The sequence below is a fragment of the Liolophura sinensis genome, chromosome 6 (assembly GCF_032854445.1).
Source record: "Liolophura sinensis isolate JHLJ2023 chromosome 6, CUHK_Ljap_v2, whole genome shotgun sequence".
Classification (NCBI taxonomy): Eukaryota; Metazoa; Mollusca; class Polyplacophora; order Chitonida; family Chitonidae; genus Liolophura; species Liolophura sinensis.
In genome coordinates, this window is record NC_088300.1 from 74210228 (window position 1) to 74354406 (window position 144179).

Consider the following 144179-nt stretch of genomic DNA (forward strand, 5'->3'; position numbering starts at 1 on the left):
CCAGGCCATGTGCTCGTGTGGTAATTAGGACACGATCAGACTGTGTGACCATACCACGTGCTCGTGTGGTAATTAGCACACGATCAGGCTGTGTGACCATGCCATGTGCTCGTGTGGTAAGAAAGACACGCTCAGACTGTGTGACCAGGCCATGTGCTCGTGTGGTAATTAGGACACGATCAGACTGTGTGACCAGGCCATGTGCTCGTGTGGTAATTAAGACACGATCAGACTGTGTGACCATACCACGTGCTCGTGTGGTGATTAGCACACGATCAGACTGTGTGACCATGCCATGTGCTCGTGTGGTAATTAGGACACGATCAGGCTGTGTGACCATACCATGTGCTCGTGTGGTAAGGAAGACACGATCAGGCTGTGTGACCAGGCCATGTGCTCGTGTTGTAAGGAAGACACGATCAGGCAGTGTGACCATGCCATGTGCTCGTGTGGTAATTAGGACACGATCAGGCAGTGTGACCATGCCATGTGCTCGTGTGGTAATTAGGACACGATCAGACTGTGTGACTAGGCCATGTGCTCGTGTGGTAATTAGGACACGATCAGACTGTGTGACCATGCCATGTGCTCGTGTGGTAATTAGGACACGCTCCGACTGTGTGACTAGGCCATGTGCTCGTGTGGTAATTAGCACACGATCAGACTGTGTGACTAGGCCATGTGCTCGTGTGGTAAGAAAGACACGCTCAGACTGTGTGACCAGGCCACGTGCTCGTGTGGTGATTAGCACACGATCAGGCTGTGTGACCAGGCCATGTGCTCGTGTGGTAATTAGGACACGATCAGACTGTGTGACCATGCCATGTGCTTGTGTGGTGATTAGGACACGATCAGACTGTGTGACCAGGCCATGTGCTCGTGTGGTGATTAGCACACGATCAGGCTGTGTGACCAGGCCACGTGCTCGTGTGGTAATTAGGACACGATCAGACTGTGTGACCATGCCATGTGCTCGTGTGGTGATTAGCACACGATCAGGCTGTGTGACCACACCATGTACTCGTGTGGTAAGGAAGACACGATCAGGCTGTGTGACCAGGCCATGTGCTCGTGTGGTAATTAGGACACGATCAGCCTGTGTGACCAGGCCATGTGCTTGTGTGGTAATTAGGACACGATCAGACTGTGTGACCATGCCACGTGCTCGTGTTGTAAGGAAGACACGATCAGGCAGTGTGACCAGGCCATGTGCTCGTGTGGTAATTAGGACACGATCAGGCTGTGTGACCAGGCCATGTGCTCGTGTGGTAATTAGGACACGATCAGACTGTGTGACCATGCCATGTGCTCGTGTGGTGATTAGCACACGATCAGGCTGTGTGACCACACCATGTACTCGTGTGGTAAGGAAGACACGATCAGGCTGTGTTACCAGGCCATGTGCTCGTGTGGTAATTAGGACACGATCAGACTGTGTGACCAGGCCATGTGCTTGTGTGGTAATTAGGACACGATCAGACTGTGTGACCATGCCACGTGCTCGTGTGGTAATTAGGACACGATCAGACTGTGTGACCATGCCATGTGCTCGTGTGGTGATTAGGACACGATCAGACTGTGTGACTAGGCCATGTGCTTGTGTGGTAATTAGGACACGATCAGACTGTGTGACCATGCCACGTGCTCGTGTGGTAATTAGGACACGATCAGACTGTGTGACCATGCCACGTGCTCGTGTGGTAATTAGGACACGATTAGACTGTGTGACCATGCCATGTGCTCGTGTGGTAATTAGGACACGATCAGACTGTGTCACCAGGCCATGTGCTCGTGTGGTAATTAGGACACGATCAGACTGTGTGACCATACCACGTGCTCGTGTGGTAATTAGCACACGATCAGGCTGTGTGACCATGCCATGTGCTCGTGTGGTAAGAAAGACACGCTCAGACTGTGTGACCAGGCCATGTGCTCGTGTGGTAATTAGGACACGATCAGGCTGTGTGACCAGGCCATGTGCTCGTGTGGTAATTAGGACACGATCAGGCTGTGTGACCATGTACTCGTGTGGTAATTAGGACACGATCAGACTGTGTGACTAGGCCATGTGCTCGTGTGGTAATTAGGACACGATCAGACTGTGTGACCAGGCCATGTGCTCGTGTGGTAAGGAAGACACGACCAGGCAGTGTGCCATGTGCTTGTGTGGTAATTAGGACACGACCAGGCAGTGTGACCATGCCACGTGCTCGTGTGGTAATTAGGACACGATCAGACTGTGTGACCATACCACGTGCTCGTGTGGTGATTAGCACACGATCAGGCTGTGTGACCACACCATGTACTCGTGTGGTGATTAGCACACGATCAGGCTGTGTGACCAGGCCATGTGCTCGTGTGGTAAGGAAGGAAAAGGAATAGTCTGTCTGAGTGACGTGCAAAATTTTGGTCTCTATCAGGGTGAGGCCATCATTTGCTTGCAGTCTTAAATTGGCGTATTACTATCAGTTGTCGAGATATCTACATTTCCACGACAATAAGGAAATCACGTATTGCTTTTCGCTTTGGCATAACTGTGGTGAAAATGGAAGCTTCTGGGGTCCTGATATAGGACCATACCCTCTCCCTCCTCCCGGACCTCCAACAGCGGACTTAAAACTATCTTTGTTGTCCCATACGACGATAGAATCCTATCAGCTAATAATAGATAACAATGTGTCCAATTTACAAACAATGTGTGCATTGTTCAGTAGAGCACACATCGGAATGTTGCTGATTATTTGATATGTGTGATTGTATACTGATAACAGCTCTTGTTTCGTATAAGTGCACGGCATTCGAGTGTTCAGTACTAATAATAAGGACAAAAGCAGTACTGTTACAATCTCGAGCCTGACTGAATAATAAACAAACGTATTTGCGCTTACTTCACCTACTTCGTTAGTTGTTAAAGAGAAGTTGGTCCTGTACTATTGTTATATCCATGTGACTGCCGTTCTGTATCCTATGTAAATCGGCGTTTTCTCCCAGATAACTAGAGTAAATGACCGTAATACACGAATCAGTGTTGTGATTTGGGAAACTCCGTATGAATCCAAGGGAGATATTCACTGCTTTAATTCAGCTGAACGATGTTATTCGATCCTGTAGACTATTGAAGTGTCAGTTTGCATCACGATATTTAGACGATTAATTAATTCAGGTACCGGTTATTCCCTCGTTGAACCCATTAGACTGATACTGGTTAGTTTATTACTATGATACATAACCTGGAGACGACGAAGACACGAAGTAATGTATCACCCCAAGGACGGTTGGCAAACTACAGTCATAGGATAGGAATGCGTAGGGTCTTGCTACTGGATACGACCATAATATTATACCATTTATGTCATGACTCTGACAAATTGCCTCCAAATCTCACAATATTTTATCCGTAACATATCGCCACAAACAAGTCCAGCCAGGTTATAGGCCTATGTCGTTATCAATTCATGCTGGCGAAGAATAGATGCTTTTACGGTCTTCATGGTTTTAATGACGTACAGGGTAATATTGCTGTATAGAATTCCTTGCTGTTTATCTTTGGCACATTTCCAGCTCAGAGCATTTGTTGTACTTCAAATCATTTTTCAGAAACACGAGAAGTAACACCACAATATAAAGCTACTCACACCTTAGCTGGCACAAGTGGGAACACAATGTGTCCCGTATCGTATTCCTGAACTTGGTAAATTTAAATAGAGTAGCACAGATGTTTTGCTTCATTCTTTCAATAACTGGTGTAGACTTGTATCATTTATCGGCTTGTTAATCAGCTCTGTTAGCAGGAGGCTTTCAATATTGAACGAAAGTCATCATTACAGATAAAATCGACGGTCGGTCCGAATGCAGTTCGTTGTACAGGGTGTTTGATTGCGGCTGCAGTGATGTCAGGGAGGATGATGTTTTATTATCTGCACACATCCCCATAATAGCAGATTATCTACAAAAGCAGAACATTGGGCAAAATATGGGTGAAGTGTTTTCCTACCATCAGTCTCCGTTGTATATTCAGGCTAGATATCCTAATATGCGAGACCTCGGTAGCCCAGATAAGGCAGTGCTGACTTCCTCTCCAAACGTGCGTGGGAAATTCTGTCAGCAACCTGCGGATGGTCGTGAAATATTCTTGAGTGCGGTGTAAAACACGATAAACACATAAATCAAATATAAAGCGGTGCATTGCTTTACTAAAGGTGTAACGGTCAGTGACCTACACCGAGAACTCAGGTTTCGCACACCAACAAAAAAATGGCCGCTGTATATACATGAAAATTCATGAAACACCAATAAATCAATGACTAGAACAGTTTTTCTCACGGCCGGTTTCCAGAGTCTAAGCATATATTGGCTGTTTTACGGCCTTATCACACTTCGTATATTAAAATTGTATGTCATTCCGTATATCAATATGAAGGCCTGATAGCAACCTGCGGATGGTCGTGGGTTTTCCCCGGGCTGTGCCCGGTTTCCTCCCACCATAATGCTGGCCGCCGTCGTATAAGTGAAATATTCTTGAATACGGTTTAAAACAGCAAATAAATAAATAAATATATGGATATGGTAGAATATGGTAAATATAGTCAACTGAAATTCAACAAAAGTTATTTTCTTCTAAGAAACATTCTTGCAGTTAATCATTGTACGCGTGTTCGTTTCGGCTTTTCCTCTGAGTTTTGTGTGTCATTTTACCACATTCTCACCGCTTCACATTGCGTGCTGAGTTAAACCTGGTAAACCCAGGGGGAATGAGCGTGTTACGAGAGAAACACGTTATCAGAGAATAATTTACTAGTGACATAAAAATACGATATAGCTAAATGTGATGTTCACAGTCTTGGTAATTTATCTACTTGAATTTGTTTCCAGGAAATAAATGGAGAAAACCAAATATTATATATTGTCTAGTAAGATGAAGAATAGGTGAGGTGAGTTTCACAGAATACATTATCGCGGATTGACATGCGCTGAGATTAGCTTTACATTCTAACTTTTGTTCTCCATTAGAGATCCAGCTTGGGGAATCCGCGAAACGCTGATGAACTATCGCAGTTACCATGGGGACTTTTTTGTTTTGTGTCTGGAACCAAACGAATTTTTTTTTCATAAATCCAGCGAGACACGTAATAGCTATCACATAGAACAATTCATCATGGTGGTTTTCCCTGGGAGATCACCTGTTCATATCCAATCACAATCAACCTGGTCGAGAAATCTATTCTGATATGTAGAGAGAGGCAGATCCACTGACTAAACCATTCGCCACTGTTGATATACTCAAGTTTTTCTGAAAGAACAGGCAATTACACTAGGCTCGCAATTTTCGTCAAATTTATGAGCGGATATGGAAGTAAGAGAGTCCGAGAGGCTACCTGATTCCCAGTGACGATCCTCTTGGGATTAATACTGTGCGATTTTGCTTAGAGGATATGTCCGAATGACTGACCATGAAAACCGTGCTGGACAAAACAGCCTTCTTCTCACTCCCCACGAACACGGCCGTCAATCCGGAATGGTCCCGGGAGTGGAGTCCAACTCACAACATGGTTAAACGTGAAATGATAGAATGGTTTATTATTTCACCAGACTAAGAAATGAAAGATAATTGCATTATTTATTATGAAAACACGACCAGTGAGAGCCCCAGAGCTCATTGTCCATCAACTCTAATCCACATCTCTAAACCCTTTACGGATAGTTTTTAAAAAGTAATGTGACATCGCATTCAAAACATGGAGAATTTCATTTTACTAAAAGCTTTGTGGCCATAGGGAGAGTAGTATCTCTGATTTCCGGGTACTATAATAAGGTTAGTACATTCCAAAACATCGCTTAGCTTTCAAGGCTCATTGATCCGGGAAAACATTACAAATTATACGGAGACAACTTCACCGACTGTAGAAGCTCTTTCCCGGGCGCCAGACACGGCAAAACAACACTGGTATTACAACACTAAATGGTGGAGCGATCAGTCATTCGTGGCTATTCAGTTGTTAAGTACATTGTGGCTTTTGAGCTGAGTATCAATTTGGCTGACACACTCTAGGCTAAACATTTTCATATGCAATAAAGAATTCAAAACTTGAGGACACATTCCAATATGTGTTGATATTTCTCAAAAACACAGTTGTCTAAATGTAAGTGAAGGAGGAATTACAAACAAGTTAGTCTAATAACAACACGTCATGACAACTGTCAAAACACATCAACACTGTACAGCTCCCTGAATCTGGTTTGGGTGCATGCAGTTCCAAATTTGCATTCAAACTTCACGTCAGTTTAAATATACCTGGCAGATTAGACTACCACTAACAGCTGCCCTTGTCCTTGTTCCCTTCTTCGGATGCCTCTGTTGTTATTGATAAACTATGTATGTAATTAAAGCTGTTGAATCATTAAGTCCTAATTAGCTGTAGCTCATTTATCATACAATATCCCCGACCTTCTTAACAGCGAAGAAGGAGTATCATACAATATCCCCGACCTTCTTAACAGCGAAGAAGGAGTATCATACAATATCCCCGACCTTCTTAACAGCGAAGAGGGAGTATCATACAATATCCCCGACCTTCTTAACAGCGAAGAAGGAATAATATAGTAACATTAAATAAAATATGATTAAAACGAAAGCAATTTATCCGGTCGACTGTTAGTGGACTGAATTAGCTCCAGCAGCTAAATGCGACCGGATGTTGACCCAGATGTGCATAGGATATGCAGACACATGCATACATGTTTCACTGATGTGTGTTAGGAACCGACTGACAATGACCCAGTGTTTCACTGATGTTTGTCAGGAACCCTACTGACAGTAAATCAGTGAATACGTGTTTCACAGATGTGTGTTAGGAACCCTACTGACAGAGACTCAATGAATACATGTTTCACTGATGTGTGTTAGGAACCCTACTGACAGAAAATCAGTGAATACGTATTTCACAGATGGGTGTTAGGAACCCTACTGACAGTGACTCAATGAATACAAGTTTCACTGATGTTTGTCAGGAACCGACTGACAGCAAATCAGTGAATACGTGTTTCACAGATGTGTGTTAGGAACCCTACTGACAGAGACTCAATGAATACATGTTTCACTGATGTGTGTTAGGGGCCCTACTGACAGTAACTCAGTGAATACGTGTTTCACAGATGTGTGTTAGGAACCCTACTGACAGAGACTCAATGAATACATGTTTCACTGATGTGTGTTAGGGGCCCTACTGACAGTGACTCAATGAATACATGTTTTACTGATATGTGTTAGGGACCCTACTGACAGTAAATCAGTGAATACGTGTTTCACAGATGTGTGTTAGAAACCCTACTGACAGTAACTCAGTGAATACATGTTTCACTGATGTGTGTTAGGGGCCCTACTGACAGTGACTCAATGAATACATGTTTTACTGATGTGTGTTAGGGACCCTACTGACAGAGACTCAATGAATACATGTTTCACTGATGTGTGTTAGGAGCCCTACTGACAGTAAATCAGTGAATACGTGTTTCACAGATGTGTGTTAGGAACCCTACTGACAGTAAATCAGTGAATACGTGTTTCACAGATGTGTGTTAGGGACCCTACTGACAGTAACTCAGTGAATACATGTTTCACTGAGGTGTGATAGGAACCCTGCTGACAGTGACTCAATGAACTCTCCTCATTCTTCATACACCAATCTAACTTGTCGTCACGGTTTTAGGATATCATGGGTTGAAAATCAAATGAGTTTTAATACTCCCTTATTTTATGTAGGCTAGATATAGCATTCTGAACAGGTCTGAAATAAATAAATCTATATGTGGCTGGGATATTTTGTGTACAAGCAATCTGTGCGAGACATTTAGTGAGAAGACAAGTATTGACTTATTTATGCGTCTAAGACCATTCTCTCACTAATTTTATAGTCGATTAAGTTCTCATCACTGTCTCCATAAACATTTAATACTATTATTACTACTTGTCCACCTATGAGACGATTACCGCCAGAATGTGTAACACAATACGATCTGTTCTGCCTTCGTGATGGTCGCGTGTTAATGTACTAAGTGCAGAACAATAAAGGGGACATAACTCAAAATGCACACGAATCATAATAACTCAGGCCGAATTGTTTCCCTTCTTTTACAAGAAATTGCACTTGTGTCCAAACTGAAACTCTTGATTTATCAACGAGTGGCATGGGCTAGTTATCGTTGTGTACATTTGGATATTTCATATCTTGACATTAAGAGCTTTAAACAAATAGAAACAGACTATCTCTGTTCAACATGATCGAAATGAAATGTGAGTATTTTAATCACCGTACAAGAAGATGTGGGTAAGTTCGCTGGTAACTTGCCAGAGATTATGGGTTTATCCCGGACACCGCGGTATTCCCCATCTGCAAAAGTGACCGCCATCTTATACATGAAACCTTCTTGAGTATTGTGATAAACAGTAATTAAATGCATTAAAGCAATAAGCTAGGTAATTTACAAAGACTGAATTACATTTTAAAATTTTTAAAAAATTAAAATTGAAGTTAAATTACTTTCCCGTAGATAGGCGTTTAAGTTTGAAGAACATAATTTGCAAAACTACAGCTAAGTTAATGGTTAGTTTTTTTAATGCATTAATCTGAGTTTAAAAGTATAAAATTCTGAGTTCAAAGATAAAATTATCCAGCAGATTTATAGAGTGGGGCAGAAGAACTATTCTACTACTAGGCGAAGAGGCCCGATCAGAATACAAATACGTGACCAAGTCAAACTCTTTGATTTAATAATATAATTCACATCAGTATTGCCCACAGATAAAAAAAAAATCGACCAACATTGCTGTTCCGGACATAGAAAGCAATCAAAGACATATAACTCTTGTACCTTATTAACAAAACTGTGTCTTATGCCTTAATTGATTTATTTTTTATCTGATTGATCTAAACCACTATACCCAGGGCATCTTTTTAGTTATATACACACTTACACCAACTATATTGGCGCAAAACATGTGGACAAACCGTCACAGTCGTCGACAGGTTGTTGTCACCATGGTAACACGAATAGTGAGCTTGGATGAACCTGTATATAAAATCTCAACTGTTGAACTTGCATCTCTTGTGTCTCGTGCTATAGAAAAAGCTTTACTATACACCTTTACTACTTGGTCACCGCTCTCTCCCTAATAATTTATGAATTAATTTTGATGGCGTCCACATCAAATATTTTGACCTGATTAACCAAAAAAGTATAGCACACAAGTTCCTCATTTGAAAATACTACATAGTAGCTTTCTTCATGTGGAAAGTAGACGTCAGCTCTGAGAAGGCTTTTTTTCACCCCGACTTAACCGTAAATCAAGCAATTATTGCCCAGCCAACCGTCAATTACATGCTTCTAATGCGAAACACGCTTGTACAATGAGACACCAGGCCAATGCCCATGCGCGTGACACACCATCCTTGTACAGTGACCTATTTTTTACGTCATCGCCGAATTTAACATTTACCTTCTACATCCCGATTATGTTGTGATTACCCATACAAACGCAGCGTGTTGACGTCCAGGCTTAAATGGAACTAAACACAACACGACAAAAACAAACATAAACAAAAACAAAAGGCACAAAAACATAGTAACAAACGAACTGTCACTAGATTTATCGATGTTTTATGTGTAGGGATGTTTAATGATGCTGTACCTTTCTGGCTATGTAAGGAGAATCCGTCCAAACACATCACTCAGCAAGACGAAATTTCAGGCTGCAAGATATATGTCATTTAGAAAATGTGATAGTCATTAGGGACTACACTTTCTGACTATAGAACAGATTCTAGTGCTCAAAATAAGATTCGAAAAATATGGAGAAATTCGAAACCTCGAATGCTTTTGGCCAGTTTTCAGCACTAGAATCTGTGTTATGTCTGGAAAGTTTGATCTCCAATAACGGCGATATTGTTACCTATGACTGAACTTGCTCAGGGAGTTGTTTCCCTTTCGATGGAAACATCGGGATGGCCTTCTGTGTACCTTACGGTGTGCTACATCGTGAAAAAGTTTTTTTAATATCTCAAAACTGATGAATCAACAGTAGGAAACGTGCAAAAACCACAGCATGTTAATGATCAATCATAAGTTGCGAAACCATCATTCTCATGCGTTGATATATATAATGGGGTCAATATAACATTTTTATTTCGGCCTTTATACAGCACATATTATTTTTCGTTCATCTTCTGAGTAAATCAAACAGCAGGCTCTTGCGAGGATCTGAATGGGAAGAAGAGCCTGAAGACAATGGTAGCGATATTTTAGTAACTGCCGTTTGAGAGATGTATGGCTATATTTCTTGACGCTCATATTTATAAAGCTTAGTGAAAACACTGCTATTTCATACTGGTTTTTCCGCTGTTCAAACCAAAATTTGTTCACACTGAAACATGAACTGTTATTTTGCAGCGAACAAAATGACACAGGTTTTGCCCTTATAATACATCCATTATAACATGATAACAGATTTGTCGTCTCCTTCCTGGGGTATTATCATCATATATACATGTAAATGATTTGCTCTGTTCACAGATCAAACGTGCTTACAACAAAATGCTGGGATTAGAGTCGCCCTCTGAAACCGTGGTTACAACACGTACGGATAGTTAAATCACTGACCCGTATTCTCATGTGCGCAGAAGTGCATCTGTATATGCATCACTGTTAACTGCGTCATTTTTAATTCCTTCATCAAATGGTTATAAGTGGGAACGCCTATGGGCCCACACTTCGTCCTTTATCATATGGTTATAAGCAGGAACGTGTATAGGCCCACACTTTTTAGCGCTGGCCATAACTGTAAGTATCCAATCTTATATCTAACAGGACTGTTCATACCTACATATATCTATATCCGTTATAATTAGCTTTTGTACCGCGCTATACCGCTGGGCATCCTTCGATCAGTACAACGTTGAGGAAAACGATAAGTAAGTACTGGAAACGAGATTTTATCAGTGCCAAATCTGAGACTACGCATGTATATCGTCTTGTCGAATCTAATGCTGTATCATATCTGCTTGGTGATGATCTAGGGGACTTGTCCAGCAAAACCATTTTGGTCTGAAGTCCAAATCTATAAACTTCATTAAGAGTAAAAATACTTGAAGCTGTAAGCTCAAACTTAGCAGATATTGTACCACTACAGCATAGATACAGTAATGTTTTATCCACTTTATGCATACATTCAAGGGCTCAAATATGTCATAAGCTCGAAATCGCTTTAATTTTGGTCCGATAGGTATACATATGTTTAAACTGGGTGAATCAAAGGTAAAAGGCGGAACAGTTTTACATTTAGATCCATTAATATGCCGTGTTCAAACCCCTTATTGACGTCTACATACATCTATATACCGATGCTCTACTATGCATGTAATAATATTTTACTCTTACGTCTATTTATACACCAATGTTCTGGATGTCCACCACTTGGTTTACGTTTATATACATCCGATGTGGATGGTGACGTCGTAATCTAACTATATTTTACTATTGGGCCTACCTCCACTTATACGCCCATGTTCCGGGTAACCACCAATTGTTTCGTGTTTATATATCCATTTATGTGCCGAAATTGTACTCCAATAATATTTTACTGCTACATGCGACTGTAGGCCAATGTTCTGGCTACCTGACTAGTTTTACGTTTATACATCCGATGTATATGGCAACATTCTATTGTACATTCAAAAAAATTAATCTGTTAATTTTAACAGAAGGTCTGTTGTCCGAGTGAAGCTAGAATGTATTCCGTTATTGCAGCAGATTATTCTGTTAAATCTGGCACACATATTCAATCTATTCTATCAGACTAACAGGATGTTATGTTTAACATGATAGAATTCTAGCATCTAGCAATTCTAGCATTCTAGCATCACTCAGACAACAGACTTTCTGTGAAAATTAACGGATTATCTTTTGAGTGTAAAATTATTTTACAAGTACACCCGTTTACATGGCAATGTTCCAGTGGTTACCACCAAATCTGTCAAAATATAAGATCATAGACACGTTAAAGTCTTTTTGGCTCTGCGTTCACTTTCCCATCTGCATAAACTGATCGAAATATTGAATATCGAGCTACACCATCCTTTCCTTGTGTTCTTTGGATTTTGTTAATTTAGTCCAAGTTATTAGAATACTCCAGCTGGTTGACACTTTTGACGACACCTGATATTTCGGTAATAAATTGACTCTTCTTCATGGCAGAACCCCTGTCAAATCCATTGAGGGAAATATGCTTTAAGTATTATCCATATACGCGAGAAACATTGGATTACGTATGAAGATGTTGACGACGCGCGTGTGTATACAGGAGATATAGGAAACCTACATTAGTAATATAATAACGCACAAGTTTAAAGCAACATTAAGAGCATACGACCACTTTGGCCACCTTGTATGAGAGGCTGACATTCTGCTTAAACAGTAAAATATTATAATGGTTATGTTTTCTGAACTTCTGAATGACTTTGGATCAGTTGGTATTGTAGCAGAAGCATTATTTATTGCTTTGAAATCACATGATTTACTTGTGTTTTTAAACGTTTCCATATGGAAGACACAAAATGGTAATTTTGGTTACTTCCATGCATGCAATAAGGAAAACTTTAGTTGGAATCCTGTTATGTGTAACTTCAGAAGAAGTTGAAGTGATTAGAATGTCTAATGTACAAAAGTAGAGCACAAAAGTGTTTAGCATGGCACCTTGTGCTATATACAAGCCAAGCTGTAAAAATATAACCGTTTCGATCGTACACAATTTGAATACATATACGGACAGGAGCTCTGTTAACCTGAAACGCTGTTCTGGGCTTGACTTTTACCTAACTTTAGCACATAATGCCAAAAAGTGCTGAAAGGTTGTCTCATCGCTCACTAATGAGGAAGGCTAAGTTGAGAAATGAATAAGCTGCGCAGAACCATTACATAAAACATGGAAATCAGCAGCATATTCTTGTGCGGACTCATGCGTGAATAACGGTTTTGGTATTCTTGCTCCGACGTATGTTTACCTATATACTGAATAAAAAAAACAGGTCAACAAAGGTCAAGCGATATAAATGTGGCCGCCAGGCACTCTACTGCGTATATACCACAAGATATCCTATATGATTAAAAAAAAACAAATGAAACAATGAAAAATGAAGACAATGAAATATTACCTTTGTTACATGTATGCCCTAACCAAATGATATCAACATACTTTGATGCAGTTTTAGCGACTATCAGTTTTTCAGACCACCGGTTTTTCGAGCTAACATCAGTTTCCACAAGTTTCAGGCGGAAACTTAGAATTGTTAACATAGACCAGGTGTTACCTTGGACTGTTATGATGACCATATACGCCGTCATTTTGACCATAGCTCGATGCCACATTAGATCCAATTGTCCACCATTGTATGGCGCTACCTTTGTGCTACTTTCAGTGCGTTGTGGAATGAGTAATCGCAATGATGAGTGGGAGATAGAAAAAAAAAACACAAGAGCCTGTTGAAGAGGCTGTTCAGACATTCTCCCGGCAGTACTGTAGTGAGGAGATTGGTAAGCTGGAGGGGATAGGACGCTGCCGTCTTGGAATGGTACTCAGATCTGGCCTCTGAGCTCTGCTAGCAATTCAGGCAGCACCAGCAGCTGGCTCGGAAGTGAGGCTGGGATATTAATAGCCTGCATGACGCGTCGGCACCTTGGTGAGGTTCATGGCATCCCATCTACAGCAGTCTAAGACAAGAGGCCGGAACTGGCGATTCTAACACACGCTTCAGACTTGGCCGTGTAGGAATGCTAATGTGTTGAATTTAAAAAGCTATATTCTAAGCATCAGTGGCTTTGGGTTCGTGGTCGCTGTGAAATCTCCGCTGTTGGTAAGTGAGTCATACACTGTAATATCTGACCAGGCAGGGTATTGATCGCCGTGTTATGTGGCCTGTGTGTGCGTGTGTGTACAGTTACTGCTGCCAGACATCGGCTAGCCCATCTGTCGTTTTATAACGGGACAAGGTTAAATTTGTTATTGCAAGAAATGAGAATCACATCTCGCCAGCACAGAGGCCAGCTTGGTGGTGTAATGTATTCTCATCAGCTATCATGTCATAACCGTCGGTTTGTAGCATTGGATGAGTTACCGGCCACATATATATATATATATATATATACATATATACGTATATACACACGTATATATACACGTATATATACACGTATATACGTATCTATGCATCAGGTCTAAAACTGCGCATTTATGACATTTTGTTGCATGATTAGAAAATGCCATTGATAAAGAAATACCTTGAATAACTGGCATTTACCTAGATGAATCAAACCAAGTAAGCCCATTACAGGGCTTAATTACCAGATAAATTTAACAGACAAGACTAACATGTGTATTCCTCGTATCTAGCTTCGCAATTACCACGTGGCCTGGCAGCATGGAGTATGGCTGGCAGTCAAACAACATGGCGGCAGCGGGACTTGTATATGAAGAACATAGTAGGCTTATGTTTATGCGTGGAATTCATTATATCAATAGTATATACTCTTGATTCCCGGTTCAAAATGCCAAGGTAAATATAATACGCGTGTATAGTTTGCTGCCGTCATGGTATAAAACGTGTCGATCAAATTAGACAGACATTAAACAGAAGGGTTCCTCTCAGAAATCCACCATCCTAAAGGTCAAAGGCAAGCTGCCCAGGACGTGAGCTTTGGGGTACTGTTAACACTAAGCCGGCGATGCCCATGATACCTTGGGTGGGTTGCACAAGTCAGGCTAACTAGTTCGCAAATGCCTTAATGTGTTAATGTTATGTCATTTTGGGATTTGGAATTAGGGTTTCGCTGTATTACGGTATCATTGACATAAGGCTTACTATAGCGAGCTCCGATGTATTTCGGTGTTGTTCAACAAACGCCATGTAGTAGCATCACGGCAACAAAAGCACATTTGTGAATCTTCGTGGATTGAACTGAAAATAGGCACTGTGTAGCTATCATGACACAGACATTCAAATAAATGAGGTACATATGAAGTTATGTTACCCTGTAAGGTGAAATGTTTTATAGTATTACTACCAATATTTGGCATGTTGACAAGTAAATCATTCAGAAGGTTCCAGATGTGAGTGCTGAGGTCATAACACTTGTGTGAGGTAACCACCACAGCTAACCTTGTAGTAGGAGTTAAACCCGCCAATAGTTCATGTATAAAGTCAGTGGTTATAGCAGTTGTATAGTACACCTACAGAGCATGTGGTTTGCAGTTAATTTGTTTGCTTAGAAACAGAACACAGTACTGGGTCTAGAAGCACAAGGTAAGCACAGTAATGTATTCATAGAGGTAAAATGAGCCATTCGTGTCGACTTAATTGTTGCGAGCATTGTGTTTTAGACGAACGTTGTGCTAGAATAATACAATAGTTGGCTGCTGGAAATGATTATGTTGTGTGCAAATGCAGCACTACAGTAATCTGAGCGGCTAGTCTTCTTATTGTGGAACATGTAACATGTAATATACGCTTTCATGAATATTGTTCGTCACCGCTTTTACCGGTGTTATTGTAGCCTAATTTCTTATCCAGTAGGTTATGTGAAACCGCTTGTCTTTATATTGTGTGCCGAAACGTATATAATCTAGGTCTTCATCAGTTGTTTACGTCTCGCGAAAAAGTAAAAAATATTTCATGTGGGACATACAGAAAGAAGATCAATACGAACACCGAGATGATCCCATGCACTTGAGCACTGTGTCCGGTGTGTTGTGTATGGGATGCCGTGCTCGGTTTAAAGAGTCTAGTCTAATACTGAGGTTGGATATTGGCGAAGTGGTTAAAACGCATGTCTTTAGAGTGATATGGCACATGTATATCCTACACAGTATATGTGTTTGATATGGTGTGACTGATAGGTTTGCATGTACGTGTCACTGGTATAGTGTGATATGGTATATCTGGCATGATCTATCTGGCATGGTGTGTTTGGTATGATGTATTTGGCACAGCGTTTATGGTATGATATATCTGGCATGGCATGATATGATATGTCTGGTATGGTGTGTCCGGCATGGTGTGTCTGGTATGGTATATCTGGCTTAGTGTGTCTGGACTGGTATATCTGGTATGGTGTGTCTGATGTGGTATATCTGGCATAGTGTGTCTGGCATGGTATGTATGGCATGATGTGTCTGTTATGGTATGTCTGAACTGGTATATCTGGCATGGTGTGTCAGGCATGGGATATCTGGCATAGTGTGTCTGGTATGGTATATCTGGCATGTGTGTCTGGTATGATATATGGTATAGTATATCTGGCATAGTGTGTAGTATGGTGTGTCTGACACGGTATGTATGGCATGATGTGTCTGGTATGGTATGTCTGAACAGGTATATCTGGCATGGTGTGACTGGGCTGGTATATCTGGCATGGTGTGTTTGGTATGATGCATCTGGTATGGTATATCTGGCATAGTTTGTCTGGTATGGTATGGCCGGCATGGTATGTCTGGCATAGTGTGTTTGGACTGGTATATCTGACATGTGTGTCTGGTATGGTATGTCTGGCATAGTGTGTCTGACATGGTATGTCTGGCATAGTGTGTCTGGTATGGTATGTCTGGACTGGTATATCTGGCATAGTGTGTCTGGCATGGGATATCTGGCGTAGAGTGTCTGGTATGGCATATCTGGCATGGTGTGTCTGGTATGATATATCTTGTATGGTATATCTGGCATATTGTCTGGTATAATATGTCTGGTATGGTGTGTCTGGCATGGTGTGCCTGGTATGGTGTATCTGGCGTAGTGTGTCTGGACTGGTATATCTGGCATAGTGTGTCTGGTATGATTATCTGGTAGATCTGGTATGGTATATCTGACATAGTGTGTCTGGTATGGTATATCTGGCATATTGTGTCTGGACTGGTATATCTGGCATAGTGTGTCTGGTATGATATATCTGGTATTGTGTGTCTGGCATAGTGTGTCTGGTATGGTATATCTGGCGTAGTGTGTCTGGTATGGTTTATCTGGCATGGTGTGTCTGGTATGATGTATCTGGCATGGTATGCCTGGCATTTTGTATCGGGTATGGTATATCTCGCACAGTGTGTCTGGTATGGTATGTCTGGCATGGTATGTCTGGCATATTGTGTCTGGACTTGAATATCTGGCATGGTATGTCTGACATGGTGTGTTTGGTATGGTGTGTCTGGTATGGTATATCTGGCAGAGTGGGTCTGGTAATGTATATCTCGCACAGTGTGTCTGGTATGGTATGTCTGGCATGGTGTGTCTGGCATATTGTGTCTGGACTGGTATATCTGGCATGGTATGTCTGACATGGTGTGTCTGGTATGGTTTCTCTGGCATGGTGTGTCTGGAATGGTGTCTGGTATGGTATGTCTGGTATCGTATATCTGGCAGAGTGTGTCTGCTATGGTATATCTCGCACAGTGCGTCTGGTATGGTATGTCTGGCATGGTATGTCTGGTATGGTATGCCTTTACTGGTATATCTGGCATGGTGTGTCTGGCATGGGATATCTGGCATAGTGTGTCTGGTATGATATATCTGGTATGGTATATCTGGCATAGGGTGTCTGGTATGGTATATCTGGCATGGTATATCTGGCATATTATGTCTGGTATTGTGTGTATGGCATGGTGTGCCTGGTATGATATATCTGGGATGGTATATCTGGCATAGTGTGTCTGGAATGATATATCGGGTATGGTGTGTCTGGCATAGTATGTCTGGTATCTTATGTCTGGCATTGTGTGTCTTGTATGGTTTGTCTGGCACGGTGTATCTGGTATGATATATCTGGGATGGTATATCTGGCATGGTATCTCTGGGATGGCAATAGTACATCTGATTTTGTGTGTATTCCGCAGTAGTCACAGCGTACAGAGAATAAGTAACAACCTCGGGTATTACGATCTGCAGTAGCTAAAATATTGAACTGTCACATTTTGGGCGGTTGAAATTCATTAGACGGATCTCTTCAGAACTAAGAAAAATATTGCTTGTAGTTTTACGACAGCTGAAGTGTGACGTAGCCTTTACCCATTCACGCCATGAAGTGACATATGATAATATAGAACTACTGCATAAGACATCATTTTAAGATGGTTTTCAACTATTTAGTTACGTATAGTTGAGCGGGCATTTCACTCTGTGTTGTGCGACGGGTCTGTGTCATTTACGGACCTGCACAGACGTAAAATTAATCGATTTACAAGCCGTGTAATATTGACATTAGCATATCTTCTCGGCCCAAACCGCATTCATCTCCCCAGTAGATCTTAGGCCTATTTATACCTGCTGTTCAAATTATGCAAATACATTTTTTTCTCGTTCATTTTACCGCTTCTAAATAACAAATATCAGAGTCAATGGGGGAATCATTAGGTGAAGCCGAAGGTTCATGGTATTGAGAAGACAAGAAGAAAGTAAATTTTGCTCCATTGTCTTTCTTGCATACAAGGGATGGTTTTTTCTGTTTTCTTTTATAAAAATAAAATACAGTAAAATTATTGAAATGCTGTGTTCAAGCTTAGGTGCTTTCTCTGACGTCTGCGATAACTACGTCAACACTGCTCTCATCTTAAAAGCCACCTTCACAAAACTGAAGCATAAAATTCATCGACAGTCGAATGTCTAGATCAGCCTCAGTGGTGCTTAGATTTATTTCCATTTATTTCAGAATTGATCATGGACATAGTTGTACAATAAACCTATTGTAATTTTGTAAATATTTAATAGGGGTCAAAATCACCAAACCCTCCAGAGGCTACGATGTGAACCAGGAATGGCCCGGCCGTGTATCTGCAGGCTACCTAAACTGTAAATGATATAGCGGGCTTACTGTATCAACAGTTCAAGCAGTGGAAGAAATATCCTTCCAGTATGTCCAGTTTCCAAGAAAGCTATTTGTCACTTGGACTTTTATCGCTGAAGAGTCCACAACGCTTATCCGCCATAGACTACTGCAGAGAGTAAACGTGACGTCATCTTGCTGTCGATAATGGAGACGCGCTGATGCTGTGTTAAGACAAAGTTTCACTAAACTTTTACTGGGTTGAAAAAAAATCTAAAAAAAATATTGAATGCCGGTTTAAGATACTTTGAATGATAGTCTTTCAGTGGACATAAACGTTAGTCGGGTGCTATCTTTCACTTAGCATAAATTAGTCATAATAACATATATATGGATCTATGGGCACAGTCACGTCACAATGGCTAAAGAATTTATTAATCTGTATACATGGAAATCGTTATATTGTAAATCCTTGTTATTTGGTATACAGCGGACTAAATGGTTTCCATGTATATGGTGAGTAGTTTTTTCAGTACACTTGTACAGGGTGAAGTCCGTGGATTTTCACATGCATACAGGAAGCTATTTAAGTTCCTTCGATGATTGCAATATAACATTCGCAGTCTAAATAAGTCGTTTAACATTCAGATGCTGGTATTAAATAGGCTACAGGCATTCGAGCAAGGACTATTTGTAATGTAAATTTAATTATAAAATGTATATGATACCTATATCCAAACAGATAACACAAGTACGGTAGCCTTTGACCGTATGTTCTATTACTTTAACTTAGGAATGAAGATTTATTAACAAATTTATTACTGTGTATTCGAGTGAGTGTCTAGTGTTTGTCTCTGCGTGTGCTTCACATCCCTGTCCCTGTTCATATAGATGTGTTTTTTCTGATGTAAAAAGTTTACATTCTTAATGAGACAGCGCTGATCTCTACAGCACATTATTGGGTAGTCTGTGTAGAAAGGTAGTCTAAAACAAGTTGAGGTTTAGCAGAAATAATGCGGTTTTTTTTGTTCAATCCAGTTTAAGGTTAGGATCATATGTACATGTGAACATATACAATGCGCATTTTCGAACATTCGGAAAAGACCAGTGAGTTATATACCGTGTACATTGTGCCATGTATTAATGCGTTTAAAACATATGCTTGTCCACTAAAGAAAATAATTATCAAACGCTTACCCGTAGTATATGGTGATGGGTTTGAGTCTATCTATGGCCCTATTATCTATTATTATTACAGGTTCCTTAGAGAACTTACAGTTCTTTTTGTACATGCATGTTCAGCTGGTCTCAACTTTCGGTGACCATTTTTGTGTTGTAATCTGAAAATCTCTGCATAAGGTGCCAGATCAAGAACAGATAAGTAAGGAAAATCCAGGTATTTGGTCAAGAGGTTGTACATTTTACAGACGTTTTTCGATTTGACCCTGAATACCTGCGTGGCTGATACAATGTTACACACATAAATCATTTGTTTAATATTGTGCTATGTATAAGTGTTAGAACAAGAGAGACTTTTCCCATTCGTCTTTCTTTGTATAATAAAGTAGAGGTGATGGATTTGACGATGACAGCCACGTGGGCACCTGTACGTGTAACGCTGGCAGAACTCTAATTGAAGGCTTCAATCAAAGTTATCCCTCTCAAGTCACTCCCCAGGCTTTATAATACTCAGCAGATGATTTGCATCCAGGTATTAAGCGAGCCTACGACGTAGGGTGTGGTTGAAGTGAAGATCAGTCCTCTAGCACCTCGTGCCTTCTTCTGTACTTTTAAGGGTAGAATGAGAATGCGTATGTTTCCAATTGTAGTACAGATGTGGAAGGTATGACTTAAAATTGAGTCTGGTTTATTGTTTTGTAGACGAATTTCAAGAACGAATGAGTATTTCATCTTGGTCACCACTGTAGACTTCATGATTTTTCTAATTCTGTGATGGGGACTATGTTTATACCTATCACAAAGCTGACTTTTTAAATACAGGCAATTCCTAGTCTCTTTGTCGACCATTTGGTCTAAGCTGCCGCGCATGCGATCATTATCTAGTAATTTGGTTGCCTCATTATTCATTAACATGTTCCTCTGGAACCTGTTCCATAAAGCCTGTGTAACTTGGCGGTAAATGTGCGCACTTTGTAGATCGAACCCTGCCTTGTGCTGTATTTAACGATAACATTTGACACTGATTATCTGCGGATATCTGATTGGCCAGTATGTTTGGACGAGTAAGCTGAACATCCAATGATATGACCCAATCCTTGACCGTTGATAGGTCTCCAGTGCTGCATCTTATTAATGTAGATAGGTAAGCGTCCATGGTCAGCTAGTGATAACTATCTTTGTTACAAGTATGTATTTTGCCCCAGCTGCTAAGTTTTACATTGTCACCTGACATCTCTGACACCTTTACACCTATAGGCGTAAGTTCGACAAGTTTGAACATTGCCTTAAGGTAATAGGGTGCATAAATAAACCACGACAATCCGTAAAAGGCCATTCTTAGTTTTTATGTGACATGTATAAGTTAGTGGCACCATTCATAAGCACGGAGTTTTCTAGGTTTGGTTCAGCAGATACACGTGTATAGTTGTTATACCTGGTCGAGAACAGGTTAATCTGGTAGCTGAGTCAGACCACATGTTAACAGCCCTCTGTCACCAATACACCCGTCTACCGTATCATTAATAAGCCCTGAGAATACTTGATTTTTTCTTAAAAATTATTTAAATGTTGGTAGTGTTTTCATGATGTGTCAAGGCGTGCATATAGATGTACACCACTCTGCATTTACTTACAGCGTTTGAGTGTCAGTTACATGTACACTTTCTAACTTAAGACACAATATCTCACCCATTGACTTGTTGGTTCAGTCAACCTGAAGACCTCAGGCTCTTCAGCAGTGAAGTCACGTGTTCGAATCCAGCTCTTGATGTTTAGGATGCGCAATCGCTTATCCCAGAGTAATTGCGACATCTGTCTTCATACAGAACAATGCAGTAGTTTACCCTAGAGCAATATTTTACCAGCCAAAGGCGCCTGTTGCCTTTTTAAAAAGTTTTTTCCACCACGGGCTGTCAGACACGGGAATTTTACCCTGCCTAATACACTTTTTTATTTGCGGCACGTTATGTTATACAAGTACCTCAGAGAAGAGTTCTACATAACAATCTGTTGTTGTGTGTTATGTAAAAGATTTTTTGGAAAAGAAAAATGAGTTAATGCTGTGTTCTTTTGTGAATTTATACCTAATATACCCTCACCTGGATCATGCTGTAGGATCAAATGCAAATGACGAACAACTTCGCAAAATATTCGTTAAGCATGGAGACAAAAATCCGTACACTACATGTCTGTTTAGCTTTAGCCAATGAGTGATTTATCGCCTTCCAGAATTAGTTGTTTGAAATTCGATTTTTAACCAGTCACACTTTTTATTTCTTAGTTCAGCGTAAGGGCAGTAAGTGTGGCCTAGAAGCAGTCAGATGTTCGTTTGAATGCTGCTTAATCTCTTTTTTTTATTTTCACACAAACATCAGATTAACGCTATGCGGTTACTTGTATTGTGTTGGGCGGCGTGTTGTTGTTGTGCTGACAGTGAGATCTCGGCATTCAGACTTTCTATGCTCCGTGTCTCGCTGCATGAAAATGACAGAGGCGGGCGACGTGCCTTACAATAGGCGTAGCAATGACATGACGTGTTATTCTGGCGAGTGCATGAGGTCGATGTCTTCCAAAGGTGAAAAGTCGACAAGCTTAGAGGAAAACATGAATGGGTAAGTTGTCACCACAGAGAGTAAACAACATAGAGAAAAATGTGAGACCAGTTTAGACTAGAACCAAGAGAATACTCCAGAAAAAGTTGACGCGTATTGTTTTTTTTTTTTTTTGGAGGACTATATGGCAAAACAGGCTCATATTTGATGATGACGAATCAGGGGTTAGTTGTGTCTTACTACGCCGGACTGCCGGCAGATCGCCTCCCTTAAATTCACCGCGGAACCTGTGTGAACTTAATACCCCTACAGAGGCGGAGCGAGACTCGACAGCTTCCCCAAGCTCCCACTGGACGTACCCTTACCGGCAGCACATAAGTGAAATTCTTCTCACATTACCACTTTTTTGGCCAGCTTTATTAAGCTTTCAGTGTGTATACTATTAAGGGGTGAAAGTTTGAAGCAGGCTTCATTTGTAGCTGGCTGAAATCATCGGAACGTTCTAGAGCACAGTTGAACCCAGACGATGAGCAAAATGGAGCTAAAGGTAGGTGGATGCTATATAAGCCTACACGGTATATCACAATTCAGGAGAAAGATTCAGAATAAATACAACTGCTGGGAATGTGGGGGATAGAGTTCAAAGTTTGTGTGCAGACGTAACCGGCAGGTTTACTTTGACGCACTTGGTAAACAGGCAATGTTGTAATAAGGGGTGAATTTTACCTAAAACTGAATCGGGGCAGCCAAGATGTGTAAGACTAGCTGAGCTTCAGTTTACTTCGTAGGTGTATGATACGTGGTCAATCACACATCTGTATGCCGCTATGTTAAAAGAACAAAATTTACCTATCCATTTTTTTATCGTGTCAAGACTGCAGGAAATGAGCAAATAGTGGAGCAACCAATGAAGCGTAACCAGTCCAGTTCATAGTGTGGAAGTCAATGAAGCGCAACTCTACAATGAGCCTGTACACTGGCTCCATGTAGGACAATATAACAGTTTTGTGGCCACTGAACTAGAACAAATGGAGATTTGTTTTGTTGTTTTCTGCAAATATATTTTAATGAAGACCACATTCCGATGCGATGATTTGAAAACACAAAGTAATGCTATATGTTCTGACCATACTGTGCAGTCTTTGTTAACACGCAGGCATGTTGAGCAGGCCCTAATGTTACAGACCCCAGAGATAGCAGTCCCTGGTATAAGCTATCACGAATATATGGAAATGCCGAATCAGTACAGGTTTTAAATCAAGAGCTTTCCCTCTTGGTGTGGTAATATATGGAAAATTAACGAGTTGTGTTTGAATACATATTTGTATTAACTGTGTTAATTTCTAGCATTTTGTCTTGTTATCTTTACTTTGGTATCACAATTTAAGCTATTGGGTTTGTTGTACTATGGCCAAGTGGAAAAATCTTTAGCAATGTTGAAAAACGTATTCTGACCGCTTAACACGATGGAATATTAAAAGGTCTTATTTGAAGACATGGGAATCCTTATTATTACTGGTATATGTAATGATAGTAAGGCTTGATATTGTACATGTAGATCCCATGAAAACGATAGCAGTGAGCCCTGGTATAACGGGTTCATGTAGCGACAGTAAGCCGTGGTATTGAAGGCGGGGTCCTATGGAAAGGATAGGACTGAGCCTTGGTATTACAGGTTCATGTAAAGACAGTATCAGCCTTGGTATTATAGATCCCATGGAAAGGATAGGTCTGAGCCCTGGTATTACGGGTTCATGTAACGACAGTAAGCCGTGGTATTGTAGGTAGATCACATGGAAAGGATATCACTGAGCCCTGGTATTACGGGTTCATGTAACGACAGTAAGCCTTGGTATTGTAGATCCCATGGAAAAGATAGGACTGGGCCTTGGTATTACGGGTTCATTTAACGACATTAAGCTTGTTATTGTAGGTCCCATGGAAAGGATAGGACTGAACCCTGTTCATACGGGTTCATGTAACGGTAGTAAGCCTTGGTATTGTAGATCCCATGGAAAGGATAGGACTGAGCCCTGTTAATACGAGTTCATGTAATGACAGTAAGCCTTGGTATTGTAGATCCAATGGAAAGGATAGGACTGAACCTGGTATTACGGGTTCATGTAATGACAGTAAGCCTTGGTTTTGTAGATCGCATGAAAACAATAGGACTGAACCCTGGTATTACGGGTTCATGTAAAGATAGTATAAGCTTTGGTATTGAAGATCACATGAAAACGATAGGACTGAACCCTAGTACTACGGGTTCATGTAACGACAGTAAGCCGTGGCATTGTAGATCCAATGGAAAGGATATCACTGAGCCCTGGTATTACGGGTTTATGTAACGACAGTACGCCTTGGTAGTGTATATCCCATGGAAAGGATAGGATCGAGCCCTGGTATTACGGGTTAATGTAAAAGACAGTATAAGCCTTGGTACTGTAGATCCCATGGAAAGGATAGGTATGAGCCCTGGTATTACGGGTTCATGTAACGATAGAAAGCCTTGGTAGTGTAGATCCCATGGAAAGGATAGGACTGAGTCTTGGTATTACCGGTTCATGTAACGACGGTAAGCCTTGTTATTGTAGATCCCATGGAAAGGATAGGACTTAGCTCTGGTATTACGGGTTAATGTAAAGCCAGTAAGCCTTGGTATTGTAGATCCCATGGAAAGGATAGGACTTAGCTCTGTTATTACGGGTTAATGTAAAGCCAGTAAGCCTTGGTATTGTAGATCCCATGGAAAGGATATCACTGAGCCCTGGTATTACGGGTTCATGTAACGACAGTAAGCCTTGGGATTGTATGTCCCATGGAAAGGATAGGACCGAGCCCTGGTATTACGGGTTCTCGTAAAGACAGTAAGCCTTGGGATTGTAGATCCCATGGAAAGGATAGGACCGAGCCCTGGTATTACGGTTTCATGTAACGATAGAAAGCCTTAATTTCAAAGGCACACGTTATCTTGGTATTAATGAAACATGTAACGATTGGTTACACACCGCATATGTAACTATAGCAAGTTTTGGTGTAGCAGACGCATGTAACAATATCAATCTTTAGTGTTACATTTCAAATGTGATTTGGTTTAACAGATTCTTTGAGTAAGAATAACTCATGTGAAATGATGGCATTGCGAAATTGATGTGTGTTTGTTAACATTGTTCTTTATGAAAAATATCAAGAGAACAAAAACACTGTGCATCAGTTAAAGGTCAACACTTATTCGTATCTTTTGCCGGCTTCATCCGGGTAAACAAATATTTTTCAGGAAAAGTCTAAACATGTTTATGACAGTGTAGTGTTCGTTTGAAGTTCTCACCGTCACGGATGGAGAAATAACCAAGGACTGTGGGGTACAGTCTGAGCAGAGGATATAATTTGACGTATTGTTAGTGTAATGGACTTGCAAAATGCTTGCGGTCTATACATGTACAACGTTATTTTTGGCGATATGTTCTCCATGCTGCAAGGCACTATACTGAGTCATCTCCTCGGTAATGGCCAGTCATTATCAATCATTTCATTTAAGACATCTGCTCGGTTCGTTACCTCTGTTAAGCATGTTATCTGTAACTACGATGTCCCGCAGACGGATCACATTTCACGAGTGACAAGAATCAGGAGTGAAGTGGAATAGGGCTTCAGGCTGACTCCACGGGAACATGATCCTACTTGTCTTTAAACCTTTTTTCACCTATCTAATTGCTCATGGCCGATGCTTGGGAAAGTGCTTATGGACAATTTCTGCAGATATCTGTCAAAATAGAAAAAAATAGATGTTGTTAAGGCCTAGCTTTAATCCATATTTCCGACCTTAACAACTCCATGGACGTTCATAGCTTTCCAAACTTTTGGATTAAGCTGATTTTATCTCCGAATCCTGATGAAGGCGTTGAAATTCAAAATACTCGCTAACATTATGACGATTGTATTATTTAGAAGGTGTAACTCGTATCAAAGTTAATATGATATTACATGAATGACAATACTAACAATCGTATCCGGTACTTCATCTCAGAAACACGATTCTGTGTACCATCTTCATTCATAGCTTGCCAGTAATCGCTGAAGTATTTATGGTTACTATGGGTACTATCAAAGCGGTGAAAGGTCAGACCCGTATGCACGTATATATTAATGTGGGGAAGCTCTTTTTGACTAAGAATACCTTTGGCAGGTGTTTAGTAGTTTAGATCTCCTGACCTAAAATGCAATGGAATATATCTGAACACCTGGAAGTGATCCATTGACCTCACCTTCATGAACTCCACAGGACACAGCGTCGATGAATAGAACAGTCGCAAAATATCTCGGTTTGGGTCAGAGTGACATGAAAACTATCGATCAGAGTAGGTTTAATTCTGCGAGTATTTGGACACGTTCTGGCTTTGCATCCTTACCGATGTCGTGCCAAGTCCCCGAAATATCTGCCCGCGGTAATGTTTACCGAGGACAGAAGCTTGCGTGACGTTGTAAGGAAATCATATCCAGGGCTGTCTGTAGGCCTGCCTTAGATACAAGAGCATTATCCTGCTGTTTGTGTATTTATGTGTAAAACAGCAGTCATACAAGGTTGCTCGAACCATATATATTGATTGCATTAAAAACTGAACTTACATGAGCGGCTGTGTAACTTAATAGAGGGTATAGAGGCGGTGCCCATACTGAGGTGTTTAGGGGCATTACTCTCTCTATGTTGTGGACGTTAAACCCCAAGCACTCACTCACTCTGTGTTGTACATATATATACCTAGTTAATTTTAAATTCGTATATGTCAACTTTGGCTTAAACGTCCGCTGCGGTAACCTATTGTTGAAGTCAGCGAAATTAGACCTGGCGGTGGATGGATTTAATTGGTAACCCACAAGGATAACAAAGATGTCAAAAAAATGTGACGTAAGTGGGAAGGTCCTACAGCAACCAGCAAATGGCCGTGGGTTTCCTCCGGGCTTCGCCTGGTTTCCTCCCACCATAATGCTGGCCGACGTCGTATAAGTGAAATATTCTTCGAGGATAAAATGAATAAATAAATAAATCAAACAAAATATAATAATCTAATTGATCATTTCAAAAGTTGTATATATACATGGCAATGGTGATATTTAATCGTGGTTGACCAGGGGCTGGTTTCATGGAGCGTACTTAGTGTTAAGTTTCCCTTGGCGAAGTGCAATTTATATCTCTACAACATACGTTGTCATGGTAGTGAATGGGATACTTACCTAAGTGAGCTTTATGAAACCAGCCCCAGAGCTTTATTAATTCTTTGGCATAACTGGAATTGTTGTCCGACAAATACAATGGCAGTGCGGGATGTTCATGAGGGCGAGTACCAAAGTTTATAGTATATTTTTACCCATGTGCTATATATACATTTACATTTGCCCTGAAATGAGCTGCCTGCCAGATATAACGCCGTGTGATCTAAATGGTGCATCTAGACACCGTAATAAAGAAGATCTGGCACGGTGAAGATCCGCTCCATGTGCCTTTAACTATGCATACTTCGCATCTGCAAGCATTCTGTGAGGTGTTCATGTAGACTATTCTCCTGACAGAGACGCGTGTTAAATACCTCCACATGTGTGACTGCTGCATGACTCACTGGGCTTAACCAGGCTTATGGCACGAGACAGAGAACATACGTACTTATCATGGGTCTCACAAAGATTATTAGATTGGAAGCTTCTATTTGCAAGATAAGGGGTGTTCGGACAGTTTGCATTACTGTCTGCTTAAGGGGAGTTAATGCCCTGGCGGTGAAGGTTAAGTGTAAACAGATGACTGGCCCTTCAACCCATCTTCCCCGCTTCCTTCCCCATAGCAGGCGCAAACAGCTTAACCATCGTCCTTCTACTTGCCAGCGTAACACTAACCTTATATCTATATGGCGATCAGATCTATTTTGGGCGGCAGAACCTCGCTCAAGATGAAGCATGGATTACTGTGACCAGATACATAGATATACAGAGAAAAACGTACATCAGAAATACGTACATCAGGACCGGGGATGATCATATTGCTGTGAATGATTCAAGGCAGTGCATCACCAAGATATGCCTATACTTATATAACTTTGGTAATGCTGAAATACAAGGTATTTTCTTATATTTAAGTTTTCTAAAATTCAGAAGTCGAAAAGTCTGTCTCATAAAACTGTCTGTTGCCTTTAACAAGATCTTACAAATGTACTTCAACATTTGACCACGGGTATCAGTCACTTCGATAGAAACTCAGATATCAGTATTAACGATAGAAACTTGAATGTCCACGTTAAGATAGTAACTCGTGTATCAGCCTTTTCTATATAACTCGAATGATAGCTTTTGCTGGAGAAACAATGCGGCCGGACTTTACCACAGAAATAGGAGCATCGGTCTCTTCGATTGAAAGTCGTATGTCAGCCTTTACGATAGAAACTCGGTTGTCAGTCTTCATAATACAAATCCGGATATGAGTTTTTCCACTGGAAACTCCGATGTCAGCCCTTATATTGAAACGCACTTATCTACCAATGTCCATGGCGAGGAGCTAATACGCACAAGGTTTAATTTCCAGCTGGTCAGTACTCTGACATATTGATTTGGTCACAGAAAGCATCTTAAAGCTCTAGAGCTATGCACAAAGTGTAATTAAAATACGCAGGGGGAATATTTATAATCAAGCTGTAGTTAAGACCCTGCACATGCTGCCTCTGTTAATTTGATTTTCGTCAAAGCCATTAATCAGAACTACCCTGCTTTTCTGGAATCATTAAAGTCGGTTTAATTGATGGCCAGCACGCTGCACGATAATGCATACCCGGCCTGGTATGCCAGTTACATGTGCCTGCACTAAACCTAGGCAGAATTTATAACACTTGCGTTGTTGTTGTTTAATAGACCGGGTCAAATCTCTCAGCTGTGTTTGCTCGGATGATATCTTCGGTAAGACATGTGGTCATATTTTACCTATCTCAGACCCCGGAGTGCATGCAGGCTTAGAAATGAAGTGATTCGGATTACTCACTGCACCTGCGGAATATGCTTCTGCAAGTGAAAATCTATAATAAAAACTTGAAGAATGTTCCGAGAATAGGTTACTGATAATGTTGCATCATGTCTAGTTTCCGGTTACAACCTATAGCCGCGGGATATAGACTGGGGACTTGATGGCAATTCACCTCTTTCAGTATTGTTAGTATTAATTATATGTCAGATAGGGTGTAATTAAAAAAAATCTGCCTAGCAGAAACTCGGCCAGTCATGTATCACATAAGACATAAGACTGACTTGTTCTAGTTATAAACCATACTGCGTGTTCTTCAGCCTGTCAATACACACAGGGTCTGTAACCTGGGATCTTACAGTATGGGTCAGGCACGCTATTTGCAGCTGTGTAAATATAATGCAATACTGACTTTAACAGATCAAAGGTAGCTTGAGCACAGCAGCGATCATAGCGTAAAATGATGAAGCTGGTCACACACACGTAACAAGTGACATATACGATCACGTTGCACTAGCCATATTTTTATTCAGAATATATCAGAATGCTAATAAATGCACTTTCTATCAATTTTGCGCTTATATTTTCATGTTCAGCTGAACAACTTGCATGCGGCATATGTCTTCTGTGAAGTCCGATTGACACGGAGCGTTAACATCTTTTCCAATACGTACTAGGCCTACAGCACTACAGTACATGAAATCTACTTTTTCTGAGCTAGTCTTTATGACAGATGTGTGGGAAATCACCTGTGGAAAAGATACATGAGTGGTCAAGCATGACTGGCGATAAACACGAACATTTGAAATACGTTCACCTTCTGTGATCTGCCGCACTTCTTATGTCGCCTCCCAGCTCATAGTTAGTATATCTGTGTGTAAGAATATACATTGGCAATGTACAAGGTTACTTAGTAGTTTTGGTTAACGGATTTATTTCTAATGAGCACCATGTGGTATCCTGATGTTTTCCGTGAGCCAGATGTAATCATATTATATCCGGCTCTTCACCTGTGAGGACAGATAATATCTGTCTCCATCGTTCACCCAATCAGATATGTACGAAAATAACGGATTATTTAAGTTTACAGACTGATAGCACGGGCATGGTTTATGTATGTCACAACACACACCTTACCATGTATAGACTCTACCCATATCAGTTAAAATTGTGGGTATGTATGTCGTGCAATAGATTGTCGTCTTTAGCGCTCCTCGATTCTCTGCAGGTAAATTATGCTGTGGTAAATTCCGCATGTGTCATGGAAAAGAATCAGTGAAATGTAATTTGATGAGAGAACCAACAAGTACATGTAGTGAAAATCTTTATATCCAACACATGTCCAGTGCAGACGTCCGAGTTAACCCGATTGGTGCCTTGTTTAACACGTACACAGTGGAGACATGCGTATCGACCGATTTAGTTTCGGGTCCAACGCATGTCCTGTGCAGGCATCCGAGTCAACCGGATTGGTGTCTGGTCCAGCACATGTTCTGTGCAGACATCCGAGTTAACCGGGTTGGTGTCTGGTCCAACTCATGTTCTGTGCAGGCATCCGAGTTAATCGGATTGGCGTCTGGTCCATCACATGTTCTGTGCAGGCATCCGGGTTAACCGGATTGGCGTCTGGTCCATCACATGTTCTGTGCAGGCATCCGGGTTAACCGGATTGGCGTCTGGTCCATAACATGTTCAGTGCAGGCATCCGAGTTAAGCGGATGTTAGGTGCCTTGTCCAGCAAGTGTTCGAGTTAACTGACTGGATCTCATGTTCAGGAAATGTCTGGATAAAAGTGTCCTGTGAAGTTACCATGTATGGAGGTATATTGCGAGACATTGTATTGGCGAGAATGTATTTTGAATGAGTGTTCAGTTCCGTTTCCATTTAGGTAACGAAAGGAAGTGAATGTTGTTTTGGGCGTTAGTTTCCTTTGTCTAGTCCAGGGTTTAGCTTATGTAAAACTTTTTGTAAACAAGCAGTGTTTAACCCAAATGTTTGCTTAATACACCTATATTTGTGTTTTGCAGGTTTTGCTTAAACGTGTCCCCACTAGCCGGGAAATATGTCTAGGGTTCCTGTCTACCGAGACACTCTAGGATTTGAAGATACAGAAGGTGATATATTCGGAGACATGCAGAGAGATATGGATAGAAGACGGAAGGAGTGGGAGAGTGAAATAGAGCGCATGCGCAAAGACTTTTTTACACTGAAGCCGACTGGAAAATTGGACACTTTGTCGGACAATTACTCCTCCCGCTATTCCGATCAGTTAGACGACGCCAAAGGCATCATCGAAAGGGACCATAATGGACAACCAGTGTTTCGGGTTAGATTTGACGTGAAAAACTTTAAACCGGAAGAGGTTAATGTGAAAACGGATTCCACAATGTACAAGTGCAAGCAAGACACGAGTCGCACGAAGGTGGGTCGAAGATCACACGAGAGTACAACAGGGAAGTGGCTGTTCCCAAAGAGGTGGACCCCATGGCCTTACAGTGCACAATGACACCAGACGGTTACCTGTTTCTAGAAGCGCCAATGCCAGTGCCTCAGTATTCTCAGATACAGGATGTGAATAGCTCTCGGGTACAATCGACTCCCAGTCCACGCTACCAGCCCACCACTATCAATACCTCCAGCGCCTCTAGCCCCAGGGTCCATACTCTGGACACCCATTTCAACCCTAGCCCGACTTATGCGCGCAGTCAACCCTTATCCGTAGAGACGGAGAAAAAGTATAAAGTAGAGGTGGATATAGAAGATTTCAAACCGGAAGATCTCACTGTGAAAACCGTTGATAAAAAACTGCTGGTTTCGGCGAAGAGAGAAGAGCGGATCGGAAATCGCAGTTCGACGAAAGAGATGAGCCGTGAATTCCAACTTCCGGATATGGTGGATCCGACAACAGTGAAGGCGTACTTTTCTGATAACGGCAAGCTCCTTGTGGAAGCCCCTTATAACATCAATCGACCCTGAGGTCCTCTTATCCCTGGCACACAAACTATTAAAAAGCTGACAAACTTGGATGAGATTAATAAAGAGTATGTTGACTGTAGGATGTATGTTCAGTAAGTCAAGGATGAAATTGTTTGTAAACAGCTGAAAACCCCTGCCAGGGAGAGTTCTTCAGTACGTGCAGTAAGGAAAGGAGATCTATTAACGTTACTGAGGATTGAAGGAGTCCGACTCCTTTTATACCAAATACCGCTGATCCACTCGATATGATTACTCTTCGCAAAAGCTGATCTTAGAGCAATTACCACTATCATTCAGTTCAGAACTGCTGAAAAGAAACGGCCTTATGTTTTGATTTTCTTGAATGTGTCATACAAGACCATTCTTGTATGTATTTTGTAGTTTAGCTGATGAATCTGTAGGTATCGTATACAGGGGTTTTCCATTGCATTGATTATTGCCATTTTTGTTTTATTTATGTGTCAAAGCGCCAATAAACCGTGTACATCGTGTCTTTTAACAGGATGCTGACAGTTTGTGTTACATAAACCTTATAAATGCATGTAGCTTACAAACGAGACATTTCACACATCCACTAAATAGATGCGGATGGAATTGATTAACGTGTTAATTCAGTACATTTGTATTTTATGCCATAATCAGTACGCCTAGTGTATTACCTTGTGTGTCATTTAGCCAACAAGAAATTTTGGCTAGTCCTTCCATTAAATTATCAGACATTTACTTTTGTCCATTATAAATGTAAAGTTGGATTCAGAAACATGCCATCTCTGATTAGTAAAGTCAGTCAGTAGGAAATCAAAGGCGTTGTACCATAGTGGATGGAGGCAAAAGCTAAACATGCGCATGTGAATTTATACTTGCTTTTGATACCAAAATATACAGTACAGCTTCAAAAGTTTCTACCGCTTGCTATCTTAAATTTCCAACTGTTATTGGCTAAGGAACATGGTCAGTGATGACACATATTTCACATTGTGTGCATATTTCACTAAGATGGCCGCTCACCTGACAACAGTTGTGTTATAATGCCAGGGGGAGAGATACCGGTTTGCTTACACAGATTTCACCATATCTTGTAGTAAAAGCGCTCTTTAATAAAGCTCTGTCAGCCTATGGAAGAAATTTTACCATCTATCACAGAAGCAGACAATTATTTCAAGTATACCATTTCATTGTCATGCACATTGCTGTTCTTCATTTCTTTAAAGCACGATCATCCCATTATAACCTTCCATCTGCACATTTCTCATGGCGACCCATGATGCAAATGAAACTTCAAGAAGACATCTTGAGTCTCTTAAATCCGAATTTGTTACAAACACATTAACGGGCGTGCATCGATTTGTTACAAACACAGCATCACTTTTTTGGCATATCTACTGAGGCAAATATGCCAAACATGTGGAGTTTTGTTGTAGTCTATAATAAAGATCGCGCGCAGCACATGAAGCACTCGAACTCACATGAACTTCTTTATAACCCAAACGTAAATCCTGCGCCTGGATGTAATTAGGCTCTCTTACATTTGGGTTATTTGCAAAATTAGATATCTTGTTTTATAACACAAGACTACACTGTCCTCTGGTGGATCATCTGTACAGTAGAAGTCCATTAGGATTTGACATACTCCGTCCCGTCGTTGTGTATACTTGTTAACAGAGCAGCACTCGCCTATTGGCCAGCGGTTACAGGAAACTGAGGAATCAAATGCATACATATCACTTACAACTAGCGCGGCCGACATGGCAAAGTTTATTTTCGCGGAATGAATGACTGGTAACATTAACGACTGTCTAGACCTGCTCACCTCAGACGCAGTATACATTAGGAGATAGTGGATCGTACGCCACAGGAGAGCTAACCAGGATGGAACATCTGGAAACCTCGGGTCACTCTGACTCTCTGCTTATACACAAGGGCAAACCTCACAGCGCCAGGAAGGAGTATATCAGTCCGCAAATATACATGTATGACACTGCAAGAAAATATTTAAGTTGCAAAATAAGACATTATGATATTGATGTGCGCCTGGATTTTTCAGTTGACAAAAAATAACACATTTCCTGTGTTTTTTTCCCCCGGTCATGCACTGAGAGAAGTAGAAGGTACGTATCCTACGGAAATGGATCGACAGGTAAAAACATTGCAAGTGCAACGCAAATGCGGATTTAGGAACTGTGATATAAATAGGAGAGAAAAGGAACACTGACTGCTCGGAGGAATGCCAGGTCTAATGGCGAGGATTGAATGCATCAATAACTACGTGTCGTTACCAGGTGACGTGCCAGGGGGGAGAATGTGCATGATGCCTTGAGTGCCTAGACGCCTAATACATATACCAGAGGAAAGCTAAATATCGACTAATTCAAGTAAAGGTTTCTACCCAGTCAACCTGGGACAAGTTTCTTCTAAAGTGCATTAAGATTCCCGGGTGGTATAAGCTTTAGTTTATATGACTTTGGCATTTAACATTCAGTATTTAACAACCCTGCACATCCAGCATCAAGCTCGTTTCTTGGAAATAAAGAACGATGTTAGATTGTGGATATGTAAATATCTCACATTCTGGCAAAAAACTGAATGTCACCCAAAATTTAAAATTCCAGTATCAGGGCTTTGCTACAAGGCAAAAATAGCCTTATCTTTGGCATACAGACATAAATCATCGGATAAAACTATCGTGGGAGTTTGTCTGGCCTTATCGTGTGCGTTTTATCTTCTTATCTTTTTTAGTTAACAGTGATTTAAATAATAAATTACTTTAACTAGCAGTTCCTCTCCTTAATACGATACGACAGGTCTAAAGCTGGTGAATTAAACAGAAAACCCATCTAATGTATACTATGTAATGTATGCCACTCGCCATCAGGAGTGGATGTAGTCCTCAGAAGATCCTGTCTGTAGGTCTTTTATCGCTATGGTCTATATTTATTTATTTATTTATTTATTTATTTATTTCGAGAATTTCCCAGTTATAGGACAGCAATCAGAATTACGACGGCGGAGGTGTTTGGCCCAGCTATAGGACGGCAATCAGAATTACGACGGCGGAGGTGTTTGGAGTAAACCAGGAAGCCTTGCTCGGATACCTGACAAATTTCCTGACTTCGCTGGGTCTCATGCCGCCAGTAGACTTTCATGGCTAAATCATGATATCTGACAGCTATTTTCTCGCTCATCAAGGATGTACCTAATTGGTCTACCCCATGTGGTATATTTTTCCGACAGATGGCCGGAATACTGCTAAGGAGGCTGCATGAAAGCAGCGATAACAGTCAAACACATCTGTTTGCCTTTGTTGTAAACAGATTGATCCCGCTATCTTTGTAAGCATTCCCAGCAATGACAACCAATGACAAAACCTCTCCGAATTCGGCTAACAAAGTTATCTCCCCTTGGCCTAAACCTCAGCGTTAGTCATACACGGAAGACAGAATCACTAGTCTTGCTTATCCTAAAACCACTAGTCATATTGATTATAAAAGTACAATCCGAATGTAGCTTTTACCCCAGTTTTTGAAAGTCATTCATTCAGCGGGAAGGCTTTCAGTTTGAAGAACAAACTTGACTGGGTGTCAACAGATGAAACACAAATCGATGTTGACAGCACACTTACAGATGGAGATCAAGAGTAGAAAGAATTTCAGTTAAATAGTAGATCAAAGAAAATACTGGTAGCATTAACATAAAAGCATTGAATTGATAATTTGATTCAGTATCCAATAGTCTGTACAGGACAAAATATTGAATTGTGTGCTTGAGACAGAACGCTACTAAACTCACGTGGATAGCGTAACAACCTATTCGTCAAGACTAATCCTTTCATCCTTACAAAAGGTGCTTTTGCAATCAGCTGACAGAATTTTAAAATAAATTTTAGCGGAAAATTATGGAAGCCAGATAAGGCCATCATCGTGCTTATAATGGCAAGAAGCAATGGTATGGTGGTGCGAATCGACGGCATGATGGCATAAAGCGATGGAACGATGTCTCGAAGCGATGGCACGTAGAAACCCAGCAGTTCTCTCTGCGAGCAACTATGTTATATTATCAGTTGCGCTTAAAATAGAAACATAACCATTTGTAATCTCTTTCAGGTGGGACGAGTGGTAAATATGGTCAATGAAACGAGAAGACAAGCAGTTTTAGTGATCTTGGACGCGGGAATTACTTCATTGTGCAACTAGAACAGTAACAGCTTTTATAATCTGCAACTTTAAATTCTAACTGATCTAGGATTACCCAGTCCTGATAATGCATGGCCACTGTTTTTATAGCTAAATAGCTGAAAGTGTGGCCCCTTAAAACGAAATCGCATCCACAATAAACCCCAAAGTGTAGGAATCCCATTTCGCCGTGTAAACGAATCTTGCCCAGGGGATTTAACTGGATTTAAGATACCTGAAATCTGTTCAGTGTTTCCCTGAAAAAGAGCTTTATATAAACTATGAAAGTTAGAATTAAATTAGACTATGCAACCTATCATTCATACTGTGTGAGTCGCAAAATCTTTATGTCATAAATAGGGTATAAATAGGACTTTTTTTCCATATCCGCATTTCCTGCAGAATAAATCGCAACATCCGGACATCGTATGTGAGTGTTATCAAGAGAATGCAGCCATATGCCGTCACATGCCATTGGAAATGGGTATATATATTTAATCTTTTAATCGATTCACCTGTAATATGTACGGCAGAGTCAATAGTAAGCGTCAGTTGTGCCGAGATCTAAGTGTATTCACGTGGGTGACCTTGAATCAATACGACAACAACAACAAATTAACAATATATCTGGTGATACGTGGCAAGGGCTTAGTTACAGAGGAGAAAATTATCGAAGGATACAGGTAAAGAATAAGAACAGCTGTTATCGTATATAGCAATACGACTGATATCAGTGAAGCTATTTCTGGGCTATGCATGTTTTGAGGATGGAATCAAAACATATGCACATGCACAATTGTAGGCTTATCTATAACCGAAGGCAACTTGTTACGCTCCGCCATAACAGACACTGGCGGTTTACCTGTGATATCAAAACAAAGTGTGTTTGGGAACATATATATGCTGAACAACATGTCACTGATATAGCCTATAGTAATAATGTTAGCATAATTCATGTCAGGCAATGTATTGGATGGAAGAGTGGAAAGTGCTGGCGCAGCACAAAGACTCTACATTGAGCTTCTCCACAATGCGGCCGCTATGAGTTCAAGGCCAGTTCACGCTGGCTTCCTTTCCAGTCAGAGATGGGAAGGCCTTCCAGTCCGGCCATAAATGGGATGGGATGGTTGCCCTGCATCCTGCGGACGGTGGTGAGTTTCCCAGAGGCTCTGCCTGGTTGCCTTTCACCATAATGCTGGACGCCGCCGTATGAGTGAAATAGTCTTGAGTATGCAGTAAAACACCAATCAAATATATAAATACGGCTGGAGAGGATGCCAGCATGAGCTGGATTTGAACTCGCAGCGGCCGCATTGGTGAGAGGTTCCTAGGTCATTGCGCTTCTCTGGCACGATAACCACCTTCGCCATGTGTAGGCATTATAAAATATTCTACTGAAAGCAGAGTATGAATCCATGAGTCGAAACAGACATTGGTATAGCACCCGTGAACCAATATGGACATTCCAGTTTAATACCTGCAAGGCCAAGTGCCAAAACGACGTTTAATACAAACCACCAAAGAACTTTAAAAGTATACAACGTACGAAATTAGGACGGACTCCTGCACAGAGGAGCAGTCAATAATTTTCAGTTATGTTGGAAAGGTGCAAAGTATGTTCTAGACGAATAAGTGAAATCAGTACCAGTGAAGGACTAAGAATACCAGCATATTTATTGTTATATCTATTGTGTGATATATCTGGAACAATGAAATACATGGTCTGTGCGGAGTATTTATTTTTTTATTTCATTTGTGGTTTACGCCGTACTCGATAGTATTCTACTTATACGACGGCGGGAGGAGTATGTAAGCGTGGCGGAAAATTACAGTTGCTGAAACAGATATACTGTCAGGAGTATCTGAGTGTGGCCGAATATTGTAGATGCTGAAACAGATATACTGTCAGGAGTATCTGAGTGTGGCCGAATATTGCAGACGCTAAAACAGATATACTGTCAGGAGTATCTGAGTGTGGCCGAATATTGCAGACGCCAAAACAGATATACTGTCAGGAGTATCTGAGTGTGGCCGAATATTGTAAATGCTGAAACAGATATACTGTCAGGAGTATCTGAGTGTGGCCGAATATTGCAGACGCCAAAACAGATATACTGTCAGGAGTATCTGAGTGTGACCGAATATTGCAGACGCTGAAACAGATATACTGTCAGGAGTATCTGAGTGTGGCCGAATATTGCAGACGCCAAAACAGATATACTGTCAGGAGTATCTGAGTGTGACCGAATATTGCAGACGCTGAAACAGATATACTGTCAGGAATATCTGAGTGTGGCCGAATATTGCAGACGCTGAAACAGATATACTGTCAAAAGTATCTGAGTCTGGCCGAATACTGCAGACGCTAAAACAGATATACTATCAGGTGTATCTGAGTGTGAGCGAATATTGCAGTTGCATATTTTTTTAATAAGAATTAAAATAGCAACTGCTTAGCAAATGATATGTGAGGAAAAATTCATATAATATAGGCTACAATAATCTAAATAACCCTTTTATGGCGGATCTTCATGCCAGATGCGCCTTTTCAGTATGCCATGATAGTATTTGAGACACATGCCTGAAATAAACACTCACTGAGGAAACTCCCGCGATGATAAGTGGTATCAAGGCTGCAATTCCCTAAAAACAGAAAGTGACACAAGAAAGCAAATATGGAGCATATAAATCGACACTACAGAGCATAATTAACACCTGAGTTAGAATGAAGAAGCATAGCTCCAAACAATAAGCCGATGCATGAAACGTCACAACTTGCACCTAATTGTAACAGGACAAATGATTTCCACCTGAACTGATATACAGATATGGGAGTATAAACTGCACTTGAGTTACTTTACACGGGAACGGTGAGGTGATCTGGAAGCGAACAGGCATGGCACATAGTGTAGCTGTGTTGTACGTACTGATAAGAATAATAAGCGGGCAAATACCGTCCCGTGGTTCTGTTGTGTTTGGGGGAGCGGCGCAGCCTAGCCTAAATATTAGTTTGGTTACGGATATGTGATAGAAAGTACATGAAGTAAGGAATTGCTCTCGTCAACGGCTGGAGCCTGTTACATGCACTATTGCCTTTGGGTGAAGAGACGGTGAATTAGCCCGTCATCGTTTTTCTGAGGTGTCAAACCGCTCTGGCTTTGGGAAGATGCTACAGAAACATGCAGAGGTCAGGTGAGGGAGACAGGCCGCCCCTCAAATGGGGAGTGAAATTCAATAGGCTAGGTTAACAGGCCTCCGCGGCGTTGCCCTGGATACCTGCGACCCACGCTTGCGCAGTGCAGACAGTCTTCATCCGCTGCCAGTGGAGAGCTCTTCATCGACCCTGCTAACACAGTTACGGTGGAACCGCCAGAAACTGGTGTGAATTCCTGATAAATTCGGTTTTTCTGATTTGTACCCCCTTCGAGCTTTAAGGACCCACAAGCCCCAACCCGTATTATCATCAGTCAGTAGCCCTGCTCACTGGGCGTGTGTGTGTGTGCAGTATATATGCTCACAGCAGACTGTCCCATTGGTGAGTATATTCATTTAATTTAAATGTCATATATGCGTGCACGTGTTCTCCTATTCGCCGGTATTGGACACAGCATATGCGGACACATTAATTATGTAAAAGTTGTTTGCTTAATGATTAAGGAATGGCACAATGCTTGTTGCCTGTCCTGAATATGCCACAACCGATGCGCACAAAAATTTTTACACACCGTATTGTGGCTTACTGGGGCTGCCATTTGTTCCACGACTGATATATACCATAGGCGTCACTGCTAGCAGACGGTATCAGGTTAGATGGGGACTGTGTATTTACCCAGTATGAGCTGCCCACTACAGGCGTGAGTGGGACTTCACTGGGACATCCCTGGTCACATGGCTGAGGTCAGTAACTGATGTTGGCATCTTGTAAACACAAGCCTTGTGACTGGCCATGCCAGTGCTACGTGCTGATCGTTAACCCAGTAGCTGGCACATACAACGTAAGTAAGCAAGTATTTATCAGTCCATTAATCCTACATGGTCAAAAATGTATTTGGGAAAAGAATATATGGAATGTGTGATGGATATGTGATTAATTACACTCAATACCAAACAATGCATTCTGCGCATCTTAGCTCGCAGCGCTTGAAAATTGTTCTAATGTTATACTGCATGTGGGAGTGATGTAAATGTTTGCCTTAAAATCTGATCCGATGTTTTGACGTACCTATAATCAACTTAGTCTTAGCCGAACACATGTGTGATATTTTCCATCCTATATGTGAAATGCGGTATGACCTTTGTATTGAAATATGTAACTTTGTGACGCTGATTAAGTTCTGCTGAGATATTCCCCAACAGGTATGCCAATAAACAAATATTGTGAATGTATGAATTGCAAATATGTAATTTACAGTTATTTATAAGGCCTTCATTGTTCATAGCTCAGTATATTGGTGAAAATGTAGGTCGACCGGACAGTGTGACCGTAAGTCCTCACACTGTGTGCTATGTTGTGCGGTATGGAAGGTGATGCCAAACCTCCTTACATTATATCCTCATGTCACGTGACTAGATGGAATTAAAAGCGCATTTAGCATGCATGTCACATGTAACTTAAACTGACACCGCTGCATAGAGACGTGTGCATCTTCGTCAGCAGACATGGTACAAACCAAACCGGCCCCCCTTAAGATTAGAAGTCTTAATACTGGTAACAGAGTCACAGTGATATACTGACTATCCTCTTAAGACATGCGGCTGATCTGATGGAACCACGGCTTTACTTGCCTCTGGCAGACCACCAAACACGCTGTCTGATCTCTATTGCGAGACAGATTCCATCAGGGTGCTCGCCGATAAAGACATCTTTGACTAAATTAAATTAAATGGCTAGATACGTCTGCATATCTCTTTTAACATTTGCTAAGTGTTTCCTGAGCAGATTCGGTCAAGGTGAATTATATGAAACCCCGTAATGGGCACTAAAATTGTTCCTTATTCATGTCTAGTAGCCTGGCAGTTTCTGCAAAATGTGATATTTGTGTATGTATTTTCTTCACATTGTTACACTCATAGTTTTGGTGATTTCACACTGTACTAGAGAATTTTTCACTTATTTGACGGCTGTCCTCTTTACATGGGAGGAGTAAATCGCAGTAAACAACCGCCCTTCGTTAGGCACATTAATTAGTCTTTGGGGGCAACAAATACTCCATGCGGCGCCTGCGCAAACGGTCTTAAAATATTCTGTTAGTTTTATGAACAGGTGAATGCTACTTCGTTACTGTGTATTTATTTGATATATCCCCGTACAAAAATAGCCATATTGTCATCGTACATCATGATTGGAAGAGTCTCGCGAGAGTTCATTTGAAATTCGATCACGACACTGTGAGATGATCACCACAGAAACCTCATTGCAGCGGTAATTCTGACCTTCTATGTCTGGGACAGTTTTCGTGTAGTAATTATAATACCCTCATGGAAACGAATGTTCTGAATGACAATATTCAACAGAGCCATTCCTATACCAGCATATATAGACTAGCGTTAATTCGCCAACATGCACCACTTGTGTGTGTTTACTTGAGGGCGTTCTGTCGGTTCTCAAGCGATAGCACGAGTGCCTGATATTGAGGGAATAAAAAATGGCTTTGATGTGGAAATGCTTGCCTCATCCCTTGGCAGGCTTCCCAAAATATTTTTTATAAAGGTATGGGCCGAAATGTTTAAAAAAAATTCTCAATATGAGACACGGAAACCCTGGAGAATAGAATAAAGCGTACTGGCACATCAGACATCGGAAGGAAGTATCAATGCCCTTTGTGTTCGCCACTGACGTTAGTAGCACGATAGCGGTTCTGGGTTTAGAGATACCGATCTAGTCATCGAAGCCAGGCATACCAGATAGCATTTACTGTGGGTTGTTACACGCTGAAGGCAAAACATAATGCAGGTGAACTATAACACCTTGTAGGTCGTGTACTTGCATCTAGAGCAATTCCTGTGGCACAGAAATCAAGGATTTCACACTTCTGAGGTTAACTAATACGTATGAGTAATTACAGGCTATAAATACAAACCTTTAGCCTCTGTAAAATGTTCGCGTTAGTCATGTCATATTAGTACATTATCATATCGCAACTGAATCTAATTATGAATAAAGTAATATATCACATGTATTAGCAACATCAAAGTTAGGTGTGTAATAAACGAGATAATCACAACTAAGGGTCCACTGCTATCCTGGGGTGTGCGGCGTCAGCAGAAGAGAGACATAACTCCATCTCCCACTCAAATACCATAGCAGTGAGGCTTATAGTGTAGCAGATATGCAACGCAGTCCAAAATAAACCAAGAGTTTAGTCTGAGGTGATCCTTCTCATAAAACAGCAAGGTAACTACTGCTAAAGCAATTATTATCCATGAGCGCAGAAAGAACTCCGCTCGCTTAATGCCTTAGTTCCATTTACCTGTGAAGTTAAAATTTGTAAGCTAGCCATTGAGGATTAATCTGCTTCGGGTGGAAATAGGTGTGATCTAGTCCAAACTATACCCACATACCCCAACGCCCATACACCCACATCCACACCCACCCTTAGTTCATGCGCTACTAAACGATTAGGCCCATATGCAGTCATTTGAGGGAAATCCCAAAAGGGAAAATCAAATGTATGGTCAGGTCAACGTGATGTTTTTCCAGTCAGAAACTTATAAGTTTGATGGCTGCCGTCGTATGAAGTGAAATAGTCTTGAGTGCGGAAATGTAGAAATGGCGAGTTAAGGAGAAGCTCTTGGTGGTATGTATGTGATATAAATGTATGCCGTACATATTATGAGTACTGGCCCGTGTTCTATGCAAACGGCTCGATGTTGACTGACAAAGTATTTCGGGCATATGGACCTTCACGTATGACAAAGTACTTCAAGGCCAAGGGGCCCTTATGAAAGACAAAGTACTTGAAGGCTAGTGGCATTTTTAACAGACAAAGTAGTTCAGGGATTGGAGGCTTTATGGCAGACAGAGTAGTTCAGGACTAGGGGCATTTGTGGCAGAAAGAGTAGTTCATGACTTGGGGCTGTTATGGCAGAAAAAGTACGTGTAGTTCAGGGCTAGGCACATCTATGACATTACAAAGTAGCTAACGCTTGCACCTTTTATAGACAAGAAGTTCATTTGTAGGAACGTCTGTATCACACAAAGTAGTTCAGGTGTATGTACGTGTATGGCAGATTAGATATACTTTTTTATCAGACAACATAATTGAGGTGGAAGCTCTTTGACAAAGTACAACAGACCATGATTTTGGGTAAACTAGGGGTATACATTACACTAGGGATTGCGACGAGGTGAGAGATCAGGTATCAGGTATCAGTGTAAGACTACAGGAATTCAGACTGGACCAGGTACCACAGTATTGGTACGGATGTAAATGGAATCAGGTGAAAAGGTAAAGCTAGGGATGCAGATGAACTAAATTTTGAAGATGAAGCAAGGTTATGGACTTAGATCAGATCATGTATCAGGATAAAGGTAAAGATGCAAGTGAGATTAGGTAATGATGTTATGCTGTAAATGTAGACCTTTGAGTTTGTAATTTACCAGGTGAGATGAGTGATTCAGATGAAGCTAAGGGTTCATATAAAACATTATTCAGGCAAATGTATGTGATGGTGAGGAAAGAGTTTCATTTACGGAAATCTCCATCCGCATCATTGTATTGATAAGGTGAAAATAGGGTGACATTTCCACATAATTGACCATGAAGATACATAAATTCAAGTGAATCATCTTGATCAAAGACTGAGATTGCGACTTCAGAAAATAAGCCGACAAAACTACCAAGCCATATACCAAGCCATGTATGTAGAAAATCAATTTACATATGACAGGCTCGAATAACTCAGGAGGTCAAACCACAAACCTAAGCAGAGCTTTCACTTTAAGGGCTCACTGTTCTGAAAATGAGACGTTGGGTTAAGTTAAGTGTACATGATGGATTGCTGAATATCCGCTTATTTTACAAAAAAATGGGACACTGACTAGGGAAAGTTTGATAAGGGGCGGTGGGAGTCCATGATGGCATAATTCAAACGTAAATGAAAGGTATGCTGTTGTTTACACTGCAGTGATTAGTATCGTAATTTCGGTAAGTATCGTAAATTCGGTAAAATGATAATGTTTTTCTCATCTCGAAACAGAAGAAACATGTTAAAAGTGAAGCATATCCATAATATTTCTTTCAAAATGATGTGACTAATCGACGCTGTCATCAAAAATAACAGCCTGGGATTATACTTCGCCGAAGCCGCCACACTCCAAGCTATTTAAGGAGGTGCATTAAACTCACAAACGTGACAGAAAAGGCGTTTATTGGCCGAGATAAGCTCATGCACTTACTTACACTTACTGATTTCTTCGTCATAATACTTCAGAGGTGCCAGCACTTTGTCGGAATAGACTTGTTGGCCACTAGAATACACAGTATTTGTACACAAGCTTATGACTTCTTGCTGTCAAATGACTGAAAAATTATAAGTACGACATAAATCTCGAAGCCTACATCCAAACTAGACAAGGTTGACCTTTTGAACCTACAGGTGCGATGCTTAACCTCAGTACTGTTGTCCTCGTGTGGATTTATTTAATGCGCATGTGTCTATAAAATTGTTTCCGGTGTAGGTTAGAATCATCTTGTCCATACTATAGCTAAGACAATGTATGTGTATAAAGTATTAATAGAACCAACGACTGATGCACAGTTTGGTTTGTTTTTGTAACATCACTTCCTTCCTCAGCACCGTGATCCCAGTGACATCGGCATCAACATTTCTGTACAAAATGTGCTAGTGGTAGCAATGCTGTAAACGGAATGTTAGAGAGCAGCGCGTGCGTTGTAAGGAGTATGAATATGAATTGTTCGGCCGCGGTTTATGTCAGGAGATTTACCAAGTAGCTGTTGAAGGGCAGAGGTGTTTTCCGGGCTACATGTATGTCCGCTTTCGTTTACCTAAACTCCCGATCACCGTCATATAAGTGCAAAAAGTTTTATTATGGCGTTAACAGCAAACAAATAATAAATAAGTATCTTTCAGGATATAGTATTAAATCTGAAGTGCGATGTCGGTATAGAAACGGTTTATATTAGCTTAAGTAATGTGTTTGCAGTCGAATAAAATTATAATAGTCTAGAAGTTTGAGAAGTCATATCAAGGCTGCCTCATGGTATATCTTTCAAGCTATAGACAAGAACAAGGTGATCTCTCATGTAACAGGTCAAACTGAAAAAAGGGTATAATACGGGTAAATCACATTTTAAGAAATACCGGGATATATGATGGCTAAATTGCAATCTAGGAAACACAACTAGTTATATGATGGGTAAATCTGGGACTTTTACCTCGGGCACACAACACATGGGTTATTGCGTATTTGATGTGCCAGTCTATAAGATGGTCAACATGTGTTATCTTTTTTTCTAGAAATATCCGAAGGCCATCAGGAAAGCTGTAGAGCTAAATTAGGGGCATCTGCAACTTATTACTATGTTGCGATCGTTTAGTACAGTGGCAGTATGATTAGCTCTGTACAGTTATATGGGGAAAACTGCGCTGTGAGTTATTCCGGTATTTGGTAGGAAAATAATATCAGAATTTGGGGTAAATCGGCCATAGCGTTAAATGAACGTTTTAGAAGCCACGAGAAAATGAATGCATCGGCTTAACTTTCACACAACAACGTAAGCGAAATGCTCTAAAGGAAGTGGAAAACTTGTAAAATGTAAATAATTCATATTATTCATGTTTTGTTATCCTTTCACATATCCGAAATAAGTGCAATTTATCGCGGAAAGGGATCCTTATGACTAAAGTGTACAGAGATCGAACCCTGAAAAATGTATCCAATCACCATTAAAGCTGTAATCTTTTTTTTGTACAATTTCTCATGTATAGCCCAATATTTCAATGTTATAGATTTCCTGCTTTTTCTTAGGTACCAATTACTCTGTATGGACGACAACTATGGACCGAAGACTATCGAGATATTGGTCTCATTTGCAATTAGCTCCAATCCATAACATTACCATTTTCGTCATATTCCTATCAGGGATTTAGGTAGTTTGTTTCCAGACATATTCCTGTCTCCTATAAAATCTCATCAGGACATCGATTTGAGATATGCCTACGTTATAGGGCGGCAAACACCAATCAGATGAGGCCAGCACATATGGGCCTGGTAGACTACTGAATGGGCAATCATAAAAATACCCAATGATAAAGAGTTTACCTACAGGATATTGGGACTGGGAAAGCGGGATGGAAAAGCGGGATGGAAAAGCGGGATGGAAAAGATTTCTTGCAGCCTTTACTCTTCCCTGTTTAGGGATCAAACAAATGTGTAATTTAAGGAGTAAGCGTGTTCCTTCATAAGATTTCTTTGTTTCTATTTGAAATCAGGAGTCTGTTGTTAACAATGTCTGTTTATATTATTTATATACCTCACTAGAAGTTTTAAGCTTAGTAGCATATTCTTTTGGGAAAATACATTCACACAGCTGTTTTGATTGGTATTTTCAGTTGACCGAAACCAGGACAGTTAGCCAGTATGGCGAGATACCGATCCGAGGTTCATATTCCCATCAAGCAGGACAACCTAAGCTTCCAGGATAGGCAGATCCAGAGGTGGGACGATGTGGAGTCACGAATGGACCAGAAAAGGAAGGAATGGGAAAGTGAGTTCGAAAAAATGCGTAGAGACTTCTTCACATTAAGTCCAATGGAGAATAATACAAATACGACCACCAAACTAGACACCCTAAAACCTTTATATGAAGTTGACAGCCATGGACAAGAAATTTTCAAAATTCGATTTGACGTGAAAGAATTTAGACCGGAAGAAGTACAGGTTAAGGTTCAGAATAATAAATTACTGGTTAATGCTCGTCACGAAGAGAAAACCAACCGGTCCACTGTGAGTAGGGAGTATAGTCGCCAGGTGGACATTCCTACCAACGTGGACCAAGATCGTCTCCAATGTGTCCTCAGTAAAGACGGAGTCTTGTCAGTCGAAGCACCAGTTTTAAACAGGCGGTTAGGGCAACCTGCCACCATTTTGCCTATCCGCTCTGGCGAAATGCCACAGCTGGAAACAGCCATGTATATACCTAGTGAAAACGCTCCGGTGCCCAGAGGCGACATGACATCGAGCAGAACCCCTATCGTCACTGAGCCAGACGGCTCAAGAAAGTTAAAGCTAGAGGTAGATGTTGGAGAATTCCGTCCAGAGGAAGTCGTTGTGAAAACCATAGATAAGAAAGTAGTGGTGACTGCCTCACACGAGGAGACGCAGGGCGGGCGAAGGATGAGCAAGTCCTTCAACAAGGAGTATGAGTTACCCGACAGTGTGGATCCAATGACAGTTAACGCTTACATGCAGGAGAATGGCAGGCTCATCATTGAGGCGCCAATCAAGTCTGTGGGTAAATCAGCGTACAGCGTGTCTCAGACACACGATACTAAGCGGGTTGTAGTCACCAGAGAGTCGACTGTTACATCAACAACCAACACCAGCAAACCCCTCTTCACCATCAGTGTCCATCGCCGACAGTGAAAACCTTGTCTTTGTTGATAACTTCCGGCTTCCGTGATCCAAAGCTCCGGTTGACGCATGCCAGTTGTCGTAAAATGATACTTTAAAATTTACAATTGCCACGAGACTGTTGTCGCTGTTATGCAACAGTATGTTTGTGTTGTGATTTTGTCAATGCTATAACAAGGTCATCAAGTGTTTGTGGTTTTAGTAATCAGCCCTGTCATGTTTGCAAAAGGTTACAATGTGTCCAGTTGAAAATGTTAATCCTCCTGTAAATGAAAGTATTTAAAATTAGGATGCTGATGACGTCATGCAAATACGACATAATTGCAGTATTGCTGTCATGAGAACTTTGGCTGGTCCCAGTCTCACTACTTGTGAAATCATTTATTTTGAGTGGGTAAGATACAAGGATAACAACGGTAACAACGGTTTCCATTAAGGAACATTTTGTAACAAAGGGAATGAGCCATGGATGTGTTAGATAACTGGTCACTGCGTACAAAATGGCCGGTAAAGCCTTCTGCCAAAAAGACCATGATTTGGTTTTCTTAAGAAAGATATAGTTTAAGTAAGTGTTGTAGCTCTACTGGCCATACCCTGCGTCGTAAAAGGCAAACTATGCGGTGGTGTTTAGTTTCCGTGGATTTGTGCCAAAAGTTGTTAACGTATGTGCAACAAGCAGGCTGTAAAGAAGGACTCGATGTGCAGGAAAGTCATGTCCGCCAGCTGTCAGCGTAGGGATACACAATGTACACTGTGCGCATAGCTGCCAAACATTTGGCGAAACAGTCCTCCAAATCTACCAACAAAGACCTGGAAAAATGACAAGCCAAAGGGCTGAGTACATCTTTTTATGTTTGACAGAAGGGTTCCCAGTTGTGAAGTATAATTGAGCTATCTATTCCATCAACTCTGTGGTATTTTTGGCACCGTTTGTATGTGTGCTGTTTTGAAATGGTATCAAGGTACTGTGGTAGTTAAGGTAATTTGAAATTCCGGTATCTTCAAAACCTTATTAAGGGGCATGGGGGTTTCAAACACCTGCTACCTTGTGAAATGAGCACTGCAACAATATGTCTAATCTATCTTGCACTCGTGGTTTATGACATCCGCATTACTCTATACTCAGGTCGTGTGTTCTACCATGAACCTTAATAAGTCATGTAAGCTGTATCCACGTTGTAAAGTGATGATTAATGGAAATCTTAGCTCGTTGAACACAATGCCAGATTCGACCACCTGGAATGAGCCCTAAATGTAAAACGGTAAACAGGTGTCTAAATATGAATACTCTTGTTTATCATTAAGAACCGGGCTCTACCGAGTTAGCCACGTCACCATGGGAGTTTTGAAATGTTAATGAGCTTAGGTTAAACTCACTGCTTTACAAGATGGTTGCGGGCCTGTAGACGGCTGAATGAAAAGGCACTGCTTAAGCACTCCGAAGCATTGCAACAGTTATCGAACCTATTTGCCCCAGGCTACGCGGAGGGAAACTAGCATATACACATTATTGTCCCTACTATCGACTTGCTTAACTGCTGAAGCGTATGCAAAGAATTTAATCAACGCTTTGACTGCTATTCTGGTACTATATTCTTCTGAATTTTGGCTGGTGTCATTAAAAGCAAACTTGAACGAAATAAAAAAAAAAACAATAAAAAAAAAAGAGAGAGAGAGAAAAAAAACGCATTAGCTTACACCAAAGGTGCCATATGAAAAAACGTTTATTAGGCTTAGATTCTCTAGCGCAGAGTTAAAATCTGTGGTACCCTCTTTTCCCTCGTGTTTTTATGTATTTGGAGTGGAATTTATCTGTTTACTGACCTTTTCTTGGCAGTGAAATAGGAACAAGATAGATTCGTTTTAATTGATATTTATTGGATCAGCATCCATGGCTATAGAAATAAATAAGGCACATAAGGAACTGAATTTAAACTCCTCATATATGTAACTGACACGGTATGACTAGCAGTTTCCGGTCAAGCTTGAGCTATATAAACCTGCAATCAGTTTTACCTCAAGTGTCCAGTTTAAGACATTTGCAATGATTACCATGATCTATTATAACATTTATACTTTTTCCACAGTAAATTCTTGATATGTAATTTTTTGTAGTAAAATTTCAGATAGCGACCAACGACGCGCCATATTAACAGTCGGGCCTTGTGCCTCGTGGAGATGATTCTTTTTTTGATTTTGCAGTGAGAACATATCGGAAGGCGGCGTAGTTCCGTACAAAACACTGTAACTGTGTACACATTGTGTGTACTGAGCACATGTATCTAAATATAGAAACTAGGCTGGACAAAATATATGTATTTCTGAGCCCCTGTTTTTAGGCAGTTTCACCTTTAGCATTTACTTTGTCTCTGGTGAGAGGTACAGTACATCGTGAATGATGCCAAACTTAGTTTAGACGTTAGCCAGTGTAAAGAGTAGACGTATAAAGTGTCCCTAGTGAGCATGTATCAGTGTAGAAATGATAACATTAAGGTTAGTGATTCTTTTATCGGACGAGGGTTATTAGATTTCCACTTGGTGTTGTATAAGAAAAATATCTGAAATTCCTGAGTCCGTTGGCTATGAGCGTAGGTCGACGATAGCCCAGCTTCCTCCTCGACCATGTACCCCCCCTCCCTCCTCCCTCATTCCTCTCCCCTCTCCCCCTTCCCTTTACCATCTAGCCCGTGGCTCTTTTTCCCCCACACGGATGCACTTGGTTTCTTATTCTCGCAAGTAGGCCTACCCCCAGAGTATAATATTGCCGGTACATCGTCTTCGTCAGAACACCTTGTTATTGCCACAATATAAACCCCGCCCTTATTGTTTATTGCATTTGGTTTCGATCACACTGTAAGGTGTACTTCCGTTCTAAATGTGTATTCGCTGTGTGATGCCAATCCGATCCTGATTGCCCACCCAGAGAATGTCCGCCAGTTTTGTTCTTTACCGACCGTTACACTATATATGCTATCTCCGCTGAGCTTAAGTCGTTTCGTTTGTTGTTTGTGGTTATATTTTGAGTACTGTTGAGATTTTATTTCATGTTTTATTATTTGTGGTAATGTGGAAATTCCTGTTCAGTTCCAATCGTCCTATTTATTTTCCCATGCGATGAAGTTGGACATTAGCTTGGAGAGATAATATGTTGAACTGATAATAAACTAAATTAAGAGTCATTTTCAACACTTTCACGGCATTGTACCAATAACAATGAAAAATACATAGAGATATATTTATTTGTATTATCGTATGCCTTGTTAAGCCACCTTACTCTTCGGTGATCACCTTTTCAAAAGCTATTTGTTCTCCATATTTATTTCTCTAATGCACCGATACTTGTGTTTTCTGGCTATTAAAGTTAACACTGGATTCAAGCCTTCCTTTTCTTCACGCCTTGTATATTTTCGTTCACTTGATATAACTGATACATGTATACTATTGACAGCGATATTGCGATGTCATTTTACACTGGCCCATGCGGATATTCACTGAATGACCGATTTTAAGAGATATTATGCCTTGGTTTGTAGCAGTCCAAATACAATTATAAACGTAAATGCACAATTCAAATGGGTTATAAAACAGTTGTTTAGACAGTTATTTAGGTATTACTTTGTTTGATGTAAAGTATCAGACATGTTAGGAAGCACACAGCTGTGGTGTGTTGCTTTGGAGTAGAAATATTGTGATACTAAGAACTCAGCGCTTGGCATGGCTGTCGGTGTCCTCAGTCCAGTGAGTTACCATTAACCTGGACATAACGTCACTGTGCTGAGTCATTGTCTGATTGCCGCGGACAAAAGATCACAAGTGATGGTCATTACGAACATTAGTTAACCTATTGCAGACCAGGCACTTACCTTAGAAAATTTTTATTTTAATACACAGAGTTGCCCTAGACAAACATGACAGAACTGAAAATCGCTTAATTTAAAAAATAAACTCAGGAATTATACCACAAGTGAAGAGTAAATCTGACTTAAGTCTAAGAGTGATCCTGAGGTCAGGGATCCAGGGTCGATTCCACAAAGCCCTTTCTGACTTGAGTCAAAATTTAAAAACTCTGTAGCATGGTTAGTTTTTGGTGCTGGAAGTTGAAATTATGACATACTTTTCTGAAGATAACATTGATGAATGGTACAACATTTATACTAAAACCCAAAACTAAGCTCTGAGATCGTATTTCAAATTTTGACTTGAAATGGCTTTGTGGAATCGACTCAAGTTGTACTAAATCGTGTCACAATACTGCAAGTTAAGACTAAGCCTGACTTAAGCCTAAGACAGCATTGTGATCCTCTGGCATATGCAATAGACTTTGAGTACCAGCTTCACTGTATGGTGTCTCACACCAAGGATCGTCTGTTCAACCCTCGCTTTAACTGGGATTTCTGCCCGTTGATCTATGTAGTTCCGCGCAAACGCGTTTAAAGATAGTCTGAGATCTATATCAACGCAGATGGCAGAGGAATCCGGCCATTATTCATGTTGGGACTTCAGGAATTCCATGGTTAAATTCTGGCCGTTGCCCAAACTTCACCAAATTACATTAAAAATAATTCTGGTGTTATAAATATAGATCCTACAATGATTGGACATGATGAGGAAGACTGCGACGAGGGATTGTGCTTAATCTTAATAGATCAATCCAACTCGGATTCCATTCCCACTCTCCATGAGGCAAGAATTTGTAAACCTTCGCCAAGATACTTGTTATTTCCGTTTATTTTGGGACAAAGTTCACAAGCGTTCGGCAACATTGGACTTTATGATTGTAAGCTATGTTAATATAAAAGCTATATTTTTCACATCAGATTATTGACATTAACACCGACTTGTTCACGTACGTCAAACTATTCTGATTCTTCTGTAGTAATCTGGTGGTAGAATATATGCTTGCAATTGAGTAAGAAAATAGAACACCAAACACAGAAAACTAACACTTGATAGGCCCGAAATGTAGCGCATATCAATCTCGAGTTCTATATTCGCCCACACTCTACGGTGATACTTTTTCAGATTCATAGATTAACATATCAACAGGTACGCTTACAAGATGTAGAGTTTTTGCCAACTTCAGCTAACCTTACTGGTCACAATTTTTCTTCTCGAGTCAGAAATAGTTGTGGAATTGGTAAAAAGGCCTTGTGAATCACATCTGGATAATGTGCTGAGTACAGCTCTGGGAGGGCTGTTGGCTGATTCAGCCGCCTGACTCAAGGCCCCGGCCTTCGCGGGGAGCCACCTCTGCTATCTGTGGAGTATGAGGTAATGTGTCAGCTGGTCTAACACACTGATGTGGCTTTGAGGCCAAGAAAAGATTATGTACTAAACTGTCTGGGATTCGCTGTCTCTACACTTTAATGTAGGCTGCGATGGTTTCTTTAGAAACAGCCCTTGGGTGAGCGGTTTATACCACAGGTGTGCTTATCTAAGCACTTCATAAACCAAGACAGCACAATGTTAGCCAAAGTCGTATAAGTGAAATATTCTTGATTACGGCGTAAAACACCAATCAAATAAATAAATAAATAAATGGACCAAGTGTTATTTTAGGAAGCTTTTGTAATGCAAGAAACTGTCTAATTTTCAGATCTCATAGCTTTAAAACTCGTGAATGTGTTGACAGCGATTTTGTGATCGAGTATATTTTTTAGCTCTCATTTATTGATTCACTTGATTAATGTTTTAAGTTCCACTCAAAGATATTTCACTAATAAGATGGCGGTCACATACATGCATGGGTGGAGACAACCATAAAGGCAGCACATAAAAGCACCTGCCCAGATATCTGACAGGCTTCCTGACTTCAGGTCTCAGCCGAACTATAAGGACTTAATCACGAGGCTTCATTGGTCAGGGTTTAGTATTGTTCCATCACAACAACGTACAGACAACCATGGGTTAATCTTGTTTCGTCACAACATATAGACAACTTGACCATGCAATGTGTTACCACGTTTACATTTAAGAGTTTTCAACAAAACGCTTATCTTTATAAATCATCACTGATTTATTTATTTATTTATTTGATTGGTGTTTTACGCCATACTCAAGAATATTTCACTTATACGACGGCGGCCAACATTATGGTGGGAGGAAACAGGGCAGAGCCCGGGGGAAACCCACGACCACCCGCAGGTTACTGACAGACCTTCTCACTTACGGTCGGTGAGGAAGCCAGCATGAGCTGGACTTGAACTCACAGCGACCGCATTGGTGAGAGACTCCTGGGTCATTACGTTGTGCTAGCGCGCTAACCGACGGAGCCACGGAGGCCTCCATCACTGATATAAACTATGCAGATTTCTGATTTAAAGACGCTGCTAAAGATCAGTTATACGAAATCAACGTGCATTAATTACACCAGTAATTACATATTGATCTCAGGTTAAAATGAACGCTAAATGTATATATTTAAATCTAACGTGGGAAGGCCTTGCAACATAGTCATAGGTTTCCCCGAGCTCTGCCCGGTTTCCTTCCACCATAACCCTGGCCGTTGTTCTAAAAGTGAAATATTCTTGAGTACAGTGTGTAACACAAATGAATTAATTAAAATAATAATATTAATCCCAGGCCTAACTTATGTCTATCCAGAAGTGTGACATCAAGTGCAAACAGAGACAATTAATCCTGCTTGGATGACCATTTCTTGACTTCTATAGTCACCTATTAGATTGTGCTCCCCAAAAGAGAACCTTCCACCGCTACAAGCATATATGTACAAATAGGTACTGACCAGCTAGAACAGAACCTTCCACCGGTACAAGCATGGACCAGTTTGCACACGGTCCATCTTAGCCATCAGACATCATGTCAATTACATCAGCGGCCTATCGATTTTATGCACTTGATATAGATAAAGACTGTTAGCCTGTGGAATGCATTGTAAAATATGCATAAACCAGTAAAGGTAAACGAGGTAAATTATGGCTCCTGGAGTAAAAAACAAGATATACCTGACAAACCGAACAATCGAGACTTACTGATGGATACGTACATAGATGTACAACAGATTGTACATGTAGACTTGTATATACAGACATATGAAGTATCTGAGAGAGCTGGCCCCCTTAGTTACGTTTCTTTCGTTCCCGTTTTATTTGAAACTTAAAATGTCGTTAATCTGTTGTGACAGATAATACAGATATGCAGCCTGGGTTCTGCTATCTGTATCACGCACGGTCTCCTACTCGCTCAGCTATATATGGAAGCCTGGGCCCGTATTTCTCAAACACCTTAAACACGGCTACAATTAACAAGTAGATTTAAAGGAGAAGAAAACTTAAAAACATGATACCATGGGCTGAAAAGAGCACATTTTTTTTCTATCTAGTGGTGCCTGATGCATAATTCTGCGATATTTTCTCGCCATACACGTAAAGCCTGAAAACGGCAAAGCTGGCATAAATCGTCGAGTCCATGACGTCCTCCATCTTTAACACACTGTAATTTATGCTGGGGGGGGGGGGGGGGGGGTGAGTTGTTGCCTCTCAGCCAATGAGAGTCGTTAAAACTGCCGGCTTGTTCGTGTAAACTCGGAACCTACGTCCAACATTCCGGTTTCGCAATCGTCAAGCGGAAAACGAACTGTACTGTTCGCTACCTTCTGGGAAGAAGAGTTCTACCGGAAATGTACGAACTGCACTTCGGCGGTTTCCGACGACAATTCTCCTCCTAACACAGAAGACTTCAGGACAAGTTCTTCGGTTAAATGGAGTCGCCCACAGAGGATTTTGGTGCTGACTTTATTTATAATTTATCAACTTGAGGTACAAATTAGAATTTGTTTTGTGGCATGCACCTGCGAGGAAATGCATACTCTTTTCAATGGTATTTGATTGATATTTAAATTTTCTTCTCCTTTCAATGTATACACTGGAGAACACTGTACCGGTACTAATAACCACGACTCTTTGAGTTCTTTCCTGTTTTGGATTTCGCTTTTGATTTAAGTATGTGTGTATGCTTGGGTTTTACGTCGCGCTTAACAATTTTCAGTCGTATGACGACGAGGAGTCATTTGTGTGTGTACATGCATGGGGCATGGGGAGCATGGGGAGTTCATACATGTCACCAAAGTGCTGTCGATACTGAATTATCAGGCCAAAGACACCAGGCATGACACCTGACCCAGTCACATTATACTGGCACCGGGCCAACCAGTCCTGTTTCCTTGCTCTAACGTCTCAGCGTTGAGTGCCAAGCATGGCAGCAACAAGTACCATGTTTAATGTCTTTGGTATGACCCGGTTTGATCCTGGGTTTCTCGACCTCGAGGCGGACGCTTTAAGCATTATGCCACTGAAGAGGTTAGAACTTAAGCCTAAAATCGCTTGATAAACACAAAGTTTTCATAGACGTAAGTCAGGTTTGCCTTACCTTGTGTTGTTATTCCTGCATTTAGATTTGAATTTAAACGCCAATTTTTAAAGGAATGTTGTCGTCAAAGACAACATTAAGTAATAATTTTATTGCAGTAAGCTGTTTTGATGTTAACATTAAGTCCAACTTAATTGTAATTCACCTTCATAACCCTGGAGCCTGATGTTAACGGCAATGCTGACAGTATATCTCGCCCTGGCAACACTAACGAAGTACCATAGGGCCTATATAGACCGTCCCTATACGTCTATCGGTATTTGTTGTTTTTAAATCTGTGGGAATTGGTGTCTATCTCCGTTCAGCAATCTCTACCAAGTGCAAGGTCAGGCATTTCTGTACAGCCAGTAGGAAAGCAAGATGCAGGGATGCCCGTGCCGTTCTGGACAGTTGCAATTGTGACGAATACAAACAAGGACATGGAATAGGATGGCACACCCAAGAAGAACTCAGTACTTTCTCTATTCTCTCCTCACCATTCAATCATGTTCGCGATGTCCAACTATAATAACAGCGGAGTATCAAGCTTCCTTGCCATGTATACAAGATGTGTTCTCTGTGCATGTTCATCTTTAGATAGCTGGCAATTATTGGCGGCGAAGAAGTTACACATTCCGTCCTATTTTCGTACATTAAATACTTTCTTTGTTCTTTGGTAGTTTGTGGTATACGTCGTTTGGGGGAATTGGCATCGCGACTATTGACCTGGAACGTCCTTATTGGTTGAAGGCTGGTATGCTTTCGATGCATATACACAATAGGCCTATGTTGGAACAATGCAGATAGGCCTATGGTCTTTGTGAAATTCCGTTGAAGTATCTTAGTGAAGAAGCCACTGAATTTAGCACATGCATGGACAGAATTACGCTATATGGAAGGGGCGAGAGTTTTCGAAGCATAAGCTGACTGTAACTCATACATCACCATGCTTTTGTTACTATGGTAGCGATATTGAACTCAACCTATAAGTCACATGTAGTCATATGTAGGTGGCTGTATATGCGTAATGCCCAAACACAGCTAATGATATTCCCACAATTAAAGCATGTGACAGTGCCACTCAGAATCTGTAATGAGCCTATGTGCACTAGTTATTAGCCAAATGTCACTCATTTATTCCCGATAGTCTGATTTTCGTTTCATCAATGAAACATTCTTGATTACCGCCTTAAATACGAACCGCGAATTAACCCAGCAATCCATACTGTGGATACAAATTGTCTACACTGGAGTATGTACGCAAAAGTACACGTAAACCATTACATTGAAACACGTAAGGTGCCAGGATTTGCACAAGTTTAGCAGTTCAAATTTAAGGTGACTGATATATATCAATGCTGGCTACTGTGTGATGCATGATTCTGTGATCGAGTGTATGGTGCGCTTCTAAACCCCTCACGGTAAATACAAACTTGTTTGCAGTGAAACGAACCTGCTACAAAGGGATGTTGTGATAGGACTGATGTAGGCCTATGACGTTGCAACGTTGACTGCAACATCTAATAAAAAGCAAACGGACAACATATGGGCATACTGCCTGTTTGTCCGAGCCATGGACGAGGCAATTTGGCTCGAACTGCCAACCCTTGGCTTTTCTAGTATAACTATAACGGAAGGGAGATAATCACGTAAACAAGCAATTGCATCGTGGGTCAAAACTGTAGAGCGAGCGAATCCGCTTGTTGGCCATAAATATAGGTGGGAATATACGTTATAAATACAGGTTTATTTAACTCGAACTATACACGTGCCGGCATGGAATATTGTATACCAATTGGTGGGCTGATCAGTAGGCCTCCGTGGATAACACAGTACGGTACAGTAGCCTGCATGCAAATCCGTGTGTGACAAGCCCATCAAATCAAACTCGAATCTTCTTTACGTAGATTATCACATTTTTAGTTAATTCTAACAACAATAAAATAAGAAACCACCCGGGTTCTGGAAATTTCTAAAATATGTGTTGTAGGCCTATACGTAAATTTGTGTCCTATTTATGTGGTGGTTTTCGGGTTGGATTTCTAGGCTTACCTATTCTCCTCTTTCAGTAATTGTGTAAATCATTGAATCTCTCCTGCCTCATTGCAAATCACGTGTGCAGTTTTACCTGTGTGCAAAAGTGCAATATGCCTTTTACTTTTACTCAGGTAAAATTCTGATTGGGCGAGAAGCTCCTCACAACCCATAATATAGTCCGGGGCACTTAAAATGGCGGAAGCTTATCAAGACGACTTGAGCTGACTTCATTTCCTGGATAACTTGACATTGTCATTGCTGATTTTATCCTTTGTGTGGGACCACAGTTACAGTCTTGGCTAAGCTAGATTTCTCTTTATCAGTAACAGTATTCCAAGGAGACAGTTTTTCTTGGGGAAAAATAGCAAGATGTCGAAATCCTTCCATTGCTGGGAACTCTTGACAGCATTAATCTGGACATCTCTGATCGCATGTCCAGTTTTCGCGATCGAGTCTAACACTCTGCGGCCAGATTTCGGCATAATTGATAACCCTCCTTTCTGCAAGTGCAGCGAGTTTGCATCGTGCACAAGAAAACCATTCCAAGGACGAAATGATTATACCAAAGAGGTAAGACGGCTGCCCTCCAAAATCCTGACAAATCCAAGTGCTGTATTATATAGGCCTACGCCTTACCTCCTCAAAACCGTGCTCACCTTTTGATGGCTTCAAATTAATAATGATCCTTTGTCCATTTTCCTAGTCCATTTTGTCTGGTTTAAGTTTAACCAGGCAAATGAGAGGAGAAAAGCCTTGAGTGGCTGAGTGTTCTATAAAGCAGCTTAGATCACCTGCTCGCCATTGTCATTAGTAAAGTGGGATCGTGTGTTCGAATCCAGTTATTGCTGTCCAGATCGACTTTGTCTTTACACTATCCATCTCATGGCCATACACGTATGTCGCCATAACAAATCAGACATTATAGGTGTCACTGCTTCTGATGCCACTACATTGAAAATTATTACTATACCGTTATATTTAAAGGCTAAAATAAAAAAAATGAAATGAAAAGAAAAACAAGATAGAAAAAAAAAATTCCCAATCAAAAGGCATGTTGGAAGAAATTGTTGAACATTCAGCATGTACCTTGCCAGAAAATGGTGGATGTTAGCACAATTCTAGGGCTAGCCTTTACAGTCGAGTAGCTGAATATAAACAGCAAAACTGTAACTCAGTGTTTTCCTCCGCCCCCATATTCGACGGTTTTGATGTCGGTACATCTGCTGTAGGGAATCGCTGAATTCTACCCCAGAAACGAATGTTTCAAATGTATGGCACAACTTACAGTAGGGGATTCCTCTGCTCATCCTGAATTTCCATAGAACTCCAACCATGACAGGGCATATGATAGTCTGGTAAAGGTAGTAATGGTAGATATTTGGTGCTTGGGTGGGTTGGGAGGTAGAATTGATTATTTCCTAGAGTAGATGCACCCAAGTCTAAGATGGCAGTTGAAGAAAAGGTGGAGTCAGAGTTTTTATGTTTATCATAAGGTTCATCTTCAAACAGCATGTTTTGACAGCAAGTTTTACTAAGAATACATGTAAGGACACTCACTTAAATGGAGAGCTGCAAGCGCTTAAGGGCAGTCTCACCTTCTGCCAGATTAAAGCATAGCAAGTTGTAAGGGCTAGATTTTTAATCTGGACATACCATCGACATAAGAAAAAAAAACTGTATTGTTATTTCAGACCACCACTATATAAAGTTGAGACTTCCAGATGTCTACTGACATGTATTTGACTGAGTGAACACTGGAATGTTCAGCTTTATCCAAGGGGTTTGCCTTCAACCATCAACTCACTCAAGTCACTGTATTTACAAAGCCTGCTTTTTTGAATAATTTTTTTTTTGACAACCTTGTTGTCGAGACGACGGGAGATGTTTAGCTAACTTAAAATGTCAGACATTGTAATTACACTGTATGTAGTCTACCATGTAACTTCAGTTCCGCCGAAGAGATCATTTGGAATTACGGGTACTTTATAAAACCTTATCGATAGAAAGGAAGATAGTTTTGGGTTTATTAGACTTATAACTCACTTTTAGTCTGTGGTATTGTTTACATGTGTGATCCACAAGCATATCTTGCATTGTGGGAATCTTTTTGCTGGCTTGTTTGCATGTTATCTCGTCAGGCGGACAGTTTAGATCAGTGACGGATTTCCCTATATAATTCTCTTAATTGATATTTGTTAAAAAATATAGGCCCAGGAGGTTTTGTTAGGGGTCAAATGCGACTCATTTTTGTATTTAGCTGAACCAACTCAAAATTCTGAATTTATTGTCCCTTTAAGGCTAGCACTAGAATTGTGCTAGGTTTGTCTTCGAGTTTGGTTTGACCTGTTCAGTTCATAGATTTACTGTTAGATGGTATATTAATGCAGACTTTGACATTCATGTATGTAGTGGTAATCTCAGGCTGTAGATGACACAAGGTACATGATTGTGTGTACCATAATTCTTCAACCTTTGCGCATATTTGCAAGGTGTTTATTCTAGCATATTCTGAAGGCATTATTCTGCACAAAGACTGATAAAATTGTACCTTTTGTAAAGCCCTGACATTGGCCAACCCAACCAATGCAGTTTTGTCTCCAAAATTGAATTCAAAAGGTGCATAAATCACATTGAAAGTTGCCTATTCATATTCGAAAAGGTTGAGGAATTAAGGCATGTTAAGTAAGATAGTTTGGGCTTAATATGCATGTAGAGGTTAAGCTACTGGTCAGCGAGATACATGTACTTGAGCCAGGTGGACCTGTGTCGCTGCAGTGGGAAACTGTTAAAGGATACATGAAAAGGAATTCTGAAAAAAAAAATATTTCTCTGATAAATGAAGAAAATTATGACCTAAAAGTTTTGTTCAAAATTTTCATATTGGTGGTATTTTTATACCTGTTTTTTATACCTGTCAGTGGTCGGATTTTCCAGGAAATTATGTCATCATTGATCTTGTTCAGAGCTCGGTGAACACCCCCGACATGCCCCAAGCCCGGTGAACTGTGTTGCTACAGTGTGGGCAAGGTGACATGTACATAGATACTGCATGGCTTCTTTGTGCGAGCTTAGCGTCCCCTCTGCACCCCTGCAGTCAACCCCATTCTGTCTGTTCCCCACCCCCCATTCGGCCGTTCAGTCTGTCCCCCAGAGTAAGTTTTAAGACAGATCATCGTTGATGTGACTGCTGTAAGCTACTTAATTTCCAGACTGACAGCTGGTACCTTAAGAATACTAAGAGGCCATCAACCCCTCCAAAGTGAAAGCTTAAAATTTTGTTGGTACTGTTATGTTATTACACATCTTAATCTGCACATTAAGAAATAAAATCAAAGCGTTTCAAGTATCCTTTAAGGCACTTGAATTACTTAAGTTGCGCCTACCAAGTAAATTAGACCAATGCTATATTTCCATGGAGTCACCACTGATATCAGTGACCCACAACAGGATCCTGTTTACAGCATGGTAGCTTACAAGATAGCTGCACATATGCAAGTAAGCAGTTTCACTCAGCACCATATGCATAAAATACATGACTAAATAAGTTTTCACAGCTTAATTTCTACTTTTTGCATACAAATATTGAAACTTGAGACTAATGCTTCATGAATAGGTAATTTTCTAAACTGGAACAGGGTTTATATGTGAAATTCACAAAACACAAAAAGCTCAGTAGGTAGTGTGTACAAATCTGTTTTAAAATACTATCAAAACCTTAATTAAAAGACACACAAGCATCAGAAACCAACATCATGTTCATCAGCTGCCTGGCTTAAGCTTCTGCTGATCATTGAAAGCATACATGTATATGTTCTGATTGAGGTACTCCACTGAGGAGGTTGATTTGGCTATATGAATAGCTTAGTCAATATTGAAGTACATCATGTACGTGATGTATTGATGATCTGCCGTTAAGCTGATGTCCACTTTATTTCCGTAGGTAATCGTTGTGTCAAATGACAAGCATACTTGGAAGAAATGGAGATGGGATGTTGTGTCAACTGTAATTAGTTCTGGAGAGCCGGACGTGGAGCTGATGTGTTATGCTCATAAGCAAGGGAAAGGTTACGGTTTTATATGTAAGTTTCTCTGTGAATAACGTCAAAGTAACTTGGTTGCACAAACAAACTGAAAATTCTCTATGATTACATGTATGTAACTATATGTAGAGTAGTCTCCCTTTGTGTATTTCGCTAGATGCTGCCTTTTTTTGCATGGATTAATTTATGAATACAAATGTAATATAATAACACGAGTAATGAAACTATACTTTCTTGAGTATTTTATTCTTACTTTTAACAGTTATGTAAGTTCACAAATATGAAATTATGGAATTCATAATTGTCTTTTACCAAGTAAGATGTAAAACCCCAAACATTCATTTATCCATTCATTCGCCTTTTACCCTGTATAGCTTATTAGTTTGTGACATACACCTAGCTTAGGGGTCAGTGCACAACAACAGGGAAAACAGTGCTGAAATAAATGTTAGGGGTGGAGTTCAGGTTTTGCATACATGTAGAGCAAAATAATAGGGGTGGTGATGTTCCATCATTTATGTACTGTGTGCATATTATTGTCAATCTTCAACCTTTTCAACCTCTAAAGCACTTTTTTCAGTGGAATTTTTGCATGCAATTGTTGTGAGAATGACGCCAAAAAGATTTGTGTGTGTCATCAAAGATGCAAGCTTCATAAAACTGCAAATTGTTTCTCTACACCACACACTTCTTTCCGAGTGTTTCACAACGTTGGTTGCAGGGACGGTTGAAAAGGTTGAAGAATTAGGTTAATTACTTTAAATTACAGAATTCCTGACTGAAGCTCAGCACATATTAGAGGTTAAGACTGGTCCATACAGAGTTGGTCCAAGTTCCTGATGGCCATATGAGTTTGAGAATGACCGTTGTAAATGTTAGGGATGATCTTAAAATGTGCTTCTTGTGTTGAATTGAGATTTTGCATGTCACAATGTAAATCACCATCAAACAAGGGGAATGTCCCATTGTTGATGCTCTGTGTGCATGTCAAGTACTGGCCAGGGTGATGTCATTAGGGGTGATATCTCAAGAAGTATGTAGCTACGGTTTTACATACATATAAACACACAGGGCATGTGCCGTGCTTGTGGTTAAAAATTGAGCTGAAGTTTTTGTGTTCATGTGTCCCCTACAGGTGAGCTCTTTGCTAGCCTTACTACTGAATGACAAGTTTTTACATGTGATTAGGTCCCAAAGATCTCAAACGTGTTTGATCTTTTTTATCTCTGTTTCAGCTCATCTGAGTAATTTTTCATCATTGATGGATGATGGTAAAGACCTTGTATGGATCAGTACCACAGTCCAGAAAGCCCGAAACCTGTTTGCTGATTACGTGTTACTTGACTTTTTGGATATCCTCGATGAAGAATCTCTGAACTTAACAAACGTGGCAATTTTCTTAAAACATTTCAGATTCTCTCTGGACCATCACGCTTATGGTTCAAAGGTATATATCAGCAAATCTCTGCTGAAAATTTTTATCTCAACTTCTGAAGTCTGCAAAGCAAAACCACTCATTCCATTTACAAAACTTGTATTAGGTACATATTGGGAGTGGGACCTGGCTGATTGGTTAAATTACTTGTCTTTTTAATGGCTAAGTGTACGGAGATATGCCTTCAGGGAGTGGTTTATTGCCAGCAGAGGGACCTGATTGTGCAGCTCTGTGAAGCTTAACTGTGAAACAAATACATCCACATGTGTATCAGAATGTGGACATATATGTAGCAAGAATCTGAGATTTTTGATGTGCAAGACATTGATAGCATTTAGACAAAATACAGTGCAGTGACTTCCATCACAGTGGGGTTTCCATATTCTTGGGAAAGTAATTTGGAAATCATAAGTTTTTCTGAGTTAATAGGTGTTTATTACAGAAATGTTTGGGTCTTCTACCAACATGCACCTAAAGCAATATTTCTTTATTTTGGTGTGTCAGAGAGGGTTTCATGAAGTTTTTAAGTTGTATTGCTGATGTCTAGTGAGATAAGATACTTACCAAGTTTTGTTTCTTTCAGATGCTCTGTTTGTTACCGTGGACTCCTGATAATTTTAAAGAACACAAGAGATCTGTTCTATATAATTTGGTGGATAGCCTGATGACCCACTGTGAGGGATTTGTGTTAAATTCCAAGAGTTTTATCTCAACTTCTGAAGTCTGCAAAGCAAGACCACTCATTCCATTTACAAAACTTGTATTAGGTACGTATTGAGAGTGGGACCTGGCTGATTGGTTAAATTGCTTGTCCTTTTAATGGCTAAGTGTACGGAGATATGCCTTTATTCCCATTCCTTTACAAAGAATATGCAAGATTCTTGTGTTCTCAGTGATGGGCCTTGGATCTAAAAAAAGAGAAGGACGACACTAGTGACAACCTTTTTAATCCATGTAAGCCATGGTTAATATAATTGAAAAAAAAATCTTGGCGTTAAACACCAGTCATAAAAGTGGATTAATAAATTCAGCATCTCTCACATTTCGTTACCAGCTACACTATGAAGCATTTTTGATTTTAATACTTACAGATCTCAAGAGGCTTTTCAAGAAGCCCAGTTGTTTTAACTGAGTACACAAGATTCAGCCACTAGGGCTTTTTCACCATAATGCTGGCCGCTGTCATATAGGTGAAATATTCTTGAGTACAACCTAAAACACCAAGCAATTAAATAAATAACGAGATTTAATTATTGTGGCAAAGTGATTGGTTTGACACTTTTTGTTGAAATTTAAGAGAAAGATGTACTCAGATGTAAAGTATTTACAAAGTTTTTTAATGTTGTTAAAGTCATATGGAGCATGAAGTTGTGTGATGTCTGAACTGTTATTGTCCCATCAGCATATTATGTAGAGAGCATTATGTTGCCCACCTGTCTGTCCATATAGGTGAATCAATACTGTTTTATATTTGGTTTTCAAATTTGGCATGTACGTGTATATTGTGTATACATTCTTTGTTTTAGAACAAAGAATGGTGTCATTTAACCCAGATTTGTTGTTTCCATACCTTTTAAGTGTCAAATGTATGTGCAGTTGTACATCCGACAAACTCCTACTTTGTCATTCTACAATCAGGTTGTGTACATGTATTTGATTTTATATTTGATTGGTGTTTTATGCCATACTCAAGAATATTTCGCTTACATGACAGCAGCCAGCATTAGGGTTAGAGGAAACGACAATCAATTTAGCTTTTTATTGATCAATACTACACATAAATGGATACATATGTTTAATAATACCGTTCCATGTCTTGCAGGACTTGACGAGTATGCCTCTCATGGATTTGAGCTGAAGAAGTTCTTCTTGGGTGTTCCATGGCATGGATTTAACTACACATGTAAATCGTATCATAAGGAGGTATATATGTGTTCATTTTGTACACTTGCACCGAGTTATATATATATTTACATATATATATATGTAATGTGATATTTTAACGTGTTGTACATCTTGACCTTTTTAAAAGACTATAACAGACTTCATCTTATATCTTGGTAATTCACTTAAAAGTTGACTCACTTAAGCCTATAACACAAATGTCCTTGGCCCGCTTTCACCAAGAGAGGGTAGTAACAATTGATTGTAAACCCTACAATTAACTTTACAATTAATTGTAAAAATAAGTTGCGCTGCTTGTACAAAGGAACTGTAAGGTGATTCATTTTCAAAAGAGTTCTACATCATAATGAATCAGCAGCTATGATCAATAACGTGAAAAAATTCTCTTTTTGAGGCAATTAAATTGCACATCTTTGCAAACCTAGTGGAAATTATTTACTCACAGTCTACCTAAGGCAAATATTTGTACTTAACATTAATTTTGGGGCTATTGTAAATATTTACAATAGGGTCAGTCGACCCAATTGTTATTGGCTCATGATCCCCTTGTGCAAGCCTCAGGCCGAGAAGGCGTGAGAATATATCTTTATGTGACCATCAGCTGCTTTGCCGTCGATCACATGTTGACAAATGTGCTCTGATTCTCACCTGGCTTCAGTGCCATGATGATACATGTCTTTTGTCTTAATTCTCTGCTGGGGTGTTTGTGGAAGGGGGGTGGGGGGTGGGGAGGTCATAACCAAGGTTAAGATAAGTGCTCTTTTATTGTTAGGACACACAAGATGAAGGGTATGGGATTTGTTTGTTTCCCCTCTCTATCGTTTGTTATGGCCATGGTAATAATAATTGGTCAATGACCCTTACAGTCATGGAAAAAATTATTAGACCACTCATATTTTCTTTGGTTTCTTGTTCATTTTAATGCCTGGCAACCCTAAAGGTGTATTAACCGAAGATTACAATGAATACGACAAAAATCCAGCTGATTCCATAATACTTTGTCGTATTTGATATGCTTTAAGGTCAGTTGTATTCCTAGGGTGTATGCGAGGCAATTTCATGCTTTCTATTTACATGCAGACTTACATAAAGAGTGGTTTCCTGTTTACATGTAGGCTTACATAAATAGGGGTCTCTTGTTTATATATTAAGACGCAGCACAACTCGGTAGTTGTCAGCTCCCATAATGCCTAAAACGAAAGAATTATGTGGAGCCAGAAAGGCAGCCATCTTGGCACAGCTGGATACTGGATTGAGCGAGCGACGAGTGGCCAAAAAACTGAAGATCTCTAAAACAGCAGTTCATTACACCAAGAAAAAGCAAGCCGAACATGGTACTACAAAACTGCTAGCTGGTCGAGGCAGGAAACGTCTTTCTACCCCACGAGATGACCGAGCACTCATCCGGTCCTGTATCAAGAATCGTCGTCAGACCTCCAGAGACCTTAGAAATGAGTGGGCATTGTCAACAAATGTGACTTGTTCAGCAAGAACAGTTCGAAACCGACTTCTTGAAGCTGGTCTAAAGTCGCACAGGGCACGGAAGAAGCCCTTCATCAACGAGAGGCAGCGGAAGGCCCGCTTGCGTTTTGCGAGGGATCACAAGAATTGGAGTGTTGATGATTGGGCTAAAGTTCTCTTCAGTGATGAATCCAATTTTGAGTTGATGCCTACTCCAGCCAACTTACTGGTTAGGAGGAAGCCTGGGGAAGCCTACAAACCAGACTGCCTTGCTCCTACTGTAAAGCATGGGGGTGGATCAGTGATGATCTGGGGTTGTTTCAGTATGGGTGGAACAGGACAGATGCAGTTGTGTGAAGGGAGAATGAACCAAGTCACATACAGAGCTACTCTTAAAAACAGTCTTCTTCCATCAGCTGCTAAACTCTTTCCTGGCTCGAATGACTGGATTTTCCAACAAGACAATGCCCCTTGCCACACGGCAAGGTCAGTTAAAAACTGGATAGAGAACCGGAACATTCGAACCATGAATTGGCCTGCTCAGTCACCTGATCTGAATCCAACTGAAAACCTGTGGAATATTATCAAGTTCAAAATGGAGAACCACAAGCCCAAAAACGAAGCAAATTTGTTCGAATTTTTGCAACAGGAATGGGCTGCTGTGACCGCAGGGCAATGTAACAAACTGGTGGAGAGCATGCCAAGGTGCATGGCTGCAGTCATCAAAAACAATGGGCATGCAATCAAGTACTAACTCCCGTATGAGACTGAGAGTCATGTGACTACGTGACTAGGAGACAGGAGAAAAAATGAAATGCCAAAATGTTTTTGAGAATACAGTTGCCACATCTACAGATGTATGAACTTAAGTGATTTTGGTCATTGTCAAGAAAGTCATAGAGAACTGATAGATATCACCTCTTAAATAAAACCCTTATGAACTATTTCTGTTTTCATCACTTTCTTTGCCCAAACAAATGTTCCTTCAGTTGTGCAAGGTTTTAAAATGAACAAGAAATGGGAGAAAGCAAGGGTGGTCTAATAATTTTTTCCATGACTGTATGTGGCCATGTATGCGGTCTGAGACCGTGTTCCAGATCATCGTCTTCCGCCAGTATTTTGTGCATATCTGTCCCTCACACCTGGGAAAGCTTGTCTCTGCACACTCTGGTTTTCTCCACGTATAAAACTGAATGCCGTAGGATGAGTGAAAGATTCTGGAGAATGGTGTTAAACAACAATCAGATAAATGAACAAATAATTTTCTGCTGCATGCATCTCTTTTCCCGTAGAAGAACCAGTGTGACCTGAAGAAAAACATGAGTGATGGATTACCATGTGACTATGACAACGCAAGGGAAGAGATAACCCTGGGAGACTTGGTCAAGAAGTTTCCGGATAAAGTGGAGTCTGTTAAGGGTCACTCGTGGGAAAAATTTGTTATGGCTCCATACATAGTACATGAGGTAAGCGACATGTATTTGTGCTAATTTCTGCACTGTGGTTGGTTTCAGAGAGAAAGCTCAGCGCACAATGTTGTGTTATTTATAACAATCTGAAAAAAAAAACAATCAAAAAAAACATCTTAGTTACCTTATGCCTCCACTCTTCAAATGTGAAAGACCATCTTTCAGTGCAGTTTGTGTAACTTTTAGTTTGACTATATATATGTATATAAAGGCTGTTCTTCTGGTAATATAATTCCTGATTGGATGAAACCAGCTACAGGAAAATAAAGTTTTGAGAAGCAAATCGTCATCAGTTTGTCCCCATATTCATTGATATAAATTGGAGGGTTTTACAATGATGACCAGAGGTCAGACCTGCAAGGTCGTGGTGTTTACTCTTTTCTACAATGAAGTATGGTCGCTGTTGTTGTTGAACAGATTTATAAATGTTTCAGAGATGTTGTGAATATCATTTATCTCATTGATTAGAAGACCTTAAATTAACATTTTTTTTTTGTCCTTTTGATGCATCATTCCACGATATCTCCAAAACTACATATGCTCTTCTCACAGGTGTTATTACCTACATACCTTACCTTCCACATTGATCTGGAAGAATTATAAAGTAATAACTGCTGCTAGAGAAGTGTAAAACTACTGGGCCAGTTTCATTTAAGTTTCATCCCTGAATTTCTAAGATAAATAAACCTTCATTTCCTGTTTTAAAAGAGAACTTTGTCAAAATATGATCTTAGAAATCAAAGAGCCATTTTCAGCTGTTGTATTTGTATGACATCACTTATTGACCCCCCCCCCCCCCCCTGTACCAGATTAGAGACTTGTGACAACAATATTCAGCATCTCCTTGCAGCAGGTGTATACAGTTATAGTAAGTATCCCAGTGAAGGAAGCTAGAAATAATCCTTGTTTTGTACTGTTCTCAACCTTTTCAACAGGATAAGGAAGAGGGAAGGATGCACTTGCTGTATTTTGAGGACTACCACAGTTTACTGCTGAAATATCATCTGGTTCGAGACCTGGAGATGTCAGGTACATGTATTAATGTACATTGAGAAGCTGAGATAACAAAGCATGGGTCTGGTTTTCTTTTCATCTGTTGTTTGATCATATTATAAACTTACAGCTTGCATCAGTAGGTGGGGATTTCATTGTTTTGAAACAATGCGATGAGATCTATAAATTAGCCCCAAATTGTAGCTTAAGGTATTCACGCTGACCATATAAGTCCATTTAGTCCTAGACTAAATCCTAATCCTAGACTTAGACGGTAAATAGACAGTTATGTGTACATGCCCTTGAAGTGATCAGGTAACTGCCTATAATTTTCAGAAAATGGACTATGTATCTAATGTGTCAGCATTGCTGTATTGCTGACCCACTGTTGCAAACATTGGCATGTCGCAAACTAATCTGTGCTGAAGCACAAACCCATTTGTTCAGAATGCTAGGGAGCCGTGAAACTGCAGGCAGTTCTGTTTTTTATCTTTTTTGATACATTTTTTTCGGTTGCATAGTAGGAGAGCAGAAATGCCAAAATAGTATCACTTTAGTGAATTTAACAGTAAATAGTTTGATACCAAGTATTGGTTGGATAGTACATGCAGTATCGTATGAACAGTGAGGGTGTTGCGAGGTTTTCTTGTATAGTGTCTTGTTTGTTCCCCCAGGTGTTGTTATCTGGAGTGGAGATGATCTGGCTTATAGTAGCAATGATGCTGCGATCAAAGAGTACGAAAAACTCACTTGGAATTTGCTGCATCAGTGGATGACACAAGAGAAAAGGGAATCCTATATATCAGATGAAATGCGTTCATTCCCATGTGAGTTAAAAGAAAGTTAAAAAACATTGTGCTTTTTGAAAATTCATTTTATTGACTGGTTTTAAGATGTTTCTTAGAGATCTATTCAATTTCAGTGTCATAGTACATGCACATATATTTTTATATTATTCCAGTTCATTAGGTTCATTAAAGTTGAGTTAGCAGATAGTGATCACACCCCTGAGATTGTAGATATGTTACACTACATGTACATTTGGTGAAAAACAGTTGGCAAGGGGATTTGTATCATATACTGATATCGTGATTTGTGTACCACACCACATCCAGGTAATTTGAACGTAGGTCAATAAAACTAAAAAGGAAGCACTGCACAGGGATAAAACTTTATAAAACCTTATTTGGGCATGGGTTGGTGGTTGGAAGTTGGGGAATTAAGTGCAGTGGATTCAAAATTTAGGATCACTGGTAATCACCAATGGCAGCATAAAATAATGGGTTTTGAAACATTTTTGTCTAGAAGAGGGGAGTTTTGACGTCAGCTAACAGAGTCATGATGATGTAAAGAGGTCATTTTAAGGATTTGTACCAGGGATAACCAGAACACAAGTAACATTTAGAGAAATTTGACACTGACCATAAACCTCTAAAGGGGGGCCTCCGTGGCTCAGTCGGTTAGCACGCTAGCGCAGCGTAATGACCCAGGAGCCTCTCACCAATGCGGTGACTGCGAGTTCAAGTCCAGCTCATGCTGGCTTCCTCTGCGGCTGTAAGTGGGAAGGTCTGTCAGCAACCTGCGGATGGTCGTGGGTTTCCCCCAGGCTGTGCCCGGTTTCCACCCACCATAATGCTGGCCGCCGTCGTATAAGTGAAATATTCTTGAGTACGGCGTAAAACACCAATCAAATAAATAAATAAATAAATAAACCTCTAAAGGTGGGTTGTCATCAGGCCTTAATGATTTGTCCTAATGTAGATGAAATCAGGATCAAACCTGGGTCAGATCATACAAAAAACTTTAAAAATGGTACCTGTTACTGCCTAGCTTGATGCCGAGCACTGAGAGATTAGAGCAAGGAAACAGGACTGGTTGACCTGTTGCCCGTAGGCTATAATGTGTCTGGTGTCTTCAGCATGATACTTCAGAGGGGGCAGCACTTTAGCGACATGAACTTCCCCTGCCACAAGAAAACAGAGTATATGAGCACACACCTAATGACCCCTTGAGGTTATGTAAATGAAAGATTGTTAAGTACAACATTAAACCTGAAGCATACAGACGTACATACCTAATGAAATTATGTTTGCAGTTTGAAGAATGATGATCTATTGCTGGATGGTTGCTTATAACAATCTAATTAGGAAATGAGACTAAAAACCTCTAGATTGGTTGGGTTGGCATTTATAGGCTGGAATCATCAGTAGGTGTTCCTGAGAAGTGAACATTGCATTCTAAAGAAGCTTATTGATTTTGCTGTTACAGCCCGAATGGCAGGAGTTGGAGTTGGTTGTATGCTGCTTGGTGTTTTGCTTGGGTTTGTGTTTGGCATCATCGTGTGTGTGCGCCGACAGAGGAAACTGCTCCATCCTCCATTCACCAAGGACAAAACCCAGGAGTTCTTAGATGAAGATCCAGGCATGTAAACTACAGCTGTCATCTGGCACAAGGAGGGCCCAATGCCTATCACCTCTGGTGTACATGTAGATTTTATAGGTATATGTACATGCAGTGTTCAGGTGTTAATACTTTCATATAAATAAATATTAAGGGTGAACTCTGCCTCTTCCTCCTTGTTACTTTTTGGAAATTTTATGAAAGTTTTCATTTGACCACAAATTCTTTTTCCAAACTGTTTGCCACAAATTTATTTTATTAAACACAATGCCCATATTTTTGTATAAAACACTTGCACAGCTGATGGCATTTGCCATCCATGTTTGATGGTGTCTTCAAAATTTGATGTGTTTGAGTAGTTGTCTCTTCTTTTTGTGATGAACATATATACTCATCTGCAATTCAAACCTATATACACATTTTATGTTGAAAACTTTTGAAGTCATTCCAATTTCGTGTTCATCTGTAATTCTTGTACATGTAAATATTGTGTTAATACACACATATAATGTTACATGAGCTGGAATAGTCTCTCCAGGTAGTTACCACTGAACATCCATATATTAATCCATATATTGATATAATATGACATATTGGTGTATGGCTCCTGTTCATGCTACAGTAGTTGTAGATCTATATGTACATGTGAAAGATAACGTGTGTCTGATTTTGCAGTTCAGGCTCATAGGTATTTGTAGTGTAAATCAAATTCATCATTAAGATAAATTTTGTGGAAATTCTGAAGATCAACATTTTTATTCTGTCAAATTCTTATTTCAACTTAGAATAAAGCCATTATCACCCGTTGTTTTTCTAACTATGACGCATTTTTAGAATGATCTAATAAGGAATTAAACATTGCGGAATTTTCATTATACATGTATATGGTAGATGGTAGAGTGTGTTTACATTGAGTGAATGCTGTCACTGATTGTTTGTTCATCTTTTATTTCTCAGCCATCATAGTTTTCTCATGCAGTATAATATATGCATATCTACAAACCATGTGGAGCTATTATCCAGACGATGTCATCTGGATAAAAAGTTATGGGAAATTGGATGTAGGAAGTTTTGTGATAGTGGACCTTGTACATGTACCTAATGTGTTTTTTCTTCTAACATGTTTACATTATACATAAATTGAAGTGACTTACATGTAACTTATTTTTGTGTATTTTTAGTCACCTGTCTTATGCATTAACCAAGGTAATTAAGCTTTTATATAAACCGTACATGTGTTTATCACCATTACACTTATGGTTCTCATTACAAAGGGTTGAGTGGACTTGATTTCTTTATAATCTTTATACATATTATATGCGGATGTAACAGCTAGATTTTACTTTTTATGCATACTCTCATTTCTAGGGGAGTTTAGCAAAGTTTGTCTTTCATATTATAGTAACATAGTTCATCCCTTGGCATTGCCCTGTGTAGAAGTGTTCCACCAAGAGGATGTATATATTGGCAACAAGCGTCTATGAGGTGAAAATCTCACCAAAGCAGCGATGTCAGGCAGGTACATCACCCGGTACTACCACCAGATCTTATACTCAGTGGTAAGCCTATGTAGTCTACTGAAATTACTGGCATTATATGTATTGTTTTTGATTCCAAGTTCTCTGAGTTTGTACCATTCAGGTGTGTAATCGGGATGCAGACATCGCGGCATAGATTGGTGGGGGTGGGGGAGGGTTGGAGGTGGTGGTGGGGGAGGGGTTGGAGGTGGCTTGCTTTAACATTCCTCAGCTACATTCCTGTCAAATGTACTTGTAACTAATCTCCGAAACTTGTGCATTGTATATTTTTGCATATATTATTGTGAGTTATGTATGTGTTTAGCTGATCATATGAAATTCTTTTAAGCTTTTACCTCTCGTATATACGATGTAGATGTGTATACAAACCAAATATTGATTGTTACTTATGTGAGCTTTATAATGTCTACCTACATGTGCAAAGGAATCACTTACACTATTATAAAAGCAGTTGGATAGAGTTTGCCTTATGGTTTAGAGGTAGAAAGGTTAATGTAACCAATATTAACAAGGTACAGATTTTTGTAGATACATGTATTAGCCATATTCTTTGTCTGTTGAAAAAAAAAATGGAAGCCTATTTGCCTGGTATCATTATGCTGATGAGATAGACAAGAGGTGAGATCCAGTCATAAATTTGATTGACGATAATTTGTAGTTAGATCTACAGTACATGTAACCAAGGTGTTACTATGCTTGAAGTAATGTGTTTTTCATCTCCTTTTCACACATCTGCTTGATATATCTGCGTTTTAACACAACCAAAGTACATGTATTTAACCTAACTATAATGATGTTGATGAGTAGAGTGGTCCTTTTTGATTGGTTGTGCAGAATGACCAGCAGGAACACACACAGACATTATACATTGTACATGACAGTTGTCACATTCACGTTCAGGCTTATGGGTATGAGTGTTTTTCAGGCTTTGGTCACCTTGGTATATCCAGAGCTGTGACAAAATCTGAAATGTTTGTGTACATAGTTGTAGTCTTGGAGAGACAATTTATTGGATACCAGGATGATCATGACAATGGGCCTACCCAGGGACGCGATCTGTGTGTAGATCCAACCCTAGAGCTTATTCCGCTAAGGATGCTATTTGAAGTTCATGGCTTCTTAACCAACCTTTATATTGTAAGACCAGTGCTATGTAGAGTGCTCATTCTCACCCAGTTACTATGCATGAGTTTGAAGAAGGCATTAGTGTTGAACCTGAGAATAAGATATTACACAGTGGCAATACCACACAGATTGACACATTCCACTGCCTCTAGTGCCTTTATCCCTGTACAACGTACAGTTTGGTCCAGTCACATGTTTCTGTTCAGCTAGAAAGTTTGTTAAGGATTGTATAATTTTGTGCATGAACAGAAAATGTTTTTGGTGAACCCCGTCCTACTTTTTTGTTTTTCATTATACCACAAGGGCAGAGAGCAATGTAGCTGGTTGATTTTTTGAAATCATTGAACAAGACAATCACATAAATAAATAACCAAATTCAAACCAAACATATGTATTAATGCATTTGTATGTTATAAACAAGGCACTTGTTCACAGGTATGTGTTGTGTTATTTTTGGCTAAACTACACACATTTCACTTTCAAATTGTTTTATAAGCTTATAACCGGAGCTTATAATCATGTTTATCATAATAACTGTATAGCAAAGGAAGGATTTATGAATGAAAACACACCTATGTTTTATTTCTGAACTTGTACTCTTTCCTCTGCTGTTACTGAATCATTACCAATGTTTATAAGTTTGCCAGTTAATTATAATTATTATGCCACTGATTCTAATTCAGGTTAGTAAATGACAGACCATTGTAACAAATGAAAGGTGTAACAATAAAAGTTAATGTAGCATATGTTATATTGTGACTACATGAAAGTGAAATATTTGTAAATCTTTATAAATGTATAAGTAGTCCATAGCCTTCTACTTGAATATGTACCTGTACGTGGCTCTTGTGAATTTGTTGATTGAACAGACCAGTCTCTTTGTTCAGATGCGTTTTGTATACATATTGTTCGGAACAACATTGTAAAGTGCAGGGGGCCTCAGTGACTGAGGTGGTTAGCGTGCCAGTGTGGCGCAATGACCCAGGAGCTGCTGATCCTCCTGGGTTTCTCTGCCGGTTTCCTCCCACCTTAATGCTGGCCACTGTCCTATAAGTGACATATTCTTGAGCAAGGCATAAAGTACCAATCAAAGAAGTTCAGTAAATTTTCTGCGCATGCAGATGGTGTTGGACTGTGAGAAATGCTTATTCTGGTTCACCCCAGGGATATGGTGATAGGGATACTGATCTCTTTGACATCTGTTCTTACACTGGCTCAATGATAATGCTTGTGCCATATTTTGACCAAGATTTGTTGTACTTTCCAACTTATTTTTTTTTTAATTTTTAAGTTAGTTTGTATTTTTTCATTGTTTATTTAGACTTATATGATGCTGGCTTGTTTTAACACTCTACTCAGCTATGATTCATTGGGGTTTCTGTGCAAGGTTTTTTTTTTTTTCTTTCTTTCTACATTAGAAATTTAAATAACCAAAATAGTTAAAATTCAATATCTCATAGACTGAATAGAAAATGTGCGCACAGAGGTAGTTCAAAACTTCCTAGTAAACTGTGAAAGTTCTGCATGTAAGAACTCCTATTTAATGAAAACTAACAAGATGAAGAGAGTTTCTCCAGGCAGATGATCTTTTTTAACTAAAGTAACAGTAAATCTGATGGAGTCTTATAGCCAGATTATATCATTTTTGATTAATTTTCCTTACGAAAGAGTAGTAGGCCTATAGTTAACACCTCAAACAAACAGGGGCTTGTATCCGTGTATCGGCATTTGTTAAAATATGGACAACAATGTTGTCACTAGTACGAAACTCTTTATTTCCTTGATACAATTGCTGTTTTTGGCTGTCACTTGTAAACATATTTTCGTAAACTTTTCACATTTATAAACCGTGTGCTGATACATAATTCAACCAGTATACTATACTAGCCAGGTATACCATTGCACAGTAAGGATAATAGCTCTTTATAAATATTCTTTATATATAAAAGTTCTGTATACATATTCTCTTGCTGTACTGGTACTTATAAATTCATGTATATCAATGTAATATCTAGTAGTTTACAGTATATGGATTTTCCTCCTGTATAAACACTTGAGTCCGTATCATCCAGTACACATGTTTTAGTGAACTATGTGATGTAAAAACACCTATCACTTCCTGAGCACTTTCACAATTCATATTGTACACCTTTGTATAACATTTTACATTCTAACTGCAAGATAACATTCTACCTATTTTATAAAGCTGTCTTGTGCTAAGTTTATTGTTACTAGGGCAACATGTGATTCATTAACATATGTGGCCATGGTAGTTATATGTACCGTCAGCTTAGGTGTTAGTACTTTGTGAAGCAGGTCATAGGAGTAAACAAAATCGCTTTGTGTTTGTGTCCTGTTTCAAAACTGTATAAAGGTGTAGCCTTAGATTGTTCCCTTTCAATTCAAAGTAGTTAAGTTTCCTAATTTCACACATTTGAGTCTCTTTGGCTACACTTTTTTGGTAGTGTATGAAGTTTTCATTGATGTTCAGTGAAAATGAGATAGAAGTATATGTGAGGTAGAATTAAAGCATTACTCTGAACATGCTGTTGTAAACTGTACATTTTTTTGCTAAAATAGCCTCCATAGAGTGTATGTTAACATTTTCCCTTTGCTATAGACATGCTTTGCTGTATTCGTGAAAAGCTGACTCTTTTAATAAATGTTTGCTAAAGCAGCTTTAGGAAGTTTTGTTTTGTCTTGTTTCATGGTGTTGTTTCACATATATGAATTCCTAAGAGTCTCAGTAACTGTAGTTTGGTTATCTCCCTGTGATGGAACAAGAAAAAGATTCTAGCGGATGTACAGTATATTTGTTTGGTGTAGAATCAAGCATCGTCAGTGACATCAGTGTTGATTTCCAACTTTAAACATCATAAATGAGTGAAAGTGGGACGTGCATTAGAATTTCTTCCATGTTAATATGTAATGGCTTTCTTCTAAATGCCACTTAATGAATGTGATGTGTTTGTAAACTGTCACTCTCAAAATGAACTCTTTTGTCTTGTGTTAATTAAAACGGTAAGGTATTGGCATCAGGCAAAGGCATCAACGTCTAATGTCACACCAGTGCAGCGCAATGACACAATGCGGTAGTTATGAGTTCCACCTCATGCTGGCTCCATCTCTGGCCGTGGGTTACGTGGGAAGGCCTGTCAGTAGCCTAGGGAGAGTCGTGGGTATGCCCTAGGCTCTGCCTGGTTTCCTCCCACCATAATGCTGGCCTCCGATGTATAAGTGAAATATTCTTGAGTGCAGCGTAAAACACCAATCAAATAAATAAATAAAACACTAATCAAATAAATAAATCAAATGTTACACATAATATAATACTTTCAATGTCTATTGTGCAATACATGTTGGTTTCCAGAGGAAGCTGTTCAACAAGGTCAGAGGAAGCTGTTCCTTTTGGAATTGACAATACCTGTCCATTACTTTAGTCCCAATGGTAGCATCTGTTCATTAATGATATTATAGTTAATAGAGAATTTATCCAGAAAGGGCATGGAATTCATATAATGCAGAAATCATGCTCACACAAAATAGAGTTTCATTCCACCTTTTAGAACACCACCTTGAACAAGACTAGTCTGTTTGGCTTCTGTCTGAGGTGAAGTACTCCACTGGCTCTAGCAGAAGCCTTGTTCTTCCCTTGTGAATGCGTTTGTAGGCCAAAATCCAGAAATGTACGAAATATAGGCGGGGGAAAGGGGATGGAGGGGGAAAGGGGGGGTGCATATACGATGATATCATGGACAATGTGCCCCCCCCCCTTAACCCGTCTTGGATGAGTGGCCTAATACTTGATGAGTGTTGTCCTAACCACGTATAATTTTACACTAATGTACGAAGACGATCAATAGTATAAGTTTTAGGAAACCAGAGTGGCCAGGGGAAACCACAAACCTTTGGCAAGTGGGCTTTCCAATGTATAACGTACAGATATACACACCATATTCGTGGAAGACAAGTGGTTATAGGTGGTGGTATGTCAGGTACCTGGTGAGGGGTGGTGGTATGTGAGGTGTCTCAAGGCGTTGTGGTTTGTCAGGCACCTGGAGACGGGTGGTGGTTTGTCAGGTACTTCTCAAGGTGTGGTGGCTTGTCAGGTACTTCACAAGGTATGGTGGTTTGTCAGGTACCTGGTGAGGCATGGTGGTTTGTCAGATACCTGGTGAGATGCGGTGTTTTGTTAGGTACTTCAGAAGGCGTTGTGGTTTGTCAGGTACCTGGAGACGGGTGGTGGCTGTTCAGGTACTTCTCAAGGCATTGTGGTTTGTCAGGTACCTGGTGAGGCGTGGTGGTTTGTCAGATACCTTGGTAGATGTGGTGGTTTGTCAGGTACTTCACAGAGCATGGTGCTTAGTCAGGTACTTCACAAGGCATGGTGGTTTGGCAGGTACCTGGTGAGACGTGGTGGTTTGTCACATATCTGGTGAGGCGTGGTGGTTGGTCAGGTACCTGGTGAGGCATGGTGGTTTGTCAGGTACTTCTCAAGGCGTGGTGGTTTGTCAGGTACTTCACCAGGCGTGATGGTTTGTCAGGTACCTGCTGAGGCGTGGTGGTTTGTCAGGTACCTGCTGAGAAGTGGTGGTTTGTCAGGTACCTGCTGAGAAGTGGTGGTTTGTCAGGTACCTGCTGAGGTGTGGTGGTTTGTCAAATACCTTGTTAGATGTGGTGGTCAAGTACCTGGTGAGGTGTGGTCGTTTGTCAGATAGCGGGTGAGATGTGGTGGTTTGTCAGGTACTTCACCAGGCGTGTTGGTTTGTCAGGTACCTGGTGAGGCATGGTGGTTTGTCAGGTACTTCACAGAGCATGGTGCTTAGTCAGATACCTGGTGAGATGTGGTGGTTCCTCAAGGCATGGTGGTTAGTCAGGTACTGGTAAGGGTGGTGGTTTGTCAGGTACTTCTCAAGGTGTGGTGGTTTGTCAGGTACCTGGTGAGGCGTGGTGGTTTATCAGGTACCTGGTGAAGCGTGGTGGTTTGTCAGATACCTGGTGAGATGTGGTGGTTCCTCAAGGCATGGTGGTTAGTCAGGTACTGGTAAGGGTGGTGGTTTGTCAGGTACTTCTCAAGGTCTGGTGGTTTGCCATTTACCCAGCATGGTATTGTGGGTTGTCAGGTACATATCAAGGTGTGGTGACTCGTCATACACAATTACTTCTATGACTTCCATAATTGAAAAAGATCATAGACACTGATTGTTAATTTCAAATTTTAATAACAGTAATGCAGCACTACATGTGTAGACATAACCAATTGTGGCAGAAATAAAGCCTGTATTAGGTCACTTCTCCTTCCACAGAAAAGGACATTATTAATTTGGGGGAATGAAATTCATTTTAAATTCCATTAAAATGCTATACCATGGTTACTACCTACCAAACCATGGCAACATCATCAGGTTACGTTGTAAAGGGGAACTGTATGTATGGTTGTTATGAGAGCCAAGGAAAGGATCAGTCATCAACTACCCACTATTGGAGGGAAAGGTTGGTTGGTACCTGCTACAAACAGACTCACAGTAGAATGACTCTGACACACAGCATACATGAATGTGTGTTGTAACATAAATATATGCACATATATCTCGGAAGTAAGAACATTTTAACAAGAACACATACTTAACAAAATCATTCATAAATATATCTAATTAGACTTACATGGTACATGATGACATACTTGCAGCTAGTTAAATATTTTGTGAACTTCAGTTTAGCATTATGATGGGAAAGTTTCCAGATGTTCTCAGCATGACCTCAGTAACCTACAAGTACAGTAACATTTTAATGGCTGTAATCATCAAACATATCACACAACTACACCAGAGAAGTCCTTTGTCTTGAATTGCACATCAATTGTCAAATCCTTTATGAAAAAGACTGAATGTGTATTTTCACTCTCTTGGATTCCATTGTTCAGTCTTCCGGTCAGTCAGTGTGTACACAATCATGAGCTGGGTCACACACTCAGTCAGGTCTCTGCTACCTGCAGGCTTCATTGCTGTCCTTATCCGTCTCAACTTCATTAAGAAAACAAATCTTCATGATCTCCTTGGCATAATCCCTTTCCTCCTGTCATCCAAAAACAGAAACATAGCCAGGTAAGTTCTCAGCACCAACAGTCATTTCTGTTGTCATGTTCACTTGGTGTCAAGTCACATTTGCACAGACTGTATTCAGATAGTTATTACTGGTATTGTAGTTTCCTGACAATTTTTCATACCGTACACCTACTTCATCATATTACCAGATTGGTACATTTCCTTAAGAAATTTGCCATCGACAAAAAGATGAGCTATGCAAGAAATACAAAAATTTAATTGATTTATTTTATTTTGATTGATGCTTAATACCATTCTCCTGGATTTTTTCCTCAGCAGTTTCCAGGATGATGCCAGCATCCTGACCACACGGCAACGACCATCCCCCCACCGATACTCCTCACCCCTACCACCACTACTCCCACTAATGAAAATGGAGTGGCATAATGGTTACAGACTAGAGCTAGTCATCCAATAGAGCCCATTTGTAATGGCACTACATATTATCATCACATGGAGCTTACCTGAAATTCCTCTTTGCCTTGCAGTGTGTGCATTCTGTTCTGTAGTAGAGAGCACAGCTGTAGCTGTGGCCTCTGGGCCTCCTGCTGTGCTCTCTCATGATCAGTCACCAGGGCCAACAGAGCGGACATCATGTGTTCATGACAGGCTGTGTGGGGCTGGCCTAACAACCCTACCAGCTGATCAACCATGCCAATGTCACACAGCGTGTCTGTAAACAAATTAACCCATACGTTTAACGCCAGTCAAGAATTTTTCCCTTGTAAAATAGCAGTCAATTTTATGTGTTGAGGAAACTGAGGTGCCTCAGGAAAACCACTAACCTTGAGCAATTCACTGATAAACTTTCCTAGGTGAGATGTACACATTTTGAAAATTTAAGATGGGGAAATCACATTTTTTCGCTTATTCAGGCACATTCAAATTTCTAAAATCTGCTTAGTGTGTCCATGCCTTGCCAATGACATATTAAGCTGGCAGTTTTATCTGCTGCAAACTTTGCTCCTATCGACCATTTCAGATTAAGGACAAAAAATATGCCGGTGATTCTGCTGAGTTGTCTACTGCTCCAGCCAGTACCAGCAATAGTGAAAACCAAAGATGACCTATTATCTGACTGATGAATGTGCCTTCCTAGACAGTGATGGAGTTTAAATTATGCATTCACACAGGCAGTGAGACTTGTCAGTGGGGTATTTCCTCAGCCAATCATATCAAAGACCAATCCAGCGAGTTGGTGCTTGAATTTCTCAAAAGGGAGTTTTTCACTACCATAGCTCAACATTTGCTCAGGCATTCACAAGGGTTGCCATGGCCACCCACGATTTGTATATCAAAGACCACTATCCACAATATCTTTTAATGATTTACAACTCCATAACATACAAAGTCACTACTTTGCAATTTTTAGCTATACTATAAACAGTCATATTTGTGACAGCATAATCATTTTGGCCTTTCTTAACACTGCCTATTTGAGAATACCCTAATTCCTTAACCTTTTCACATATGAAAGAGCAACTTTCAGTGCAATTTATGCATATTTATAATTATACAAAACAATAGTGGTTGGCTTTGCAAATTTCAGGTCTTTACAAAAAGCATAATTTTATCAGTCAACAAAGAATAATGTCTTCAGAATATGCTTGATTATACACCTTCCAAACATACAATAAGGATGAAGAATTACAGTAATATCTGCGTACAACAGTGGGATTCAACTTTATTTGGGTTTGGGGGGGCCGTGTTTGAATGTACAAGCTACCGACGTGTTCTCTGAATTCTTTATTGTCTTATTATCACAGACCATTAGTTCAAATGTTGATCATGTTGAATGCAGAGTTATGGTCTTTACCACTGTTGTTTTTCAGTGTTTGTGGTTATAACCACAAATAAACCTTACCTTTAAATGCTGGCTGTTGTGAACAGAGGCTGGTTAGCAACACAGCTCCTTTCACTTTCAATTTCTCCACATCACACTGCATGGCTCTCATTATCTTGGAGAACCCATCATGTTCCTCAAACTGTTTCTGTGCCTCTGGCAGATCCCTGAGCAAACCTATAACACAGACACCCAGAATCAAGATCAAATAGTATAGGTCATCTATCTTCACAGCCTAACGTGCAAGCAAACATTGCAAAAACAACAAATCAATACAGGGATAATCTGTAAAATAATTTTAAAAGTGGATTATATATACTTCTCAGGAGAAAACTTGATTTAAAATAGTTGAAAACCATCAGCAGCAAGTATACAATTTTATCAAAACTTCTCTATTATAAAGATGTTTGACACTTACAAGATGTTGCATACAGTGCTTTTATTTTGACCATGTCATTTGAATCAGTGTCCAGCAATTCCAACAGTGCAGGTAAGTGGCCAGCTTCGAGGATTGTTTCCTGACATTTTGGGTTATTCTGCACCAAGGTTGCTATCAGCTCCAGAGCTCTCCATCTCAGCTCAAAGTTTCCACTGTGCAACAGCCTTGGAAGGATCTGGTAACCGCCAATTTTGTAAAAGTCTAAGCAATGAAAAGATAACATTATCTCAGATACAGTTATTATAAGTAATACCACTCAAAAATATGAAAGCTCCTTGTTCTGATTTGTTCGAACATAAATATTAACAAAATGTATTTCTTAACAAGTTCAAAAAGCTCAAACAATAATGTGTCATTCCTGCTAGCTAAAATCCCTAACAGAATGCTAGAGATCCAACTTACATACTGAACAATGTTTAAATGTGTATAATTACATGCATTCATAAACTGCAATCATGCCAGAGGTTTGCACATTTAACATCCCATCCTACCCCATATAACTGCAATCATGCCAGAGGTTTGCACATTTGACATCCCATACTACCCCATATAACTGCAATCATGCCAGAGGTTTGCACATTTAACATCCCATACTACCCCATATAACTGCAATCATGCCAGAGGTTTGCACATTTAACATCCCATCCTACCCCATATAGCTGTAATCATGCCAGAGGTTTGCACGTTTGACATCCCATCCTACCCCATATAACTGCAATCATGCCAGAGGTTTGCACATTTAACATCCCATACTACCCCATATAACTGCAATCATGCCAGAGGTTTGCACGTTTGACATCCCATCCTACCCCATATAACTGCAATCATGCCAGAGGTTTGCACATTTAACATCCCATCCTACCCCAAATAACTGTAATCATGCCAGAGGTTTGCACGTTTGACATCCCATCCTACCCAACATAACTGCAACCATGCCAGAGGTTAGCACTTTTAACATCTCATCCTAACTCATATAAATGCAATCATGCCAGAGGTCTGCATGTTTGAATTCCCATCCTACCCCATATAACTGCAACCTTGCCAGAGGTTTGCATGTTTAACATTCCACCCTAACTCATGTAAATGCAGTCATGCTAGAGGTTTGCACGTTTGGTTGAGAAAACATAAAAATTACATCAGGCGAAAAAGTACGAAAAGTGGATTTTTATTTAAACCGAAACCAGTCACTTGAAAATATTTTTGTACGGTGGGTATTTGGGACCACCTCTTGGTCTTTTTGCTATGATGTTATAAATGAGTATGAAGCATGTTTAATAAGTATATCTGCTCGTGAATTTGGTCTTTTCAGCTAACAAATGTGTTCAACCTGAATTTTTATCATATTTACATTTTTTATGCATTCATAAACATTGTCATAATTCAGATTAAATGTACGTGATTGGATATAAACAATTTCAAATAAATTTATTAGACATGCATCACATCCTTATTTAGAACATTGTTATGCAAAAACGATACCAAATTGTAGTCCCAAATACCCAACATACAAATATATTTTCCCATACCTTTTTCTCCTGCAAGAAAAAAAATCGAAAAAAAAGTTAAAGATCACATTTGCAAATAAGATTTCATGCTCTTTCTTCTGATTTTGGTGTCATTTTCATGTTATCTTAACATCCCACCCTACCCCTTTTAACTATAATCAGCACACCACAACTCCCACCTTACCCTTCCTAGTTAGCACATACCTGTGGCCAAGCACATTTCCTCACATCTCACACACCTTCACTTTATCTCTCTGCACTTGCCTCTGAACAGGTCTACTTCCTCACACATCTCAAACACCTCTACTTTACGTGTCACCACTTACTTTTGGCCATGTTTATCTCCTTGCAAATCTCACGCACCTCTACTTTATCTGTTGCCACTTGCCTGTGGCCATGTGTTATCGCCTCACATATCTCACACATCTCTAGTTTATTTGCTGCCACTTACCTGTGGCCATGTCTATCTCCTCACATATCTCGCACACCTCTTCAAGCAGTTCCGCAACTGTATCGTGCTCTGCATCACTGTCTCCTGCACTCAGGATCAACCTCAAACACTCCTTCAGCCTATCCACTGGATTAACTGTTATTTCATTTAAGACTGCATTCAGGAAATCCTTTCTCTGAAACAAGCCACAAAATATGTAATAAAAACTAAAAACTAAAAAATCCATCACATATTTGAATAAGCTACATGTGGATGAATTGCCACTTTTAACAGCGAAATCACAATTCTGACCATTATGCCACACAGATGTGACGGATAAAGTGGCCTGTGAGAACAAAGCACACCTTCAATTCTTTCGGTGATATTAATAACCAATGGGAAAGCCAAAATGGTCCATAGCACTAAAGATGTTCAATATCACACATTGCTTGTATGTTCTATCGCAGGCATATATTTCAGTATGAGATCAGTTCAATCAAGCTGGCATTTGAAAATGTGCTGTTTTTTTTTTTTTCTTTTTTTTTTGGTTTTTGAGAGGCAAAGTTCTTGCAGCTACTGTAACCACAAGGCAGTGCGTTAATTATTTTCATACTTACGGGTAGTGAATTAACAATGTAGTATTAGAGATTCAATGCGAGAATGTCATCAAAAATTAGCTAAGTAAGGGAAGGGGGGGGGGGGGGTCTATTGCTACGAGCGGGAAGGACGTCGAGGTTTTAACATCCGCACCACGTTTTCTAAAAATAAGGATGGACTCCCAATACGAAGAGTAAGAAAATTTAAAAATAACACACAGGGTCTATCTTCGATTGCTGTTCCGGTGGTCCAAGCATTTATGCAGTTGGTAATTAGAGACAAAATAAGTAAAGTAAATTTGCCACTAATGTACTGTAAAAAATTAATGGTTTTTCGGATATTATTTTTTTTTTGACTTCTCACATCTTCCAAACCTAACTTACAGACAAATCTTAAACTCTTCATACCTCTTGATCCATTTCTTCGAACTGAGATGTTGTTGTTGTATCTTCTCTGGTTGTCTCTGCACAAAGCCGTAACAGCCCGGTCAGGTTCCGCGGCTGTTGGCGTTCATTTCTGTCACCATCACTCATTGTGTTTTGTGTATTGATTCCTTAAATATCAACTATATCGCTTGTTGTCTGTTTCCGCGCAGTTTGAGTGGTAACTTTAGTTCTGATGAGGGTCGCTAGAAACACGTGGTTAACTGTGCTTGTAAACAATCCGAGAACATTCCAGCAACTTCGGGACTCGTACCTTTCCATCAATCGGGCGTACATTTCTCATGTTCTGTATCTTGTATTAACACATTAGCAAATAACAACCACTAATGAAAGAGCTATCATTCCTCTCAAGAATATATCAGTCCATTTTACAGACATGAAACAAACAAACAGACACCACTTAATGCTTGAACGCGTAGGCCTATATATATTGGCCCGATATGGAATTATTTATACCCATATTATTTTATAGGACCGGTCACATGTATAACGGTGTCGCTCATACATATTGCTTTATAACACTTGCGATCATAATCATGAGGGTTAGCAAACAACTCACGTGTATCTTTATTATCTAGATACTAATAAAACCAGTTAAACCGATGAAATACATAAACTACATGCCGGCCTAAACTCGATGACGTAATTACTAGTACTAAATTTGCTTCGGTGATACAGGCCGGTTGGATAACTTGGAGCAACCTATACAGGACAGTACATGTGCCGTATTTATAGGGGTCTAAGCTTATAATTTATAACCCCGTAGGAAGTTTAAATATTTATTCTCGATTTATACACATAAGTGCAAAACAAGTGCACACACACACACACGCACATTATATATATATATATATATATATATATATATATATATATATATATATATATATATATATATATATATATATATATATATATGAACGCAATTAATTCTTTTGTGCGTATGTACAATTATTTTACCATATATACATGTTTAAAGGCTTCGGTAAATTGATATACATGCAATTGTGTTGTACATGTATGTCGATTTGTTTTGTACATACGTAAATAATGTTTATTTGCACATATAGAAAAGGAATTTGTACAAATGTATTGTGCATATATATGAAAGAATTTTGAACGCGTAAAATAACCGTTTATTTTACATGTGTGAAAAAGAACTGGACATACATGTAAATGTATAGTTGTTTTGTACATATATGTATAAATATCAAAACGGCTTGCCCTAATAGTCTCACACAGCTATATCTTCTAACTTCAGTATTAGCAGACACTCGCATAGGCCTGCATGCATATGTACTAGTCATCAACCATAAATAGATCGCAATACCAACATCCAAACAAATGTAACGTTTAACACAACCGTTTTCAAGCTACTAATCGTAGGCTTGATACATTAACGGTGAAATAAGGTGGGGAAACAGTAACATTAACTTTCTCCTTTACGTCTTTAGACCTATAGTATAATTTGTTGTCAAATAGAGGAATTGAATACGCAACTAGCGTAAGGCCTACAATCGATGGATATGACGTATACATATGTATATATAAACTGACAGCCAAAAGAAGCTTTCAATTTCAAATAAATTTATTTTGCCAAAGCAAAAAACAGGATGACTGAAGTTTAATATGTTGAAAAGACCAATGATTTTAGATATTGAGTCTTGAGAAAGAACGGACAGGCAGCCCTCAAATCATTTTACAAGTGAACAAACAGAGCAGGGGTAGAAAAACAGCCATTCCATCTTTGTTAACAATGGGCAGAGTACACAAAAAGCTGATTATTTTTTAAAATCAGTCAATATCAAAACCAATCAATATCGCGTATGGCCACCCCTTGCTTCAATGCATGCGAAAACTCTCCGACGCATAGAAAAAGTCAGTCTGATGAGATTCGTTTCCATTCATCTTGGAGAGCGAACGCCAGTTCTTGTCGGTTGGCTGCAAGGTGTGGCCGTTGTCTTACTCGACGACCCATGATATCCCAAAGGTATTGTATGGGGGACATATCTGCGGAACGTGCAGGCCACGGGAAGACATGACGTCGTTGGCGTTCTGCGTAACTCGAACTGTATGGCGTCTGGGGTTGTCATGCTAGTACAGGACACCACGTGCCTGCTGTTGAAGGAATGGCAGGACAACAGGACGTAGAATTTCACCAACGTAACGTTGAGCTGTTAGGTTCCCGTAGATGATGAGCAATGGTGTCCGTTCCTCTCCACAAATCCCACCCCACACTATCATGCTGCCACCACCAAACGGTATCACCTCCTGGACGAATGGCGCAGCCGTTCGTACGTCTCTTCGACCGTAACTCGCTGTCTGCCATCGGCTCGTAACATGCAGAAGCGGCTTTCATCCGTGAAAACAACACGTTGCCAATCACGTCGCTTCCAACGGCGTACAACTGTCACGAAGCGGTTCCTCATGAGTAAGGTGCGCAGGTACCCGTCTTCTCTGGGCGTAGTTACCCTAGGCCTGCCTGTTCTTGGCCTGTCCGATGCCTGCCCTGTCTGTCTGTAACGTTGAATCAAGTTTGACACAGTTACACGAGAGCAGCCGAAGGTCCTTTCGCTGTGGGCATGGGTGGCTCCCATGGATACCATCCCCAAGGCCCTCTCGCGTTGTTCTGGCGTCAATCGAGGCATTACTTTGATGGTTTTTGGTCAGTTTACACTCTGTGTAACGTTTTTATACACCTATTACATGTGCAGTTGCGCCCATCCATGGGTTACGTGATTTTTCAACTTTCTTCCTTGTCTCAAAACAAATTCGTGTGGGCGTATATGACGCTTGTCACACATGGGAATATGCTTCGTACAATGTTTTCCTATACTAATTTGGTAATTAATTTACTGAAAAGGCTGGTTAAATTGAACTCACGGAGTCGTAAAGTTTCTTTTGGCCGTCAGTTTATGTAGGTCAGGATAACCATTTAAGCCTTTTAGTCGACGGCTGGGCAAAATTTCGGCGACAGGTAGGCCTAATAATATATTTATAAAGTTGCATATAGCAACAGATTCATTAACGTAAAGATTTTTTTACTCAAATTATTTAACTAGCGGTGCATTTTGATTTTCATTAACGCTCCAAAATAACATAACACTATACCCAACTTTTGTTTTCCCTATACTTTTCCCACCCGTTTATACTTTCCTGGTAACCTCCTCCCGCTCCATTTAATTCTGCTATATTACTTCAATACAAAGGCCTCTTCGTCAACCTTTGTGTAAAATTTTAAACGCGAGGGTTGGTCTAAATAAGTTGTAGAACTTGCTACTCAATCCTTTCAGTACCCCGGTAACTAAAAATAAACCAGGCCTAGTTGAAACTAAATTTCAACACGATGCTTCCCAATTTTTATTTCGTAAAGATAGCTGCAAAATATATGCTGTCTAAAGGGCATTAATAGCTGTCACATGCTTTCGTTTCACAACTGCGTAAGCCCACATACATGTACTACATGTGTTGGTTGCCAGGTACAATACAATGAATAACTATTCCCGCCAAAGTCAATGATTGGGAAGAGAGAAAATGTAAGGACCTTATCCATTGGACAATAGAATTTTACAGTTAACAATCCAACCAATCAACAATCATGTAGAGATTGGACATATTTGCCGCCATCTTCCCTCGTGTAGCTGACTCGTGTTGTGTTGAAACAACGAAGTAAGTTATGGTAACAGATATCAAGGTTAAACTTACAGTTTAACAGTGTTTTATTTAAAGTTGAATAATCAATTTTACGTTGGTCTATAGAAATTCTCCCTAGGAATATTGTTTAAGATGTAAATCATTTTTTTTTCCACGGTGATCTCAGCATATTTCTCCGACTCGTGTCTTTCTGCGTTGTTTCAGCCATGTTAGTCCTTAGCACTATTCATAGATCTGGAGGAATTTATGCTGTACAGCTGGCAATGACATGCTCCCGAAGTAGATGCTGTCTAAATGTGGGCTTGGTTTTAGGTTACTTCCTATTTGACTCACTGTTCTTTTCCGTTCTAATGATCGCCTCGTGGTCGAGTGGCGGGCTATGCATGTGTATCAAAGGAAGTTAACTCGACAGCATATGCCTTGGATGAGATCATGTTCAGCATTTGATTCGACATCAACACGGTACAGATGTGTAAATTTTAGTTTTTCTCTTTGTCCTGTCGAATCACACCATTTTTACCAATTTTTTCGCCCCATTTCTGTATTATATTCCATGTTGACCATGATGAGAACTACCAATGTGAAAAGTAGAGGGAATATTAGACATGCTCCGATTTTTTTCTATTTATACATTTATTTATTTGATTGTTGTTTTCCGTAGTTTTCAAGAATATTTCACTTGTATATTAACTTAAACTAGTAGTTTATGTTAGGAATTCAGGCCTTTATTTTTGTAATTCTTGGCCAGAATCTGAATCGATTCCCGTAGGGTTGCTTTGAGGGAATCCACCAGAATCCAGATCAAATCTTGTACCACAAAGTATGCACGTACTCCAAGTTTTAATACGTGGTAAATAAAATCAAACAGTTTTGGGTATTCCGAGTGACATAAATATCACTATACAGGGGTGGAAATAAGCCCCACAAACAAAAGGCCAGCAGGGATATCAATTGGCCCTTCCCCAATTTTTTTAGGCCCTTCATGATAGAAAAAAGTACCACGCCAGTAAAGTTTTAACATTGTAGATTGATCAGATATATATTTAGTTCATTATTATCTTTGTGCAATGAATTACATGATTACTAGTTACTGGTGATATGAACAATTTGTTTTGTTTTTTTTTTAAGAAGTTTATATACTAGAGGCTTGTTACTAAGAAATCGGCTGTTCTAAACTTCTTAATATTGGGGGCCAGCGTTCCTCGCATGGGCCCTATTAGTAAAATGTAAACCATCTTTAGACCAAAGCTTTCAGCTACAGAAGTCATTTGTAGCTATGGAGATGTTGACATTTGTAATGGATTTGCTACATTGCCATGACATTTATCCTGTATCATAGAGACATTCACTAGAAACCATCACATGTTGTTATCTACTCTTCTTTCACCTTTACCGGTATGCCGAAGATTTACCAAACTAAAGACGAATGAACTCTCACTTTGTTTATCCACCACACCTTAATTCACCAGAGTTCGTGTACATACAGCCCTTAATCCCACCCACCTGCCACTGTTAAAATTTAGCTTGGCCCACTGGACTTTCTTATCCCTACTCTTGGCAGCCTGTAAAAAATTTCACTATCAGCGGGCCAGCGGTTATTTCAACCCCTGCTGTACTTCATTATTTGTCAGTTAATTTGTGTTAAAGAATTTGCTGCAATTCAGTTTCAAAATTAGTTCACAGTGTATTTTGATCTTGGTTCATCTTGGATAGACTTTCTAGTTTTTGTATGTTTTGAAAGGTACATGTATCACCTGTTACACCCGATCGAAATACTGTGTTAACGAAATCTATCAAAACATGCATTACAGTGTTGTTTGTTGTTGTACGTCCACTAATTTAGAAGAGGCATTGTTATGAATTGGATATTGGAGAACAATTGGTCATTGTGAAAGTTATTTTTGTCACTTTCTTACGAGAATGAAAGCAGATTCCCATAAATTTGTTTTACGGGCGTCATGGTGAGAATTGGATTCCTGTTGAAAGTAAAGCCCTGGAGTTTTATAAAGGTTTTATCAGTTATCACACTTCAGAAATGACCAATTGATCTTTGATTGTGAGATTCTTTTCAGATATATATAATCATGAAAGAGAATGAAATGAACTTATTACAGGGTAATTTAGTAACTGTCTTGTGGCTAGGCCTAATTCCTTAGTATGTCAGGGTCTATATTTCTGTGTTTAAGATAATGCTTTGTATCTTACTTTGACTGGAGCGTGTGGCTATTAAGTATTTAAATGATAACGAAACCTTTCTGGTCAGAACCTTGATTTTTTTTTATGGCGTACAAGGCCTACTTTCCAAGTTAAATGTGTTTTTTTTTTTTATCTCAAAAAGAATCTTGGACACATCTGAGATTAAATAAGTCGAAAGCTGCCTATAAAAAAACCACGTGTACATTTCCAAACTCCTAAGTCTATTAAATTACGTTCCATGGCCGAGGGGATTAGCACGGCATCATGGCGCAATCACCCAGGAGCCTCACACCAATGCGGTCTCTGTGAGTTCAGGTCCAGTTCAAGCTAGCTTCGTCTCTGGCCATAAGTGAAAGGTCATTCAGCCACCTGTGGATGGCCGGGAGTTTCCCCCAGACTTTCGGTTTCCTTCCACAGTGATGCTGGCCTCTGCTGTACAAGTGAAATATTCTTAAGTAAGGCATAAAACACCAATCAAACACCAGCTTATGGCACCTAAATTGACCTACACAAAAATACTTTGTTCTTTTTTACACCCTTATGGTTGGGAATGTGAAGGTTGAAGTTCTGTCTACTGACTGAGATGGCATAAAGTAGTTTTCTTGAAAATTTCAAAACCACAAGCAGATCACATGCCATTTCAAAAGATAGCCAGGCGGTCGGTACCATCTTTATTCCTACCAGTTAGTGCGACCACAAGACAGCAGGTTAATTAGTGTCAGTGGTGAGTGTGACCACAAGACAGCAAGTTAATTAGTGTCATTGGTGAGTGTGACCACAAAACGGCAGGTTAATTAGTGTCGTTGGTGAGTGTGACCACAAGGCGGCAGGTCATTGGCGAGGATGGCCACAAGACAGCAGGTTAATTGTTGTCATTGGTGAGTGTGACCACAAGACTGCAGGTTAATTAGTGTCATTGGTGAGTGTGACCACAAGACTGCAGGTTAATTAGTGTCAGTGGTGAGTGTTATCACAAGACTGCAGGTTAATTAGTGTCATTGGTGAAGGTGACCAGAAGAGAGCAGGTTAATTAGTGTCAGTGGTGAGGTTGACTACAAGACAGCAAGTTAATTAGTGTCATTGACGAGGGTGGCCACAAGACCGCAGGTTAATTAGTGTCTTTGGTGAGGATGGCCACAAGACAGCAGGTTAATTAGTGTCAGTGGTGAGGGTGACCAGAATAGATCAAGTTAATTAGTGTCATTGGTGAGTGTGACCACAAGACTGCAAGTTAATTAGTGTCAGTGGTGAGGGTGACCACAAGACTGCAGGTTAATTAGTATCATAGGTGAGGGTGACCAGAAGAGAGCAGGTTAATTAGTGTCATTGGTGAGGGTTGACCACAAGACTGCAGGTTAATTAGTGCCATTGGTGAGGGTGGCCACAAGACAGCAGGTTAATTAGTATCATAGGTGAGGGTGACCAGAAGAGAGCAGGTTAATTAGTGTCATTGGTGAGGTTGACCACAAGACTGCAGGTCAATTATTGCCATTGGTGAGGTTGACCACAAGACTGCAGGTTAATTAGTGCCATTGGTGAGGGTAGTAAATCAAGAAGATAGTATTCAAAACTCAGCTGCAAAATGAAATCGAAATCACCAGAGGAGGCAGAGGTTCGAAAATGTTTCGCGAGAGACCTTTATAGACTCATTATTATGATGAATGTCTAAAATTATATATAGTCCATGATCTACATGAACTACAGGTGTTTCCAGATTCACAGTGTTTATAAAGGATGAGAATGAGTTTATTTGAATGCGGGGGAACTGTAGGATTGTTCAGTTTAATTCATTGTCTATAAATGCCCATGTTAACAGTTATTTTCATGTCAGACTTCTTTGTTTCATGGCTACATGACTTCTTTGTAGGCTTATCACAATATTTGTTGTAAATTCTAGTCTGAAATTTTGGACTAACATCTGTGTTTCAGACCGTGAAATAAAGTCGGTAAAGATGGCAGATCCAGAAACGTGAGTTTCAAGTTCTTTATGTTTTTTAATTGCTCATGTGTGTTAAAATTGGTAGTTCTCTGTATGTTGTTGTTGCGTATTTGTTCACAGCGACTCACTTATTGATCCAAGAAAACAGGTTAGCTTCAATTCACTATTTTGCTCTCCGGCCATACCTGGGAAGGTCTGTCAGTAACCTGCAGATGGTTGTGAGTTTCCCCCAGGCTCTGCCAGGTTTCCTCCCACCATAATGCTGGCTGTCGTCATATAAGTGAAATATTCTTGACTATGGCGTAAAATATCAATTAAATCAAATTCAGATCAATTCACTATTACAAGAGGATGTTAAAAACTGAAAACTCCATTCTTTTAAAGTGCCTGTTCAAAATGCTTGCGTAGATGAGGTTGCAATACTTTTTTCTGATACAGTGCAAAGGATACAAAGACGGACCCCGAAGAGGTGGAAGATGTTGACGAAGGTAGTGAAGAAGTTGGAGAAGGTAAGCATTAGGAACAGGGACCAGCAGGGGAAAACAATGGGCATGCAGTTATAATTGGGAGCTCAATTTTCTAACGTAGGCTGCCATTTTGACTGGCTGGTTTGGTATACTCATGTCCCAAGTGACGAAAATACATACATATTACAGGAATTCCATTAGGTTACCTAACAGAGTTAGATGAAGTAATATAGGAGAGTTTGTTAAAGTAAGCAACAATCTGTTCCATTTTCTCCAGGTGGCTTGTAACTGCTATCAAATGAACTCTTCTATTATCTTCTGTAACATGATGATCATACTTACACATAATGGTTTTAACACTATGCGGAGCCTGTGGTGGAAATGAGCTGAAGAACACTGTTAATGATTGATAGTGATTTGTCACACTCATTATAATAATTGAAAAAGAGGCTTAGGAATTCACCCAAGTAATTATGTACGGCATTTTTTTTGTATTGACTTAATTTGTTCAGTGGGACCTCCGTGGCTCAGTTGGTTAGCGTGCTAGAGCCCTGTAATGACCCAGGAGCCTCTCATCAGTGAGCTGGCTGTGGGTTTAAGTCCTCTCAAGTATGGCTGGCTTCCTCTCCAGCCTTAGGTGGGAAGGCTTGCCAGCAACCTGCGAATGGTTGTGGGTTTTCCCTAGGTTCTGCCCGGTTTTCTCCTACCATAATGCTGGCAGCCGTTGTTTAAGTGAAAGATTGAGTAAGGCATAAAACACCAATCAAATAAATGATTTGTTCAGGTCTACTTTATTTCTAAGGCTAGAATAGGTATAAATTATTATGTAGCGTGAAGAGTAGCCATTTTACACTCAGACCACGTGTTAATATAGGATGTAAAAATGAATCAGACAGAAGACTGACTTACAAGAAATGCTTAGTCATGTGTTTCTTGTCACCTGACCAGGCCTTAGCTGTATCATACGCACATATTTTTGTTCATTATCTGAAGTAAGGGGAGATAATTGCTGTAGTGATACATTTGGAATTGAAGTTAATTCTCTTTGCTAAAGCACAAGGCATACTAGTGGGTCCAGTCCATAGCCAGTAGTGGCAAGTTACTGTTCTATTTGTGTTTGGACAGATAAGTTGAGACAGAAATGATCAAAATGTTGTGCATGTGTGGTCTGCCAGTAACCTGCAGATGGTTGTTTGTTTTCCATTGGCTCTGCTCGGTTTCCTCACCCCATAATGCTGTCTGCCGTCGCTTAAGTGAAATATTCTTGAGTATGGCTTAAAACAGCAGTCAAATAAAATAAATAAAAAATCTTGTCTACATCAGCTCAGTACTGTATGTGCACTTTTTGCCCAACATATCCATGCCCTAGAAAGCCTTGCACCAGTTTTATGAAGTCAAATGGAATGTAATCTGTTGTTTCGTAGATGGACGTACAGCAGCTGGGGATAACATCACTAACCAGTATTTGCAGAACCCGCAAGTTTTAGCGGCTATCCAGAGTAAATTGGGTAGCATGGTGGGCGCACCCTCTGGGTACATAGCCAGGCAAGTCATGTCAAACAGTCACCTTCGCATTCACAAGAATTTTGCACATTTGTTCAATGAAATGGTTTAATATTAATCTAGTCAAGTTTTTGCCATATGGTGTAAAAGAAATTGTTAAAGGAGAAGAAAATTTGAATATCAAACAAATGCCATTGAAAAGAGTATGTATTTCCTCTCAGATGCATGCCATAAAAAAATTTTGATATGTACCTCAAGTTGATAAATTATAAATAAAGTCAGCACCAAAATCCTCTGTGGGCGACTCCATTTTGCCTAAGAACTTGTCCTGAAGTCTTCTGTGTTAGGAGGAGAATTGTCGTCGGAAACCGCCTGCAGTTCGTACATTTCCGGTAGAACTCTTCTTCCCAGAAGGTAGCGAATAGTACAGTTCGTTTTCCGCTTGAAAATCGGGACACCGGAATGTTGGACATAGGTTCCAAGTTTGCACGAAAAAGCTGGCAGTTTTAACAACTCTCATTAGTTGAGATGCAACACACCCCCAGCATAAATTACAGGGTGTTAAAGATGGAGGATGCGATGAACTCAGCGATTTATGCCAGCTTTGCCGTTCTCAGACTTTACGTGTATGGCGAGGAAAAATTGCAAACTTATGCAGCAGGTACCACCAGATAGAAAAAAAGTGTGCTCTTTTCAGCCTACAGTGTCATTTTTGAAGTTTTCTTCTCCTTTAACTTCTGTCGAGAAAAGACTATCACATATTACCATTATAGTAATTGCACTGATTTCATGTTATTATCCTGCAAGTACACACAAATGGGTTTTCTTGTAATTTGTTCATGTACACACAGCAACAAGGTCTTGACTGTTATTGTTATATTGTTTTAATATAAGTAGAATTAGAGGTATGTGATTTTGCCTGTAAAATGGACTGCAAAATAGGAAAAATTATTGATCAATTCAACTATTTTCTTTTTTATATGAAATTCCTTTGGGTTTCAGTTTGCCAAAGGTGGTGAAAAGGAGAATAAAGGCGCTGAAGAAACTTCAGTTTGAAGCCACAAAAATTGAAGCTGATTTTTATGTACAAGTCCATAAGTTAGAGTGCGAATATGCTGCAAAATATGCACCCCTATATGATAAGGTATGTTCTTAACCTGTACCAAATAGCATACATTGTGTTACAAGCACGCGTTTCCTACACAGCTATGTTTTTGCATATGTGTTAATAACAAATACCTTTAACACTTCCAGGCAAGAAATAGTGCTGCACTTTTATGTGACATTCCAATGTTGGCAAAGGGGTTCAGGCAGATTGCTTTAATTCCAACACTTTCCATACTACTGGAGGAGATAGATCATTAGATTTTATGAACTAAAATGTAATGTTCGAATAGGGAGGACTTGAAGACTTCGCAAAAGTCATAAAATAGCCTGTAAAAATCAGATAACTTTCCTGTAATACATTAAAACAATGAACTGTATATGGTCAAATTTGTGGATGATTTAGTGTATACTATTTCACAAGTAGGATACAAACGACATTCTCCAGAAAGTGTATTGCAGGTTGCTTGAATTATTTTTCTGCTGAAAGGGTAATTTGCTGTGTTTATATTATTTTAGCGTAAAGAGATTGTGACAGGCTCAACAGAGCCCACAGAGGATGAGTGTGATTGGCCAAGTGATGAGGAGGAAGAGGAAGAAGCTATTGGGGAGGAGGCAAAGTTATCGGTAATGCCACAGATGACAAGAATCCTGCACATGACTGCTTCATCTAATTGCCCTTGGATGCTATTTTCCAATTCTGAAATTCATCCTTGTCTCTGAAACAAATATGGCACAGGTTTTAAACCTCGGTTGACACTCATAGCAATCATGCTCACTTCCTTAGATCAATTTCTGTGTTCATTCCCATTGGGATGTTATTCATCATCTTAATGTACTACCAACACCAACAAAACAAATCCACTCAGTGTCTTAATACTTTACTGCGAGAATTTTGAAAGGGCGCAACGACTGGCAGTTGACAGCCATGTTTGAAAAGTACCTGTTGTAATGAGTTGCGTATTTTCATTGCCATCTGTGTGCATAACTCTATTCTTTGCAATCCAACCAAGATGGATACAAAAAGGCTGCTTTTTGTTTCGTATGTGTCGTCTGCACACATGGGAGTTTTCCTCCAGTTGGCTGAATTCAGACTTTTTTGTTTAAAGGTAGAAAAAAACAAAAAGGAATTGATTTCATCGGAACTTGTGATTGCTAATGTAATTTGGAGGTAGGGCAAGGAATTGTGAATCTTTCTTCAAAAACTTCAAGCTTTTTCTGACCAACAGTTCCCATGTCTGGATCTGGTTGAAGGTGGTTGTTGACACCAAGTCCATTAGGTTGGTATCCGAGTGAATGTCAGAAGTTTAAAATAGAACATTCATTTAAATGAACTAATACAGCACTAGAATCCTATACATTTAGTTAGGTAGTGCAGATAGCAGACAGGACCAGAATCCTATACATTTAGTAATGTTGTGCAGATTGCAGACAGGACCAGAATCCGATACATTTAGTTAGGTAGTGCAGATAGCAGATAGGACCAGAATCCTATACATTTAGTAATGTTGTGCAGATAGCAGACAGGACCAGAATCCTATACATTTAGTAATGTTGTGCAGATAGCAGACAGGACCAGAATCCTATACATTTAGTAATGTCGTGCAGATAGCAGACAGGACCAGAATCCTATACATTTAGTTAGGTAGTGCAGATTGCAGACAGGACCAGAATCCGATACATTTAGTAATGTTGTGCAGAAAGCAGACAGGACCAGAATCCTATACATTTAGTAATGTCGTGCAGATAGCAGACAGGACCAGAATCCTATACATTTAGTTAGGTAGTGCAGATAGCAGACAGGACCAGAATCCGATACATTTAGTTAGGTTGTGCAGATAGCAGACAGGACCAGAATCCTATACATTTAGTAATGTCGTGCAGATTGCAGACAGGACCAGAATCCGATACATTTAGTAATGTTGTGCAGATTGCAGACAGGACCAGAATCCTATACATTTAGTAATGTCGTGCAGATAGCAGACAGGACCAGAATCCTATACATTTAGTTAGGTAGTGCAGATAGCAGACAGGACCAGAATCCGATACATTTAGTAATGTTGTGCAGATAGCAGACAGGACCAGAATCCTATACATTTAGTAATGTCGTGCAGATTGCAGACAGGACCAGAATCCTATACATTTAGTAATGTTGTGCAGATTGCAGACAGGACCAGAATCCTATACATTTAGTAATGTTGTGCAGAAAGCAGACAGGACCAGAATCCTATACATTTAGTAATGTCGTGCAGATAGCAGACAGGACCAGAATCCTATACATCTTATGCTGTCCCTGTTAAATTGCACATACCTTAGTATTAGTGGGTCACTTGTGTCATTCCAGCTCATTCGCATGTATAGTGTAAAATAAAGTTGGATGACTTAAAAGATAAAATCTTTTCTTTTTAATGGGAGACACAAGAAGTAGCCCTTAAATGTTCAAGGAAATGTTTTCTTTGTATTAATATGCCATAAACTCTATTTCATGTTCTGTTCTACCTCACCAAATGTCCCAGGATGGTCTCCTTCAGATTGGAATCTGTCAGTATTGATAGTTGCTGATGCAGGTTCATAAATAAACACATCAGTAGTTAACTAAAGTGTGGAAACATTTTCTGTAGCATTACTGTAGACTTCTTTTTCCCTATTTTTGTTGTTGTTGTATTGTAGTTTCGTATAGCTTCTTGCTTTATCATGTATTGATGCTTTGCACATGTCCTAGCAAAAATCTGTTTTTTCGTTTTTTGAACACCCAGGAGGCCCTGAAAGACAAAGTTAAAGTAGAAGACGAGAAGAAAGATGAGGCTAAAACTGAAGGTAATGAACTCAAGGGTTAATGCTACTGTCCATTGTGTGCAGTCAGGTCAAATGTAAGGGAAAAAGTTTCACGCAAAAGATGCGCTTATCAAAGTAAGTGGGTATACAGGAATCACCCTGTCTGTAGGCAAGATTTTGTCAATGCACCTTCTCCCAAACTACTGCAACGACTGATGAAACTTAACGCACATCTTTCCCATCATCAGAACTTGTGCATGCTTAAGTTTAATTACAATCAAGTAATTATTTTCATAATTACTCCCGTCCAGGTACTTAATGCAATACTGGATTTTCATTTACACTCCATTCTCTTCTGATTGCTACATTTCTCCATTCAAACTGGATGTACCATTAGTGCAATCAGTACACACCACAAATGGTCCATGAAACAATCTGTATGAAGCCAAACTAAGCAACATGACGTCTTCTCATTTATTTTAAGGTTTTCTTAGTAGGGGGTGGGGGAGGGGGGGGGAATGTTGGAGGATGGTATTTCGGACATCTGTATTCTAGTTAACATATTTGATATCTTGTGATTGTTTCAGCTAAGGCAGAGGAGGATCCATCAGGAATTCCGCAGTTTTGGCTTACAATATTTAAGAATGTGGATATGCTAACAGAGTATATTCAGGTAAGCTTAAGTTCCTTGGAATGAAACGTGTAATGTATTTAGGGATAAACTTTATCAGTGTTTGGAATCTTGTTGATTTCTCATATAATGACATCGGTCCTATAATGCGGAATGTCTGGTGTTGGATTATTACAACCATATTGCCTTTGATCGCATTTTAAACAGACTTGACAGATGAGCGTATTGTGCAAGTGGATGTGAGTCAATCTAATTTTGGTGTTAATACTGTCTCACAAAAAGTGTAAGACTTTTCTGTTTAAGGTCTCATCAACATCCCAAGGACAGGAGTAATGAGAGTAACAAGTATTAATGAGTGGTTCTACAGCACCACAAAATTAGGTTGAACAAACACCCAAGCAAGGCTATCACCTTTGGAGTTAAACTTAACTATTCTGTTGAAGTCTTTTTTTTGGCAATTTAACTATCTTTTTTTGCAATACCTTGCCACAGTATGGAGGCAATACTGTTGAAGTGGTGTTAAGTCATAATCATTCATTCACTTACTCTTTTTGATACCAGGTTGTGTTGTAGTCCTTATATATCACATGATGTTTTGTCACATCATGGAATGGATCTGTTGTCACATCGCAAAATTGAAGGGATATACCGCCGAAAGAAATTCAGAATTTTGAGTTGGTTCAATTTAAAACAAAAATGAGATGCATTTGACTCCTAACTAAACCTCCTGGGCCTATAGTTTTTACAAAATGTCAATTAAGAGAAATATTTGGGGAAATCTGTGACTCCGCTCGAGGAGATAACATGCAAATGAGGCAGCGCAAAGTTCCCCACAGTGCAACGTTTGCTCGTGGGTGGCACATGTAAACAATAAGATAGATAGAAAGCAAATTAGAAGTCTACTTAATCAAATACAAACTTTCTTTCTCTTAATAATGTTTTATAAAGTACTTACAAAAAATTGCCAATGGTCCAACTGAAGTTACATGGCAGACCGCATAATTACACCACAGTGTTGTGTCTGACATTTCAAGGTCACTGAACATCTCCAGTCATCTAAACAAGGGGAGGTAACTGACTAAAAAAAATTCCACTTCTAAATATTGTGACTTGAGCGAGTGGATGGTTGAAGGGAAAGTCCAAATAAAACTGAACATTTGATAGTTCACTCAGAGTTAGATATGTGTCAGTAGACATCTGGAAGTCTCTATGTAGATGAGATCTGAAATAACTGCATAGTTTTTTCGATGCGGGCGGTATGTCCCTGTAAGCATCTTAGTTATGACGTGTTGTTTTGGTTTTCAGGATCATGATGAACCAATACTACAGCACCTCACTGATATAACCGTCAAATACACAGATCCAGTATCATCAGTCATGGTCAGTCTTAACATTGTTCTCCAGTCATGGTCAGTCTTAACATTGTTCTCTTTGTGGCAGATAAATTCAAAGAGTTTGTGGAAAGAAAAACAATGTTTCAGTGCCAGTCATTTCGCTTCTGATTTATTTATTTATTTTAACCCAACCTGGCCTCTGTTGCTTAAGTTTAAAATGAAAACTATTTAATGATATCTCTAGCTGTATATATATATATATATATGTATATATATATGATGTGGCTTATCCTTGGATCAAGTTCAAGTAGCAGAAGCTTCTCACTAATGCAATCACTGGGAGTTCAAGTACAGGCTACCCTGGCTTCCTCTCTGGCTGTGCGTTTGTGCGCAGCCATTGGTAATGGTGGCCGTCATCGTGGAAGTGAAATGTTTTTGAGTTCGGTGTGAAATATGTCGAATAAATGAAATAAACCCGTTGACTTTAGGCTTTGTGTTTGTCTGGCAGTCACTTGTTATCCAGTGTTCTCATTTTTTTGTTTTTCAGGGATTCACTCTATACTTCCATTTTGAACCTAACGATTATTTCACAAATACAGTCTTGACAAAAGAATACACAATGAGATCAGACCCAGATGAAACTGATCCCTTCTCGTTTGAAGGACCCGAAATTGTGAAATGTAAAGGGTAAGCAGAATGGAATGTCTAGTCGTATTGAACTAATTGTCAAGCATGGAAATGCAAGGTCCAAAATAATGCTGTGTAACGGAGCTCCTAGTCAAGCACGGAACGAATAGCTTCATACTAATAAGGGTTTAGAACACCGTTGCCTTGGATCACAAATCTACATATGCCTTGCTTCATAGCTTCTGTAATAATACCACAAAATTCATGTTCATCGTTCATAAGTGGGAACAAATAGAGATTCAGGGATGTTCTACCCACAAGATACGACAAACTTGCTTTTTCACTCTCTCTCGAAGGTGTTGCTTTTAGTTCACTGGTACATGTACATTTTAGATGCATCTAGGATTAATTTTTCAATATTCTGTTTAATTTTATCTTATAATTCGAGGGAAGAATGTTTCTGTAAGTTTCACATTGTGGATGAAGTTCAGCTGTTAGGAGTACTGTTTTTTGCCACCAGATGTACAATTGACTGGAAGAAAGGCAAGGATGTCACAGTGAAAGCCATCAAGAAGAAACAGAAGCACAAAGGGCGGGGCACCACAAGGACTGTGACAAAAACCGTCAAGAATGAGTCTTTCTTTCACTTTTTCAATCCCCCAGCAGGTGAGTATTTCAGGTTGTACAACTGTAGTATGTTATGAAATGTCTGAGATTGCCCAGACATTGATCCTTCATCATGCTGTCTGCATCAGGTGCTCACTTGTGAAGCATAGAAATATTTGATTTTCTGCCTTTTGTTGGTCAACTGTATAAACATGCATCTGTTCAGGGTGACTAACCTCATAATGACAAAAAAGTCTACTGATTAAAATCTCTATCTTTTGTCCCAGGCATACCTACATACATGCCTTTTCTTTTGTCAGTGTTTGCTACATGACTACATGATGTACTGCAACATGTGAAAGTTTAACAACCATATGTGGGAAGGTCTGCGGGCGATTCCCCCGCTTTCCTTCCACCATCATACTGGAAGCTGTGGTATAAGTGGAATATTTTGGACTACAGTGTGAAACTCCAGTCAACTAAATACATAAATTAACTACTATGATTTCCAACAAGTCCTGAAATAGCGATAAGTTGATGATATTGATCTTTTTTTTTTTTTTTCAGTTCCAGAAGGTGATGACGTTGAATTGGTGAGTGTTCATTTTCTTCAGCAGATATTGTTTTTACAACTGTCATTCTCAACTATTTTCTGCCGCCTCTCTAACATGTGCATATAGGAAAAGATGTGCAGATTTTATCCTTGGTATCTTTTACAAAGGTTGATGGGTCATGTGAATTTATGCAAACAAAACAATTTGGTTTCTTTTCACATTTTCATGTTTTCAATTCTGGGAATTTCGTTCCAATTTTGAATGAATTTACTTAGCAGCTCAGTCATGTTTCAGTTTTGGCATTGGATATAATGAGAATATATTAAATAGTGCTTTAAGGAGAGCAGGATAGAAATTTTCAGGTTCATGCAATCTTGACCATACCTTGTTTTTGGAATGTAATTCCTTAAAGTTTAAGACAAATACTTCAAGGAGAAAAGGACGTTAATCTGCTTTATGCGTTGCTGACTTCATACCCACCTTTGTAATATTTCAGGATGAAGAGGTGGAGGCACAGCTAACCAATGATTTTGAAATCGGTCATTTTATCCGTGAGCGTTTGGTTCCGAGGGCAGTTCTGTACTTCACAGGAGAGGCTTTAGACGATGAAGAGGTAAATATGATTGGATTTTGCAACAGATGCTAAACAAGACATTAGATCTTGAGTAAATCAGAAAACATAAGATATCAAACAGAAGGTTTGACCTGTTGATTCAGGTTTTTTTGAGACAGTTTTGTGCCTAAAATTGTTATTGCACCTGGGCAATTTGTCTGGATAAAGTCGTGAAATTTGCAGCTTGTTTAACTAAGAGAAAACCAAGGAAAAACAAATACTCACACATGTTTGTGTGACAAAATAAAAACAAAAAAAAACACAGGCTTACCCAAATGGGATTGGCCAGATTGTGAAATCAGGATATATAATTTCCAATTTTTCACCAGGTTTCCCCATCTCCTGTGTCAATTTTCTCCCAGGCTACTCCTGTACCTACATGCAACTTTTGCAAAATAGGTTTGCAAGCTCAACCACTGCATACAGAATTCTTTTCATTTGATACTTTGGTACATAAAAAAACATGTTTTTGACTCCTCTCGTTGATGATGACAAGCTGACTATTATATCCTCTTTGTACTTGGCACTCTCTCTTCCTGCTGGATTATGTGATGTTCTACAGTGTAAACATTGTCAGAACCATCTATGGATTTGACAGCTTGCCCAGTTCTCTCCAATTGTTATGTTGTATATTGTGATCAAATTGTTCACTTCACAGAGCTGTTGGACTAGCAGAATGGCAGACCTGATCAAGGCTTATTTTTTTGGTCTCATTTTGTCATTGGCTAAAGATAACTTGAAAGACATCACTGTCAATTCGTCAAGAGCTTCTCATCTCACTAACTGTTGTGGTAAAGTTATAAGAACTGTTAGGGACCGCAAGTGGGTCAGGGCAGAGAATGATTGATTTATTAAATGTCAAACTTTCTGGTTAGCCTTGTTGTGGGAATCCTTTGCTGCTCGGGGATAGTAAGTACAAATTGTTGACGGAGTGGATCTAAAATCTTACAATGAAAGTCTCTTCCAGGAGATTTTGGTGAACTTTTCTCGTACAGTGCCTTTAGCTTAATTATAATTTTTATATGTTAGGCAAGGATTTCTGGGACATGCTCCCATGAAAATGTCTTGTGTCATACATTTTTTCTCCTTTCCTTTTCATTTATTTTCTTCTGTTCTTGATGGAATATTTTATGTGCATCTCGATTGCAACTCTTGCACTAGTTTTAGACATGACGATGTTGTCAGTTATGTGTTCATTCCGAGAACTATACATATATTTAATTTCGCCATACCGGTTCATAATGAAATGATTCTATCTGTTATCAGGAACAGTGTTGTCATCCATTGTGTCACTTTTTTCTGTTTAGTTTTCTTTTGGTGGGGGGAGCGGGATGGGGGCTTTTTTCTTCGTCTGAATGGGCAATTCTGTATGTCTGTAAGAATGTTGTGGTACAAGTCTGTGTCATGTGATTTGGTTGAACTCAAACTTAAGCACCTTTGGAGAGTGCCTTTGCATATAGCTACAGAAAAACAAAGAAGGTCATCATTTAAAATACACCATACTTAAGAGACAAGAATTCAGTGTGGAATTCTTCGTTTTCGTTTGGGTGGTTCCTCTAAATGTGGCCCCTGATTTAAATGCTCAAGCAATATGCAGATTTTGAGAAATTTTTATGTAAATCACTTGTACCGTGAAAGAGTCATGTTCCTATCACTGGAATGTTCTATGGAAAGGCTGTACTGTAAAATGCGTACACTTTTTACTATGCTGATACATGTAGATTACAGCTGGCCTGTGTGTATTACATGAGTCACAGAACACGTAGTAAAATTGTGTTTTCTGTGTTTTGGCGTAGATCCCAACTTATCGGATGGTAAGGCTAGCTCAGATGCAGGTAGTATCTTTGCATGGGTTGTCTGTACTTGACCCGTATGGCGTGAGCTCAAAGCTGCTGTGGGTAGTGTTTGGCTGGTGTTAAAGTTCAAAGAAAGCTGGGTTTTCTTCTGTGTCCTGTGGTTTTTTTTTTCAATAAGCATTGGGAGGCGGGATTCTCCTTCTCCTTGAACAAAAAGGCAAGCTTCTTGTACTTCATGCCCCCTTTTTGCTTGATGCTCTCAGTCGCAGCCATCTCTGTCTTTTCCCTGTGATGTTTGAAAGAGGCCCTAATCTTATCAACCCTCGTTATTTTGGCATTTCTTTTCAAAAATTTACCCTTTTATTAAAACCATTTGTAGATGTCCAAATTGCTATGATTTTATACTAATACACCATGAATGAGTCAGCTTGCATGGAAGTGGATTCAGGATTGCATGGAAACATTTTTAAGTGGTCTGTGTTGAAGAATTTTGAAAACTGAAATTAACAGCTGTGCCAGCACAAAAATATACCACCATTTGACTACCCTAGAAAGAACACAGCAACTTCACTTGGTGGTCATTGTTTTATGTTACAAGTTCTCAATGGATGACATTGTGTGTTTCATTATTTTAAACTGTCGTCGCTCCAGAAGAAACGGGCAGAAGATGGAGTTATACCCGAGCTTGCTCTAATGATAAATTTAATTCCTTTTCAGCCTTTTGTTTTCTTTTATTTGCTGACAGGCAGGTTGAATTTGTGCTCTCCTGTGTAGGGAAATGGTTTCACATGAAATCAAAACAAATCCCTAATTTGCAGTGAATAACTCCTATTTTTCACCTTTGGAAATAGCTGTTAATCTGATCGTTTTCCAGATTCTTGTCTGAATTTTCCTTACTAACAAACATTAGATGAGAAATCAAGACATCTGCAAGACAAATATAAAAATGCTTTCATGTACACCATACACTTACAAGCTAGTTGACTTTCCCACTGTAACAGAAATAGTAGATTTACCTCCCCTTGCCTAGCTTGTAGTGGTTTACTTGTCCTAAAGCTTGCTGACAAATGCTTTATTTCTGTTTTATTTGCAGTATGAAGACGATGGCATGGAAGATGAGGTAATTGCACTATTAAGCTTAGTTGAAGTTCTTCACACTGCTAGCTGACCAGCATTTTCTGTTCTGATTATTAGACTTGCCTTGATGAATTAAGGTGGTAAATTTATAATGTGTCACTGTGATATGAAGCATAGGGTTTTGTCAAATGATGGATGAGGGTGGTATAATTGAAGGATTCTCTTCTCACCACTGACATTATATATGGTTAAATGTCGGCTTCATTAAAATCTCTAGAAAAGTTTGGTAGAATGTTAGTATGTAGCATTGAACTTTTGATACTAACATCTGTTAAGAATTGAATGAATCCTGACAGGTCTGATGCTTAGCTCAGCTTTGGTCTGCTTTTATTTGCTAGCATGCTATTGTTTTGTGGCAATGCTGTTCATTGTGTTCATATACCCCCTTATTTGTGTTCCGTACAAACAGGATTTATTTTATAGAAATATGATAGTTCTGGGTCAGTTTTCTGTAAATGTTCCATTTTCTCATATAGCACCTGCATTCCTGGCTTATAAATCCGCAGGTTAACTGTCAGTAGGTGAAAAACCAAAAATGAAGTAGGATATGGTTCGCCTGTTGAAGAAGCATTTTAGCTATGCTAAAAATTGTTAAGTGAGAGTCAGTTTTTTTCATAAAGCAGTAAAATTAATATAAAGATCACAGATTCACCAAAGAAAAGGCTTTGGAGTTAACCTAACTTAAAAGGCGTGAGAATTTTACATCCATTTTTTTATTAAAACAAATGTCATATGCATGTGCAAATAAAGGATTCACAATTAAGAGTATAATTGTAAATGTGGATTGAAACTTTTGGATACAGTTTTCAGTATAACTGCACAATGGGAACAGACAAAGTATAACACCAAACAGTTAACAGTGGTTGTCTGTTAGTGTATCCTGTAGTCAGAGGGTTAGCTGTAATATGTAATCTGTATTGTAGGATGGAGATGATGAGGAAGATGATGAAAATGACCCTGACTATGAACCAAAGGTGAGTTTACTGTCCCTCCTGTAGATCAATATAAGCTGATCCACTGAGATGGCCTATGAAATCCTGAAACACCACCAGCACATATTTTACCTTCTACTTCACTCAAGCTCAGTGTTCTTGAAAGAAGTTAACAGGAAACATTTACCATGTAGAAATTTTTGCCTCCATGAACATACACATTTTGAAAAATGAATGATTGTAAGATATTAGCTGGTTTTACAGGTTTTTTTTTATTTGAAACAAATTTTAACCACCTTGACTTGATTTTTTATCCATTTGCTGAATATGTTACTTCATTCAAGTATAAACACATACGGAAAGAAACAAACTAAAACAGAACGAAAAAATACAAACAAACACCTGGAAGACAATGTACGAAATGGAAATAATTGCTAGCAAATCTAGCTTTGGATAATTAGAATTAAATTTCATTTTCCATTAGCGTTTTATATTATTTTAAAAGCGTCATCAAAACCAGAGACTTTATTTTTCCCCGTGATTACAGTTCCACTTGTTTGTGTTAGCATTCCCTCCATAGTTTTACAGTCTTCTCACTTTTTTCCTATTGCCAGGAAACTGCATAGTTAAGAGATAGCACTGTTAACTCTGGCACCATTGTATCAGGTTAGCGTCTTGATTTTGATGTATCTGGGCATGTCCGTCTTCTGGCTTATGTATAGTGTGCTATCCACCTGCCATGTTGCATGGTTTTAGAGTCCTTACTCCCACACATGTTGTTGCTGATATTAATAGCATATTAAATTCATGACAAATTGCTGCCCACACTTAACAAAGGCAACATTCAGACAACAGCTAAAAAAAGTGTTTGGACACTTTATGCAACACTAAGGACTTCTATAAATGTATTGTTGAATTGAAATTTTTGTAAGTTTTGTATTAAGCAAGAGTAAGGACAAATTGTTGTAATTCATTTAGGACCTTTCATACCGTATGTAATGCCTCCATGTAATTTTATTTGTTACTAAGACTTTGTTGACACTAGTTTACATACATGTACTCTATGATACCCATGTGTATATGAATACCGACTATCACGTGTATGTAGGTCAGTGGAGATGTGCATTACCGTATATATAGTGAACCACCACAATCCACAAGCATGTCATTATGAGTGACCCTCCAACCATATATAGTCTTAACACTTGATTTTTTTTCTGCTACTCACCCCAAAGCACTTACGTGAAAAGTCTCTGATTTTGATGATGCTTTTGTACAAGTTGTGTGTAGCCACCTCCATTGTATGTGTGTTTCTATGCTATGTGTATGTGGTGCAGCGTGTGATCTCCAGGCTTTAGCCTTTCTCCGTATCGTGAAACATCAGAAGAGATGCTTACACCTCACCACTCAGCAGTGTATAAAGCCTTGTTTTAACGAGACAACATGACAGAGCTTTTGTTTTGGGTATAAGTAATGGATTGTATAATGTTTTATATTGATGAGGATTTTACCACCTGTGGAAATGTGATTGTCTAGGAGATATGATAGCTCAAAGATCAGATTGCTCAGTCTCTGCCAAAATAAGAGTGGGTGTACAAAATGACGTAGTCATTGTGATCAAGGGTGTTAATAGCTTCATTAACTGTAGAAGGTTTTATGACTTCCACGTGGAAATTTACATAGAAAAATATGTGCATTATAAATACAGGTTGGCCGGTATCGAGTATTTCACACCTGTATGCGTTTTCATGCCACATGCTTTACCATGGATATGAGGTGTTTTTTGTGGAGGTATTTTTTTAGGACAGAAAGTAATAGTTTTGTTATTTGCAAGTGATGAGGTTAATATCATGATTGGTATGTTTCTTCTTTTAGGGTGACCGGAAAACTCCTGGCGAATGCAAACAGCAATGAGATTTCTTGTTTTAGACGAGAGTGAATGGGCTTGCTACATCTGATGTGATGCTGCTACAGTGGACTTGTACAGAACTGGTCGCGGTAGTTTACAACCTCCGCCTAGGTGCGCTCTAGCTAACGACAGTTTGCAGTCTGTTATGTGGCAGGCTGACCATCCTTGTGAACAAACTGAATGTGCTCTCCGACGTGTACTTGTGATTTCAAACATCCCCTTCCCTGCGTCCCAGCCACCGTCGTCTGTGTTTTAGTTATTATTTAACACGTTACTGTATGTAGCCGCCCTCTTCCCCTCTGAACTTGCAGATGGCTATCGTCCCTTATCCATGCCTGGGGGATACTGACGGTGTTGAGTACCTCGCTGCTGATACATGCTACATAGAGACAATCTGACACTTTATAGGGCAAATGCATTTCATAAAAATTTTTATCATACAATTAATAATTGGCATTGTGACAATGTTTTTCATCGTGAAGCATCAGACAATATTGTTCTCACTACTACGCTCAAAGTTCATGGAGTTTTATTTGGCATGTTATAAAATGATCTGACTAAATACATTGTTGTTTCCTTGGGCTGCTAAAATTATCTTTATGTTGTTACAATATTATTACTATCTTTTCATGTGCTATGGTGGAAAGCAAAGGATATTATTTTGAATCTCTTCGTCTGACACGCTTTGGTTTCCACGCAATAAATCCTCCAAATACTGTTCCATTTAGATTAAGTTTGTTGAGAAGGTTGATGGACATTGCGCAACTTCTCATTAAGTTTGAAAACCATCCGGATACGTTCTGGAGTTTTGCATATTTAATGATTTCACATGCAGTAACCGCTCCAAATATTGTCCGCTTGTGATCAGATTTATCGCAGAGGTTATGGACATTGTGGAGTTTTATAGAAAGGTCAAAAACCAGCCCCATCTGTGATTAAGATTTGCATATTTAATGATTTCCGCGATTCTCAATGACCATTGGTTTCCGTGCAATAGCTGCTCGAAAATATTATCCGTTGCTGTGGAACTTTAAGGCTAAGACTTCATGGTTAGTCTGACAGTGCGAAGGCATAAATACAGGCATTTATACAGCCTTGTCACAGGCTTCTCTCTCTGGGCAGATGGTTGGGATGTGCGACCAGTTACAATATATGAAACTCCTCTATCTTTTGAGTGGCACAGCCACTAGAGTTACGATGCGAAAACCTTTCTAAAATGTCGACTTCCTGATCGAGGACATTTATTGCTATAAAATTTCCAAAAGAAAGCACGCTGCAAAACAGAAGTTGTACTGAGAGTCCACAGCTTTGCAGCGTGGCTTGAAGATAGTTACCGTTAAATGTTTTGTAACAGAAAGTCGATATTGCAACTCTCGTGGCTGCGTCACTCGATGGATAGATGAGTTACATATATTGCAACTAGATATGCGACCAGTTGTGCTGAACTGTATTAAGACTAGAGACTAGTTATTTAATCTCTGCTAAAGTTATTGGTTCATACATTTGTAATTCTACTGGGTCTGTTTTGTGTTCGGTATATTTGGGGGCATCATTGCAGTGATAGTTTTCTCGACCCCTTGTCAGATGTTGTACATCAACAATCACTGTTCTGTGGAGCAATCCAGTAATACAAGACTATGATTTATGAAAGTAATTTAATGAAGTAACTAGTGTTCATGTCTATAATTTGTTTCTGGAGGACTTTGCTACAGTTCTAACGACTTACCTTTAAGCAATAAACACGTTCTATGGGAAGGGTATTATTTCGGCCACAATTCACTTTGACGACTGTGGTCAATTTCAAGGTTAGAGAAAACAGGGTGCCCTGGGTAAGCCGAGTAACGTTAATGGGACAGCGATAAGTCCATTGAACACAGTTTCGTAACACTCATTGTCAACGGATCTCATGTTAGGCGAAATTCTATTTAAAATTGATTTTATTTGATTGTTTTCCGCCGTACTCGAGAATATTTCACTTATACGACGGCGGCCAGCATTATGGTGGGAAGAAACCGGGCAGAACTCTGGGGAAATCCACGGCTATCCGCAGATTGCTGGCAGATCTTCTCATACAGGGCCAGAGAGGAAGCCATGAAGCCACATGAAAAAATACTACATTGTTCCGTCTAAGTAGTGTGTCGAAACAGTTATGTATTATTATTATGATTTTCTTGGACATGCAAGAAGACTGGACTAGGCCTATATGTAACAATGAAACGATTGATCGATTACAAATATAACATTAACGTATATATAATGTTCGCAATTTTCAGAGATGTATATACGGCATTAATCTACCGTTGAAGACTACAATATTCAACGCTGGTATATTTAGCAGGCCAAATATCCTGTTTAGTTCCAATGGCAACAGCGCAACACAATGGGTGCACTTGGATGTAGCTCTACAACTGTGGGTTTGATTCATATGATTGCTACTCGGGGCAGTTAACACAATGGCTACCATGAATGACAAGTTATCTAACCAATCCACACTTTCGCGAGATTTCATGGACATTTATAAAAAAAAAATTAGTACAAGTGTTGTGAGATACGAGAAGAATTACGTCGCTTTACGGCTGGGTCTATGAACAATCTGCCACTTTAAAATGGGTTGGTATATAGAATCTAAAAACCTGTTTAAATAGGATTAGATTGATCTTCTGAATTATGTTCTGGGTTCCCAATATTGCAAAAATAATGTCTTACCGGTACATTGGTCTAATCACGACCACTACCATGTTAAAGGATAGGGAAATAATCCAACTGTGCCGTAAAGCGGCGACGTCATTTTGCATCATTTGGGACGTCGCTCTGTTTTAACAACGCACCTGTAACTCCCAAAAATACCTATAATTGCTACAGATACCTAAGCCAAAAAAACCCTGCAAAGAACGGTGAATTCTAGCGGAACTCATTCGCTAGCCTTTTTTGTCACGCAAGTGACTTCTATTTGATCACGAGGTCGTATGTTATGTCGTGTATGCATGTAAACGACTATGAGGAACTCTTCGTTTGAGGAGAGCACGTTTTCTTGTTTCTCGATCCCATCCAGATAGGCAGAAGGTACTTGCGTATCAAACTACATTATCTGCAGTTACGGCTGTCTCAGTATACAGATAAACAATAGCATTTATGAATAATGTGCACACACATGTATTACGGTTGAACAGACGCATTGGTAACCTTAATGGCACGTTCATAAGTGTGCTTAGGGACCGAGCAATATTTATTAAAGGGGAAGGACCAGTAAAAATCGACATTTGTCTAAAAAAGATACCATCCAGAAAAATGGTCATCCTCCCACATGGCATGATTTTCATTAGATCTTCAAGAAAACGTCCCACCTTTTTCACCGGTGATACCCCCTTGATAAGTATTGCTTGGTCCCTTATTAGCTCTTTAGCAGTACCGAAGGGAATTATACATGTAGTTACAAACCTCGTCTGCCTAACATCAGCCTTTTTTGTCAAAGCAGTTTTGTTTGATTAGTTCGAAAGTTGATACATGATTTGACTATGACAAGTTACAGATCAAGTTCCAGTTTCGGGCCGTTTCGTTCGTTTTCCAAATTATGACCAGTTTTGACCGTTTTTCCGGGATTTTATTTAAAACTGTTCATCGTATTGAATTGAAACATGAAACAAGATGGCTTGAAAAGTTACAGATCCTTGCTAGACAGCTTCACCGTGAAAAGTTACAGATCCTTGCTAGATGGTTTCACCCTGAAAAGTTACAGGTCCTTGCTAGATGGTTTCACCGTGAAAAGTTACAGGTCCTTGCTAGATGGCTTCACCGCGAAAAGTTACAGATCCTTGCTAGATGGCTTCAGCGTGAAAGTTACAGATCCTGGCTAGATAGTTTCGCCGTGAAAAGCTACAGATCAAGATCGAGCTTGTATACTTCGATATAGTTACTATTCTGACAATCCTGACCAGTAGGAGACGTGTATATTGCTTTCGAAATACCGGTACTGCAAGAATTCTTGTTCTGATTAACCAGTTCCTAGGTGACCCTCAACTTCCTGGTATTTCAATGTTTGAAGGAATATTGTGAAACCCCACATGCAGCTCCTATAGTGGATAACAGCCGAATATTCCCAACACCTACATATTAACCAATACAAGCATGCGCTATAAGAACTGAACTCCTGCAATTCACACTGCATTAAGAGTTGCTCTTCATATCACGAGACTGAACATCTTCCATGAGCAACTGGAAGTTTAGGATAGCTACAAAGTAGGTTTTCCAATAGTTGTTAGAGAAGTAAATATTATCTATCGCCATAGGTGAGGACGACATATTGGTTCATGGTCAATAAAGCACGTTGTTACAGCCTGAGTGGCCAACCGGAGCAATCTACAGAAGAGATTTAGGCCCTAAGCTGATCCTGATGAACCTTGGGCGCTCTATGCGGAAATATCGGAGTAAATCTAAAGTCGAAACTGGACCGTTTTCCCAGTCTGTCGAACAAGAGTAAAGTACAGCTATGCGAACATGCCGACTTGCTCTCCGATATAGAATCACTTAATACAAAAGGCACAAAAGTCAAGTACTATCACAATTATTTTGATTCTTCCTCAAAGGTGATTCAAGTCATGAATACAAGCCTTTTTGCAAGACTAATCAACCATGCACATGGGGATCGACATACAAGACATGCAGATAAAACAGACTCCTTCTCTCCACTGTTTGGTACTTTGTGTGGTACATTCGTGTTGGGAATCAGCCGCTTTGAGATTTATGCAAGAATCGACGGTCTAAGTTATGAGCTAGATATGCATGCCGACCCCTCGCTTCCCAGCCCAAATGATACGGTTAAGTTATTATGGACAACATACATCTTTCATTTTTGGATCAGAATTTATCTCCCTTGCACCTCCCTTTTGAGGTACAGGAGTCAATTACGTTTTGCAAATTACATGAGCAATGAACTCAAAATATTATTATATACTTCGTATTTAAAGGTTATCCAAAAAAAAGAAGTCTCTCCAATAAGCAGAGACTGATCATCGGAGAAATCTCGTGGCGTTAGACGTACACTAAAAAAATAATATGTTAATTTTGACTAAAAGTCTGTTGTCTGAGTGATGTTAGAATTTATTCTGTTATTATGACACAATATTGTCATGTTCAAAATAATATTCTGTTTGTCTAATATAATCTTTATTTATTTATTTATTTGATTGGTGTTTTATGTCGTACAAAGAATATTTTACTTATACGATGGCGATCATATTTATGGTGGGAGGAAACCGGGTAGAGGCCAGATCATCCGCAGGCTGCTGTCAGACCTTCCCACGTACTGCCGGAAAGGAAGTCAGCATAAACTGGACTTGAACTCACAACGATCATGGGAGGCTCCTTGGTCATTGCACCGTGCTGGCGTGCTAACTCCCTCGGCCACTGAGGCCTCTCATGTATTCTTTATGTTGAATTAATAGAATATGCTTGTTATATTTAACAGAATAATCTGCTGCAACAGCACAATACATTCTGGTATCACTCAGACAACAAACTTTATGTTAAATGTAACAGATTATTTTTTTTGGAGAGTAATTCTTAATTTACTTCTGAGATCATAACTATCAATTTAGCTGCAATTAAGCCTATTTCCTCAGCTCAAAAGGACAAGTCATTTCTCGTCTGTTGACTTGGAAGCTCATTAACTATCTCCAAGAAGTATTGTCCTGTTTTACCTAAACTCTGTTTGGTAGTGATACAGCCACATTTGATATGTTTATGGCGAGTGGAAGCACTTGCGTGAGATGCTGAGACAATAAAGTTCCGGAATGTCGAAGTTTCAAATATAGAGCCATGTTCGCGGTAAAACACCATTTTATTGAGATTATTGAGTTTTATATTCCCATTGTTACGTTTTACAGAAAGAGGATGACTATCTGAGAATACATAGTGGGTGATGATTCTTTGTGTGAGAGTTTGCTTTTAATCCACCAGTATCTAAAAGAAGCTCTTGTGGATCATCGATATTCTTATAATTCTGAAATGTAAACTACTCTAATATACGTGAGCTCAGTCATTCAAGGGGTTCCCAAATCTGTATTCTCTCAAGAAACCATCTATGTACACTGAAAAATTAATCTGTTCATTTTAATGGAAAGTTTGTTGTCTGAGTGATGCTAGAATGTATTCTGTTATTATCACATAATATTCTGTCATATTCAACATAATATCCTGTTAGTCCAATAGAATCCTTATGTTGAACTAATAAAATATGTGTGTTGTATTTAACAGAACAATTTTCTGCAACAACAGAATACATTCTAGAATCACTCATTCAACAGATTTTCTGCTAAAATTATCAAATTATTTTTTGGAGTGTACCATTGACACTGAAGTCTGCAATTCAAGTAGTTATATTTTAATAGTAGGTCTACACATATAGCCTACAGTTGGAATACATTCGTGAATGTAGGGGTTGAAACATGCATTTGTACAAGGATCATCGACCATACAACGGACGTTTAAGAAGGGATATGTGTGTCCCTCTAAATAGGAGATAGTAGTTTCCTTATCAGTGCATTTCACATAAATTTCTTTCGCGATATCACCTCATTGTGGAGATATTTCTTGCTTTGGTCGACCTTCATCATATATGAAGTTATAGTCTAGCCCTCGCCCCATGAATTAATTCCTGGTCCATTGCTTTGTTTTCGTGTTATTGCATAATAACTGTGATGATAATACAGCATTTTTCAGTACTTCTAGACCAGCGACATTTGTTTTATGAAATTCTGCCTATGCCGTGGTGTGCGCTAAGGGCATGCAAGTTGCTTCTCCCTGAGCATTTAGGGGATTAATCAGAATAAACCATCATTGAGGAAAACAACAGACCGGATCTCAGCGGCTAAGCAGCGGTGTGTCAGCTATGACACTGCCTTTGCTTCTCTAGTTTATCTCTCCAGTCTTTTGTACGTAAACCAGTCTTTTGTATTGTATGTCTACATAAACCAGTCTTTTATATTGTATGTGTACATAAACCAGTCTTTTGTATTGTTTGTCCACATAAACCAGTTTTTTATATTGTATGTCTACATAAACCAGTCTTTTGTATTGTATGTCTACATAAACCAGTTCTTTGTATTGTATGTGTACATAAACCAGTCTTTTGTATTGTATGTCTACATAAACCAGTCTTTTGTATTGTATGTCTACATAAACCAGTCCTTTGTATTGTATGTCTACATAAACCAGTCTTTTGTATTGTATGTCTACATAAACCAGTATTTTGTTGATGGACTAGAAGCATACCATAAGCTTGGTTGATTGAATGACTTTTATTTACATCATTACATTTTTCTTTACACAAATCTGCATTCTGCCTTAGGCATGGTACTATAAGAGGGCGTTGCTACTCTATAAGAATTTACATGTGCAGTTTGAACAGGATTACGTCTTACTATTTGCTAACGGTCACTCTGTAGTCTCCAGTATGACCTCAGACCCTCATAAATTTTCCATAAGCGACAATGTTAACGTTTGGCGCTGTAGCTCAGTCCCAAACATTCCGTGGTCAATAAGCTTTGGTGCATACCTGCCCCAGCCTGTAAAAAAGCAGCCATAAAAATCTTGACATAGGTTGACTGCCAAAACCTGGACCTTTCTCCGGAAACTCGGAGGGATGCCTTGCATTTTGCTACCAAAAATTGCACACCAAAAATTGCTGGCTGGCAACGAATAAAGACTGTATACCCTAAGTTCACAGCATTACATTCGTTACATTCACAGCGCTACATTCATCCGAGAAACGGGAGTACTGATTCCAGCATGCATGGTTTTCCTCTCCCTCTCCATGCTGTAACTCTTACCACTCTGTTCTTACCTGATCAGATGAGTACAGCATGCATTGTTTTCCTCTCCATGCTGTAACTCTTACCACTCTGTTCTTACCTGATCAGATGAGTACAGCTTGACAACCAGCTATACATTCACGGTCACTGTCCATATATTTACCTCATCTGTAACCATCTCTGCTGATTCCGCGAGAGGAAAGTGTCCGAACTTTATCCATCAGAGAGGTGCAACAGGTGAGGACTCGGAAGGCTTTCTCCCCATTCTGAACATTCAGTCTTCAGGCTTTTTATATAAGACCGCACTTTTTACCACCACAAGAGAGTTAACAGGGTAATTTTCAATAAAATGAAATGAACTAATTGTAAGAGGCGCACTCAGTAATTAGGTCATTGTCGGTGACTAGCATGTTTGTGCATCTTCGGGGATCTCCGTGACTGTTCGGGGCCGGTTAGCTCACCAAAGTTTATTAGCTATCATTGTTTTTTGTGCTCGTTAGTTTGTATAGACCTCATTCATTGTCTGAAAGATTTGTTTTAGTATGTGTAATTAATAGGCACACGTAGGAATGCATAATTGTTTTAAGGAAGATGCAATTTTAGTGCGCTGTTGATAGAACTTCGTCTTATCGGATGACATTGCATAAATCAGCAGATTTGATTCTCAAAGCAAAGTGTGATTATGTAATTGTAAACAAGCACAACCTTACAGTAAAATCTCCAAAAATCAGTATTGATTTGAGAAGGCTTTATTTTGTGCTACAAGATGTCTCTTAGTAAAATGTGCATGTGAGATAGTAAACACAGAGTTATATTTTGGTCGTTAAGATACAAATATGGAAATTGGTGTAGAATTCTCGTATGTTAGGTACATTATATTTTTATGTAATATCCGGTACCACTGTAATCCTTACAGAGGATGCCACGACCATATAGAGCGTGTATATAATAATATGTATAGACGATATTGTTATTAAAACGAAACGTTACTGTGCTGAGGTAGTAGAGGTGTCTGGTCTACAGTAACAGTCAGTTGTGACAAAACTATCAGTTGTCGAAATGTAGATTAATATCTCCTTACAAGTTTTAACATTCAATTCATTAGCACGTTTAATTCAGTTCTCCACATATACAGATAAGTTTGTGTTGAAATGTTTTAGGATATTTAGTCAGTGGTTTCACTGATAAAGCATGCTTTGTGTACATATATAAACAGGTGATTAAGAGGTTGTAATTCTATGACAGCTATTATAGTAATTGTCTTGTGTGATAAGATTATGTTCCGTACATTGGGTAGTATTAGTAAGGGATGTGACTTCTGGCTCTCATGATGTTGGTGATGTAAGTCTGAATTGTGTCTATATATTACATGCCTTTTATGATAGAACATTGACTGTGAGTACATCTGGTATTTATTTCTGTACATTGCAGGTTTTTTTCTTTCTTGCGGTTTATCCCTCACTTCTGTACAACACCTTCCTCCACCAACTCCTAATAAACCATAACAGCCTTATCAGATGGTCTATATATGTTTATTCCCACACTTTTACACAATATTTATGCATTTATTTGTTTATTTGATTGAGGTTTTGCACCGTACACAAGAACATTTCACATATATTACAGCCGCCAGTATTATGGTGAAAGGAGACCGAGCCGATCTCGGTCAAAACCCACGACCATCCGCAGATGGTTCTCATACAATATATTTTTTACAAGTACGTATATCCAAATAGGCAAATGCACATGCCTTGCAATTTAGATAGCTTCTTCTCGGGTGCTAGTAAGTACGAATTTAGTAAAAACTCAAGCATTCATTCATTCATTCTTTAAGGTGCAATAGTAGAGTCACCTGTATATTAAATAAGCAGTTTAGTAGTTATAGATTAGATCTCGGTGATCACTTTTCATTATTGGTTAATTAATTATGCAGATGCTAAAAGAGCTTCAGTGGTCAGTAATTACCACCGTGCTTCTGTGGGCAGCGGGTCGGCTTGCAGCCTTTTATCATAAACATAAAAAAGCTTAAGTAATGTTAAATCTTACTTAATAGGGGTAGATTACACATCGAGAGGGAAGGGAGGAAAGCGCTATCCAAGGGAATTTTTTTAGGCTAGAATCCAGAAGCCGCCAAGGCCCCGGAAGCTCTGGTATCCTGCGTAGTCGAACACGAGTTTGTACGTGTTTTTCTCCAGAGAACGAGAAAAAATAATAGATAGCCATCCTGAATGTAAGTGAATATGTGATGTGCATTTGGACACGCGTTTATTTATGAAATTGCTTTCCGTGCACTATATACTTACTTTCCATACTTATCCAGCCAGAAACGCACTACAAATGTATGTAAAACAAAATGTTTAACCCACCCAGCCCGTGCGGTTACAGACTTAACAATGGTTATTATTTAATAACTTCGCCAAGAATCAAGTGACCAAAATTTAATGCACTGGTGGCGTCAAATGAAAAGCTGGAGAGAGATACAAAGATATGTAGCACACAGGCCATGAAATAGTGAAAGCCACCCGAGTAAAGAGCCAAATGCTATATTGTAATTAAGTTGCCTTCAAACTGAATAGCATAAACACAATAGACAAGCTTACGGTCTTACGTGAAATAATATCTGTAGTTGAAGCATTTCGCTTGGAAATATACTCTTTTGCAGTTACAACACATTAAAGAACTTCTAACAGGATTCACTTGTTTAGCAGATTATCCGGGCTGTTGTGTGAAACTTGAATTTGTCCATGGTAACAGGGCAGTAATACTGCGCCCGTGCTGGTTGATTGTAGATCACATGTAACTCTTCAGTTTGCCTGAGTGTGGAATAGGTAGATCCTAAAGTTGAAGAAGTGACGAGATAGGTGTAATGCATTATCACTATCTTATGGACTTCATTAAAAAGCGTTTTTTGTGTGCCATGGTGTGGAATATTGTTTTCTCGCTAGTTACTGTAAAGAGTCTCTGACATGGTGACATATCGTAGCATTTCTTTCTAGATATTGGCGCATTACAAGAGAACGCCTGTTGCATGATCTTCTATAGTGACTGTATGTATATAAAACCCTGGAGAATTCTTCGCTTGCTGCCCGAAGTTGACTTGTTTTTTTTTTTTAAATCGGGGAGTAGGTGCATATAGTTCTTTCGAGTTGAGATATGAAGGCATCTGATATTGCCAAAAGTTGATTCCGGAAGTACTCTTTCTTACTGGTTTTGGCCTTGATTCTTCCAAAGAAGTGTAGGTTGTTCAGGATACCCTCCGAATCACCCACATCGTGGTTGTTAAATTGGCGCAACCCTTCGTTCTATCGTTGTTGCTTGTTAAGTGGTACTAACGACAGCATTGAAGACGCTTTGGAAGAAGCGACCTTGGCTTGCATGGGCAACTGTTCGCCCTTGCAGAACACAATGTATGCCATCGCCAATCAGAAAATGTGTTGAACTTCTCCGCCAGTGCATGTTGTCCTCGGGCATGTCTCCCATAAATTCGTTACGTCAATTTTAACTGACTTCATGCAAAATGCCCAGTAAGGCTTAATAACTGGCACCGATGTCGTTCAGACCCGGTTTTAACAGTCCAACATCTTGGACAAAGTGATCTGAGCTATCACGGATTCTCTCATCTTGGCAGAGTTCGCATTTGTGGAATGCATCCGGTACATTAACAACTCAGAGAGGCTCCTCATGTACTTCGCATTTCTTGTGCATACCTACTGCTAGCGGACCTTACATTGTTTCTCTCCGGAGATGTAAGTTGTCTCATTCTCAAGGAAAGCGTACCATACAGTTTCTCTTACCTCTACCAAGAAGGGGTAGAGAACATTTTGACCTCTCTGAGTAAGATTCTCTTTATCTATTTCTGGAAATATGTGCTTTTCCATTTTTCTCTGCAGCGTGTATAGGATATATTTCCCTCTAAGCTCCGTCATTTTCATCAAATGCCACCTACGCCTTTATGGTCCTTAAGAGGACAAAGGAATGATTAGGGCGTAAACTCATTTTTTGATGTACAACATTAGCTAAACGACTTGTAACCAAAAGATAAACAAGACAGAAAGCAAAATGCAAATATAGAAACAGTTCCAAATTCAAGGTGGGATTAGGCGGGAGATACCATGAAACGTGCAGGATGTTCACGTGAGTCTTCATCCACGTGATTGCCAGACTGATGTCAACGAAGGTCAACTGTAAACACGTGACCTGTCTCGCTGACATAGGACTGGTGGTTAAGAGGATTCGCTCTCGTTAATGGCATCTTCCTGATACGATGATCGCCCATTCCTTAATTGATATACTCTTGAAAAGGTGCCAAAGCCTCTTATCAATGGAATAATACTGATCTTATGTACCGTGACATTGTGTACAGGTGTATAACGATGGAAGTGTTGTACCAGTCAGCTACACCCTTGTGTCCCTCAGTGCTGCAATTAACTCTCGGTCATTTGTGTAAAAGATTTGTGCAAAACTCCCAGACCTACAACATAAGGGCTGAGGGCTTTGAATTCACACTGAAGGTGTGCATATGTCAGGGTGGTTTTTGACTCTCCACCACCTTCATTTCACGATTGGTCGACTGTTTTCTGATTTATCAGTTCATGACGGTCTAGACCTACATAAGAAAATATCGCCGTTTAATATAACTTGACCACTTGACCTCGTCTCTGGGTCGCCCTGATGCATACCGGAAAAGACACAGCCATACAAGTTTTTATTAGAGACTAAGACAAATTTGCTTCCGACTAAGCTATGGGGTAAAACTGCATTATAACACAAATTATTTATAAGGCCAAAACGGAAATCTGTAAAGGTCTATTGACAGATCTTTTTAGATAAGCCAGCTGTAGTTCTGAAAAAGTGTAGCACTATACAGATATTTATGTATACATCCAAAAAGCCGGAGTAATTTGTATGTAGCTTCAAACTGTGTCAGCTCTTATATACCCATTGGCGTTATCGTCATTCAAGTGTTGTATGCGTTATATAAGCGGCGTCAACACAGTGCTACTTTGCCAATTGCTAATTATTACTTCTTAATTTGTCGAACGGTAAAGACAAAATGAAATTAGACCTTGTTTTATTTTCATTCGACAACGACAGAATGTACGCATCTTTATCGGCAACCATTTCCATCTCAGTCCATTGCCTACAGTGTATGTATACTTATAACTATACTGTCGGACGAGTCTATTGGTAACTAGTTACTGCCATACTGACGGATCAATCGCCATTCAGCTCTATTCATTGATCTGGTTTATATCTGTACACGCTCTTAATGATGTTGTTAGATGAAATGAGCTTGTTTCATTCTTATATGTAGATGGATATGTTCGGGTTTCATCAAATAATAAAGCGGATGTCCTTGTTAATGGCTTAAGATCTACTGCCAATGTTAATTACAGAATGAAGTGGCTATTTTATATTTAATGCTGCTACTGTATTTTACAAAATCTATCCATTTTGTGTAATTCACGTGTGCTGCCAACCAAAGGAAAAATGTGCTTATACTATGTACAACCAGAAATGTATTGGGTATAATAAATTCCGGTCGGTTTAAGCTTTTGGGGTACCGGTGCCCGGTACATGTACGATAGTTTACATATACGTTTATATGCTGCCCAATATTTTGAAATAGGAATACAGCTATATGTGAAATAGGAATACAGCTATATGTGAAATAGGAATACAGCTATACCCATTACCATTAGGAAGTAGATACGGCGTAAAACACCAATCAATCATTAGGAAGTAGAGGTTTGCTTCAAGTATAATTCCATTGTATAAAAAATGTAAGATATGGGAAAAAAAGAGATAATGGACCCTAAACGGACATGAAGTTAGGCCATATCAAAAAGTTAAAAAATCTGGTAGCATTCTAAATTTGTCGTTGTGAAATTTGTTGGTAATTTTGGGGTTGAACACAGCGGTCAATATTAATTGGGGTGCACCTTGCATGTTGGCCTCTCTTTGTATGTAAGGGTTAGTGTGATTGTGTCTTCATGGAGAAGACAAGAGACCCATCCAGTCATGACTATCGACACTGGACTGGACACCAAAGATGACACCACTTCCAGTCAGGAGTATCCTCACCCGACATACCAGCTTACGTTTTCTGCTAAATACAATCCGTGTACTCAAAATGATACCAGTAGACTCGCAATCCAGCGTAATAAATTTACAAAATACTGCTCAATCTCAGAAACTGAATCACTGAGATGTCATTGGATAGAAATGGTGAGGCATTATGTCATCATATTTCCCTGATTGTCGACAGCACTGATTCGCCGCTGACGTCTCCATCCGGATAAGGTACCTTGACTACCACTTGACAAGCAATGATTCGTGGCTGTCGTCTGCAGCCGACAAGGTACCTTATCCGGCTGCAGAGGTCAGCGGCGAATCAGTACTTGCCATGTGGTAGTCAAAGTACCTCACCCGGATTCAGATGTCAGCGACGAATCAATGCTTGTCAATTGGTAGTCAAGGTACCTTGTCGGCTGCAGATGAGGTCAGCGGCGCTTAACTACCTCGGCTGCTTGACTACCACATGACAAGTACTGATTCGCCACTGATTCGCCGCTGACCTCATCTGCAGCCAACAAGGTAAATTGATTACCACATGACAAGCACTGATTCGCCGCTAACTTTATCTGCAGCCGAATAAGGTACCTTGACTGCCACATGAAAAGCACTGATTCACCGCTGACGTCTGCAGCCGAATAAGGTACCTTGACTGCCACATGACAAGCACTGATTCGCCGTTGACGTCTCCATCCGGATAAGGTACCTTGACTACCACATGACAAGCACTGATTCGCCGCTGACGTCTGCAGCCGGATAACGTACCTTGACTACCACATGACAAGTACTGATTCGCCGCTGACGTCTGCATGTGGATGAGGTACCTTGACTACCACATGACAAGCACTGATTCTCCGCTGACGTCTGCATGCGGATGAGGTACCTTGACTGCCACATGACAAACACTGATTCGCCGTTGACGTCTGCAGCCGAATAAGGTACCTTGACTACCACATGACAAACACTGATTCGCCGTTGACGTCTGCAGCCGAATAAGGTACCTTGACTGCCACATGACAAACACTGATTCGCCGTTGACGTCTGCAGCCGAATAAGGTACCTTGACTACCACATGACAAGCACTGATTCGCCGCTGACGTCTGCAGCCGGATAACGAACCTTGAGTACCACATGACAAGTACTGATTCGCCGCTGATTCGTGGCTGTCGTCTGCAGCCGTGTAAGGTATACCATATATTCAAAAATCAAGTATCATATATTCAAAATCAAGAAAAAATCAATGTTCTTATATCAAACTAAGTTATGCACTGGTGGGAACAGATATAAACAAAATATTACTAATGTAGGCCTACCATATAATACCGAATTTTTGGCGTTTAAAGCTAACATTTGCTATTGTTTGGGCTCTGAAAGGTGATAATCATTGAGCCGCGCTGGCGTGCTGGTCCCCTCGACCACAGAGGCCGCTCTACTGTATATAAGAAGGCTTTTATAACACAGCTAGATAACAACACATACACACTAAAAATGTTTTGCTTACTGTTGCAGTTCAGAAAAAGCGTCATCTGACATGTTTACTATAGTAAATATTTTCACTTGTTTATTAGTTTTTTTTAAAGATAATAAAACACAAAGTCATGTTTACTGGACTATTTGTTTTTCTTGAAAATATTCACCACATTACTGTGTAAACATTTCACACGTTTATTACATTTAACACATGTGTTTCAGATTCATTTCAAAACTGTACCAGGAATGTGCTTGAAATATAAACTCTTCTTTTAGTGAATAGTTACGGAAAAGGTAAGGGATTTAACGGATTATATATGTTTCATTTCACTGTGTAAGCTTTTCGTGGGGATGAGGGTAAGCTGGGTGTCGGTATCAGTGTCCGGTTAGACTCATTCTTAAGGATGGTTTGAGTGTTTTGTAAGGTAAAATGTGTTGTATGGTTGCGATTTTTTGTAGTTTATTGTGTTCAGCACAATTCAGAGGCGGCAGCTCTTTGGCGGCGGGCATGAACTCGCCCTGACACAAAAAGGTGTATATGTACACACACCTAATAGCTCTTCCTCGTTACATGACATAAAAACCCAAGCACGGAAACATACATACATACATACATACATACATTCATACATACATACATATATAAATACATAAATAAATATAAATACATACAATAATACCATAAATAAAGTGGATAATAAGTTAAAGTGAGGTAATATGAACCCTTTAAGCTTAAGGTCAGTTTTGTCCACTAAACCAGGTCAAGCTGAGTATGTATATATGTGTGCCTTGGGGCATTAGGTGTCTGTACTACATCAGAGGACAGTCAATCTTCAAAGTGGCTTTATGGACGTCGACGAAATTTGGGGTGTCCATATTCCCCACGGTTATGGGTAATATGAAACCCCTGTGTCCATTTTACCCCAAATGAAAAAGCACTGTAATAATTACCAAAAAGGAACACCTTTTAATTCGGTAAATGTTAAAACAGAGGGAATAAGATTTAGTCCATGTGCTGTGTGGTGACCAAACAGTTTCCAAGAAGTGTGGACATCACTATTGGTAAAGTGCTGAATTTCGGTTGTGAAGATCCAAGTTCAAATCCTGATAAAGACTTACATACATAGTATAATGCCTTAAATCACTATAGGCCTATATCTGGAGACACTTTATTTCTCCATGCATGCATCTAGGATGAAGAAAACAAGTGCCTGCATAGAAATCTAATTTTATAAATGATCGAAATGAATAATGAGACTAAGGCGTATCACAAGGTGGATAATATGGCCACCGTCGGTGACCATATTCCACCAGGTGCATACTTTTAGTTCGGATGGTCATGACCACCGATCATATCCATTACTCTGCACAGTTATGTTGGTAGATTGTTGCTTGTACTATAACGTAACAAAGTAATATTGATTTAGATAAATACACTCGGAGATTACAGATCTGGAAAAAGAATGTCGCTAGCATCATAAGAAAATGGGTTATTTCTTTTAGTGTATATATCTTTCCTGGTAAATGGGCAAGAGTGGGTGCGTTGAATATTTCGTCTATAACTACATCACAGCAACATAGATGGCAGCACTGACAAACACTTTAGGCTGAAATATTCAGGGTGTCTATATTACCCGAGGGTCCATATAACCTCACTTTACCCTGAATATGTATATAGATAGGAGGGATTAATGTGGGTGGAATAAAGGTTACAAGATCAGTTCTGTTGTATGGAAAGTCATAATACGTTTGACAGACTACTGTATGTTTGTTAGTGACATTGTTTTTTATCATTCGAGAGGGCAAATTATTTTTAAAAGAGGAATTTATAACAAATTAGCTCATATACATACGGATCTATTATAGTGTGATTGGTAACAAATTCTTTCATTAGATATGTATTAAAGCTTGGGGGAATTGATTTCGGATAATAAGAAAACTTGTGTTATAAGTCACTTATATACCCCACGATGAAGCCGTTTCACTAAAACTAAAATGAAATAAATCACGACAAAAGAATGATATATAGTGTTCTAATAAATTTAGTCCATTTTTAGGGAGCGAGCAAATGCGACAGTAGAAATTTAGGTATATATTCACTGCATGGTTGGTGAGTATATAGGATTCACCCAGATAGAAACACAGCATAGCTGCGTGTACTTATAGAGTGGGTCTGTACACCAGGAAGAGCTCACAGATGGCGACATATATGTAAACTATATGTATATCGTATCAGCAACCTGGTATATATTGTTTGGTGATTTCCGCTGCCTCTGGGTGAAAGCAATATCATCCCTGAACAATCAGTTCAAGCCTTTGTTGAGGATTTTGATGAAATTTGATGAGATTTTGATGCGTCCTATTACAGCCGTGCCTTCAAGCGACTGCGATTCATAAGCAAATTTGATGGCTATTTGCTTAGCGATTTATGTATTACCTTATCTTAATTAGACTGAAGATGATGGTCTTTCACCTGTTCATGAGTTTAAGGTTCGCATGCCTAACGACCCAACAAGAGCACTGGGAAGAGGGGTTATGTCAGAAGGAACAGTGCAGTGCGTGTTAGTGCGTGTTTGTGAGGGTACTCCCCGTCCCTCGGGCTGTTAGTTTGATATCCACATTAAACGCCGCCTTATTTGACCTCAACGGCTTATTTCGGTGATCAACTAGAGAGCGGTGGACAGGGCATTAAGAAAATTTGTCACGCAGATACTGGTTCGGTCGGAAATAGATGTTGCCTTGTGTAAGCGGCTTAGCAGACGAATAGCGGTATCACCTGATTAGGGAGAGAAGGGAATCTATCATGTAAACATGATTACTGCGGTGCATGTCATGATAGCCCATCTCACTTCTCTACCGCAGACAATATTATCGTGTTAATTTTGATCGGCCTGTCCCTTGGATTGATTCATCGACTAACCGACTTATTCAGCAATGGATGTCGCAGTTAGTCAGTTACTTTCCAATATATTCATCGTCCGACCAATTGATTGATTCTAGCCAAACCATTACATATGTGTATTTCGATATGATAACAGCCAGAATTCATGGCCAGCATGCATGCGTTAATCCATAAATGATTCTAAGAAACTCATGGAGAAAAAGTATATAATTATTCGTTTTCATTTTATAGGTATTTTGAGCCGGAGTTCTATAAGTCTCCGGGAACCTGATGGCAGAGAAAACATGGAAGGTTAACTAACTCGTAAAGCGCCTGTCGAGATAGTGGTCTTGAAATGATGAATGAACTAGTGATTATCGTTTATTGTCTCTTCGGTAATGTACAAAACATATCTTGGCAAGAACATTTTACGGCAGGAAACAGTAAGCAGGCTCTGGATTCGAACCTGAGACCCAGTTAGTTATGAATGGCTTTTGGTCAAGAATGTCTTAGTCAGTTGAGTTCTCAAATGTCAGGATATTAAGATGTAAAAGCGAAAATAAATGCCTTCACGATACATATTCATCATTTGCACATTTAGTTTCAAGCGAGTTTAGTTATGTTACAATGGCACGTATTTTCATCGCTTTCTCGGGATTTACACAACTCTCCGTCATTTTTCCAATCAGAGATTGTCGCCAGGCTGATTAACTCTCTAGCCGCCCCGAAGGCCTTGTGGTGCGGCCAGGGATATACTCCATTCTGTGGCGAGAGTCATCTTGGCGGCTCGTCCATCAGCAGATTTACAACGCTCATTAACACAGATCATAGCCCGGAAGATATTACTTCGACATTTTGTTATTAGTCACAGACAAAAAAATTCAAAGTTAAGCCATGCTTGTTTATCTAGATTGCTTCCCACACACCTCACACCTCACACTGCTCTCTATCCCCAGTGTTTATCTGTAGGGCCATAGGCTATCCAACTACAGATTGCGCTCTTACGATACCTCGCCATAGGCTTTAATGTCACGAGTTTCTGTTATACAAGTTGCCTGATGACAGATAACCGATACTCTGGCTTTCAGGTTCTATTCGCTGGGCGACCGCCTATTATTATTGTTATCTCTCTGACCGACAGTTATACCTCTGTGGCCTATAGTTATCCCTTTGTGGCCTGTAGTTATCTCTACTTATCCCTCTCTGATCTACAGTTATCCCTCTCTGGACTACAGTTATCCGTCTCTGGCATCCTGTCATAACTTTTCTAATTGGCAGTTATATTGCCCTGGCGTACAGTTATCGCTTTCCTTTTCTTTCTCCTTGGCATATATTTCTACATCTATGGTAAAACTTCTATTGGCGTACAATTATCCCCCTTTTGCATACAGTTATCCCTCCGGCATGCTGTTATCCCTATCGACTGACAGTTATATTGCTCTGGCGTACAGTTATCACCCTCCTTTTCTTTCTCCTAGGCATATATTTCTACTTGTATGGCACAAAGTCCTCCTACCGGCGAGCAGTTATACCTCTCTGGCATAGTTATCCCTGCCTCTTTCTCTCTCTGGCTCACAGTTGTTGCTCTTTAGCAGTCATTGTTCTCGGACATACAGTTATTGCTCTCTGGTACACAGTTATAGCTCTCTAGCATACAGTTAACTCTCTCTGGCTCACAGCTGCTGCTTTCTGGCACAGTTATCGCTCTCTGATATACAATTGTTGCTATCTGAGACACAGTTGTTGCTATCTGAGACACAATTGTTGCTCTCTGGCATACAGTTATTGCTCTCTGACACACAGTTATCACTCCCTGGCACACAGATATTATTCTCTGACATTCGGTTCTGACAATCTTTCTGACACGTGCAGTTCTCTCTCCAGATAACTGAAAGCCAGAGAGTGCTATCTGTATACCTGAGAGCGATAACTATATACCAGAGCGTAATATCTGCATGTCAGTTATCGCTGTATAACATATAGCCTCATTACCTCCAACATTGCCCCCCCCCTCTCCCTCTTCCCCCTCTTATTTGAGCAATAAAAGGATCTTTGTCAGAATCAATTGCAGAGAAATGAAGTTTCATTTTATTTGTAGAGTTTCGAGAAACTTACTTGGTATGGATTTTTGGGATTGAACTGCGTTGTGTATTTAGGCTACATGTCTCCACATTGTAAATAGGCGCTAAGTTATTACTTAATAAAACCAAGTTCAGTACCCAGTACTCACCACAACCTGCACGCTGCTTTTTAGTGATACATTCTCCAGCCTTGAAATTAATTATTCATTTCTAATCTCCCATACTGTTTGTCACGCAACCTAGGATAAATAAATGAAGCTATAATCAGAAGGGCAAAGGAAATTGTCCAAACTTCAGCAACTCAAATAAACGACAAAATTCTCAGTCGCTTTACTAGAGGCTTGCGGATGGTCGTGTTTTCCCCCGGGCTCTGCCCGGTTACCACCCACCATAATGCTGGCCGACGTCGTGTAAGTGAAATATTCTTCAGTACGGCAATCAAACACCAATCAAACTGATAAATAAATAAATAAATATAATTGTGTAACCGAAGCGTAGTATGGTTAGGCCCTTTGTTTGTAACGCGCTGAATGACTGTGTAACCCAAGAGTAGTATGGTTAGGCCCCTGAATTTTAAACTCTAAGAGGTAACTTTAGGGAATTTTTGAATTTCTAAATATAGCTATGCGTTGTTTGCCTTACATTTACAACGGACACAAAGCCGATGGTACTACTTCATGTGCTGAGTATTTGTACTACACGGTGAAAGATGTTTATTGTATGCTAAATTATTTGCATTTATGAAAACATGGCAAAATACATGTTTTTTGAAAAGAAAAAAATTACCATTTTGCTGTCTTTTTTATTATGTTTATGTTTTATTTTAGACATGTGTTTATTTCCTGAGGTCAAAGATGTTGGGATGAAAACAACAAAAATGAAAGTTTTTTCTCAACCGTTCCACTCCATAGTATTAGTCACATTGGTAGTCAAGTAGCCTGTAGGAGATCTGATCAAGTGCCGACATACCTACGTCACTATAGTGTTACACCTGACACGAAGCCCGTCCCTATACTCCCCCTACTCAGTCACGCCATGCCTTGTCGACCGGTATTTGGCTTATTCCTCTACTCCTGGGCACCAAGCGAGGTGGATTCAACGATACTGATTTTAAAGTCTTTTAATGTACGGCTCAACTCGGAATTGAACCCTGGGTGTACCAGTTACAAGTCTGACACGCTCCACACCGCAGCAGGCCGTGGAGATAGTTGACCCCAGGCACTACGATTTCCACCGCCCATAAAGCTGAACGACTTTAAATCAATGAAAAATTCTGGAGAACGTCTTTACACGCGAATCAAAAAGGATTTATTTATTTATTAGATTGGTGTTTTACGTCGTACTCAAGAATATTTCACTTATACGACGGCAGCCAGCATTGTGGTGGGTGGAAACCGGGCAGAGCCAAATGGAAACCCACGACCATCCGCAGGTTGCTGGAAGACCTTCCCACGTCTGCCAGCATGAGGTGGACTTGAACTCACAGCGACCGCCTTGGTGAGAAACTCCTGGGTCATAACGCTGAGCTAGCGTGCTAATCAACTGAGCCACGGAGTCAAAAATATAAATAAATAAATACCACATACATGTTCAAGTTTCCGCGACAAGCAGGGAACGGTGGAGAGGCGTCGCAAAGGCGGCAACTGGTTCATTGCAAACAAAGCTTGCGTGACCATGCCAGTTGTCCGACTGGTTTAGTTCAGAGACTGCATGTGATGCCATTTGAACAGGATAGGCCTCATACCTACAATTGTTTTCAGCCGTGGAACGTATTCAGATTTCGATACGAGTAAGTCGTTGTTCTCAAGCCTTACGTGCCAGTCATTGCTCTTCGTTTTTGTTAAATTTTACATTGGGAAATGAAGTTTTTATTGTGGTAAGCTATAGTGTCGTGGTAAGCTATGGAGTGTTGAGTTATATAGCTGATGTTGGACAGCTCATAGATATTCTTCTTCGGATAGGTAATAGAACACATTATGTGAAAAGAAGTCATATATGTGTTATACAAATACAGAACAAGACATTTTGTTGTTTTCACGAAAGAGGGCATCGGTAGTTGACACAAATCCTTACATCAGTTATATTTTTGTCTGAATATGATGCATGTGTGTTGTATCCCGGAAATCTGTTGGTGGACTAAGCAAAGGCCTGGTCCCTTTGCATTGTTTTCATGTCATTGTATATTAAATCTGATGACAATACACCCTTTTGAGCAATTCTAGACCACAAATGTCTGAAAAATACCAATTAACATCAGTGCATATTTTTACCTATTTCTGTACAAACCATGGTGCTAGGCGTGTAACTTGCTACTGTTTATGCATTTACATCAGTAAAACCCCAACTCAGGTACATATAAATTGACAGAAAGACACGTATTTCATGCCTTACATATGACCATTTCCCAACCATCACACTGTCTTCGCTGCTCTGATTTTACTCTCTATGCTGTACTTTGTTTTATATATCTCAGGGGACCATAAAACAAGACAAGCGGTCGATCACATTTATTATAACTCACCTCAGTGATATCATGACTTAAACATTAATATGCAAGGCTTTATTTAAATTTCTCGTTAAACTTATTAATTTGTATCTTTTTTTGTAGAATTTAAGACGCCCTCCTTCTTGCATGTTAGAAGGAGTCGTTCGTGGATTCGATCAGCTTCCTAAGGTAATTTCTGCGCATCAAATCTGCAGAATATACAATACCCACTCCTCACATGTTTGTTCTGATGGAGAACGTGCATGTCGATTTTCTTACTGGGGTATTTCCCGGAGGTCTCAAAGACTGATGTGGTCACATGACGACTGTCATCGTCACAGGAGGTTTATTTGAATGTCATTTTAAGTTATTATTGTTCAGGGATGAACATGGGTTGTACGGTCCACCTTTTACGTGCAGTATAAGTAACAGACCCAACAACGGTTCAACAAAACACTATTTAATAGCGTTGTCTTCACAAATTCAATACGTCCTGACAACGGAAGTAGAATTATCAAAGGTACATGCGCTTTAAGACAATTAATTATAGCCGTGTCCACCACGACCGATGTCTGTTGAGAGCTTGACACTAAGAAGTAGAAATGATTTGCTCATGGAATTGCATTTAGTTCAGTTTCCTGTGGTCAACGAAAACGGTATAGCCGGATATGAAAGAATTCCTCCTACGTGTTATTTCACTTTCCATTGCTTTTGTCGCAACGATATGGTTTAAACATTACCAATGTAGTACTAAACTTCAGTCATTTATCCAGTGTTTTTTGTATGCCTATTCTGTCATAACCTTTCATCGATGCAAAATTCGCCAAAGGTTGGGTGAATTGCAGGATAAATAGCGGAGTCAACAGCTGTAAATACCAGTGAGCCGACCGTGGAGGCCCGCACTTAATCGGCTATCTAGTTCTGCATGTGTGCCAGTCACGGCTGGCTATTGATGCGTCACGTCGAGCAGGGGACCGCTTTTCACTTATCGCCCCTTCCCCAGAAAGTTAACTGTTTTCTCTTATCGACGTTGTACTGAGAATGGGCAAAGCGTGCGTCATTACAAATTAGCCAATCACAGACACGCGGGAGGCGGGAAGGAATTAATGGGAAATCTGATAAATAGTAAGGAGTCGCATGAACTTGCATCAGACAGGGGCGGTCCAATCTCTCTGCCAGACAACGCTCAACAACAATCAGGTAAGATACTTCACTATAACTGACATACTCAGGTAAGATAACGTATCGTGCATGGCGAATGTAGAGGGGCCTTTTAACATCGATCTGGTACTCAAAGATTACTTCTGCCACAGGTATTGTAACAAATACTGATGTAAAGATACATCAACTAAAAAAAAAACGCGAGTAGAGCCACACCTTTGCCTCCTTAAATGCGCCATCTTAGCGAACATATATACATATATATCCAGTAGCTAAATGGATTACGTCATTACCACCAACAGTTTTTACAAGACAGTATTTTCCATGTTTGTATCCATTCCCAAGTGTATTTTTCGCCAAAATCAAACCATTGGCATTATAGATTTGGTAATTTGTCTTTGGTATATTGTCTTTAGTGTGAACATTCATTCAACATTCATCTTTGAATTCTTTTTCCACTCATAGGCTATGTTATTGTTCGCTTCCTAATTTCTGTTCTGACTTTATCTTTGGTTTGTAGAGTTATCACTGTTTTCGTTTGTGATAACAACACATTTTCAAACGTATTTTGTTCTCCAAGCTGTAAGTCGCAATTTACACCCGTTCACTGTCTTTTACGAATTGGCAATATCTCAGTGGCGTTAATTTTTTTCCCTTTTTTAATTTGGCTAATTGCTTTTCCTGTCACTGTTAAAATTGTGTATTGCCAAGTTTATTTACAAATATATTATGCAGGAAGTCAGCCTTAATTGTAGCTAAGAAGGAACTACGTTTCATTTATCTTGCAAATCATAAGTCTGAGATTGTTTGCCAAATCTCATTCTAATTCTACTTGGGCTGTTTGTGTGACCTTAATTATTTAACACAAGCATTTCCTGGAAATAAAATAAATGACACATGTCCATTTGTAAACGTCTTTGGCTGTCGAAACACCGATCTCACTTATCGTATAATGATGCTGGGGCGTTTATAACCTATGCTGATTGCTTTGTTATTGTTGACTGCCGATGAGTGACATTGTTGTTTGTGTTTCTTGTCACAGAACCATGGATTTTGCTGGTAGAGATGGAAGACCGTGGACAGCCGCTATCCTGCTACTTAGTTTCTTGGCCGCAGTACACTGTGTTCCCATAGAAAGTCCAGAAGACTGTTTTGAACCTTGCAAAGACATTGACAATGAAGAAGAGAAAGAGCAGTGTGTGTTAAAAATTTGCCCAGAGTTGAACACGAAGGGTGTGATGGGCGCCTTTGTTAACACAGGGGAAGATGACGAGACGGAACCCTTCGATTCTGAAGACAAAAGGGCATCTCATTTTGTACGAATTGGAAAATACTCTCCTAATTCCTTTGTACGTATAGGAAAAGCAAACCCAGGCTCATTTGTACGAATCGGTCGTGCCAACAGGAACTCTTTTGTTCGGATAGGCAAATCTTTACCGCGATACTTTTTACGGATGATCAAAGGAAATCCAAGTTCTTTCGTGCGAATTGGCAGAGCGAATCCTGGCTCTTTCGTACGTATAGGCAAAGCTGGTCAGTCATCGTTCGTTCGAATCGGCAAGTCCCTAGAAGATGGAGATACTCCCTCAAGTGAAGAAGACAAACGTATCGGTGCGTTCGTAAGAATTGGAAAAGCAAACCCAGGGTCATTTGTCCGAATTGGAAAAGGAAATCCAGGTTCGTTTGTACGAATAGGCAAGAGCAATCCTTCTTCGTTTGTAAGGATAGGCAAATCCGCTGAGGAAGACAAATCCAGTCAGTTGACTGAGCAGAATCCCCAGGCTCCGGTTCACACGAGGCAAGACCCCTCAACTTTTTTGAGGCTCGGCTAATACGGACCATGAGACCAGGCCAATATGACGATTTTCATAGGTAAGAAACTTTTATTTCTTATTTAAAACTATTTACACACCTCATTGGAGATTTTAGTTACAGGCACCTCTGTATGGAAGACGACAACGCTTGTACAAAAATAAACGTAACTGTGCCTTTGTAACGATTTGATTACTGCCTCTCTAAAAATAAATCACAGTGTGAAATCCTTGTGTAGACAGTACGAAAATGTGTCTCGTATTTATGGAAAATGTCCCAACTCATTGTTTTTAAATGTAAGTGTAAGTATCAATAATATATTTATTCTTCTTTATGGAGTTTTCGTTTTCTTCATTAAAAATCTACATTTTTTCCTCCTGATTATATACCAATTCATTTTCATTGGTAACAAATTTCAAGGTACAAGCGTCTCGATAAAAACAGTTGGGATCACATATCTTAAATATATAATAATTTCAACTTTGTTGCAATGTAGTTAGCCATTTTTAGTATAGAGAAACATTATTATTTCTTGCCTGATACATTTAGTTAAAATCATCTCAGCTTTAATAGCTCTCTACAAATCACAGCTTAAGATTAATAATCTAAACTCTTAGCAGTAGCTTAATACATATTTAAAACGCATCTCCGTAGTATGGGCGTGATTACGCAAACCAAAGTGGCAAGAATATTTCCTGAATTTTTGTATAAGACAAGACGCTAAATAAATGCTTCCCGTGGGAACGCTAGACCAAGAGCGTCATGAACTGAACTGTGTGCTAACACTGGAAATGTCACGTCATAAATATCGTGATTTATTTAAAGACGTCGTTTCTTGGCTAAAGAACACAAAAACTTGCACATCTCGCTGTTATTAGCTCCAAAAGTAAATGCTCCATCATGCAAAGGGATTCGTGCCCCATTTGAATCTGTAAATTGAAATTGTAAAATCTTGTAAAACAAATTACAAAAATTTTCGCTCATTACCATTTCCAGTCTATAAGCTGGCAACAAAGGCATGCCTGAATTCGCAAAGTTACAAAGAAATATAATGAACTGATGAGGGGAATAATTTCACCACTTCATTTCTGATTTCATCAGAACAATGTTATTAAAATGACGTGGAGATTGTAGCTAACAACATTACAGAATGGTATCTTTACGCATGCTTATATTATTAGCAGACCAAACTCTTAACTAAGTTTAAGGGGAAGTTTCAGTCTTTTTCAGGTGAACTAACATTAAAACAGCGTGCATCTCATATTCATCAACAAGTTTTGTAACGCTATTTATTTTTGCTAATTTTAACACAGCCATGCCATATGTGCAAATCTTGTTAATCAAAATATAAAGTTTCGTGTCTAATGTGTATTGCGTGGGTGATGGCTGGTTTTCTTCCGTTTAAATACCTTCACAGCCATCTCTACACTTCAGTTTTACTGCTTTGTTTCATTGTGGTATCCTTTTTACCGGATGTAGTGGCTAATTAGAAAACGCCCATCAGTTTATCCACGGCTAATTACTCATCCGTCACAAGGAATATTACTAAATTATAGTTCAGTGATTTGCCGACGAGGGTAATCAACTAGGCTTTATTTGGGCAATCCATAATCAATTTTACTTGCTTCATGTTCACGTCTACCCCTGTGATTCATTGTGAATAGGGCTATGTTGGCCCATATGACCTGTCCATAGTACTGAACCCGGTGCAAATCTGACGGTGCTTATACCCTCTCACATATGTAGAAACTGAATGGTCGGGGCTAAACGGGGCTCCAGATATATAAGCGCAGCGCTATTTATGGTATTTATCAGAATGCGGATTTGTTTTTTTACAGAAATATATGGTCATGTGCCAAAGTTATATTGCGACTGAAGGGCATCCGTACTGATTGTTAACTGACGGTGATAATCTATCAACCACAGAATTCCGGACGACAAGTTCCCCCAACTTTCATCGCTACCCTCAGAACACATTACCCTGTCTCAGTCGAGAGTATTAAATAGCGTTGGCATTCTTCGGACTAGCCGATTGATCTGTTTGATACGCTCTACAAAGCCAATTGATTGCTGCTCACGTTGGATGACTTTCACGTCCCCCATATATCAACGTCTCGCTGCATCTCAAAGCGGTCAAAATCTTTGATCTACAGACAGATGGAATCATAACTCTGTCGTCCGCAATGTCTGCCTTCCATACGATATTCAGATTCCATACCTCCGGTGCGTCTGTTTTGTCGTACAGGAATACGTATGGGATTGACTGACTTAATAGCTGATCTTCAGTTTACTTCGTTAATTGCCAGAAAAGTAAACGCACAAATATCTAATCGATAACACAGCAGCGAGTGAAGGATGGCCACTTAAGATCTTGAAATAAAAATGAAATCCAGACATTGTACTCAAAGATTTGTGTGAATAGTGTCTTTAAGAAATCAGTTGTTTTGGCCAAAGTCTTACATTAACAAAATACGAGTCATTGAATGGAGTGTACCGGAAGTAGCCTACTTATCCCAACAGGAAACAGGCTCAGCTATGTTATCACTTATTGTTGAACAGAAATCGATATTCAGACAATGGAAGGGCAGACAGAACAAAAGTTAAATCGGAGAAACTCGTGATTGCAACGGTGAGCAGTGACTGCTAAACTCGATGCCTTCGTAGCTATTCTGGAACAAACACCAAGCAGGTACTGAGACACTATGAGGGAGTACTGACGGAGGATAGAATGGGTTCCAGGTTTCTTTGTTCTTCAGAATTTACCTGAAATATACATGCAGTCTGGGCAGTACTGAGTTGGCCACCTGACGGCAGATCAAGCCAAGCGGAAATGAGTAGGCATCAATTTGAATCTGAGGGCGTGGGTACAGAACAAGCTGTTGGTCCGGACGCGTCACAGCCAATTGGTGGGATATGTCCACTTGATGGGAAATCATGAGAAACACGAGCAGACATTCTCCCGGCGGCAATAGTCTCCGTCTCTACGGACGACTGTCTTATAACCGACGCTCATGCTACAAGAAACATTGCTTTTATAAAAAGATGTATCTGCCGTTATTAAAACTGGTCCGGTTTGTCGAACCGGATATAGAAAAGAAACGTGAGATCTTGGAAGTAATATCCCAGTCGTTTAACGCCCCAAATCCGCACCAGATGAGTTCTTTCTCATATTTGTGGCGTCTACCGGAAAGGTTGACAGCTCGGGCGGTAATCTTTTTTAGCACCGATTAAATAATCTTGCCCTTGCTCGCCCCTCTACGAGTTCCACAACAATTGTGTTGACTCTTCGCACTTTGAGGATGATTGGTTGGAAAACAAAAAATTTCAAACTTCACCTTTTTGTGTTGTAATCAGCTTGTATCACATCGTCGGTTTTACTCATGGAACTGTCAATGTGTGCATTAAAGCCAGCCCATCAGTTCCTATAATAATATTTCATGACGTGATAAAGTTATCAAAAATTAACAGCCTGTGGTGAACGAAGTTAATTATATAATACGATACAGTTAAAGAGAATTACCTCACACTACCCCATAGCGTGCACGCTTCACCTCAATAAAACGATCTTTAACCTTACCCGAGAACATATACAACCAACCGCATGCATTTACTTGTCACAAGTCAAAGCTGTTCTTAGGAAACTTTGCAAAGCGGCCAATGATAGCAAAATAGGCCTCATTTCTTGCAGGATTGAATATACCACATCTAGTGGCCCAAATAAGATGAATATCGTTAATTTGCCTCTGTATAGAATAGGATTACGATGGAGATCAGCTTATAGAATATAGCTAAACGAGCACGACTCCACATCAAAGAAGCGATCTGAAAAAAACATGAGCTGCATCATTTCTTTGCTCTGACGTCTGGATAACGCACATTCATTTCGATCTCGTCCGAAAACCCTGGTGTCTGCCATTCAGAGAAGTTAAACATGTTCATCTAATGGACTACTAATTTAAGCGGGTAGCATGGGTGTGACATTACTTATTATTACAGAGGGCCTCCGTGGCTCAGTCGGTTAGCGCGCTAGCACAGCGTAATGACCCAGGAGTCTGTCACCAATGCGGTCGTTGTGAGTTCAAGTCCAGCTCATGCTGGCTTCCTCTCCGGCCGTGCGTAGAAAGGTCTGCCAGCAACCTGCGGATGGTCGTGGATTCACCCCGGGCTCTGCCCGGTTTGCTCCCATCATAATGCTGGCCGCCGTCGTGTAGGTGAAATATTCTTGAGTACGGCGTAAAACACCAATCAAATAAAATAAATAAATTATTATTACATATGATTTGTTCCTAACTGATACTAGTAACTAGAGATGAGATAACTACTTTTTACTTTTACTACACTCATCACGTGGTGAATAAAGATAAGACTGTAAATAGGCCAATCCAGTAAGGCCTCCATTCAAAACTCGGTGATTCCTATATCACCAAAAAATTACAAAAATCTCAAAGATATTTGCTCAAGTCTAAAAGGTTTCTCAACGTACTCCCATAAATGGAGACTGAGAGAATAAAGCTAAATTCTCCTTCATACCGAGATGCACGTTTTTAAGGAATCCGCGTGGGCCTGGACGCCTCATCACTGTGTTTGTATTATCAAATTCTTGTATAATTCCAGTTACGAGATGTCGCAGTGGATTCACTGGATTCTTTCTCCTAGATAAACACCAAGTCTTTACAATAGTCAAATAAGAGGGGCACCAAAATCTGCCCGCGAATACAGCTAGTCTTTCGCCGAGAGAGGTCCTCGGCACATATCTCCCAAAAGACGACCCTTGATGATACACTCTACTATTATAAAAAAACCCTAAATCTATTCAAAACCATAACAACACACGTAACCAGGATTTGTGAATCCCCGATTTGTTAGCTTAGTAAACCACTGCAGCTGTCTTTTTCTGATAGATAATCCATTATAAGAATGCAGTTTGGAAGGAAACATGAAGCATGATTATCATTTCAGAACTATGTTTCTTTTATTAATTTATGAACCAGGTCTTTTGAATTTACTTCTTTTGAGCAGGGATGTGTATGCGAATTTGAATGAGTGAGAAAGAGATTGCGAAAATGAAACTGTTAAATAATTTATCTAGCCGTACATCGTAAAGGGAAAAGTTGCAGCGCTACATTAGAACTTTTCCTGTAATTCAGATCATGAAGTTACGATTATAATTCATTTTGTCTATCAAAAGTTGTCAGAAAATGGGAATTCATTCTGCTTCAATTTCCATTCCGTCCCAGTTGTAGTACACAAATGTAGTCAAACGATTGGAGCTGTTAATTTGGCAATACGACGTCAATATGTAATTTGTGATCGGGGGGAAACTGGTAACTAAGTCAAAGGAATAAATAATTAAAAAGCAGCTAATCCTCTGTAATCTGTGCGGCGACAATTGGTAATCCAGGTACACAGCGAGCATAACGCATCCATTTCATTATAGCTGACCTTGGAAGATATTGTATTTCCAAGAAGATTCTCTTCGCCCAGAATAACACTTCAGTGTCTTAACACTACAAGTATGTCACAAAACACCACAGTCTGGCAATTATTCTGCACGTTGAGGACCTATAAGTGGAATACAGCGAGGCATTGGTTGTTAACCTCGATTATTTCAACTGCTAGCCTCAGCATCCAACAGTCTATAGAGTTCAGTTATTGCCAGAATTCGGCTGTCTGTAGAGTTCAGTAGTTTCGAGAATTTAAATATTTCACCATTTCATTTCAACTGTCTTTTGTACTCATTTGTTCATGGAACTCGACGGCCCCCAGTTTTCAGTTGTTTTCAGAATCCATCTGTCTCTAGCACTCATTTGTTCATAGAGCTCAAGGGTCCCCAGTTTTCAGTTGTTTTCAGAAGCCAAGAGTCTCTGGCACTCATTTGTTCATAGAACTCAACGGCCCCCAGTTTTCAGTTGTTTTCAGATTCCAACTCTCTCTAGCACTCATTTGTTCACATAACCCAACGATCTCCAGTGTTCAGTTAATTGTTTCCAGAAAACTGTTTTTAGCATGTCGCTTTGTGATACATATGTTTAAACCTCAACCTTCGTGGTCTGGCATATAGATTTTGTGGACGTCACATCGCTTTTATGTCACGTGAAATAAATCTGTCCTTATTTTTTTTTCTTTGTATTTGCAGGTAGAGGCATGTCACAAAACTGGTGGTTGACGAAGATACGGCCCGATTGCGCAGTCAACGACAGAAAGAGACTGGCAGGCCCCTAGCAAATTCGTTTCTCCATCCATATCAGCTCTACGTTTTAAAAGCCATTTATCTCGCTTCATTTAAATCTGTTCTGTGTTATCTCATTAGGCGACAATCGTACTTTCTATTACAACAGTAAGGTTTACCTAAGTATTAGGCAATTAGAGTGCAGGAAATAGTGGGTTTACACGGAAGCAATGAAAGGTTACTAGCAAAAAGATGCAAGCTATTTTCAATATTCGGAAATATTTTACATATTACTTAAAATGCCCCATATATCGTTTATTAACGGAAAGTAATAGATCTTGTATTTTTAGAATCATGTCGACTGTGCCAACTGGATGAGGATCTAACCGAATGTCTCGTGAAAATATGTAACATAATTCGCTTGAATAAAATACTACCCTGTTTTATTTTTCATTTTGTTAGTATGTATACCTTTCATCAAGCCTTAAAATACTTTCAGCTACCATTAATCTGTAGCTCTATGACATGGTAGACCATACAAAGGTGGCAGTTTTTCGAACCGGTTGTAAAATAACATGCGTATTGAAATCCAGCTGTCTCTCCTTCGGCTGGGGCTTTAAGTTAACAGGTATGTCGATAACCTGTCGAAGATCGGTGGTTTACTCTGAGCAATACGCTTTCCGTCACGCATAAACATAGTTAAAGTGAAAAATCCTTACACACTGCGTTTCATACCAAGACACATTTGTAACTCCTGTCAAATAAACATCTAAAAATAACATAATCACTAACGAACACGAGTTAAAAATCTGAATGCGACGTCAGACACCAACCCAGCTAATAGAAAAGCAGCGTCTTAAATAACAGAACTATCGGTACGTCATTTTCAAAAACGTCATTTCCTTTTACACAGTTTTTGAGTACGGCAACAATTGATACATGTGGGACCGCTTCGGTGGCCTGTTGGTTATAGCGTCCGCCTTGAGGTCGGCAGACCCCGGGGCCAAACCTGAGTCGGGTCATATCAAAGACTTTAATAATAGTACTTGCTGCTGCCTGGCTTGACGCTCAGCTCTTAGAGGTTAGAGCAAGGAAACATGACTGCTTAGCCCAGTGTCTGTATAATGTGACTCGGTGGAGTGTCATGACTGGTGTCTTCGGTGGCGGCAGCATTTTATTGACATGGACTCGCACTGACACAATATATGTGCACACACCTAATGACTCCTGGTCCACATATGACTGAAAAAAATGTCAGTAAGACATTAAACACCAAGCATGCATAGACACATACACTGAAACATGTGTTATCATACGACGACAGTGATCTTCCAACCCAGCAACATTGTTTGGTTCCTCAAGTCATTCTATTGTTTCTGGGGCCCTGCTAACATTAACCAGTCGATGACTCTCGTTAGGTTTCTTACATGTAGTCACTGATGATCTCTTCCTTTCCATTAAAATTTGGATCGCTCTACATGCAGGTGGTAGTTTGTTCGTTACATACAGGACAATGTGCCAGTTACTTGCCATGACATTGAACACAAATGAATGAATGAATCAATCATTTACAACATAATTCCACTGTATCCTGAAGACCGGTATTTACAACACAATTTATATCGCAAGGTTCTTGAAACGTGTTTGTATTTTATTTTTGAACGATGTCCACACCTACATGCCGAAACTTTAAAGGCAAAAGGGCATATATCTTAAAAGGAGCGACAACTTTAATAACTTCTGCACAATGTCAGTGGATATGTTTTATCAGTTATGCTCTCTTTAGTAAATAAGTAAAGTAGTTGGAACGGATTTATGGCGTCAGAAGAACAATCTAAAGCGAAATAAAAAATTAGGTTCAGGATGTACGCCCACTTCGTTATATGAAAGCACTTCTAACGTTGAAATTTTATCTCGTAACTAAATCCTCGTTGGAGAAGTTCGGATTCATGTTATACGTGAACCATACGTAAAACGTCATGAGAATTTGTGGTGACGTCATCGGCTTACG

The 144179-nt window shown here is 39.7% G+C and overlaps 6 protein-coding genes across 14 annotated transcripts; 5 read left to right on the forward strand and 1 right to left on the reverse strand.

The window, feature by feature from the left end:
• Window positions 1–13737: 13737 nt before the first annotated feature.
• On the forward strand, window positions 13738–33057 carry LOC135468212 (major egg antigen-like). Its single transcript, XM_064746336.1, is given in 3 exon segments — window positions 13738–13901; window positions 31605–31958; window positions 31961–33057. Coding segments are annotated over 2 exon segments (912 nt in total). The 5' UTR covers window positions 13738–13901; window positions 31605–31639; the 3' UTR covers window positions 32554–33057.
• A 7002-nt stretch (window positions 33058–40059) lies between these two features.
• On the forward strand, window positions 40060–51700 carry LOC135466574 (major egg antigen-like). 2 transcript variants are annotated; one of them, XM_064744127.1, is made up of 2 exons: window positions 40060–40257; window positions 47298–51700. In XM_064744127.1, exon 2 carries the CDS (start codon window positions 47326–47328, stop codon window positions 48328–48330), a length of 1005 nt encoding a protein of 334 aa, XP_064600197.1. In that variant the 5' UTR covers window positions 40060–40257; window positions 47298–47325; the 3' UTR covers window positions 48331–51700. The 2 variants fall into 2 exon arrangements, with proteins under 2 accessions (XP_064600197.1, XP_064600198.1); XM_064744128.1 differs by lacking the exon at window positions 40060–40257 and adding an exon at window positions 40601–40717.
• Window positions 51701–58914: 7214 nt separating this feature from the next.
• LOC135468304 (di-N-acetylchitobiase-like) lies at window positions 58915–73421 on the forward strand. The gene is made up of 9 exons (XM_064746485.1): window positions 58915–59292; window positions 62663–62801; window positions 63998–64209; window positions 64781–64964; window positions 66020–66120; window positions 68856–69029; window positions 69968–70061; window positions 70700–70852; window positions 72294–73421. The coding sequence occupies exons 1-9, from the start codon at window positions 59092–59094 to the stop codon at window positions 72452–72454; spliced, it is 1419 nt and encodes a 472-aa protein (XP_064602555.1). The 5' UTR covers window positions 58915–59091; the 3' UTR covers window positions 72455–73421.
• Window positions 73422–80512: 7091 nt separating this feature from the next.
• On the reverse strand, window positions 80513–86671 carry LOC135466805 (hsp70-binding protein 1-like). Its single transcript, XM_064744507.1, has 6 exons — window positions 86414–86671; window positions 85431–85605; window positions 83454–83675; window positions 83057–83212; window positions 81657–81865; window positions 80513–81163 (listed from the first exon to the last, which is right to left on the reverse strand). Exons 1-6 carry the CDS (start codon window positions 86537–86539, stop codon window positions 81074–81076), a joined length of 978 nt encoding a protein of 325 aa, XP_064600577.1. The 5' UTR covers window positions 86540–86671; the 3' UTR covers window positions 80513–81073.
• A 3400-nt stretch (window positions 86672–90071) lies between these two features.
• Window positions 90072–111986, forward strand: LOC135466646 (nucleosome assembly protein 1-like 1). 8 transcript variants are annotated; one of them, XM_064744251.1, is made up of 18 exons: window positions 90072–90118; window positions 94229–94268; window positions 94677–94747; window positions 96130–96250; window positions 97211–97352; window positions 97832–97938; window positions 100059–100129; window positions 100675–100760; window positions 102024–102098; window positions 102600–102739; window positions 103200–103345; window positions 103853–103878; window positions 104336–104452; window positions 106249–106266; window positions 107342–107368; window positions 108309–108359; window positions 108932–108983; window positions 110193–111986. In XM_064744251.1, exons 2-17 carry the CDS (start codon window positions 94252–94254, stop codon window positions 108941–108943), a joined length of 1227 nt encoding a protein of 408 aa, XP_064600321.1. In that variant the 5' UTR covers window positions 90072–90118; window positions 94229–94251; the 3' UTR covers window positions 108944–108983; window positions 110193–111986. The 8 variants fall into 8 exon arrangements, with proteins under 8 accessions (XP_064600321.1, XP_064600323.1, XP_064600322.1 ...); XM_064744253.1 differs by lacking the exon at window positions 107342–107368; XM_064744252.1 differs by lacking the exon at window positions 106249–106266 and having other exon boundaries at window positions 110193–111985.
• Window positions 111987–134271: 22285 nt separating this feature from the next.
• On the forward strand, window positions 134272–142621 carry LOC135468826 (FMRFamide-related peptides-like). The gene is made up of 3 exons (XM_064747267.1): window positions 134272–134339; window positions 135230–136059; window positions 142136–142621. The coding sequence occupies exons 1-2, from the start codon at window positions 134278–134280 to the stop codon at window positions 136017–136019; spliced, it is 852 nt and encodes a 283-aa protein (XP_064603337.1). The 5' UTR covers window positions 134272–134277; the 3' UTR covers window positions 136020–136059; window positions 142136–142621.
• Window positions 142622–144179: the final 1558 nt, after the last annotated feature.

Excerpts from the sequence above, each read along its gene's own strand:
- LOC135466646 (XM_064744247.1), top strand. Across the intron at positions 97,353-97,831 it reads ATGCACCCCTATATGATAAG|CGTAAAGAGATTGTGACAGG; the intron begins GTATGTTCTTAA and ends ATATTATTTTAG. Across the intron at positions 97,939-100,058 it reads GGGGAGGAGGCAAAGTTATC|GAACACCCAGGAGGCCCTGA; the intron begins GGTAATGCCACA and ends TTTTCGTTTTTT.
- LOC135466574 (XM_064744127.1), top strand. The coding sequence starts at position 47,326 with ATGGCGAGATACCGATCCGAGGTTCATATTCCCATCAAGCAGGACAAC.
- LOC135466805 (XM_064744507.1), bottom strand. The coding sequence starts at position 86,539 with ATGAGTGATGGTGACAGAAATGAACGCCAACAGCCGCGGAACCTGACC. Across the intron at positions 83,676-85,430 it reads GGAGATAGACATGGCCACAG|ACTTTTACAAAATTGGCGGT; the intron begins GTAAGTGGCAGC and ends TTCATTGCTTAG. Across the intron at positions 83,213-83,453 it reads AGCACTGTATGCAACATCTT|GTTTGCTCAGGGATCTGCCA; the intron begins GTAAGTGTCAAA and ends TCTGTGTTATAG.
- LOC135468304 (XM_064746485.1), top strand. The coding sequence starts at position 59,092 with ATGTCGAAATCCTTCCATTGCTGGGAACTCTTGACAGCATTAATCTGG. Across the intron at positions 62,802-63,997 it reads GAAAGGTTACGGTTTTATAT|CTCATCTGAGTAATTTTTCA; the intron begins GTAAGTTTCTCT and ends TCTCTGTTTCAG. Across the intron at positions 70,853-72,293 it reads TGAAATGCGTTCATTCCCAT|CCCGAATGGCAGGAGTTGGA; the intron begins GTGAGTTAAAAG and ends TTGCTGTTACAG.
- LOC135468826 (XM_064747267.1), top strand. The coding sequence starts at position 134,278 with ATGGCGAATGTAGAGGGGCCTTTTAACATCGATCTGGTACTCAAAGAT. Across the intron at positions 134,340-135,229 it reads AAAGATTACTTCTGCCACAG|AACCATGGATTTTGCTGGTA; the intron begins GTATTGTAACAA and ends TTCTTGTCACAG.